We start from the raw sequence: 144,179 nt of genomic DNA, 5'->3' as shown, positions 1-144,179 counted from the left end.
GTTTCATCTTTAACCTACTATATTGGAAATAGCATTTTCTGTTACAATCATCCTTTCTTACTAAATTACAGTTAACATTTTAAAAAAAGAAAATACTTCTAAGCCTCCCCCTCATGTACAAACTAAGCCCCACCTTTCAGTTACATAGCAAATAGTATGTAACATCAAAATTGCTGTTCAAAAAAACTCAACATAAAAGTGATGTAGGGTACAAAGCGTTTGATCATTCTTTACAAAGAAGTGTGGTAAACTTGCCAAGCTTAATCAGGACCAGGATTGTATTTCCAGACAAGTTTTGTCTTTTTGTGAAGCAAAGGAAGGTTAATTTTGCATCACAAGCTGGAAAAGTGTTATCCATACTCAGGAAGAAGAAATTCCAGTTTGTAAACACACAGAAATACAGTCTTGGTGAATTCATTTGCCTTCCTTTGTGCTGCAATATTTCCATCCTTAGATGAAGAACAATATAATGAGTAAAATGAATTTTTAGCCTTTGAAAGATGAGGGGGTTGTTTAGATAATGCCATTCATTGATTTATGTAATAAACTAAGTCAATACCTTCAGAGAGTCATTCATCTATCCTTCATTCATATTTATTGAGTGTCTACTATGTGTGAGATTCTGACTGGCATTGAAGAAAATGCAAATAAAATTAGAGACAGGCTTTGTATTCCATGGAGCTTATTAGGAGTAGAGAAAATGCATCAGAAATGTGTGCAAGAGATCTTCCTTTGGCCTCACCCTCTAGTTCTAATAGTAGTAGTACTGTTACTCCTACTAATATTTGTTCTTTTACATCCATTATTCGGTTTCTTTCCCACAATGGTAGACTTGGGCAGCTTGAGGGGATTGGCAGGCAGATATTATTTTCTTCCATCCCAGTGCTCATTCTTTCTTGCTTTTCCATTTGCCACACTTTGGAAACAGTGAGGTAAGGAAGCTAATGTGTTTTGGAGGTCATAAAGGAAAAAAAGGGAAAAAAAAGAAAGCAGCTACTTACACATCTCCCTGCCTTACTTTCAGTCTCAAAATATCACTCAAATTCCACTCACTTGATCATTTGACAAGGGTGAGTAAACTGGAAAGGCTGGAAAGCATTCAATTATATGTAAGCCTATGTCCGAGGCTCTCATCCAAAGGTCAGACTGTGGGTTTGTGGGGGTACTCATTTCTTTAGATCATTGCCTCCATCCAGATAATCTGAGAACTCACTGCCTGACAACCTAGAGGTATTGTTCCTAACTTCCCTTGCAAGAACATGGCTCACAAAACTCAAAGGAAAAAAGGTTTATTTACAAGTCCTTGAAAACAAATGGATCCCATAGTAAAATCCCCAGAAATTGAAATATCTGCTAATAAAGATTTCCCAGAGATCTAGGAAGGATACAATCAGACTTCTATATTCACAGAGAGTCAGAATTGTAGAATGCTCACGAACTATACTTCCTGATCTGGGATTTTTGTGAAAAATAAGGGTTTTGTGGCCCTTAGCATTCTCTTTTTACTCCATTCCTGATGTTGGTGTTGAGCAAAAGACATCAATTCCAACTATCTTTTTAACTTCCTGCTCATATTTACCCTATTTATTTTTGCAGCTAGCCTTAAGTTAATGCAGAGCTGTTGCCATTCCCTTATCTCCTTGTGAATTAAGACTCCCTTCCTGACTTATGTGCATAACTCCCATTAATGTTTATGAGAGTTATCTATACAAGCATGAGGAGGCTGTGCCCCTAAAGCTACTGAAAGGTATTTGACTAGGTTTTCAATGAATATTAATTGTTAGAGCGAGAGAAAAAGATTCCAGTCTGTCAGCTTGAAGTTTACCTGGAAAATACACAACAGAAAACATCCAAAAAGGAAATGTTACAATTGAGGCATATTAGAGGAACCCATGTCGGAATGAAATCTTTGATAAATTACATATTTAATGCTATTGACAGGAAGTTTGTAGAGAACAACAAATTGGGAAGCAGTGAAGATAATGAGTAGTGCCATTCCTAGAAACAGAAGCATGTAGACAGACAATCCAAGAGAATTGAAGGCTAATGCATCACAATAAATTCATTTAGCTTTAGGAAGAAGCTGTGTGAATTAGAAATAGAAGGTAAAGGAGAAACATGGTTATACTTCCAATAGATCTGGAGTCCTTTGGATTTTCAGCATTCACTATTTATTGTTATTACTTGCGCATTGTGTGCTTGGGGATGACTGAATGGGATTTTTAACATTTGGTACTTTGGCCTAACCCTTGAGGCAAAATTGAAGGGGTTTAGACTGGAAAAGAGTTATAAGAGAATCTACTCAGGAATTCTAACCTTACATTTTCTCCTTTTACTGCCATTTAAATTTTATAAAAATTTAATGATGGCTTCTTCAGCTTCTTTTTCCCTCTTGTTTATGGAGAGAAAAGCTAGGAAGAAAGTTGGATACAGTGGAAAGCACAGTGGACTTGGGGGTCACTTGAGTTCAACCCCATTTGGTTTTTTTTTTTTTTTTTTTTGGACAAAAATACTGGAGTGGTTTGCCATCTCCTCATCTCATTTTACAAATAAGGAAACTGAGACAGAGTTAAGTAATTTGCTAGTATGTCTGAAGCCAAATTAGAACTTACAAATAATGTGGTTTGAGGACCAACATGATGTGGGTTATATAGACACTAGATGATGGTAGGCACCATGGGGTTTGGTCTTGTGAAGAATTCTCAATGGCCATTCTCTTTGGCAAAAGGGAGATTTATTTAGGGAAGAGGTTACAGACAAAATGAAGGCATACAAATAGATACCAGAAGTGGTAAATATGAAGTAGCATGGGAGAGCATAGAAAGGCAAACTCCTCAGTAGAACTCACAATTACCCAGTAGAAAAGGAGCACCTATGAGATTAAGGGATGCTCTTAGCTGGCAGGCTAAATCCTGAAAAAGATTTATCTTATAATAGAGTTAGCTATAAGGAAAAAAAAAAAAAACATAGTGGAGTTTGGGGAGATACCATATGGCATGGGGGAAGAGGAAGGAGAAAAACACTATGAAGCAGAGTGCATCCTGGGGTGGATTGATCCCAAGGAAGGCAGTGGCCATGGGATGACCTATAAATAGATTTTATAGGGAAAATTTAACCTCAGGGACATGACTAGGATTTCTGAAAAGGCATGGCAAGGTGAGACTTCGAGGTCTCTACAAGGATGGGTCTCAGGGGTTTGACACAAGTTGGATTTCAGACTAGATGACCTCCCAAGAGGGTGGGACCATGGTACTAAAGTGATCAGTGTCTTCTCCTTGCCTGCCTCAGTATCAGTTTCTTAGTTTCTCTCATTCAGGACTTCATTACAAAGACATGTCTTTCTGACTACAGGCCTAACACTTTACCTGTTGTGCTATTTAGCTGTGTAATCTTGGACAAGCTTATCCTTACTTAGACCTCAGTTTCCTTAACCCTAAAATGAGGGAGCTGAAGTATGTGAACTCTAAATCAATGATTTCAAAATCAATGATCCTCCAATAATCCCTCTCTTCTTTTCTTTCCTTAAATTTCAAATCTCTTAAGTCTTTCTAAAAGTTGCTGAGCGCCCAGCTTTCAGGCCTTTGGAAAAATTTAAGATCTCCCCCCAATTTTAATATTCAATCAAAGGAAACCCATTCTCCAGCTATGAGGTAACAAGGGGAAAAGTAGAAATCAAGATTCTTTTTTTTTTTTTTTTTTTGGTACAAAGCTAGGTCTAGAGGCCAGAAATATTTGTGGACTAGTCCCAAACTCTGTCAGGCTTTCAAACTTGGGTGATCTGGGGATTGTTTCAGTCACAACAGACTCAGTCTAGTCCTTGGAGTCTGAATGGAATACCTGTGACTAACAGAATGGGACACAACTACAATAGCAGGTAGTGATGGGCAAGTACATAACAAAGCAAATTGCAATTTTCTTCATTATATTCTATGCCCCTTAGAAAGAAGTGGGGTGACCCCTTAGTCTTTTAGTGCTCTAGGGAATTCTTTAATGTTATAAATGGCTAAGAAAGTACTGAACTGAGCTTTTCTGGATTCTGTTCCTGATGCTCTAGACTTTTCCATTATAATTGAGAAGCCTGCTTCTGCTAGAAGATGACTCCACTCTTCTTGCCCTTTCTTCTGATTGGCCCATTCCCTTTGGAACTTCCTTTTTAGGAAAAGTGTCCAGGGCTCTCTAGCGAGGTTCAATCCTCATTGCTCTTTGGGACCCTCTCCTGATTCTTAAAGTGACTTCCTTATCATGCTCCTTCTCTCCAATTCTCTTCCTTGCTGTCAGCTTCTTTTTATGTTTTGTCTTTCTCTATTAAATTGCAAGCTCCTTCAAGGCAAGGATTGTCTTACCTTTTGCTTGTATTTGTGTTTCTAGCTTAGCACAGTGCTTAGCACATCGTGAACTCTTAATGAATGCTTAATAATGATTTGATTTGAACTGCTTTGGTTCAAGAAGGCCTTCACTGGGAGCTTCCCATACCGATGATAAGTTTGATTAAAAAAAATTAGTTCCACTCAGATTTTCTTTATCACCATCATTCCAAATCTGGTGTTCTTTCCACTAGATGGTAGTGCCTCCCTGAAATTCATACCTTTAAAAATCAATTTCTTTAAACCTTCTCTTGGTTAACATGACATAATAATATGGTGATGCCTCCGAGTTTCAGATTTTGTGGGACAGTCCTCACTTTCAAAAAAGGAAGTCTTGTCAAACCACATCTCATCATTTTTATTTTGGAAAATAGGGTCATCACTGGGGAGATGTCATATGTTTCTCTGCTAACAATCCATTCAGATCTGCATATTCCAGATACTCAAGAATTATGTTCTACAACACAATTTCTAGGCCTCTTTGGTCTCACAGCAACGTCCCCAGGCAATACCCTGGAAATTATGCCTGCTCAGAGCTTACTTTGTTCAACTCTAGGGTCTTAAAAATGGGTTTCTATATTGCTCTCTGCTGGTATGCAGTTATTCTTCAATATTATACATTCTTCTAAATCTGCCTAATATTACTTTTCCCTGGCCATAAATGTATTACCCTCAACAAGGTTCATGAAATGTAAGCAAGAACATAGAGTTTCATAAATAGAGTGGAGAAATATCTACTTTCAGAATTTATTGCTCAGGCACAGGTTTTGCTCAAATAAATGTTGTGACAGAAAAGTGAAATATGTGTTCCAGAAATTCCTGTTCCTGGTGACAGTGTAACGATTTCTTTCTTTCAGCTATGACAGGTTTCCACTGTGACTCTTCATTATAACAGGTGGGAGTGATGATTTGCTGGAGCTCTGGCTAGCAGATTTTGGACAGTGAGCTCAGTCATGTCTTTTTCTAGGTAGGAGATATTGGTGGCTTGAGGGGCAAGCAATAGGTTAGGGAAATCTCTTTTGTTTCATTGGGGTTGTTTTTCTAGTTATGTTTCTTTTAATTAAAAAGAAAGATGATACTGCATTGGAACTGAAGTGTCATAGCACTATTATTCAGTGGTTCTCAAAGTATGGCCCAGAGAGTTCTGGGAATCACTAAGACCTTTTCAGGGAATTCTCAAGTTTATAATTATTTTTATAATCACATTAAGATATTTTATTTTCCAAATAATAAATAATAGTAGAAATAATCCACATAAACAAAATCTCTTTGTAAAGGAGTTGAGTCCTTAATAATTTTTAACAGTGTTGAATAGCAGTACTCTTCACTGTAAACTGTGGCAAAAAAAAAAAAAAACCAATGTACCTTAGGTTCTGCTAAAGGAGATTTGTTTACTAAAGTATTATCAAAACATTATTATGACAGTTTTAATAATGTAGATCTGTGGCATGGATGGTTACTTTGGATTTTTTGAACTCGGTTTTTGAAAACAATTTTTATAGCTATTTCAATATAGTTTTCTTTATAGGTTGATTTTAAAGTATAACCCAAAGGCCCACCTATCCTGAGTAGTGATTAATTTGGTTACCCATTACATGATCTGGTTACAGTCATGCTTTACTACTTTGTGATCATATCCTTTCTATCATCCATGCTTTTCTCTGCTCTTCTTTAGTTCTAGAACTATAATCAAGTCGGCTTTTTCGTGGCTCTTTGAAAGGGTATGGCAATCTTTTATCCTGGAAACCTTCAGCCCTGTATCATTGCCCTCCACTCTTGCCAGAAATTTATCTATTTGATCCTTTCTTTTTTATACTTTTTCCAATTAATACTTCAGAGATTTCTAGTCTGTGGACTTTATTATGTATACATATGTGTGTGCATATATAAATAAATATAAATACATGCAGTGGATAGAGCACTGGGTTTGGAATCAAGAAGACTCATCTTCATGAGTTCAAATCTGGCCTCAGATACATACTAGCTATGTGATGCTGAGCAAATCACTTAATACTATTTGCTCAGTTTCTTTATCTGCAAAATGAACTATAGAAGGAAATGACAAAGCACTCCAGTATCTTTGCCGGGTAAACCCCAAATGGAGTCATGGAGAATTGGACATGACGGAAATAACACACATGTGCATACACACATGCAAATGCATATGTCATATGATAAATTACACACATATGTTTACATATACATTAATATGTAAATGTTCTTTAGTCATTTCAGTTGTGTCTGACTCTTCACGGTCCCATTTGGGGTTTTCTTGGCAGAGATACTAGAGTGCTTTCCTATTTCCTTCTCTCGCTCATTTGATAGATAAGTAACTGGGGCAAACAGGGTTAAGTAACTTGTCCAGGATAACATATCTAGTAAGTGTCTGAGGCCTGAAATCAGGGAGATGTATCTTTTTACCTCCAAGCTTGGCACTCTATCCACTGGATCACCTAATTGCCCCAATGTTATATATACACATGTGTATAGGTATGTGCATATGATTACATGTATGATATGTTTATAAAACTTTAGTAACAGAATTATTTTTCTTCATAATACTATATATTTGATTTCATGCATTTGAAATGTGATTTTGAAAAGGGGTTTAATTTTACCAGATTGCCAAGTGTTCCATGCCACAAAAATCATCATGGTTAGACCATTTTAGAGCTTCTAAGATATCCTATATTGAACTCAGAAGTACAAGAAATCCAGAGTTAAGGGGAATACTGATAATATGTAGTGCTTTTTGATAAATTTCTCAATTTATATTAAGATTTGTATATCCTCATCAAGCACTATTTTAATGTTATACATATGTCTTAGTAGAAGAAGGTCCTCACTGAAAGTTTTGTGTTTTATGGAATCTTGAATATATGTTATAGTTGACTTCAGTTAAGTTTTTAAACTCCATATTATATGAGTATTTAACATCAAAGCTTATGCCCACACTCCTTCTTAATGTAAAGAAGTATATAATTTTAGCATAATCTTACCTTTTGTTATAAGTGTCATATAGTTAAGCTCAGCTGGGCCCAAGACAGTGATTGGTATATGAGTATACCTTTCCCTTTGTACATAGTTATATCCTTCTAAAATTGTATAAAAATATTATGTGAGTATGATCTATAAAAGATGAAGTATTGGAGTCAGGAAGACCCAAGCTCAAAATTGGTTTCAGATATTTACTAGATATGAGGTCTTATCTTAATCTTTTTGTCTCAGTCTTTTTTATGTATAAAATGGGGATAATAATAGTACTTACTTCCTAGGGTAGTAATGAGTATAAAATAAGAAGATATTTGTAAAGCACTGTACAAAAAATGCTATACAATTCTAGTTTTTATTCATATCACCATTTTATTACCAATTCTGGAGGCTCTTAGGAACTAGTTGCTAAAGAGAAATTGGGTTTCTCCTACCTCTAGAAGCAGTCCTGGAAATATTTTACCCCCTCTCTATTTCAGACTTCTAGTGACTGCATTCTTGTATGTTTTGCCTCATATCGAAGTCAGATTTTACCTTTATATTTTATATAAATTATATAAAAGTACATAAGTATAAAGTATGTGATTTAATAATGTTACATATACAATCTATATAGAACATATATGAATAGAAATAAAGTACATGTAAACATACACTTTTACTTTATATTTTAAGATAATTATATTTTCTCCATAAAACTACTAATCTGAATATTGCAGCAAGGAGGTAATCCTGGATTCAAATCTGTTACCTGTAGATAAAGACAAATGCAATGCCCTGAGAATACAGTCTACTTGATGAATTCAAGGATGTCTGCTTAGTATTTTATTCAAAATTGGGTAAATTTTTTTTTCTAAAATCTAATGAATGATTTTGGAAATTTAGTTGCAAAGTTTCCATTTCAATCCCTGACCTGGACCTTGCATATTGTATATTATGAATTTTTTTCCTAACACACATGAAAAGATCAATAAGTATCTGCATAGCTCAGGCAGTCATTTTATTTATTAAATAATTTCACCCTTAAAGACTTAAGAAAAGAAACACTACCAAGTAACTGCTAATCCATGGGTTTTAATGACATTCAATTTGAACATTTTCTTTTTTTTTCTACTGAGACAGCATTGGTCTTGAGAGCATTTGTTTGACAGTAATGCGCACTTTAGTGCTGAAAGGATCATGGCCAGTAATGCTCAGATTCACACTTGGAGGGATTCTGTCAAAGGATAAACTGAGTGCAGCAAAAGCTGTTATTTAGAGAAAGCTTTGTTTGTGGCTTGCCTTGGAATCTGGTTCATGACTTTTTAGTTCATATTAATATCCAGGAACTATTCTCCTATATTGACACGTTATCTCAGTCCCTGTATATGTATTGATCTCTATGTTATGACCTGACTCACATTCTTTATTCCTGTCAGTTTTTCTCTGTCTCCTTCCCTCCCTCTCTCCTTCCCTTCCTCCCTTTTTGTTTTCCTTCCCTCTCTCTCCTTACCCTTCTTTCCCTTCCTCTCTCCCTCCTTCCTTCCCTCCCTTCCCCTCTCCCTCTATCTCATTCTCTGTCTGTCTGCCCTCTCTTTGCCTCCTTTCACAACCCCCCCATCCCCCCACAAATACATGGGGGTAGGGGGAGGGAGGAAGGGAGAGAGAGAGAGAGAAGAAGAAGAGAGAGAGAGACAGAGAGACAGAGAGAGAGAGGAGATAGAGACAGAGAGAGACAGAGAGACAGAGAGAGAGAGAGTGAGAGAGAGAGAGAGAGAGAGAGAGAGAGAAGAGAAGAGAAGAGAAGAGAAGAGAAGAGGAGAGAGAGAGAGAGAGGAGAGAGAGAAGAGAGGAGAGGAGAGAGAGAGAGAGAGAGAAGAGAGAGAGAGAGAGAGGAGAGAGAGGAGAGGAGAGGAGAGGAGAGGAGAGGAGAGGAGAGAGAGAGAGAGAGAAAGAGAGAGAGAGAGAGAGAGAGAGAGAGAGAGAGAGAGAGAGAGAGAGAGAGAGAGAGAGAGAGAGAGAGATATGATGGAAATTTGACTTTCTTTTACTTTTCGGTTTGAACAATGGCTTCCCAATTCTCTTTTTGTTATTGGTAACTTCAATGACAAATCAGTAGTTTCGGTGGTAGTTTCTTCCCTCAACCTTCTGAAATTTAACTTTTTTCATTAACCCTTGTTTAATCTAGTCTGATTGACCTGGGATTGTCAGTTTTCAATGTATATTAAGCTTTAATTAATTCAAATCAAATCAACAGTCATTTATTAAGTGCCTACAATACCAAGTTCTGGGGATACAAAGAAAGACAAAAGCAGTTCCTACGCTAAGAAGTTCACAGTCTATTATGAGGAGGTAACATGCAAGCAACTATGATTGAACAATATAATTATGGCACAAATTGGAGATAATCTCAGAGGGAAGGCACCAACATTAATGAGAACCAGGGAAGTTTTTGTGTAGAAGATGATTTTAACTAAGACTTGAAACAATACAGTGAAACCAGAAGGCAGATGTAAAGAAAAAAAAAAGACCATGATTGGTAAGGGAACACATGAAGTTGGGAGATGGAGTATCTTGTGTGAATAACAAGAAGGTTAGAATCACACTGTAGAGTGTGTGGAAGAGAATAAGATATAAGAATATTGGAAAGGTAGGGAAGGGGTATTTTATATTTGTTCTTGGAAGTAATAGGAAGCCACTGAAGTTCACTGCATAGCTCAATGACATTTTTGGAGCTGAATTTTAGCATTTCTTAAGCACTTACTCTGAGCCCTGGCAGCCAAGTGGTGCAGAAGATAGCGTGAGGTGACTGCTGTAGGAATCTTGTGCTTATCTTAATAAACTAGAAAATCTAGTTTTTTCCTGAAGGGAGAAAGGGAGGGGGGAAGAAGATCATCGACTCATCTTTGCTCACACTGGCTCAGTAATGTACACATTTAATTCAGGCCATACTGGATGTTGGAAACATCTCCATTGATTCTTGTCCTGGGCCATTATTGTACCCACACTAGTCAGATATCTAATAGCTCTGATGACTCTTCTCAGTAGCTACTACTAAGTTCTACTTTGGCTTGCACTTTATATGGCTTTTTTTTCTTTTCAAAAAGATCCCCACAGTTGGCTAAACCTCCAGATCAATAGATCAATTCCCTTGTCCTCAAGAATTCAAGTGAAATTCTACTCTGAATTGGGCCAAAACACAAATCACATAAGGATATGGAGAGTTGGCCATGTTTAATAACAACAGTCACAGAGCCAGGAGATGAAAAAGACAAGAACTGATCAAAGGAGAGAGCTTCCTTAGGAGACAGAAGGGCACATGATCAAGGACATAAGTAGAGGAGTATGAAAAATATTTGCTGAACTGAATTAGAGGAACCCTTTTAAAAAAAAAAGGAAATATTACAGTAGATGGCACTAAATTGGGGAGACTTCAAGTTCATGGTTGAGAACATAAGCACTACTGACAGCTGACATCAATAGAAGACTTCACATATATTTCACACATCTCTAATATGGAAACTATTATTTCTTACCTTTTATAGATAGATTAGAGGGCTTGTGTCTCTCAAGATCGCACAGTTATTAAGCAGAGGCAGAATTCAAGCTCAGATCTTTTACTTTTTTTACAATCTCCAATTTCCTTTCACCACATTAGGAAATTTAAGCTTTCTCTAGTAATAGCTTAAACTATCTCATTTATTGTGAGAAGAGACTGCGTAAGTGACTCATTAATTATAACTTGAGCACAATTTTAAAAATCCTGTTTCTTACTCTGTTAGAAATGAGTCTTGCCTGCTGGTGATGTTTCTTATTGTCTGGTTGAGCATCATTAGTCACTTGTTTTTTGTTGTTGGCTTGATGTGACATTAGTCAACCCTCCTGGGGAAGTAGAAGAATTTCACATACACACAAAGAAGGCAGAAAAATATTTTTTCTGGTTCAACATTTCTTGGTCACAAGGTCATTTCTGCTCTATTGCTTACACATGTCCAATAGAGGAAATATCACTGCCACCATAGAGTTGGCTCTCAAATCTATGGTAAATAATAGAGTGTAGGATTGTAATGGGATAAATCAACTGCAAAATGAGAGAATAGTAAAGTTTAATTTTGCAGTTTCACTGTCTTGCTCATCTGCAGTCAGTTTAGTTTACTGTACTGCTTTATTTTTCTTAATTTGAATTTTTGTGTGCTGTTCTTGCATTTATGCTTCTATATTCAGAGCTACATGCTGGTTTTAATTGCATGGTTCCATTGACCTAAATGGAAATTATATAGCTAAATCCCTTATATTGCACTGAAAATTTGAGAATTAATATGTCTACATCATCTCTAATTTACATGAAATTCTTTTTGATTTCAGGATGGCTGCAAAAGTATAATTGTATTTATTATTTACCTACTTTCCACTAGGCACTGTGGAAGGTAATGGGACAATCCCTTCCCTAAGAATTTACCTTCTACTAGGAGGTTTTATAACATGTTCATAGATGAGTAAATGCACAGTGATTTTTTTTTTTTTTTTTTTGCAGGGTGAGGGGTGTGGGAAGAAAGCTCAAACAGTTAGAGATTACAAAATGCATTATTCAAGGGGTGGCATAAAAAAAAAGGTGTTTCAAAAAGGAGGTCCAATGAAGCAAGAATATTCCAGAGTGCCAAGGACAACCAGGTTAAAATGAAATTTGGAAATACTTTAAAAATAAGAATAAGTAGAATATAAATAAAATTAATATTAATTTTTCTAAGTCAATATGCAGCTTGAGCCCCATTTTCTGTTAGAGATTTTACACCACTAGGGAACTACAACTGGATTAGTTTGACTGGGATCAGATTAATCCTCTGGGATTCATGCGTCATGGTTCTGGAAAGATCAGTGGGATCCAAACTATGAAGAGCTTTAAATGAAGAACAGAGAAATATCTATTTTATTTTTGAAGTAATAAAAAAGCTCTGAAGTTTCTTGATTGGAGAGTGACATGACTGTTCTTACCTTCTTTTGTACTAGCCCAAGGTAGACCAGTTTCTTTTGGTCCCCTTGATCTTTCAGATTTCAAACAAAATCTATATATTGCTAAAGGATTCACTTAAAGAGTCCTTGAATAGGGAATCTACCCTTGCATATTTAAAAGACGATTACATTTACCCAAATTATATCTATAGCCAAACATTCAGGAACATAACTATTGTGAGAAGTGATGTTTACCTACATAGGTAATATGTAATGAGGGACAGTCAAAGAAGTTTATATTGAGATAGAAGATCCTTGGACTTCCAGGTAAGTTAGCTGAAAAACAAATATAGAAATAAAATCATAAAATAAAATGAATGCCTTTCAATGTGAACTTTTTGAGCACAGGGAATATTTTTGCCTTTCTTTGTAACCCCAGTGCTTAGCATAGTGACTAGAACAGTGCTTGATAAAGATTTGTTGATTGAATGCAGGATGCTGGTTTCTTTCCCTCTCTTCAAATAAAATTATCATTGACTTAGGGAGTTTTGATAGCTAACATTTATAAATCACTTTAAAGTTTATAAAGCTCTTCATATGTACAGAATTGGGTCATTTCATCTTCACACAATCCTTTTGTGGCAGATGCTTTTGTTGTTCAGTCTTGTCTGACTCTTGAGGTTTCCTTGGTACTTCCTTGGAGAGGTACCATTTCTTTCTGTAACTTATAAATAAGGAAGTAAAGCAAAAAGAGCTAAGTGACTTGGCCAGGGTCTAGTAGGTATCTGAGGTGAAATTTGAATTCATCCAGATGAGTATCTCCAATTTCAAGTGCAGCATTCTATTTACTGTACCACTTACCTGTCCCATAACTATTGTTACTAATGCCATTTCACAAATGGGGAAATTGAAGCTGAGAGTAGTTAAGTGATTTGCCCAGGATCACACAGATATTAAGGATCTGAGATAGCTTTCAAATTCAGGTCTTCCTGACTCTAAGTTCAGTGTTCTATCCAGTGCCTCACTTAATTTCCACCGAATTTTTCAATTTTCCTTTGCTACCAAATTGGTAGGTCTCTCTTAAGTGTCATTCTGGAAAGCGAACAAGAAAGTCATGCGACTGAACAAGTCACCTCACTTCTCAAATACTCAATTTTGTGCCTATAAAGTGATACTTGCTTTATCTATCTCACAGGAATCATGATAAACTAGATAATTTGGAAAAGTTTTAGGAGATAATCTGCTCTAGTGAATTGTTGTTATTCAATAAGTGAGGTATGGAGAGAGCTGACACTTCTAACCCTGATGTTGTCCTTAATGCAAAATGTGGTGGCAAAAGAAGGTGGGAGGGAAGTGATGACTCAAGGTTGGTGCTTGCATTATTTAAGTGAAACAAAAATGTCTCCTTTCTTCTAGCCTTCAGGAAACCTCTCAAAGTTTTTGAGACTTATTATTTACTCAAACTTCTCTGCCACCTACCTCTGTGTTTCATAGAAAATGTTTTATCTAGAAACATCATGCTTTATCTGTTTCTGTGCTTCTATTATCTCATCTATAAGCTTGACAGATAGATTACAACCTGTGGCTTAGTGTGGCCATTATATACTAAGATAAATTGCCACAGTGAGTTATTCCCAAAAGAAATGTTGTCAAATGGTTTGGGTTTCTAGTTTTATCTTTCTCCCTCTTTTGAAGGAGACCATATGTGGCTTCTCTATGTTTTTGAATTGGTCAGTGTGGATGTAAAAAAGGAACCACTATCAGTACAAATGACTGTATTGTCCCTTATTCAAAAGTTTTACATTCTACATTTTTATAGACTCATATATTTTTAAAATAAAAAGTTCTGCAATAATATTGATCTCAAAGATGTTTTACCCAATGATTTTCTGCAGATGGCAGGGTCTTCTTTAGAAGAAAAATATTTTTAATACCTTTTAAATATTATCATCATTTCTGAAGATATCCTTCAATTCTCTACTTAGCAAACTAATCCTTGCAACAAAATAAAAAAAGTTGTTTAGAAAAATCAATCAACACATTAACCATACCTGGAAGTTATATTCTCCATGTCAACAAAGAAAAAAGTTTGCATGTATTATTTCAACTCTTACAGTCACGTTTGGTTATAATAATTATATAGCATTCTGTCTTAGTTGTATTTGTTATCTTCAATTTTCATTGTTGTCGTCATTGTGCATATTGTTTTCCTGGTCTGGCTCACTTCTCTTTGCATTACTTTACGTACTTTTCCACAGCAAATATTTCCTACAAGAAACTTTCCACTCAGGAAGAAATGATGGCAATTTGAAAATGGTTATGACTGATTTAGAACAGTGACCAATACTTAATTTGACTGGCTTGAAATTCCTTTTAATAGCACAATGAAATCTAATAAACTGTCTTGGCTATCTCTCAAAGCAGGGAAAAAATGAGATGGAATTTAAAACAATGTCTTCATTAAATCACCATGTCCTCTTTTCCATCCTCTTGGTCTACCTCTCTGTGCTAAAGGGAAGTGGGTTGTTATAAACAATGATTAGGACAGACTTAAAAGACATGCTTCCCCACAGATGGATTCATGGCTGCTTCAAGGTGGTGCTATCATCTCCTGGCTCATGTAACTTAGAAAGAGGGTGTATAGCTATGGGTAAAAGGAGGAGGAGGAAGTATTTAAAAGAGCAAAGATGATTCCCATTATCCCATGAGCTATTTTGTAAAATATTACTTTAAGAAAAGCTGGCTTCTAGTATCTCAGTTCTATGAACTAAGAAACCATGTTAGATTATTACTGTTGTATAGGATTCTCTCTTTCATCTAGGTTTATGATGGGGCTGTGATGAGAAGAATGGAAGGAATGCAAAGATTTTAATTGATCTCTCTGCCCAAAGATCTAGAGCTCACCAAATAATTAGAATTTACCAAATAATTCAAACTGGAACCAGAAAAAAATCTAAGGCTTATTCTTGTCTTTTTAATTTTTTTTTTTTACCAAGACCATGATTTTAAATCACAGTAGTACTGTTTTCCCGCAATTTCTCAGCACTTTCCTTTGAAAATAATGACTTTATCAAGGAATCTGAATGAGGTTAAAAATTCCAAGAAATGTCTGCCTAAGAATACAATTTCTTTAACTAATTTTGACTAATTTCTAAGAGTTTTTCTATGTAATAATCATTCTAATTTTGATGATATTGGTGTTGGAAAAAGTGAATTTGGTTTTTTCCTTTAGGGGCATTCTAATATAGCTGTTCTATGATATCCTGGAATCCTTTTCAAAGGTAGACATCACAAACTTAAATTATATAATGGTGGCCAAGAGTCTGAATTGGCCAGAGGTTGGGATAAGCAAGATTTGGACTGACTCAGGACCAGGGAGCTGAAAAAAAATCTCCCTAATAATATCTGCAATAATTTTTTTAGCTTAAACTCAGGGATCCACTATTACAAGCATGTTATTTCAAGAATATAGGGAATAGGATGAGATTCATGGGTTCTTGGAATTGACACATAGGATTTGTAAGACACTAAAAGAATTACATAAGAAATAGTTGTAAGAAAAATACAGGGATGTAATACTAATGGAATTTTGTTCAAGATCATCAGAGAATACATGGAGGCACTGATATACAAGTAAAGTAGGACTGTTACCAGGACAATGGAAAGCACCATATTTCCCCCAAATAGGGAGCAAGGCTACACAAGTTGCAATAAATAAGGGATGACATATTTAAAATTTATAATTTAATGATATTTGGGAACTTCAAGGGGAAAGCTATGCCTGCATGTTATCATGGAAGTAAGATTTTGCACTGAAACTATAGCCAAAAAAGATTTTAGACTAAGGCTATGATTGGACATCAAATTAATGCCCAATGGCTTATAGATAGAACTATGTAGAGTCAATAAAATGCTAAAATCAATTTATGTTTTCTCTATTAAGCATAACCCTGATGGTCATGATAGAAGAGAATGGCACTCTGATATGGATAGAAGTTCAATAGTTTATTTTGTAGATTAATAAACGGCTGATCTGGAATTGATTAGAAGTTTTGTCCATCTGTTATATGACTAGGAAAAATGTAAATTCTCATGTATTACCTATTGTGATACCATGAGAAGAATGCTCTATGATCTGATAATCATATATTCTTTCTAATAAGAAAATATTGCTAGACTTCCGGGGGATGGAGCCAAGATTGTGGATTGGAGAAGTACTCAGCAAAGTCCTACCAATATTCCCCTCCAACCAACTTTAAAATAATGCCTCAAAGTGAATTGTGGAGTGGCAGAACCAATAAAGGTCACAGTGAGATATTCTTCTTACCCAAGACAAGGCAGGATTTGATATATATGGTCCAAATCCCACATGAATGTCATCAGTGGTGGGACTAGGCAGTAGTAATAAGAGCAGCCACAGCTTTTGGAATTCTCAAGCTAGAGATTGTTAGGATTACAAGGTGATAACTCAGGTTGTCTAAACAATTCTCTAGCTCAGAATTCACACCTTTGGTTTGGGCCTTTGAAAGGAGTTTGCACCTTTGGATTTCTGGGGAGGAGTTTACATGTTTAAAGGAGTTTTCACCTTTAAGAGGATCAAGTTCATTGGTTGAAGTCTTTTCCCACAAGTCCCTGAGTTCTCACATGCCCATTCTCTTTGAGGATAAAAGAGGCAACATTGAGCCTGGAGAGTAGTCTGGCTGGGAGATTGAGTTGAGATGGCAGTCTGGAAGGATAACTTAGAGACAACTGAACCTTTACAATTTGGTGCCCAATGTGGGGCAAGGACTTTTGCTTATCCAGACAAGGACTTATTCTGAGCCCTTCAGAGGAGGTAGCCCGGATCTTGACATTTTGGCTCCTGAACAGGGACAGACAAGATCCTGATTCCAGTGGAAAAGCCTCCAATCCAGATCTCAGTGGAAAAGTCTCTCTGACCCAGAAGCGTGAGTAACAAGGAAACTTTGTTAAAGAGTTAAAGTAGAATTTCAATGAAATGGGGCAAATGCCTTCTGTTCAAGGAAAATGTTTAGAGAGCATTATCAAGGTTACAAAAAGCCAAGGATTGATTATAATTTTGGAGGAGATTACTGAACTTTTAAAAACTGTGCAGGTCATATGTCTTTGTTTTTCTCTGGAAAAAGAATTGGATCTAGATGAGTGGAAATTAGAAGGAGAGCAATTAGGTGAACACTACAATTCCAAACCAAACTTAATTTCCAAAGATACACTTCATACCTACAATTTAATTTAAGTGGCTTTAAAAATTGTTAGACTAAAGGAGCCAGAGGGGGAGGATCCAACTAAACTAGGTGAAGAGGATGAATCAGATAACAATGGAGTTAAGTACAATTCTGAGCAACAGGAGCATTTCCCATCTCCTCCTTCAATTAACCCTTCAGGGGTGGAGCAAGAAGGAAGAGGGGAAGAGGCAGAAATACAAACAGAATCACCTGTTAAGCAGCCTATGACAAGATTAGAAAAAGCACTGGTTAAAGCTAAGAGAGAAGGATGGGATATAAGTGATTTTATACATGCATATCCTGTGATTGAAGATATAAACTCTTTAGGTCAAAAAAGGAGAAGATTTGAATAAAATTAAAGATTTGAAAAAAGCTTGTACCCTTTATGGGGCTACATCAGCTTATGTTAAAATGTTACTAGATGGTTTGTCTTATGAAGTCCTAACCTGGAATGATTGGAAATCCATAGCAAGGACATGTTTAGAACCTGGACAAAATCTGTTGTGGCTTGCAGAGTTTCATGAATTATGTAAGAAACAGGAGTTAACACACAATTCACTTTTGAGCAATTAGCTGGAGAGAATTCAGAACAGATTAAATATACCATGACAGTGTATGAGCAAATTTCTAAGGCTGCAATAAAAGCTTGGAGTGCACTCCCTAGACAGAAAGATCAGGGGAAGACTTTCACTAAAATAGAGCAAGGTCCCAATGAATCTTTTGTGGATTTTATGGGATGTCTGCAAACTGCTGTCAAAGGAACTATTGGAGAAAATGCAATTACAGAAATAATGACCAGACATTTGGCTATGGAAAATTCCAATGAGATTTGCAAAATAATTATATGGGGACTAGACAAAGATGCTTCTTTAGAGGAGATCATAAGGCGCTGTGCTACAGTGAGAACAAATACTTTTTACACCCACACTATGATGAACATGGAAAGACAGGGTCCCTCCTGGCAAAGGACTTCTAGAGAAACTCGTCAATGTTTCCAATGTGGAAAAGTTGGGCATCTGAAAGCTCAATGTTGGCATGGAGATAGAGTGAGAAGACAGGATGAGAAAACATCTAAAACTCCATGTCCAAAATGTCACAAGGGGTTCCACTGGGCCTCAGAATGCAGATTGATCCAGGGAAATGAGAAGGTGAGGCCCAGCTCCAAGACATCATTCCAAAGACAGGTGAGGCATGATGGCAGCTGAGGTTACACCCAAAGAGCCTTTAGAAGGTCAGGACTCTGATTTGATCAACCAGTAGAAAAGCAATCACATGGCAAAAAGGGATTACCTGATAAGTCAGTCAAAAAGCAATCAGATAGCAGAAATGGATTACACTTGGGGAGAATACTGGCCTTTTTAACCAACAGGGCAGTGTCCAGTGCAAACAACTCCAATGTAATTTCCAGATGATGAGAAGAGATTTATAAAGTGGTAAATATAAGGAAATTAGATAGGTTAACTTCCTGGGGGGAGAGGGTTTGCTTGTATTTCTTCAGATGGAGAAGGAATCAGATGGGTGCCAACGAGTCGTATTCGCCTTGTCCATCAGAAAGAGACAGAAAAAGAGAAAAACCTCAAAGCAAAGGAGAAGATCTAAGAAACATCTGACACTGAAAGAGCATGGCTGATAAGGAGATTGTTAAAGATTCCATAACACAAGATAAGACTGTTAAAGAACTTTAAAACCAGCAGGAATCATTGGATTTCCTAACACAAGATGAGACTAATGGACAATGGACTTATGGACATTTATAAATTCTCAATTTATGATTATTTGATCATGTTATTTGTTACATCACTTCTAGCATGTGTTATGTTACTATGTGTTTATGTAATTTATGTAATTATGTGTAATACCTCCCATATTGATGGATTTATGTTTCAAGGTCATGACCACCCTATGTTTTAAATCAAAAGAAAGGGGGAGATGTTAGGATTACAAGGTGGTAACTCAGGTTGTCTAAACAATTCTCTAGCTCAGAATTCACACCTTTGGTTCAGGCCTTTGAAAGGAGTTTTCACCTTTGGACTTCTGGGGAAGAGTTTACATGTTTAAAGAAGTTTGCACCTTTAAGAGGAGCAAGTTCATTGGTTGAAGTCTTTTCCCACAAGTCCCTGAGTTCTCACATGCCCATTCTTTTCGAGGATAAAAGAGGCAACATTGAGCCTGGAGAGTAGTCTGGCTGGGAGATTGAATTTAGACGGTGGTCTGGAAGGTGAGTCTGGCTGGGAGATTGAGTTGAGATGGCAGTCTGGAAGGATAACTTAGAGACAACTGGACCTTTACAAGACATGGTAAGGGAATCTGACAATTAATTAGAAAGAGATTATACAGAGGATCCCTGTGCTAAAACTAGATACAGATGCTGTATGGTAATTCCATTGCTTATACCCACTTTTGGATCACAGTTGAGGGGAGAAGAGGATGACTTTTACTCAAGAAGGACAGGGACCCTGAGAATCAGTATTGCTTCTGGTCTCAAGAAAGCATGATCCTTTAAGGAGCGGTATCATTTTCAGTTCCAAAAAATCAGGGGGCCTAAGGAACAGTTTGAATTGCAGTCTCAAAGAATTAGGTCACTTCATGGATAAGGACAAGAACACAGACCAGGAGAGTAGTGGCTAAACTCCCCAGATTATACCATTCTGAAATCACTGACAACTTCACACACTCTCAGAACTGGCTCTGAAAGCAGTAACACAAAAAAGTCTGAAGTTTAGGACGATGGCCCCCTTTCCCACACCTAAAGAGAGCCCAGTTGTAACATAAAATATACAATCAAGAAATAGGGTAGAGAAATGAGCAAACAAAAGGAAAAAAAGCATCTAATTATAATAAGCTATTGTGGTGACAGGGAAGATAAAGATATAAACTCATAAAAAACCAAATCAAAATGGCTACAAAGCTCTGAAGAAAACTATGTATGGGACACAAACCTAACAAGAAACATTAATAAAAAAACCCTAAAAATAATTCCAATAATAATAAATCAAATAAGAATGTTAGGGGAAAAATTAGGTAAAGAAATGAAAAATAAAGGAAGAAAATAACGAAAATAAAATTAGCAGCTTGATAAGAGGCACAAGAATGCTGAAGTAAATAGCACCTTAAAAACAAATTGGCCAAATTTTAAAAAATGTTTAAAAAACTTACTGAAAAAAAAATCCCTTTAAAGTTAGAATTGGGCAAATGGAAGTTAATGACTTTATAAGACATAAACAATAAAACAAAGTCAAAATAATAGAAGAAAATAGGAAATATCTCATAAAAAACTGACCTGGAAAATAAGAGAGATTATTTAAGAATTGTGGTACTAGAAAGCAGACTTCTGGCCAAGATGGCCATGTGGAGGCAGATAGCTGCTTGAGCTTTTCTCTGAGGACTTATATCATGACAAGCCTCAGAATTAATGCTTGACCAGAAAAGAAACCCACAAATAATCACCAACAGAAGACATCCTTGAAATTCGCCAGAGAAGGTCTGTGTTTGCTCGGGGGAGAGTCAAACAGACTGGGCGCAGACTGAGGGCAGGCAGCTAGAGTGAGATAGGCAGCTCACACAGCTCAGACCGGAGGAGGGAGGGGTGCAATCTGTTCCATTTCTGCAAAAAGACTTTTACCCCAGTGTGGATGTTCCATCTTGGCAGCAAGCCAGGAGCAGCAGAGAGGGTGTAAACACCAGAGGTGAAGAATAAAACCCCGGAAAGCTAGCGTCTCTTGGGACTTGCTACCCCCACCTGGAGCGACTCAGCCTGTTCTTAGAGCCTCAGAGCACAGACACAGCACAGCCATCACTGTCCTGTTAGTGCCTTGCTAATGTCTCCTGCAGTCTGTAGAGAAAGCCCAGTAACACCATCCAGCCTCCCCCCGCAAAATAAACAGACCAATTGTTTCTCTTGTCAATTTGTTTTCTTTGATTTCTGCTCTGACAAAATGAACAAAAAATTTAAAAGGGCTCTAACCATTGATAACTTCTGTATGGAGAGAGAGCAGACTTCAAACCGTGAGGAGACTAAAAGCAGATTGTCTCCAGAGGAATCCCCTAAGGGGGATATGATCTGCTCCTCAATACATAAGACTCTCATAGAAGAAATCAAAAAGGCTCTCACAAGAGAGCTAGAAGACAAATGGGAAAAGGAAAGGGAAGCTTGGCAAGAGAGTCTGGAGAAGTCATCCCACTTCTTAAAGACAGAGTGGATAAAGAAATCAAATCATTGAAAAACAAAATTAGTGAATTAGAAAAGGTAAACAACTCCAAGGAAAACAGGATTAGTGAGCTGGAAAAAGAAAACAGCTCTCTAAAAAATAAAATGGATGAAATGGAAAAAAATTCCATAGAAGAAAAAAACTCACTTAAAAACTCAATTGGACAATTACAAAAAGATATAAAAAAAGTGAGTGAAGAAAATCCATCACTGAAAATTAGACTCAGACAAGTAGAAATGAATTACTCAAGGAGAAACCAAGAAGTAGTCAAGCAAAACCAGAAAAACGAAACAATTGAAAGGAATGTCAAGTACCTTATTGGAAAGACAACAGACCTGGAAAACAGATCCAGGAGAGACAATTTGAGAATAATCAGACTCCCTGAAAAATGTGAGGAAAAAAAAGAGCCTGGACACTATTTTCCAGGAAATTATCAAAGAGAACTGCCCAGATGTTTTGGAAACAGAGGGTAAAATAGACATTGAAAAAATTCATCAATCACCTACTGAAAGGGACCCTAAAATCAAAACGCCAAGATTATAGTGGCCAAGTTCAAGAACCATCAAATGAAGGAAAAAGTATTGGAAGCTGCTAGAAAAAAGCAATTCAGATATGGAGGAGCCACAATAAGGATAACCCAGGATCTAGCCGAGTCCACATTAAAGGAACGAAGGGCCTGGTATATGATATTCCGAAAGGCTAAGGAACTTGGTATGCTGCCAAGAATAACTCACCCTGCAAAAAAGAACATTGTTTTCCAGGGAAGAAGATGGACATTTAAAGAAATAAATGAATTCCATCTATTCTTGATGAAAAAACCAGATCTACACAAAATGTTTGCTCTTCAAATACAGAACTCGAGATTTCTAAAAAGGTAAAAAGGAATCTTGAGAACTATATTTCTGCCATAAAGATATGTAAAGAACATATGTATAATTTGTCTTAGAAACTAAAGGTGGAAAGGAAATTATATCATAAAAAAAGGGTAAAGTGGTGGTACTATATATTATGAAGAGGCAAAGGTAACCTATTATATCTGAGAGAAAGTCAAAGGAGGGGGATGAACATAGTGTGTATCAATAGACATTTTCGATTTATGGTGAAACTTCTTCCACTTCATTGAAAAGTGAGAGGGAAGGAGTAAGCTAAGGGGAAGGGAATACAGAAATTGTGAGAAAAAGGGGTAAAATAGGAAGAGGAACTTTAAGGTGGGGGAGGGATACTAAAAAGGGAGGGCTATGAAAAGCAAGTGTTTTTCACAAATTTAATACTGGATAGGGGGTTAAGAGGGAAGGAAAGGAGAAAAGCATAAGCAGGGGTTAACAAGATGGCAAGCAATATAGAATTAGTCATTCTAACCATAAATGTGAATGGGGTTAACTCATAAAGAGGAAGCAGTTAGCAGACTGGATTAAAAGCCAAAATCCTACTATATGTTGTTTACAGGAAACACACCTGAAACACAGTGATACATTCAGAATAAAAGTAAAAGGGTGGAGCAGAATCTACTATGCTTCAAGTGAAGCCAAAAAAGCAGGGGTAGCCATCCTGATCTCAGATCAAGCAAAAACAAAAATTGATCTAATTAAAAGAGATAAGGAAGGGCATTATATCCTGCTAAAGGGTAGCATAGATAATGAAGCAGTATAAATATTAAACAGATATGCACCAAGTGGTGCATCATTTAAATTCTTAAAAGAGAAATTAAGAGAGCTGCAAAAAGAAACAGCAAAACTACAATAGTGGGAGATCTCAACCTTGCACTCTCAGAATTAGATAAATCAAACCACAAAATAAATAAGAAAGAAGTCAAAGAGGTAAACAGAATACTAGAAAAGTTTGATATGATAGCTCTTTGGTGAAAGCTAAATGGAGACAGAAAGGAGTACACTTTCTTCTCAGCAGTTCATAGAACCTATACAAAAATTGATCATATACTAGGACATAAAAACCTCAAAATCAAATGCAGTAAGGCAGAAATAGTAAATGCATCCTTTTCAGACCACAATGAAATTAAATTAAAATTACATTTAATAAAAAACCAGGGGAAAATAGACCAAAAAATAATGGGAAACTAAATAATCTTATAATAAAGAATGATTGGGTAAAACAGCAAATCATAGACATAATTAATAACTTCACCCAAGAAAACGACAATAATGAGATATCATACCAAAATGTGTGGGATACAGCCAAAGCAGTAATAAGGGGAAGTTTTATATCTCTAGAGGCCTACTTGCATAAAATAGAGAGAGGGTCAATGAATTGGGCTTACAACTAAAATTGCTAGAAAAGGAAATTAAAAAAAAACCCAGACAAACACAAAACTTGAAATTCTAAAAATAAAAGGTGAGGTTAATAAAATTGAAAGTAAAAAAAAAAAACTATTGATTTAATTAATAAAACTAAGAGTTGGTTCTATGTAAAAACCAACAAAATAGACAAACCCTTAGTAAATCTGATTAAAAAAAGGAAAGAGGAAAAGCAAATTGTTAGTCTTAAAAATGAAAAGGGAGAACTCCCCACTAATGAAGAGGAAATTAGAACAATAGTTAGGAGCTACTTTGCTCAACTTTATGCCAATAAATTCGATAACTTAAATGAAATGGAAGAATATCTTCAAAAATATAGCTTGCCCAGATTAACAGAGGAAGAAGTAAATAGTCTAAATAGTCCCATTTCAGAAAAAGAAATAGAACAAGCTATTAACCAACTCCCTAAGAAAAAATCCCCAGGACCAGATGGATTTACATGTGAATTCTACCAAAAATTTAAAGAACTAACTCCAATGCTATGTAAATTATTTGAAAAAATAGGGATTGAAGGAGTCCTACCAAATTCCTTTTATGACACAGACATGGTACTGATACCTAAACCAGGTAGGCTGAAAACTGAGAAAGAAATTATAGACCAATCTCCCTAATGAATATTGATGCTAAAATCTTAAATAAAATATTAACAAAAAGACTACAGAAAATCATCCCCAGGATAATACACTATGACCAAGTGGGATTTATACCAGGAATTCAGGGCTGGTTCAATATTAGGAAAACTATTAGCATAATCGACTATATCAATAACCAAATTAACAAAAACCATATGATCATCTCAATAGATGCAGAAAAAGCATTTGATAAAATCCAACATCCATTCCTACTAAAAACCTTGAGAGTATAGGAATAAATGGACTATTCCTTAAAATAATAAGGAGCATATATTTAAAACTGTCAGTAAACATCATATGTAATGGCAATAAACTGGAACCTTTCCCAGTAAGATCAGGAGTGAAACAAGGTTGCCCACTATTACCATTGCTATTCAATATTGTACTAGAAACGCTAGCCTCAGCAATAAGAGCCGAGAAAGAGATTCAAGGAATTAGAGTAGGTAATGAGGAAATCAAACTATCACTTTTTGCAGATGACATGATGGTATACTTAGAGAACCCCAATGACTCTGCTAAAAAGCTATTAGAAATAATTCAGAACTTTAGCATAGTTGCAGGATACAAAATAAATCCACATAAATCCTCAGGATTTTTATACATTACCAACACAATCCAACAGCAAGAGATACAAAGAGAAATTCCATTCAAAATAACGGTCAATAGTATAAAATATTTGGGAATATATCTACCAAAGGAGAGTCAGGAATTATATGAGCAAAATTACAAAACACTTGCCATAAAAATAAAGTCAGATTTAAATAATTGGAAAGACATTAAGTGCTCTTGGATAGGCTTAGAGAATATAATTAAGATGACAATACTCCCTAAACTAATCTATTTATTTAGTGCTATACCAATCAGACTCCCAAGAAACTATTTTAATTACCTAGGAAAAATCACAACAAAATTCATATGGAAGAACAAAGGGTTGAGAATTTCAAGGGAAGTAATGAAAAAAAAATCAAATGAAGGTGGTCTAGCTGTACCTGATCTAGAACTATATTATAAAGCAGCAGTCACCAAAACCATCTGGTATTGGCTAAGAAATAGACTAGTTGATCAGTAGAATAGGTTAGGTTCACAGGGCAAGAGAGTAAATAAAAATAGCAATCTAGTGTTTGACAAACCCAAAGATCCCAACTTTTGGGATAAGAATTTATTATTTGACAAAAACTGCTGGGAAAATTGGAAATTAATATGGCAGAAATTAGGCATGGACCCACATTTAACACCACATGTGTCCAAGATTTAGGCATAAAGAACGAGATCATAAATAAATTAGAGGAACATAGGATAGTTTAACTCTCAGACTTGTGGAGGAGGAAGGAATTTGTGACCAAAGGAGAACTAGAGATCATTATTGATCACAAAATAGAAAATTTTGATTATACCAAATTAAAAAGCTTTTGCACAAATAAAACTAATGCAAGCAAGATTAGAAGGGAAGTAACAAATTGGGAAAACATTTTTACAGTTAAAGGTTCTGATAAAGGCCTCATCTCCAAAATATACAGAGAATTGACTTTAATTTATAAGAAATCAAGCCATTCTCCAATTGATAAATGGTCAAAGGATATGAACAGACAATTTTCAGATGATGAAATTAAAACTATTTCCACTCATATGAAAGAGTGTTCCAAATCACTATTGATCAGAGAAAGGCAAATTAAGACAACTGTCAGATTGGCTAAGATAACAGGAAAAAATAATGATGAATGTTGGAGGAGATGTGGGAAAACTGGGCCACTGATGCATTGTTGTGGAGTTGTGAAAGAATCCGGCCATTCTGAAGAGCAATCTGGAATTATGCCCCAAAAGTTATCAAAATGTTTATACCCTTTGATCCAGCAGTGCTACTACTGGGCTTATATCCCAAGGAAATACTAAAGAAAGGAAAGGGACATGTATGTGCCAAAATGTTTGTGGCAGCCCTTTTCATAGTGGCTAGAAACTGTAAAAAGAATGGATGCCCATCAATTGGAGAATGGTTGGGTAAATTATGGAATATGAATGTTATGGAATATTATTGTTCTGTAAGAAATGACCAACAGGATGAATAGAGAAAGGCTTGGAGAGACTTACATCAACTGATGCTAAGTGAAATAAGCAGACCTAGGAGATCATTATACACTTCAACAATGATACTGTATGAGGATGTATACTGATGGAAGTGGATATCTTCAAAATAGAGAGAGCTAATCCAATTCCAATTGATATCAATGATGGACAGAATCAGCTTTTTCTTTTGTTTTTCTCCCCAGATTATTTTTACCTTCTGAATCCAATTCTTCCTTTGCAACAACAACAACAATTTGGTTCTGCACATATAAATTGTACTTAGAATATACTATAACATATTTAATATGTATGGGAATGCCTGCCATCTAGGGGAGGGGGTGGAGGGAAGGAGGTGAAAAATTTGGAACAGAAGGGAGTACAAGGGATAATGTTGTAAAAAAAAAATTACCTATGCATATGTAATGTCAAAAAAATGTTATAATTATAAAATTAATAAAAAAATGTTAAAAAAATTTTGCTACTACCTGAAAGACATATTCAAAGAAAAAGACTATTATCATATTTCAATATATCTTAGAAACAGAGAGTAAAATAGAAATTTAAAAAATCCACTAATTACTGCCTGAAAGAGATCCCCAAATGAAAACTCCCAGGAATATTATAACCAAATTTCAGAGTTTTGAGGTCAAAAAGAAAATACTTCAGATAGCCAGAAAAAAATTAGAAATTAAATCAGGATCACATAAGATTTAGCAATTACCACATTAAAAAAAAGAAGAGAGCTTGGAATATGATATTCCATAAGGCAAAAAAAGCTAGGCTTAGAGTTAGTAACAAACTATGTAGCAAATCTGAGTATAATTCTTTAGGGAAAAATGCACATTCAATGGACTTTTAAGCATTCCTAGTGAAAAGAGTGGGAATGAATAGAAAATTTGACTTTGAAATACAAGACTCAAGAGAAGCATAAAAAGGTAAACATGAAAGAGAAATTATTAGATACTCTATAAAATTAAACTGTATAGATTTCTGCATTGGACAATGATACACATAATTTCTAAGAAATTTATCATTATTAGGACATTTAGATTGATTCTTCATAGAAGATGGGAGAGTAAGCCAATTATAATCAAATGATATAAGAAAGGTGTAGGTGAGAAAGAGGGATGTCCTGGGAGAATAGGGAAGGGAGTGGAAGAATTGGGGGGCAAATATTAATGAATAAATTAGCATTAACTTATTAATGCTAATTTTAGTATCAATAAAATCAATTGTTTTGAATAACAAATATTAATGTAAACCAGAAAATAAGTATAAGAATAATCTTTCACATTTATGTAAAAGACCATACAAACACTACTTAATCCTCCTTATACTTTTTATGATACAGATGGAAACTATTAACTTTTTTTAAAATATGGGTTTTTTGGAAAGAGAGGAGGGGCAAGTACCAATGCAGTGGGCATGTGTATTAACTATGTAGATGAGGTGTGTCTACATGGGTCTGTTTACATGTGATTCACCAGAGGCATGAATAACTATTTCTAGAATCTTTTCTGCTCACCCTTCTCCAAGGGAGACTGATTTTTGTTAGAAGAAAAAGCAGAAAGATAGTGCCAAAGGCTGGCAATTCTAATCTCCTATGAGATAGATATCTGTCACCTAAGTATTTTTCATCTTATATCTAGAGGAAATAATATTAAATTCGAGCTACACTTGTGATTGATATTCCTTAACTGTATATCCCAACCAAATATTTCTTTCTACCAAAAGCCAATTACACAAAAATGACAAACACCCAGTAGCAAATGAACAATTTTATCTCAACTAATAGCAAACAGTGATTAAGGAATGTATAGAGATAAGAATACACCTGATAATACTTAGACCAGATGAACTTCTTCACTGGGAGTGAGATATTTCAGCTCAATCAAGAGAGTCCCACATCTCACCCAAGGGGAAAAATTACCTGAAGTTTCCAATGGAACAAGCTGAGAGTAACCTGACTGAAGTGCTAGTTTCTTTACAAATTAGTTTCTTTTTGTAGTCTTTCTCTTCCTTCAGGGATCTCTAAGAAAATCTGGAATCATGTGTATTCTGAATTCAAAAGATAAATATTTCTTGTCTCTCAAGCTATCACCAAATCTGATGCACATGCAGGAATGGAATATTGGAAATCAGTCTCTGTCAGTGAGGAGAGATTTTTTTCCCCCAAATGGGCTTTGAGCCTGATGATACTAACTCGATTTTATTTAAGATTTCTTAAAATGGATTTATTTTATGAAATACTGATGGCCTCTAATTAAATGAGTCATAAGCACTTCATGGAAATTCCCATCTTATGAAGTTATGACTACCAGAAGGAAGACAAAAGCTGGTCAATTAATTTTTGACTTTTGAACCAAATCATCACAACTCTGACTTTTGCCTTGGGGTATATTTTTTAGACAATCATGGTTTCTGAGAAAGATAATCCAACAAAGGAATTTATCTTTTAAGGGAATGATGGGAGGGAGGAGAAAGAAAAGAAAGGGTTCATAGCATCTTAGAGTTAAAGCTAGAAAGGTGATTAAATTCATTCCCCTTCATTTCATAGAAAACTAAAGCACAAAAATAAGTTATTTGTCCATGGTTATGTAATTAATAAGTATTTGAAGCAATTTTTGAAACTAGATCTTTCCATTATTCATTTAAAAGAATCCTAAATTATAGCCATCAGTTATAGCTAATTCAGATTCAAAATCACTAACAAATCCATTAATATTCATTTATCTTCCTTATTGACAGCCTGCTCCATTCTTATACCAAAAATTTCCTGGACAACTTAACTAAATTTTATCATTTCTTTTATCTTTTCCACCACATATCTCCATATCCATCAAGTGGGAATAGTAGACTAGGAAAATGGGCCAAAAGGCAACCTGTCACATTCCCTTGTTCTTTTCAAAGTCTTTGGAGCAGAGCCCACAACTCCATGTTGATACAATACCATGGGCTTGCAATAAATTTTGTGATAGTAATGGATTTACTTACTCTTGATATTAAATTCCAGCTTTGAAGGAAAAATCCTGAGATACCCTTATTCTTCCTCTAGGTTTTGACTTAGTTTCCTTTATCTAATCTAATCTAATTTATCTAATCATATTTTTTTTAGTCTCTGTGACACCTTTAGTTGGCAGCTGATTTGCAGTATGGAACTTCATCAGGAAGGACTGACATCTCAATAAATTTCTCTCTCTCTCTCTCTCTCTTTCTCTCTCTCTCTCTCTTTATATATATATATATATATATATATATATATATATATATATATATATATATATATATGTATAATTTACTTATTTGGTGAAGCAATTTGGATTAAATGACTTGCCCAGGGTCACATAACTAGCAAATATTGTGTCTGAGGCTGGATTTTAACTTGGCTCCTTCTGACTTCAAGGCCAGTACTCTATCTAGTATACTATCTAGCTGCCCCCCAATCAATCAATATTTATTGAGCACCTTGGATATACTTAATACTAAGAAAGGAAAAAAAGAACAAAGGCTTACATTTATATAATGACATTATTTTATATGTACAGGATAATATATACATATACTTATCCAGCTATCTATATAGCAGCCAGTGTGTTGGAGCTTTAATCTAGCTCTCTAGATTCCCAGTTTATTATTCTTTCCAATATACCATAGCATGTTTCACAGAAGAGCAAGAGTACCTATCTTTAAAGATCTGATCATCTCATTGGGTAGACAAGACTCACAAAACAATAGTGCATGCACAGTATACAATTTCAAGTGCCTGGTTGTATTCTTTTTTTAAACATGTAGTCAGTAGAGATCTATTATTTTTCCAGCTGTTATTAGTTCCTAAGCACATAGATAGGCATTGGAAAATTTATATATAGGTATAGAAACTACTGAAACTATAGGCAGTTAGATGGCGCAGTGGATAGAATGTTGGCTTTGGAGTCAGCAGTACCTGAATTCAAATTCAGCCTCAGACACACATTTCCTAGCTATGTGATCTTGAGCAAGTCACTTAACTCTAATTACCTCACCAAAAATCAAAAAACAAAAACAACAAAAAAACCTATTGAACGTAGAACTTTGTGAACTTCAAAGTACTCTTGATATATGATATCTATGATATGATACTTATGATAATTTATCTCTAACTTAGTTCTTTAAATGCTACCAGTGACTGGCAAAATTTCAGACATTCCTAGGAAATACTGAAAGGGTAATATAGGTGGGAATTAATTCCATCTTTGAAAGAGTCTGAGGAGGCATGCCAAGAAAATTCAGTTTAATTTTTACTCTGGGTAAAAGATATTGTGTGAAGATGGCATTCCATGGAGAATTTCTAAAGGATTTTAATTGCTATACATCCACAAATTTGATGACTATGGTTCTATTATTTTGAAAGAGTCAGAAATTACAATCTTTGATTAGAGATGACTCTACATGCTTTTTATTGTTGATGCATTGTTGGAAAATTTATTTATGTCTTTTCATAATTTATTACTGTTAATAATTATGTAATAATTTACATATAACTATGTAAACTAAATCTATGAATATATATATACATATATATATATATAAATTATCTTTTTACTGGCATATATCTGGGCCAATGATTCTGAGATCAATGACTTCCTTCATTTGTATGCTATTAGCTAATATTAAAAACCTGAAGCTATAGTCCAATCAGCCTTTAGACAGAGATGGACACGAAAAGAGCAACTAATGCTGGGAAGAGGATGGAAGGGAAGAAAATTGGATGGGTAGAAGAAAAAAGCATGGCTAATTTAGCAGATTCAACTCAGATTCTGAAGACTTTCTCCTGGAATGATTATGATATAAAATAGAATTGACTTATTTTGCTGGTGGCTGTGATAGCCAGAGAATAAACAAGAATAATACCTCTCCTGAAGTAAAGAAGTGAGTTTTTTAGCAACAGAACTTAAGATAAGCTGGACTCCTAGGATTTAGCTATTGCTGTAACTCCTTTATTTAAGCATAATTCAATTAAATTTCAAATCCTGCTTCTGATACATACTAGCTGTGTAACTACAAGTAAATTACTTCAGACACTTTGTGTCCAAAAATTGTTCTTCTGCATTGAAGATTTCCTTATACCAAAGAAATCACAAGAAATCCTTCACTTACCACCCCTGGAAAAATCCCACTTATAGTTATATATTACCTTCTCACTATAGCCCTCTGGGTCAGGTGGCACTGGTGACATTGTAGAGACTATGTAACAAGCTTGACTCTGGACTCCCTTTCTGAGGGTCAGAAAATATGGGCTTTTTAAAAAATCAATTGTGTGACATTAAGCTAATCATTTAAGCCTGAAAATCTGTTTCTTATATATGTAAAATAGCATAAATAATTTTTGCCCTGCCTATCTCAGAGGATTGTTGTGAGGATTCAGTACAATAATGAAGAAGAAAGGGCTTTGTTAATTATAAAAAGGCTATAAAAATGTAAGGCATTATCATGAATAATAGTTTATTTTTATATAGCACTTTGCTATTTGCAAAATACATTATTCATAATAATCCCTTGTTAAATAAAGTAGGTATTAGCATTATTTTATATATGAAGCAACTGAGAGATTTGAACTGCTCTGGGTCACCTAGACACTTACCAGTGTCTTTTAACCCTATTTGCCTCAGTTTCCTCATCTATAAAATGAGCTGGAGAAGGAAATGGCAAACCATACCAGTATCTTTGCCCAGAACCCCTCATCCCTGAAAAATGGGGTCATAAAGAGTCAGATATGACTGAATACAACTAAATAACAAAAGGTTGCAAAGCTGGGACAGAATTCAAGATCCTAAACAAAATTTTACAGGATCTTAGAAGTTTAGTCCAACCACCACCCCAACTAATACATTTATAGGTAATGAAACTGGGTTCAGAGATATTAAGTAATTTGTCCAAGATAACATAAATATTTGGAAGAAGGGGGATTTGAATCCAAGTCCTTTGACTTCAAATTCATCTCTATTTCTACTATATCATTTAACTTCAAGAGAAGTATTCCTGCTACATCACACTGCCTCTTTTCTATCCTTTGTGAGGATGTTGACTTTCCAAATGCAATGGAAATTTCTTGAGGGCACTTGCCCTCTGTTTTTTGTCTTTGACTTTTGTCTTTGCACTCAGAACAGTGCCTGGCACATAGTGAGTAATTTATAAGTGTTTTTATGACTGACTGTCATTTATGTTGATATGACATTTTCTTGAAATTCTTACTTGTTGGGTAAGCACATCATTACCAATAGATTTTAGCTTCATTTGCACATCTAGAGATTTTTCTTTGTGATTTCTGATTATTTATAAAAATGTTAGCTGAGATGAATCCTAGCACCATACCCTGAGAACTTTAGTGGTCATGCTTCTTCTTCTTCTTCTTCTTCTTCTTCTTCTTCTTCTTCTTCTTCTTCTTCTTCTTCTTCTTCTTCTTCTTCTTCTTCTTCTTCTTCTTCTTCTTCTTCTTCTTCTTCTTCTTCTTCTTCTTCTTCTTCTTCTTCTTCTTCTTCTTCCTTCTTCCTTCTTCCTTCTTCTTCTTCTTCTTCTTCTTCTTCTTCTTCTTCTTCTTCTTCTTCTTCCTTCTTCCTTCTTCTTCTTCTTCTTCTTCTTCTTCTTCTTCTTCTTCTTCTTTCTTCTTCTTCCTTCTTCCTTCTTCTTCTTCTTCTTCTTCTTCTTCTTCTTTCTTCTTCTTCCTTCTTCCTTCTTCCTTCTTCTTCTTCTTCTTCTTCTTCTTCTTCTTCTTCTTCTTTCTTCTTCTTCCTTCTTCCTTCTTCTTCTTCTTCTTCTTCTTCTTCTTCTTCTTCTTCTTCTTCTTCTTCTTCTTCTTCTTCTTCTTCTTTCTTCTTCTTTCTTCTTCCTTCTTCTTCTTCTTCTTCTTCTTCTTCTTCTTCTTCTTCTTCTTCTTCTTCTTCTTCTTCTTCTTCTTCTTCTTCTTCTTCTTCTTCTTCTTCTTCTTCTTCTTCTTCTTCTTTCTTTTTTTTTCCTGAGACAATTGGGGTTAAGTGACTTGCCCAGAGTCACACAGCTAAGAAGTATTAACTGTCTGAAACCAGATTTGACTTCAGGTCCTCTTGACTTCAGGACTGGTGCCATTAGACCATGCTTCTTAATCCAAAAGAAAATGCTAATTTATTTTCTAAAACTAACTCAGTGCTCTAACTACAACAAACTATTCTCCTCAGTTCCATGGAGATTTTTCATTTTATTTTTTTAATAGTCATTGAATATAATTTATTTAAGACCTTTGAAAGTCTAAATAAATTATATTCCCTGGTTTCTCTTTGCCTATACCCTTAATCGCCTTTCCTATATGAATTTTAGAATGTTATTCTTAAAGGTTACCAGGCATTAGTGTATCTGCCCAGTAGGTCTGGAGCTATATAGAGACAGAGCAGATAATTGTAGAGTACACATATAAGTATGGCATGATTTCTGCAAAATGAGCTAGAGAAAGAAATGGGAAATCATTCCAGAATTTCTGCCAAGAAAACCCCATATGAGTTTAAGTGAAAAATGATTGAACAACATTATATCTATATCTATCTTCAGCTATGTATCTATCTCTTTCCATTTAATTTTATATAATTTTAATTATATTTATTATCCAAAATTATATGCCATTATTATTTCTGTTCAAATGCTTGCAAGTAATCATAATTTTATTTGCTCAACAATTCATTTTGAAAGACAGTTTTTCATAGTGGATAGATGTACACACTGGCTATGTGCCATTGGACAATTCACTTAACCTCTCATTGCAGAGTTGTTGCTTTTTTTTGGAGGGGGTGATATGTATTTGGAGGTGTGGTATGTATTATTAGAGGAAAGCTTAGCATTAAGAGTTCCCTAAACTAAACAAATTATGGCTACAAAACAAAAAACAAATAAAAAAATCAGCAAGAAAACAATTCCAAAATTATTTATTAAATTGTTATTTTTTGTAATGGATTCTGGCAATTACTAGGGTTACAAAAATGAAAAAAAAAAGTTCTTTCCCCCCCCAAGTACTATCTTGAGTTATTTTTTAAAATTTCAATAATCTTTTATTTTTCCAATTACATGTAAAGATTTCAAAATTCTTTTTGGTAAGATTTTGAGTTTCAATTTTTTTTCTCCTTCCCTTCTTTACCTTCTCTCTCCCTAAGATAATAAGCAACCTGATATAGGTTTATACATGTACATTTATTTTAATCATATTTCCATATTTGGCATGCTATGACAGAAAAAAAGGGAAAAACCATGAGAAAGAAAAAGGAAACAACAAAGCCAGATGAAAAGTATGTTTCTTTGATTTACATTCAGTTTCTATATTTCTCTCTCTCTGCTTGCGGATGGCATTTTCTATCCCAGATCTAATGGAATTGTCTTGGAGTTCATCATAGTTATTCATCACATAATCTTGTGATTACATTCCCAATATTCTCCTAATTTTCCTCACTTCACTTCACACCAATTCTTGTAAGTCTTTCCAGACTTTCCTGAAATCATCTGGCTCATCATTCTTATAGAACAATAATATTCTATAACATTCATATATCATAACTTATTCAGCCATTTTCCAACTGATGGATATCCACTCATTTTCCAGTTTCTTGCCACTACAAAAAGAGCTTCAACAAACATTTTGCACATATGAATCCTTTCCTCTCTTTTATAATCTCTTTGGGATACAGACCCAGGAGATACTGCTAGATCAAAGGGTATGCATAAAAAAACATAGCGCTCTGCTTCAAGGAGCTTATTAGAGTGTACCATATATATATATTAGTGTAATATGATAGAATGTGACACAGAAAAGATCCTTTAGACATGAGGCAACATTATTTAGTACAGTGAAAGAACTAGTGTCAAAGGGCTGGTGTTTACACTTCAGTTCTACAACTTAACATTTGTGTGACTTTTGGCATAAGGTATCCTGCTTCTCAGTTTTCTCACCTATAAAATGAGAGGATTGGATTAGTTCATCTCTAAATTTTCTTCCAGTTATTTAGGTGGCATAGTAGATAGAGCCCTAGGATTGGAGTCAAGAAGATTCATCATCTTGAATTCAAATTTGGTCTCAGATACTTATTATTTGTATGATCCCAGGCAAGTCATTTAGCCTTATTTGCTTCAGTTATACATAAAATAAATAAAATGAGCTGGAGGAGGATATGTCAAATCCTTTTAGTATCTTTGCTAAGAAAATCTCAAATGGAGTCATGAAGAGCTGGACATGAGTGAAAAATTATTTAACAACTACAAGGTTATTTCCAGTTCTAAATCCTATGAACTTTTCCCTGACCTGAAGGTCAGGAATAAAAAAAAAAAAAAAGAGAACATTTTTCAGTCGTTTCTCTAGGGTCAGAGAAAATGCTCAGTCACTGCATACCTATCTCTGTTTTGAGCTATATTGGGCTGAGGTCCAGTATTAGGTTCTGGATTCAACCCTAGCATCAAACCTTGTTTTGCACAGATCTTTTCAGAAATATTTCCATTGTGTTGAATAGACCATTCCTTTTATCTTAATATCCCCTTCACATTTTGTGACAAATCTTCCCCTCTTTTTTTGATCTGTGTGTTTGTATCATGGCTCTTCTAGGACTGTAAAACAAGGCTCTTTGTTTTATGGTTCTTCTTCCTAGCTTTCTCTGGCCACTGCCAGCCAGTTATCATTTGGGAGATAAGGTTTGCTTTCCCTAGGGTAGCAGAAGGAATGTAACTAACCACAGTAAGGTCAAAATGTTCCAAGAACTTTTGCTATTAACAACCAGAAGTTGTTCAGCAAATTTCAGTCACTGTTTGTTAGGCTGCCTATGAATTTAACTTGCTTAATTAGATCTGTCCCATTGCCAATAGGTTGCTGTCTTTCCTGAACATCTTGTCACAGAGAGTAAAGAGCTGGTTCTTGGTACATTTTAATAGCCTTCTGCACATTTTCGGAACTAGTTGATTTAACTGAACTTGGTGGGAAATTTACTCTCTAATATTTTGCACAGACAGAACAAATTGAAAGGTCCAATGTGACCCAGGCTTTCCTTTAAAGATAATAGACTTTTGAATTGATTTGTTCTTTATCTAGTCCAAAACTAAAGATTAACTTTGATACCATTGTGCTTTTCTTTTTTCATTAAAAAAGTCTTATGTTTTAAAGCTATTTTAACTTGTATTTTCCTTTTTTTTAAAAAAAAATTTTATTAATTTTATAATTATAACATTTTTTGACAGTAAATATGCATAGGTAATTTTTTAAAACATTATCCCTTGTACTCACTTCTGTTCTGAATTTTTCCCTCCTTCCCTCCACCCCCTTCCTTAGATGGCAGGCATTCCCATACATATTAAATATGTTATAGTATATCCTAGGTACAATATATATGTGCAGAACCGAATTTTGTTGTTGTTGCAAAGGAAGAATTGGATTCAGAAGGTAAAAATGATCTGGGGAGAAAAACAAAAAATGCACACAGTTTACACTCATTTTTCAGTGTTCCTTTTCTGGGTGTGGCTGATTCTGTCCATCATTGATCAATTGGAATTGGATTAGCTCTTCTTAGCAATAATATTCCATAACCTTCATATACCATAATTTACCCAACCATTCTCTAATTGATGGACATCCATTCATCTTCCAGTTTCTAGCCACTACAAAAAGAGCTGCCACAAACATTTTGGCACATACAGGTCCTTTTCCCTTCTTTAGTATTTCCTTGGGATATAAGCCCAGTAGTAGCACTGCTGGATCAAAGGGTGTGCACAGTTTGATAACTTTTTGGGCGTAATTCCAAATTTCTCTCCAGAATGGTTGGATTCTTTCACAACTCCACCAACAATGCATCAGTGTCCCAGTTTTCCCTCTGCATTTTCCTTTTAAATTAAGTCAATACATTTTTATTGAGCTCCTATTATACATTCTGTAAGGAATTAAAAACATTATGATACATGGTTCCAGTTACCAAGGAACTTACACTCACAGTACATGCATGTACTCCAATGAAATTATGATTTTATTGATGTAGGGATATTTTTAGTTAATGCCCAATCCATGCATGCCCATATTATGACTTTTGTCCATGTTCTCCCAAATGTATATTATGGAACTATACTTGAGTTCTCCTGAAATCACAAGGATACCAATGGCTTGTCCATCTCTGTGTGTGTGTGTGTGTGTGTGTGTGTGTGTGTGTGTGTGTGTGTGTATTGCAAATGGATAATAAATAGAGCCAAAAATTGAAAAAGAGAAGATGAATAAGTTGGATTGCTTTTGGGAAAATGCAAACTTATTTATTTTCATGACTCAAATCATCTCCCTGAAACTAAGTTTAACTTTCTAATGATAGTGTTTTTTCTGGTAATGCATATCTGCAAGACAAAGAATTCTGTGGTTTCTAAATAACTGAATATGGAAATTTGATGAATATGACAAATAATTATAAAGGACAGGCAATATAGAGGTTGTCATCAAAGAAATGTATGTTCAAAAAAGATAGGCTGGTTATGTGGTTCCACTCATGGTAGAAGTTTAAATGTTTGTTCCATTTAATCTAATTGAGTTGAAAGTGGAAATAATAAAATTATGTGATATGACAGCTCTAATGATTTAAATAATAGTGTTAGTGTTGGAAAGATGTAGCAGTATAAGTAATTTAAACTAAAAAGTGAACTTATAGGTAATAATTACTATAGGATTTCAGAGAAGGAGAACTTTTTTAAAGCTAGGAGAGCTAAACAAAAACTTTTAAAGAAGGTAGCTGCATTTTATCTGGATTTTGAAGAATGGATAAGATTTAGATTGGAGAAATACAGGAAAGATGATATGAGAAAAGAAACTTGCACAATGCCTTGCACACAATAGATCCTTAATAAATGCTGAATTGAACTAGATTGAAAACTGAGGCAAGAACATGCAAGAAATGTTTGGGAAATGAGTGCATCATATTTGGTTGTGATGGAGAATAATCGTAAAAGAGTAGTTGGAATAGAACTATAACTAGAAATTCTGGTACCTAGGGAAAATATTTTTTGAAGAGAGATGGTCAAATACATTTGACGGAGCATACTGGAGACAGAAGTCATGAGGTTTGAGAAGGTTGAGGAACTGAGAAGTCGAAGTGTTTGAAGGGAGAAGAGTTTGGGGTCATGAAGACTATTCAGATACTTATTGGGAAGGAGAAAAAGGTGACTCATAGGTCTATAAATGATTATAATAAAAATCTGGAAAGAATGGAGTAGATTTTGGAGAAGAAGAGCTGGACACCTAAGTGGTAGAGGGAGAGTCAGAAAGTGGCAGCAAGAAGTAGTAAGAAGAAGCTGCATGCCAACTTCACATTCTGTATGTTAATAAGGGAAAGAGAATCTTTAGAAAAAATGCCAAAGAGTATTGGTGTCTTCAGGAGAGAACTAGGCTTAGTTTTAGGTATGAGAAGAAGGAAGGAATAGCAGTAGAGAGTCTTGTCTTCTACTTCTCCCCAGTTCCTGATCTTATTTGATTTATGTTAATACTTCCTCAAACCTTAATCTTCCCATTCCTTAGCCTCCTTAAATGCACAAACTGCTTTTCTCTGCTTTGGGCACACGCAATGATTATTAAACTCTGCATCTCAATATTACTCTCAAGTGTTCTATTTTCTTGATATTCTCTGACATCCCTCTTTCTGATCTCTGTCATTCCATAGCCTCTTATCATCTTGTTTTTCTCTCTCTCATTCTTCCTAAAATTTTCTTTACTCTTATAGTATTGAAGCAAATGTAAACTGGACTTTTGAGAGTGACCTTCAAACTCTCTAGAAAAGATCGACATATCTGGTAAGCATGATGCATCTCAACATGAACATGAACATCCTATGCTATTTAGGAACTAAGTTTTGTACTTACTACCTCAAGAGACCAAGAAAGTATAGGGAAGACTATGCCCTAAGGTATTGGAGATTCTTATTATATCTTTCTCCCTTCCTTCTCTCTCCTTCCCTTTCCTTCTTCCCCTCCCTCCCTCTTCTTCTCCATCCCTCTTTTTCTTCTTTCCTTCCTTTCTTCCTTTCTTCCTTCCGCCCTCTCTCCTTTTCTCCTTCCCTTCCTCCTTCTTTCTTCCCTTTTCCCCTTTCTTCTTCCCTCTCTTCCTTCCTTTCCTCTCTTCCTTTCTCTCTTTTCCTTCCTTCCTCTCTTCCTTTCTTTCTTCCCTTCCTTCCTCCTTCCCTCCCTTTTTCCTTCTTCCCTTTCTTCCTTCCCTCTTCCTTTTTCCTTTCCCTCTCTCTTTCTCTTTCTCTTAATTTCCCTCTCCCTCTCCCTCTGCCCCTCTCTCTCCTTCCTCCCCCTCTTTTTCCCTCTCCCTTTCCCTTTCTTTTTGTTCATTTCTGCATAGTAGACACACATAAAAGAAGGACAAAAAGTGACTCATAGATCTGTAAATGATTGTAATAAAAATCTGGAAAGAATGAAGTAGATTTTGGAGAAGGAGAACTGGACACCTGAGTGGTAGAGGGAGAGTCAGAAAGTGGCAGTAAGAAGTAGTAAGTAAGAAGAAGCTGTATGCCAAACACACAATAACTATTTTTTAATACATGAATATTAATTATATATTTTAAAGACTTAAAGGTTCAAAACTGTTTATAATTCTTTTTAAAAAGTCACGTCCTAGTGATATGAGTGAGAGTAACCTTTAATTTGTAATTTATAACATAAGAACTTAACCTTTCAAGCTTGCTTAATTATGCAAGTCACTAATAATTTCTTTATTCATTAGGGAATTTAAATATCATATTTTATAGCTGCTGCTTAAACTTAATAACATAAAAAAATAACCACTATCACCACTGCAGTGTATCTCATGCTAATTTTATCACTTCTATTTAGGATATTGGGAAACAAATCATTTTAATCAAGAAAAATATTCAATGTGGTCATGTAGAACTTCTTTATTTTTTTTTTAATTTTAAAATTTAAAATTTAAATATTTTTAAAAACCCTGCAGATGTCTCAAAATTCCTATCTTGAAAGTTTTAAAAAAAAATTGTCATTGATTATGTTTTAATCTATTTTAATGGGTGTGGTCTCTTATAGATAAGCTTAGATATTGACTTTATGGTCAAGGTAAACTTTGCACTCTAGTCTCCAAATTGTACAATTGATATTTTGAGTTAACAAAAATTTCATCCATATTTCATCTAAATTTTCATAAGACAATTGGATAGGATCACTTTGAAAAATACTTTTTTTCCTCTCCAAGTAGCAGTGTGCTAAAATGATAAGGAGGTGATCTCAAAGCCAGGAAAACCTGGGGTCAAGTCCAATTTCTGATATACATTGGCTGTGTGACCTCAGCAAGTCACTTAATCTCTCAAGGCTTTAGACTATCTTAAAAAGACAGAGAAGGTGTATTTGTAGAGGAAGTTTCCTCATGTAGAAGTTCTTTAATAACATTTAAAGGGCCAGTACTTCTCCTCTAGTAATTTGACAAATTTATATTATTACCTAGAATGAGGACTAGCTGCTCATTTTGCCTAGTACACAATAGATGCTCAGTAAGGGAGAATGAATTAATGTTTTCATTACCTTTTATGATACCTTGTTATTTTAAAATTTCTTTAAGAGACAGAAGGGAACTAATTTTGAAGATTCCTAAAAAAACCAAAACAAAACAAACAAACAAACAAACAAAAAAAAACAGAAGGGAACATAGTCAGAAAAGAAGCATCAAAGTGCTACTTATGAAAGTACAGAAAAAAAAAAAGCCAAATGGAACAAAAATAACCAAAAAAACATTAAAAGAAGAAAACAAATCAAAACAAATAATCTTGAATTTGTGGTTATTGATAAATTGATAGAATCTGAGATCATCTGAAATTCTGTCAATTCCCTTGCCCCATATCCTTTTTCAAGGGGAGATACTTTGTGTCTGATTTTACCTTCTAATTTGGTCATTTTAATGCTTCCTATTTCCCACAAAAAAATACTCATCAACTATTTCGAATTTGCTCTCAATTCATCTTTGTCTCCTGTCATCTCTGGATTCTTTTAAGTACCAGCAAAATACCATCTTTTATAGAAAGCCTTTCCTATTCTACCTTTTGGCTATTGCCTTCCTACTGTTTTTTTCTTATTTATCCTGGATATAGAATATTTTTATGTAGGTATTTACATATGGTCAATATTAGGCTGAGCTACTTGAGATCAGCAGCTATTTTTTGCTTTTCTTTATATCCTCAGTGCTTGGCCCCTAAGCCTTGTACATATAGACAATTAATAAATTTTTATTGGCTGACTGTGCTTGCTTCTTAGCCTTACATTAATTTATATGGAAATTTAGATTTAGGAAAAAGTGAAATGACCTATTTAAGGCTAATCACAGGAAAGTGAACTACCTCTCTAATAACCCACATTTGTAGTAACACATTTGTTGTTCAGTTTTTTTTCAGCAATGTTTGATTTCATGAGCTGATTTGGATTTTTTTTCCCTCAAAAGTAATTTTTTTTCTAATTACATGTAAAGATAGTTTTCAGCATTCATTTTTTGTAGGAATTCAAGTTACAAATTTTTTATTTCTTCCTTTCTTACCTCCCCCCCCCCTTTCCTTCCTTCCCCCAAGACATCAAGCAATCTGAGATAGGTTATTCATATATAATAATTTTTAAACATATTACCATATCTGTGAAAGAAAAATCACAACAAAAGGAAAAAACCATAAGAAACAAAAAGTAAACAATAAAAAAAAAGGTGAAAGCATGCTTTGATCCATATTCAGTCTTTGTAGTTCTCTCTATGGATGTCGATGGCATTCAAATTCCTGTATTGCTGAGAAGAGCTAAGTCTGTCATATTTGATCATCACATAATCTGGCTGTTACATTTTTCTGGTCCTGCTCACCTCACTCAGCATTAGTCTTTCCAGATATTTCTGAAATCATCTGGCTCATCATTCTTATAGAATGATAATATTTTATTATATTTATACTCTAACTTATTCAGTTATTCCCCAGTTGATAGGCATCCACTAAATTTCCAATTTCTTGCCACTACAAAAAAATCTGCTACAAACATTTGTGCACATTTGCACAAAAGGGTCTTTTCCTCTTTTTTATGATCTCTTTGGGATTCAGACCCAGTGGTGACACTTCTGGATCAAAGGGTATTCACAGTTTTATATTGGGTACAGTTCTAAATTGCTTTAAGAATGTTTGGATCAGTTTACAACTCCAACACAATGCATTATTGTCCTAGTTTTTCCTCATCCCCTTCAATATTTATCATTATCTTTTTGTGTCATCTTGGCCAATCTGATAGGTTGGTACCTCACATTTGTTTTAATGTGCATTTCTCTATTCAATAGTGATTTAGAACATTTTTTATATGACTAGAAATGGCTTTAATTTCTTCATCTGAAAATTGTCTGTTCATATTCTTTGACCATTTATTAATTGGGAAATATTCTTTGACTCCATTTTCTATATATTTTATAAAAGAAGCTTTTAAAATGCCTTCTATGTCTAGAGAGAGAACTATGGAGACTGAATATGGATTGAAGCATAATATTTTCACTTTTTGTTTGTTTTTCCCCCCTTTTTGGTTTTATTTTTCTTACACAACATGGCAAATATGGAGATATGTTTAAAAGAATTGCACATATTTAACTTATATTAGATTACTTGGTGTTTTGGGGGAGAGGAGAGGTAAGAGAGGAAGGGTTAAAATTTGTAATACAAAATCTTATAAAAATGAATGTTGAAAACTATTTTTACATGTATTTGGAAAATAAAATACTCTTTAAAACTTAAATAAAAATGAGGTCTTTATCAGAAACATTGTATGCAAAAATTGTTTCCCAGATTTCTGCTTCACGTTGAAGTTTTCTTGAAAAAGATATTAGAGTAGTTCACTTTTTCCTTTTTAGCTCATTTTACATATGAGGCAACTGAGACAAATAGGATTAAGTAACTGTCTAGGAGTCACATAGCTGCTAAGTGTTTGAGACTTGATTTGAACTCAGAAAGAAAAGTCTTCCTGACTCTATGCCTGGCATTTCAGCTGCCTTGGTGGTATTTGAGTTATATTTAATGAATACTTTCTTGTGTTAGAATCTGAGTTTTTATAGGCAGGAGAGGTTAACAAATTATTTCAGGATTTTATAAGTGCATTATTGACCTAATGTAATACCTGACATTTATATTGTATTTCAATTTATATTGTATTGTTTTAAAAAATCCTTATACATATTATCATCTTGGATGCTTCCAGTAGAACTATGAGGTAATTGCTATTTAAACACTTATTTTACAGATCTAGAATCAGACTCATAAAGGTAAATTGATCTGCCAATAGTCATGCTGCTAAGAAGTGTCAAAAATGGAATTTTAGCCCAGATTTCTTTATTCCAAGTTCAGACTATTTGACTTAAACTTCAAAGAAAAATCATGAGGTTATGAGGGTTAATGTGTTGAAATGAATAATTGTGTAACAAACTAAAGCCACTACTGAGATAAGAGGGATGAAGAAGAATATCTGGCACTCTTTTTCTTTTACTAAAGGGATTTTTAACTCTGGATTCATGAATATTCCACCCCATTAAGTCCCAAAGGAACATGATCTCTAAAAAGACATGTCAGACCACACCCTTTCCCCCCCAAACTCTTTGGCTCTTTATACTCCCTAAGTATATGAAGACTGAGGGAGAATCTTTTAAAGCTTAATTTTGGCTCCTGTCCAGACAGGGTATCCACAAAAGTAGAAAGGTATGATTAACTATTTACCTTATTATATGAAAGAAATCTTAAAACACAAAAGATTCACACACATGCATTGATAATGGCTTATCCATGAAATAATAGCTTTTGATTACCACTATACATTTCAGGAAATTGGTATCTAAAACCTGATACACTTAATACAGTTGTTGAATAAGTGTTTCACTTTCACTTTAGTTCTGCTGTGTCTGAAAAATACCCTTAATGTTTATGTCTTTTGGCAAAGGAGGACAGAAGTTATTTTCTTCCTCCGTTCTTGTACTATAGAAGCTGTCAGGGGCATCTCCTATATTGCATTCAGCACTAAATGAGAGACCCCCAAACTCCTAAACTCTCTAATTCATAGAATTATTTTCAAGGCTGGATCTCAGTGTTACTCTTCAGTCAATTATGTTCAGGAAAAGAAACCTAAAGCAGAAGAGGTAACCAGTATCTTGAGATCCTGAATCAGATTAGCTTAGAGGACACCTATGTGCAGAAGTCATTACTTCTGGGTTTTATGGGGGAGCTCCCCAGAGAATCTTTGAGTTTCTGTCAGTTCCATGCCACAAATTACCCAGAAGTAGTGAATAAGAGAAGGAGAAGAAGGGGTAGAGAGTAGAGAACAGGAACAAGGGAGGAAATCAGAGAGAGAAAGGAGGGAGGGAGGAAGGGGGAGAGAGAGAGAGAGAGAGAGAGAGAGAGAGAGAGAGAGAGAGAGAGAGAGAGAGAGAGAGAGAGAGAGAGAATGTATGTGAAAGAGAGAGATAAAAACAGAGATCTAGAGACAGAAAGACAGGGACAGGGAGACACAGAGAGACAGAGAAAAAGAGAGAGGGACAGAAAGGCAAAGAGAAGGGAGAGAAAAAGAAAGGGAAGATGAAAATAAGAAGAGGAAGAGGATGAAAGAATTAAAAAGGAGAAATTGTCTTTCTTTTTAAATTAATGCATTATTCTTCTCTCTGTCAACTTTAGGAATGGGGAGATAAAGGATAATCTAGAGTGGGTTGCATCATGTCAAGTCTTTCAGATCTGAGCTAGAAAGTACCCCAGGGTCCTATAGATTGGAATGACTTATTTATTTACCCTCATTACAAATAGGGTTTTATTTTCTTATCCAATCTGTCACAATTTTTCATTTCATTGCATTGCTTAATATAAATAAAATTTTGAGTTAGATTTATGTTTTCCTCCCTTTGTTTCTATTTTTTTTAAGATATGATTTCCCCCTCTTTGTGTTATATTCTAACAATTATTTAACTTTAATCTTTTTTTTTTTTTTAAGGTGACCCTGTTCTCTTCTCCTTATTCTTGATCTCTTCTTATCTTTCCTTTCCCTTTAGGATTTGATATATTTGTACAAAACTGGCTCTAGGTTGGTGTTGTGATCTTTCTCTCGGATTTGGTGGAGTGCTGTACAACAATCTGTAAGCATGATGTCCTGTCTTGGTAATCTCTTTCACTGCCTTTTTTCCTCAGTTCTCTGGCTTAGCACTGGTAGGGCAGAGCCTGTTTTCCCCAGCACCAATAACTTAGAGCTTTGTGTCACTAGTGCTTCCAGGTTGTAGCCCCGAGAAGACTTTTGTTTTTAAAGAGCTGTGGCCAGGTTGGTTATTGAGACCTGAGATAGCTTACTAAGTTTAAAGTCAGGGTCTCCATGACTCTGGAATGAGGGAAGGACTGGGGTGTAGGGGTGGCTTTTATTGGAAACCAATTTTGTGTCCTTGGGTCTGTTAGTACAGCTGCTGAAGTTGCTTTATCTTCAATATGTAATTTCTGTTTTGAAAGCTTGAGAGGTTATGAGACTCAGAGAAAATATCTAATCAACATATTACCCAGAAGTTTCTCTACTATTACAAAAAAATGCATGAAAATGCATCCTGAGGAAGCATTTGGAAACAGACTAATGGGATAGAAAAATAATTTGATTTTTTAAAGGGGATGACAGGTTTTGAAAGTTATTATGAATTATTTGAAGGCTTTGAAATTGGGTTAAAAAGTTCAACTTTATAGTGAAGGTGACTGGATGGCATTTAATGTGTGTTATGGTTGAATAAATAAGTATGGAAAAAGGCTGGAAGATTTAATTCAAAGTCAGGCTACCACAGGTTATTTATCAAGAAAAAAATGTCTGAGGATCAATTTCTTAACCTTGAGAGTCACACTTTTGGGTCTAGAATACACTAGGTCATATCCTAGATTCCATAAGAGTAATGAGAGATCAGCTTTACTCTCAATATCCTTAGAGTAGTCTTATTCATCTTTGTTGTAGGAGCTTCAAATGTTCTTTGAACATAAAATTAAAATTAATATAAAATAAATATTATCTCATTTCTAAAGCCTTACTTTAATTACTTAAGTACTTAATCACTTTTTTTTTTTTTTTACTTACTTAATTACTTTTGAACAATTTAAAACCATTTGCTGCATTCTATATGGTCTGGTAGAAAGGAAACTAGACTGGTAGTCAGGAGAACTAAATTCTACTTGTAATTCTTAATCAATAGGTCAGTCAATAAACATTTACTAAATCCCTATTATGTGTCAGACACTATGCTAAACATTAGGGATACAAAGAAAGATAAGAATCCTATTTTCAAAGTGTTCACAGTCTATTGGATGATATGCCAATAATTATGTACAAATGAGCTATATATATATATATATATAAGTGGAAATGATTAACAGAGAGAAGTTGCTGGAATTAAGGAAACTTGGAAAAAGTTTTCTGTAGAAAATGAAGTTTAACTAAGATTAAAAAAAAAAATCCAGGAGGTAACAATTAGAAAGGAGGACATTTCAGACATTGACCTTAGGAACATCCCTTCCTTTAAATGGATCTCAATTTCTTTCTATATAAAATGAGGGATTACATAGAATCTAAAATCCTCTCTATCTCTAAGGTCTGATTCTTTGAAAATATGCACTGTAGTTTTTACTACTCAAATGTATAGTTCACTTTGATACCTGATACCAAAACAACTGACTGATTTTACTTATTCAGTGTAATACATGTTGCAATATAATTGATAGTTTAGAGGAGACAATAATCAAATTAGTTATTTGAAATCTTATAGATTATATTGCAGTCCTACTCTCATCTACAAACCAAAAACAATTATTTGACTTAAAAAAAATTTCCAAGTGATTTATAGTATCCTATTGTTGGAAGTATCCTCTGAAATTATCTAGGAGAGTGACAAGTCACTAAACTGTATATAAGAATCCTTGAAGTCATATAATGATTTAGAAAAACACATTAACATTATCTAGGTTCTATTATATTTTTATTTATTTTGTTAAATATTTTCTAATTACATTTTAGTTTGGTTCCTCACTGGGACTTGAGTGGGTATATTTGACACTTCTGATCTAGCTTAACCTATGGAAGCAGCTTGAATATTTAGAACATTATATCTCACAAGAGCTCAATTTTGGGAAACTCATTTTCTACTCAGATAGCACATTCTATTTTTAGAAAATTTCTAACAGTCCTCACATTGGACCAAAAATTTGCTTCCCTGTACCTTTTATTCATTTGTCCTATTGCAACAATAGTACTTAATATGTAGTAATTAAGTCAAGACAGCAAGTGTTTGTAATCCACCTATTCTAATCTTCTAGCCTACTATAGTGGGTGGGATGGTAGATAATAAATATTTTTTGGTTGGCTGATAGATTAATATGTATTCTGATTCATCCAGAACAAGTCTACATGATAGTCTTTTTCTACATGATAATCCTTCAAATATTTGAAGACATCAATCAAGCAGATTTCTTAGCCTCATATCTTACATTGCAAGTTTTTAAAAATATTCTCCAGCTTGTCAACTTTTCTCCTAAAATATGACACTTAACCGAATACTATATTTCAGATGTATTCTGACTAGAGCTCATCTGTTTTTCTGAGTCCTCTAGATTTCTAAATGCAAATAGAGATATTTTCGACTTTTCTGGTACCTACATCATATCACAAATTCAGTATCTCCAGGTTTTTATTCAAAGAACTGCCATCTAGACATGTCTCTTACATCCTGTCATTGTGTTCTTGGTTTTCTTGAGCGCAAAAGCAGTACTTTAAATTTATCATTACTATATTTCAAATGATAATCAGTTCATTGCTCTACACTGTCAGTATCAACCAATCAATTAATAAACATGTACCCAGTATACAACAGCTGGGGATGCAAAAAAACAAAACAAAACAAAACAAAACAAAAAAAGCAAATGAAACATTTTACCTTCAAAAATCATAAATTCTAATGGTTTTAAGTATTTTTATAGATATTGATAGTCTAATCCAGTGCATTAATTTCTTTTTTACTGTTTCTTCTTTCTTAAAAATTATTTTTATTAAAGCTTTTTATTAAAAAAAATATGCATGGGTAATTTTTCAACAATGACCCTTGCAAAGCTTTCTGTTCCAAATTATCTCCTCCTTCCTCTCACCCCCTCCTTTAGATGGCAGGTAGTCCAATACATGTTAAATATGTTAAATCTGTTAAATCCAATATATGTATACATATTTATACAGTTATCTTGCTGCACACAAAAAATGGTTCAAAAAGGGGGAAAAAACTAGGAAAGCGAACAAATTAAAGCAAACAACAATAGAAAGAGTAAGAATGCTCTTCTGTGGTCCACACTCATTTCTCACAGTTCTCTCTCTGAGTATGGATAGCTCTCTTCATGACTGAATAATTGGAACTGATTTGAATCCTTTCATTGCTGAAGAGAGCCATGTCCATCAGAACTGATCATCATATAGTCTTGTTGCAGTGTATAATGATCTCCTGATTCTGCCCTTTTCACTTAGCATCAGTTCATTGTAGATATCTCCAGGCCTCTCTGAAATCATCCTGTTGGTCGTTTCTTACAGTACAATAATATTCCATAACATTCATATATCATTATTCAGCCATTCTCCAAGTGATGTGCATCCATTCAGTTTCCAGTATATAGCCTCTATAAGGAGGGCTGCCACAAACATCTCTTTGGTATATAATCCTAGTAGAAATATCTTTAGATCAAAGGGTATGCACAGTTTGATAACTTTTTGAGCTTAGCTCCAACTTGCTCTCCAGAATGGTTGGATCCATTCACAATTCCACCAACAATGTATCAGTGTCCCAGTTTTCCCACATCCCCTCCAACATTTGTCATTATATTTTCCTGTTATCTTAGCCAATCTGAGAGCTGTGTAGTGGTATCTCAGAGATGTCTTAATTTGTATTTCTCTGATCAATAGTGATTTAGAGCACCTTTACATATGACTAGAAATAGTTTCAATTTCTTCATCTGAAAATTGTCTATTTATATCCTTTGACTATTTATCAATTGGATAATGGCTTGACTTCTTATAAATTTGAGTCAATTCTCTATATGTTTTAGAAATGAGGCCATTAGCAGAACCTTTGAATGTAAAAAGTAAACTATGAATTTTATTTTTCTTCCCTTTCAAACAGAAGGAACTCATTAAGAGAAATCTATTCTGTTCCTTACTGATTGCAGCCCCAAAGTACCTAGCAAACCAAGAATCTGTACCTTGATTATTTACTGTCTTTCATTGATTACCAATTTATTCCCTTGATTTAAAAGAAAACAAGTAACAGTCATTAATTCTGACCTGTATGATTAATGATGGCTGTAGAAAGAAGTAGATAGAGGATAAATTTCTTTTGCTTTTAAAGAAACCAAAGCACTATTCCCTATTAGCATGATCAGAAATGTGGGAATAGGCAAAGAGAGCTCTTGATTCCAGAAGGAGAGAGCATCATCTGCATCATCATCACCATATCATCATCATCATCATCATCATCATCATCATCATCATCATCATCATTAGTAGAAGGAGGAGTTGCAGTAGTAGCAGCAGCATTTAAAGTGCTTTACAAATAAAATGTCATTTAATCCTCACAACAACCTAGGGAAGGAGATACTATTATTATGTTCATTTTACTATGAGAATACTGACACAAATAGAGGTTAGGTGACTTCTCTAGGCCCACACAGCCAGTAAGTGTCCAAGGCAAAGTTTGAACTTATGTCTTCCTGACTCCAAGACCAGTGTTATCATTATTTTGCCACTTAGGTAGCAAACTAGTAAGAGAAACCATTGAGAATTGACATATATATATGAATTATTATTAATAATTTATATTCATTAATTATTAATAATATATATGAATTATTGTTATTACACCAAGGAACATTATTTAGTATGGGCATCATCCCAAATAAGAATAGCTCTCTCTTTCACACACTCTCATTGAGTAATGAATTGAAAACAACATTGATGAAACATAAGTGCTAAGCACTGGTGAAACACATATCGAAGTATAATGGGGATGCTGAGGCAATCACACATGGAAGCGATTGGAAAGCCTCTTTCTATATAGTCATGGTAACAAGTCATGGATTGATTTGGAATATGTGCTGACATTCTATAACTATTTCTATTAAAGAGACATTTTGATTAGTTGTATAGTTAGGACTGGAAAGATTTCAAAAAGGCACACACTTGGAATAGGCTTTTCTGGACTTGGGCCATTAGAGGAGGAGGAGCTATCGAGGACCTTTGGGTGGGCCTCTCCACAAAATCCATAGAAACTATGGTGGTAGGGGGAAGAATATGACCCTGCATTCTTTTGACTAAGAACATTGCCCCATATTTTATAGAAACATTGAGTCTATTTGAAATGAATCCCCTCTTCTTCTTCCTCATCTATCACTCATATGCCTTCTTCCATTATCTCATCCTTCTCCCCTATTCACATAATAAGGGCCTAAATTCTAACCACATGTAAACCCTCTACCTGCTCAGGAAATCCCATTCCATCCCAGATTGCCCCCTGACATCCCCACTCTTATCATTTACTTTATATTTCTCATTGTCTAATGAGTCTTTCCCTTCTCCCTTATGTCTTACAAATATGCTCATATTTCTCCCATTATCAAAAAATTTGATCCTTCTTCATTTTATCCTTCCATCTTAGCCAAGTATTGTCTTATTGCTCTTATATTCGTAGCCTTTGTATTAAACTCCTTGAATAGACCAATCTACAATAGATTTCTACACTTTCTTCCTCTCATTCATTTCTTAGTCCCTTATAATCCAGTTTTCAACTTCATCATTCCATTGAAACTGCTCTTTCCAAAGTCACCAGTGATCTCTTAATTGTCAAATACAATGGCCTCTTCTTAATCTTCATTCTTCTCTATCTTTCTGCAACTTTTAACACTGGTGATCACTCTTTTTTGATATTTTCTTCTTAAATACTTAAATACTATCCTTCCTATTCCAAACTTCCTGATATCTAATATTGAATCTCCAATTGCCTTTCAGACATGTGGAATTAGATATCCATCATTAATTCAACATGTCTAAAACTGAACTCATTATCTTTTTCACTAAACCTCCCTTCCTCTTAATTTCTCTGTTACTGTAAAGAGAAGTACCATCTTCCTGGTTCTTCAAGTTTGCAACCTAGATATCATCCTTGATTTCTCACTGTCTCTCCCATTCACTCCCACTCCTACCCCAACCCACATATAATCTGTTTCTAATGTCTCTTGATTTCTCCTTTGTAACAATTCTTGAATATGCCCTCTTTTCTCCTCTGACTCTAACACTGCTTTAATGTAGGCCCTTATCCCCTCACACCTTGGCTACTGGTATAGTCTGAGTCTGGGTCTACCAGCTTTCAGGGTTTTTTCATGCCATTTTCTCTTTCATTAATTCACCAAAGTGATTTTTCCCAAAGATAGGTCTGATCACATCACCCTCTTACTCGATAAACTACAGTAGTTCCCTTTTGCTTCCAGGATCAAATATGAAATCCTCTGGAACACAGCTTCTTCCTATCTTTCCAGTATTTTTTTTCCCTTATTATCTTATTATCTGTAATATTGCCTTACCTGAGTTCCTTTAAAATCAATTAAAATCTCACCAGGTACAGAAATTTTTTCAACCCATTTTATTCAAGTGACTTTCTTATTTTAGTTATTTCCTTTCTATCCTGTATATAATTTGTTCATACATAATTATTTATAGATTATCTCTCCCATTAGATTATGAGTTCCTTGAAGGCAGGGATTATATTTTGCCTCTTTTTGCATTCCTACCTCTTTGCACAGTCCTGGACATAGTAGACCCTTAATAAGTGTTTATTTATTGACTGAAACATCCTGTTGAAGTTTGATCACTGAGATCTACTAATCCTTCATTTCTACATATTGTGAATTCCCTTGTAAAGTCTTGAGAAACTTAGATTTATTAACTTAATAAAAGTAGTCATGGTTATTGTACTTTTAATTAGTAAGCCAACATGAACTATCATGCCTCTCAGGATTAAGTATAGAAACAGTTGAGAATTTTTTCCACAATCATGTGTGATCACCACTGTACAAAGAAAATATTCTTTGTACTTACATAAAGGGGACTTTCACTTAGAAACCAGTAGAACATAAAAACTAAGATAGAATAAAGGCATATAGGCCTATTATTTGAGAAAAGAGACTTCTCAACAAAAGGTATTCATGTTTAGGAGCCTCTAATAAGGATTTTAAAATAAAAGAATACAATACAATCCTTCCAACAGCTAAACTTCCAATAAATATTCACTGTTCTGACTCAACTCCGTATTTTGGAATAATAAGGTTTTTCAATGTCACATCCAATATTAGCTTATTCCTTGTTAAACCAACCATTTGTTAGAGGCTAAAGTTAGGGAGAGAAGCAGGGTGGGAGAAATTTCAATGAATAGAAAGAACTCCTTTAAAGATATTTTTTTCCTTGGCAATTACTAGTTGGTTATGTAAAGCAACACATTTATCTGAAAGCTTTTTCTTCAAGTGAATGTTGCATTATAATGAATACTACATAAAATTGATAGAATACAGATTAATTTTTAATGAGTAACTGTTGTATACTGCATGTAATAATATTGAAATTAATACATAATTGAAGGTGATTTGTATTAGATGGTTCACTTGAGATTTTTAGTAGCTAACTTGTATATTTTCAAACAAGGATCATATCTTTATTCAGATTCCAAGATACTGAGCAGGATGTATATATCTCGGTGCCCTTTTCAAGAAAAAAAGTACACTCAGCAAACATATTTGAGAATTCTTGACCTATGCAGAAATATTCAGTCTCATATCATGTAGCATTAATACTGAATGCTAAAAGGAATGCAATTATAGTAATAATAGTTGACATTATAGTGGTTTGCTTCTCTCATGCAGGATGTATAATTCAGAATCTAAGTCAAATAGTATTCTTTGCATATAGAGAGGTCTTCCTTGTGCTACTGTTTTTTTTTAATGACATTCAGTTTTCATATAGGGTTTCAGAGCCATTCTGTGGAATTAGTGACTACTTAAAGAGTTTATCATATTTACCCAGAAAAAAAACAACAAAGTGGATAACAAATGATGTTTCTTTAAAACAGTGGTCTCCAAATTAGGATATTGTAGTCTGATCCCAATGGGTCCAATGCTTAGACTTAACAGGTTTGTTATCAACCGATCGGAAAGCAGGAAATTCCTAACTTTCCTGTGATATTTTTGAGTCTTGTTTCCAACATAACCACACCTACTCTAATCACCCAATATTCCCCCACTTTACATTCTCCTCTTTACAAGCGCCTAACTTTTTCTCTTCTGAGCATGGCGTTATTAATCACTATCCAGGCACGTAGAGTAGCAGCTATAAATGGGTGTCATTGGGGAAATTCCCACCATAACCATTTCTCTCTGTGCCTCACATTGCCTTATAGTTTTGGAAGGTGTCCTTCAGAAAGTAGCTTTTGTACTATGGGGCAGTGACTGCTAATCAAGACTCTCCTTTTCATTTTGGGTAGTTCAGTGATGGTTTGCCATTTGTACACTAATTTCATCACATGGTCTTTCTTCCAATTCCTTTCTTTTGAACTTCCCTAATTCCTTTAAGGGTTTTATCATATTTTCTCTCACTAAAGTTTACTACCTCAGAGAATCCAATCAGTTGACAAATTTTGCCATTTTTACCTTTACAATAGCTTTTCATCTTATTTCGTTCTTTTGACTCATATAGCCACCATATTGATTTAGGCCCTCATCACCTCTTCCTTGTAATTTTGCAGTTGAAATAGTTTCCTAATTATCATCCTATCTCAAAACTCTACTTTTCCAAAGTTTTCTACAAATAGTTGCCAAAGTGATTTTCTTAAATCTTAAGTGTAACTATGTCATTCTCCTATTTAATAATACCTGTGCTCATTATTTCTAGGATCAAATATCATGTCACCTTAATCTTTTAGTTCTTAATGTTTATTTTTATGTGTTTTATGCTGTATGTGATTATGAAATGCATATAATTTATAAATATATAAAATAAACACAGTTTAAAAAGTTTTTTTTTACTGATAAAAGTACATAATAAACCAAAAAATTGGAGACCATTGGTTTTAGACTATCCTAAGCAATGAGCTAGATAACTCATTAAACTGGTTTACCAATACATATACTATGGAAAAGATTTTGCAGATAAAAATGAATTGAGTCAAAAATTTAATGGCAAACAAGTAAGCTAGACTATATATGAGAAATTTTATAGCATTTTCAATGACCCCAAGTTTTTTTTCCCTGAAACAAAAACCTGCATGATCCAACATTTTTTAAATCAATATTATAGTGATACTATAAGGTTATGAATCTTGGAACACTGTACAATATCCTAACTACACTATCCAAAGAATCAAAATTGTGGGTTAGCCAGAGGAAAAGGAGATGGGTTTTGGTTATAAATAAATTGAGACTTGTGTATATATTATATATATATATATTTTAAATTACAAATTCATTGTATGTATTTACATGTGTATATATTTATATGCATGTATGTATTTCTATACATATTATGTGCATATGGCCCAGTAGTAATTGTGATTTCATCAGTATATTATGGGAATTTCCAGTGTAGAAATCTCCTTTACCAAGGCAGATCAGCAATTATCTGTAAATTCTCATTTTAGAGAATAGGCTAGGTCAACAAGACTTTAAATAGCTTGTTCTGTCCACACAGCTAACATGAATCACAGGAAAAAGTATTCCAGATTTCAAAATCAATCATCTCTCCACTATGCCAAGCTGTCTCTATGCAGCATATTATCAAAGACAAATTATACATAAGATTTGGTATATTTCTGGAAATGGAGGTAAACTGGTCATTTAGCAAAAGTAAAGATAACAAATGGAGAACCCTTATAATAAATAATGCATTAGTATTCTCTTAATGTTAAGAGATTTAGAGAAGGGCTCTTAGTATGTTGGGCAGAGCTCTTATGGAAGACTCTAAGGGAGAACTTGGACAAGAGTCACATAGCATAAAGTCTGTATTGTTTGTTATCAGTATCACTGGAAGGAGTCCCCACATCAGCAAAATCACAGAGTCTCTTTTAGTATGGATGAAGATGACATTAATACGACACTTTATGTTTTATAAAATGCCTGATGTGTATTGTCTCATTTGATTCTCATAATGACTCAATGAGGGAGAAACAGCTGGTTCCCATATTCTAGATGATTTAACAGTGGCAGAAGCCAGTCAATTCAACAAGACTTTATTAAACACTTACTATGCTTTAGATACTATGCTAAGCAATAGGAATACAAAGAAAGACAAAACAAGAACAACCAGCCTTTTAAGGAGTTCTTAAGGAGCTCATAGTCTAATGGAAGAGACTGCATGAAAATTATAAACACAGATATACACATACATATATGCACAAGTATTTCTACTGATATACACATATATGTATATTTACACACAACATGCATACAATCAGATATATACATACATGTATACATATGGATTTAGATTTACACATGTGCATATATATGTATACATGTGTGTATATCATCCATACACATAGAGGCAAAATATATACAGGATAATTTGGAGATAAACTAAAATTAAGATCAACAAAAACCTGAAAAGACTTCTTAGAGAAGGTAAAACTTCAGCTGTTTGTTGTCCTTCATTTTCAAAGAGGACCATGGCATCAGGGAGGTGATGCCATGGTATGCAAGAAAATTGGATTGAAGTGAGAGAGAGCATCAGGCTCATTTTCTCCTCTACAGTCAACTGGGTCCAGTGGCAAGATAGAGATCTGGATTAATTGAGATGGCCCTGGATGCTATGAGAGAACTTAGCCTTTTTAAGGTAAGTCTTTAACAGGTCTCAGTTTGACTAATGCCCAATCATTGATTAAGGCATGGTAAGAAAGAAAAGAGGCTAAGAATTGCCTTTTTCATTTAGTTAAAAAAAGAAAAAAGAATCCAGGGAGGGGAACATCTTTATTGTTTCTGGCCAAAATAGCAACAATTGTTATTTAGATTCACTTTGAGGAAATCAGGGTCAAAATATTCTCCTTCAGAACCATCTGGGGCCAGTGGCCAGATATAGATCAGAATGACTGGAAATGGATCTCAGGACTTCAGTTGAGAACTGAAGGAAGGCAGGCAAACTCAGAGGCAGACTTGAGAAGGATCATGGTACTTATTTTCTGACCGCTAGTCTATTATATCATCACATAGTGGTTCCTTCAAATCTTAGCAGTGGGTAGTCCTCTCCTCCACCTTCCATCTACAGTATTATTCCTCTTTCCAGTTTTTAGTTGTTAGTACTTTGAAAATATACTTCCCCAAGTCAGTTTGTTGTTTCAATTCTAGCATTATGTTAAAAAGAATGAAATAATGGCTATTCTAGCCATTCACATTCTTATATAAATAATACTTTTTTTCAGTATGTTATTCTCCACTCCCCACTATCCCCAGCCCTTGTGTCCAGACTTTTCTTTCTCCAAAAGACAGAAGGGGGAAGATAATGGGCTAGTGCCCAGGATCTATTCAAAAGTGCATATCTAACTAAGGAATGTACAACAATAAAACTTCCTGTCTGTTGCTCCTTATTTGTTTCCTATAAAAGTCTTATCTTGACTTATTTGCCTTTTTGTAAAAGCTACATCATGACTTTTTACCAGTCTCCTTCCCTAAATAACAATATCTTGCTAAAAGACATTCCATCTCCTTACAAGAATGAAAAAACATACTGGCTCCTCCCTTATCTGTCCCTTGCTCTTCACATATGGGGCTGTTGGCCAAGATGGCAAAGTAAAGGCAGGAACTGGCCACAATAAGATATATAAGTCCTAAGTTATATAAAAAAAAAACTGCTTGTGCCATTTATGGTAATTTACAAATAAACTATTTACTTCAGTTTGTTTGGTAACTATGTGTGCAGATCCTGTTGACCTTCACTGCTGACTTCTATGGGATCTTCCTCCAGAGATCAGCTTGAGTGATGGAGACATAACTAGGGCAAGATAGGTAGTCAGGACTTTTGTTTCTAGGGAATATGCTTTCTTCCCATAGTAGGATAGAGGCCATTGTCTCTGTGTCTTGAGTTTCTCCATCAAACTGCTCTATGTGGACTAACTCCACTTCCTTCAAACTCCTCCACTTCCACAAACCCAATCCCAGGTTTCTATTTCTAGGACTTATTATTGAGGTGCTTCTTTCCAGGAATTCACCTTTATCTATAATCTCTTTAGGGGTATGGGCCAGAATCACTAAGTTCTCTCCCAATAAAAAACTGTTTGCCATTGGACGTCTTTCTGCACTGCATCCCTCCTTTACCTCTAAACATCTATTTTTGACCTCTAAACACCTATTTTTGCTCCAAGTGAAAGAATTTTTATTCACGATTTTGGTGCTCATCAACAGTTCTTATCTAGAGAAACTGAGATCCAGTGACATTATCTTCCAGAGAACTGTGAAAGAGAATGTAATTTCAGAGGCTTTTATTTGGCAGTCCTTGAAAACTACAAAGCCTTTAAAGATTTTGCTGGGGGCAAATGGGTCACTGGTGCCTATTAGTTTAATCACTGGATATATGCTAAAAAGTCCCAGTATCCTTGAGAAACGTCATCAAGGAGCAGTAAAATAAACAAGAGCAACACACTATGTACAGCAAGTTCTAGTCATTATATCCCTAAAAATCTTAGAATGAAGTAGAGTAATTATGTCCTGATCAGATACCATCCTGGGATACAGCTTCCATCTAAATTTCTCTGCTTGGGGGTGATTTCCTCATTACCAGAGTGTCCTGGCCATCTGCTATTTTCATGAATTTGCTGGTGTCCCTTTGCTCAGAAGGAAGAGAGAAAAAACCCTTAAAACTCCCATAATTCTACCACTGAATTCACTCTGGTTTCTATTCCACATCATCAGGATGACTGATTTCTCTAATTTACTACTTGTTCCTCTCTGTGTGTTGCTTTATCTACTGAGGACACAGAGCAGCATTTTAATGATGAGCTGCTGGGATTTAGATTTTGCTGATGAATTCAAGAGTTGACAGTCCCTATTACTATGTATAAGGGATCTGCTTTCAAGAAGTGGGACTCTGAGTATACAACAAAGGCTCTCACTTTACTAAAACCTCCTAAGGGCTTGGGGCTTTTTCTTCTAGTGACCAAAAGAGATTTGTATTGTACAAGAAAAGGGTAGCACTGTTACTAATTTTCTAGGTTGTCTTTGGCAAATAATTGCAAAAGCATTGGGTCTCATTTTTTTTCATCTTTAACCTGGGAATTTGGAGTAAATGGGCACTAGGCTACCTGCTAGACTAATATTAAGGTATATTAGTTTAGCAATGGCGTGATTTGAGTCCACATTTTCCTATTTTCAAGTTTAGTACCCTTTTCTCTATATGACTTGCCTTTTGCTTAGATAGATAGATGTGTTTGGGACAAAAAGGCCTACCCCAAATTGACTACTCAGAGATCACTCATAGAAAGCAGAATTATTTATTAGAATCTCAAGAAGCAGACCCCATCCTGGTCTGTGAGCCAAATTTCACAGCAGGATAGGACCAGAGCCTTGAAAATGCTTACAGCTTTTTATACATTTCAAACAAAGAACCTCCAAAATCCCACCCTCTATATGTTGTGATTGTACTGTACCCCTAGTTGGTCAGTAGAATGTGATATACGGCTTCTTCGGCCATGTTGAACAATGGAATGTTGTTTAGGCCTTATCTAAAATCATGTGATTCTGGAGAAGCTGAAACTGAGGCCAAATAGGCTTGATCTACTTTAGTAAATAGTCTCTGATCAATATGTGCTATAAGTTCTTCACCCTTTTCCCACACAGATGGATAGATAAACTGACAGATAGACATTCATAATTAAGATATCTGGATACCAGAGATATTATATATACATCACATTTAGCAATATTTCTTTCATAGAAAAGATTGTTGTTGTTGTCCAATTCAGAGTGTCTGATTCTTTATGATCTCATTAGGGGTTTTCTTTGCAAAGATATTGGAGTGATTTTCCATTTCTTTATCCAACTCATTTTAAAGATGAGGAAACTGAAGCAAATAGGGTTAAATGACTTGCCCAGGGTCATATAGTGTATAAATGTCTTTGATATTGGATTTGAACTCAAATGTTCCTTATTCCAAGTCCAGTACTTTATCTTCTGTGCCATCTAGCTTTCTTAGAAAGGATGAACATAAGCAAAGCACATTTTTGTTTAAACTGCAAGATTTTGTAATTCTTTTACATACAGTGAAAAACAAATATGATTTCTTCTAAAAAGGACATTGCTATAGAAATTGGGGAGTGATACAGGATTAGTTATGTTTTGTTTTTGGAGAGCAGTTACTGAAGCTGTTATAGTAATGTGAATCCTCTATTTTTAAATAATAATGACCCATATCTATGGTGCTGTACAAGATGATTTCCTCACAACAACTGTAAGGCAGTCAATTCAAATACTATTATGTTCATTTTATTTGTGATTAGGTATTCATTCCAATCTCCATGTAGTTTGCAAAGAAAGGGTTTGAAACCTGCTGTGAACTTCTAGGGAATGTAGTCTGACATTGGATTTTCCATGGTGGAAGGGACAGGTGGAAGGTGGAGGAGAAAAGTAAGCTACAGCATGATTTAAGGAAAAGAGAAAGTTTGACTGACCATGGTGAGGGGGAGGGAGGTGGGATAGAGTTTGAAATTGGCAGGTATTTCTTACACAATTTTTTTCTCTTTCTTTACATTATTAACAATTAGTAGTATTTGTAGTATTTTAAAAGGACTTTATAGTGCTTGAAAAACTATCTCACTTTTGGCATAAAAGTATGACCTCTTTTAATTATTTCATAACTGTGATATTTGATCTGTGCTCTCAATTATGAGTGGGGTCCTGAAATACCAACATAGTTTGGAATCTACTGTTTTAAAATATGACAGAAGCTTGAATTGTAGCCTAAAAAGCCTATGTTTTTTGTCTCTGGTTGGGGGTTCAAAGCTATGAGTAAGAATTTTATGGTTTTAAATTTCTTATTAATAATGCTTATAAGCAAGTCAAGAGCAGAGATTAAAGTAGTGACTCAGGACTCTCTATTATTGTAGTCCATACAGGAATTATAAACAAATAGATTTAGATAGTACAAGCGTGGCAAAAGCAAGATATTTCTTTCAAAGGTAAGAAGTAGTCTCTTTATTGTTCCTTTTCTTTTTAAGCTCACCTGCTTTTGATGAGGAGCTGTATAGCATCTGACTAAGATTGTCAAGCCCTCTAGGAATATGCATAAGTTATTGGGCCTGGTATGATGGAGAGTGGTTCTTTTCTTATATAGAGAATCTTTCTTGACAGCACCACTTGCTGAGAGGTGAAATTCTCTTTGAACTTTCAAAGAATCCAGTCTGAGAAATTGTTCAACAAACAGATATGTTTTCCAAGGAAATAAGTGGAAAAAGAGGAGAGTAGAGGAACAAGGAGCAAGACTTGAGGAAGCACATATTTGGGGATGGGAAAAAAAATGGAAACACTTGATGAAAGCAATAAGATTAGCAATAAGATTAGGAAAATCAGAATTGCATTGTGTAGTGAAAAAATATATCATTTGGAGTGAGAGAACTTAGGTTTAAATACATTTCTGACATTTACTAACTGTGTGTGTGGTCTTAGGCAAAACATTTAACTCTTTTTGTCCAGATTTCATCTATAAAATGAGAAAGTTGAATATGGTGACCCTAAATAATTCTTCTAGCTTTAAATCTATATTTCTGTGATCTAAGGGTGATAGAGGTAACAGAAAGGTTACAGTACAGTACAGCAGGATAAAAAAAGTCATTGGATTTAAAATCATAAGTTCAATGGTGAACTTATAGAGAGCAGTTTCAGTTGCCTTCTAGGGACAGAAACCAAATTGCTAGAAAATAAAGAAGGAAGGGAGTAGAAGAAGATGAAGGGTGAGTGATTATAAACCCTTTGATCAAGAAGCTTAGAATTGAAAAGAAGGTATTTTACAGGAAGTCAAATAAAGACTTTTTCCCGCTTCTACATGAGACCTGTGTGTTTGAATGGCAAATAGAAAAAATAAAAAATAAATATAGGGTTTGTGGCTAAGTAAAGGAGTGAGGAAGGGGAGTGCTCTAGAAATCACAGAAACACACTGGTAGAGAGATGCCTGATGATGTCTCACCAAACAACTATTAAGTCAAAGCTTTGAAAGAGACTTAGTTATACTGCACCCATATTAGGCTTAAATACCTGGTCCTTAAAATAATAATAGCAACTATTCATATAATGCTTTAACACTTACCAAGTGCTTTACAAATATGATCTCATTTTATCCTCAAAACAACCCTGGGAGATGGGGATTGTAATTTCCATTTTACATATATGGAAACTGAGGCAACCAGAGGCCAAAGTGATGGGTCCAGAATCACCTAGCTAAGATATTTTGAGATTGAATTTGACCTCAGATTATCCTGACTCCTGGTTCAGTCTTTGTATTCTATGCCATGTGTCTCTAATAATTAAAAAAATGATGGAGGCTGATTAGTATTCCCTAAACTTGTGGTAAAACTTTTTTATTTTACTAAAATATCATTCCAATATGACTATGATAAGCCATGGTTAATTTTAAGATATTTCTCTTATGGAAAAAGGGCTAATCAGCAGTTACTGCCAAAATTCATTAAAACACCTTTCAGCTCTTCTTTAAGGTCATTTGTAGTATCCTGAGTATTGCTAATTAAAAACTGGCTATTTCCTCTATTCCTACCTGAAGCCCAATAGGAACAATATCTCTAATTCCATTTGGCATTTTGCTGAATGTTCAGTTGCCTTGAGTTAATCTTTAACAAAATGGATAACTTTGCATTTTCTTTTCCATATTTTCCTTTGCTGTTTTTTTTCTTTCCACAGACTCAATTACCAACTTCTCTAAAGATGTCTTTTACAGATTTATTGAAAAACTATTCACATTTGCCAGAGCAACAGAAGAGAATACTAATGAAATATTTCACTGTAAAAATGGGATCACACACATATCTTTAACATTTCCATAATACTGACCTACCCTTAGCTGCACACATTATATATAACAAAATAAATATATAAAATATATTTGTATATAATATGATGATATATAAGTATAACATTTGTATATGTCAAAATGCATATTTTGATACATACATATACATATATAATTTGAGTTGACCCTTAAAGGATGGCTAACAGATCAGTTAGCAAAGATGGGGAAAAAGATGTTCTGGGTATAAGGAATGAAAGTAGAAAATATATAGAAGCATGAATATGCAATATAGATGAATACACATAAACACACACATACATACACACACATATATGCACCAACACTTGTGCTTTGTAATGACTAAATAATTGCTTTCATTGATCATTGATCAGGGTCTTTAAATGGAGTGATGCCCTTTGATCCTCTCTTCTTTTTCTGGGTACAGATTTTGTCAGCAACCAAATCTCTTCTTTAAAGAGAGGGGAGAAGAGTTATCCTTCTCCCATCTGTCATGGGAAAATCATAGACTATTTCAGAACTCTAGCTAATTATTTTCTGGCTTGTGTTTCTTTACCTATTTTAAGTTATAGAGCAGTGTTTCAGAAATAACATTTCCAGCCTTAGAGGCTATCTTACATTTTCAAGAATTCTAGAGGTTCTGAGTCACCTTGGTTTGAGCTCCTTGGTAGCAGGGGAATTTCTGCCATTATCCTGGTAAATTTCTCAAACTCTACACTTACTGGAAAACATGGATCTGGAAGAAATTGTTTGAACAGTGAAGAGCTGAGGTGAAATGTGAATACAGATTGTACAATATCACAAAATATGCTTTGATGATTTTGAATATCAGCCTCTCAGCAGAATTTTGTGAGGCTAAAGGTAATTGGACAAAGAGAGCAAGGAAATAGTCTAACCCCTCTGGAAGCCAAGATCCCTCTATGTCATGTGGTTTCAGAGACTCCTCAATAATGAGAGACTTTAATTAGAGAGGGAGAAAGCCTAGCTCCTTACATCCAGCAGTGATGTGGACAAATATTTAACAATATTCCCTTCTCTTCCTCTTGCAACAAGATTAGTTTTTCTTAGCAGGCAACAAACAAAGCAGGACTTGATTTGCTCCCTATCTCCTTTGATGCAGCTTTCTGGTTATCTAAGGAGATAAAAAGTCTCATCCATGTGGAGTTCAAGCTGGTGGATGTCTCAAGACCATGAAAGCCACTATAACCTGCCCGGTAAAGCAGATGTGACTCCATATGAAGATGAGAGATATCTGTATCTGTAGAAGTTAAAGTACAATTGTGTTCTTGTTATGTATCATCACTGTATTAAGACAAAAAAAATTACTTTGATTTACAAGTTTTTCATTGAATCTCCAAATTGACCCTGAACTAACAGGGTTCTGATATCAAGCTTAATCCTTAGCAAATGAATTATAATTTATATCTTTTCCCACAGAGGGAATTGCTCAGAATAGACTTATGGAATGAATGAGCATATGAAAAGTAGACTAGTTCTCCTACTTAAAATTCATCCCATCTGAAATAGAACAAATATACAAAATTTTAGGACAACTCAAAGATTTAATTTTGCTGAATTTGTCTTCCCTGGAATAGTATGAGCAAGTTTAATTTTCAACTTTGCTGGGAAAAAGCAGAGTGAATATATTACCAGAAATAAGATATGAGTTGAATATAAGATGTTAACATACAAATTAAGTTGAAATGATGCGATTTCTATCATGGGAAATAAGAGATTGGAAATGAAATTCCCTGGTCATTTCTTTTAATTATTTATTTTGCACAAATTGTGTGTACAATTGGCAATCTGGAAATTGACCTATTTGGGGGAAGTTTCATTTATGAAAATGAAGGCAATTTCCTGAGCAACTTTCAAAGGAAATAACCCCTAGTTGGTTTTTAACCTTACTGGGTTGTTTGTTTCTTAGTCATTATATTAATTTCATGCCTCCTCATTCAACCCTGCTTATTCAATCGTCTAAGAAGCTTTGAATATAATCATATTCTAAATTTAAATTTAGGTAATAGAATTTGGCTGGGAATCAAGGAGCCTTGGTTCCATGTCTATCACTACTATGAACCATGTAACTTCAGGCAAATTAGTTCACCTATTTGAGTCCCATTTTTTTTTTTCATCTTACTTTAACTCAAATTTATTTGTATATATATACACTGCTAAGTGTATATAACTCCCCATCATCTTGTCTATCAATAATAATAACAGTTCTGTGCTTGAAGGTTTACAAAAAATACTTTATATACATTATCTTATTTGGTGTCACAAATCATTTGTAGTAGGTGTTAAAGGTATTATTCCCATTTTATAGCTCAAAAAGTGAGAAAATAGAGGTTAGGTAACCTACACAGTAAATATCAAATGTGGGATTTGAGTGCAGGTATTATCTGAATCAAAATACCAATGATGTCCAACTCAAAAAGAAATGGGGATATTAATCCCTACCTAAGGATCCCTGCAGGCTATATATTAATTTAGTTTTGAAGAGTAATGTTATATTTATTTTATTGTTTTTTAAATTTGTTGCGTTTCCAAATTATATTTTTATCAGGTTCCTTAGACTCAGGAATTTTGTGGTCTATATGCTACACTGTATTTGATACCTGTTTACTATTCCATACTTTAAGTATTATTAATCCCTTTTCTGAATGTGGAAACTGAAGCAAAGAATTTAAGAGACTTGTCAGTGGTCACATGGTTTATGAACTTAGGTTTCTTGATTTGAAGGTTAGCCTTCATTTCACCATACCATGGTGATGGGGTTAGAATAAATGACTTCTAAGGAAACTTCCATGTGAAATTCCATGAGAAATTACCCTTTTAATCCTATTTTAATATAAGAAGAGAATTGTTTCATTCTGTTTTGCATCTTTCTTCTTCATATTCTACACTAAGCCAACATTTTTGTTACCTCCAGAACAACAGCTGCTATTCCTATGTAACCATACTCTGTATTCCTCTAATCCCAGTTCCCTTGCCCCCATCAAATACACATATCAACAGATTGGATCTCCAGAGAGCAGGTGGCTATCTTTCCCCAAGTGTTTTAGGGATTTGCCTGACAGATGATGGGGCTCTTCTAATGTAGTCCCATTCAACCCCTAATGTCAATCACCATTCCTGTCCCAATATCATATGCCAGTGCTATTTATTATTTCCCATATCATTTAACTTGCTATTTTTTCCTGATATCATCAGTAAACAATTAAGATTATTTTTTATAAAAGAATATTTAATGAGAAGATTTAGCAAGTACTGAAGTACAAAAATATTCCTTAGAACTGTCATAACCTCCCTTCTATTCTCTATTTTTTGTTTATAGTGTAAAGAATAATTCAAAGTGACTACTACTAAATATTTCTCTTTACCAAATTAAATATAGCTTCTAGAAAAGGCTTCACTTACATCCATTTGGTTTGGTGCAAGGAAGAAAAATTCTAATCCTTAAGGGATTGGGCATCTATTAGTAAACCCTTCATCATACCTAAATTAATATTCTTCAGAAGGTTTTTTCAATTTGAGATATCTCTGAGGAAAATCCTGTTATAGTACACATCTTGGTAAAACATGATAAATTGCTTTTTAATCTTTCTGACCATCAATTTCCTTCATTTATAAAATGGTGATAATTAAAAATACTTGCCCTACCCTGCCTTGAAGAATGGTTGAGATATCATTTGTGCAAGTAATTTTAAAATTGTAAAAGGTATTCAAATGTAAGCTCTCAACATCATCATTGTTGCCATCATCATCTTCTTTAATATCATCATTTATTTTTAACATAGTTAAAAAGTTCTTAAGTAATTTTTATTTATGAATTATTTTGTTATGATGTGAGAGGCAATGACAAAAAACTATATCCTCAAAGAGCATACAATTTATAGGGTTGGGAGAGGAGAAAGGGGAAAGACAATTTGTGCACATTATTTTTATTATTATTACATAGCAAGGAATGACTGCAATATAATATCCCACTGAATGTTAAGCATGTATAGAGCTGAGAGTTGTCCTACTACCTGACTATCACTACTGACAATACTGACTACTACTGTCTTGACTACTACCTGACCACTGTATGCTAGCTCACAGTAAAGGATCCCAGTATTTGGTGTGGTGACAAAGCAATCTCCTTATTGACCATGAAGCAGAAAGAGCCATTGACTTAGACATTTGACTTAGCTTTTGACTATTAGATTTTTAATAGGGAGTGATCTATCCTTGCTTTTGCTCTTCTCTTTCTGCTTATGGATTGTGTTGGAAATATTAAAGCCTCTTGTGTTGGGAGTGAAGAGAATGTCATCTGTACCTTCATCCTGGTTATATGTCATCTGTGAGCCTTTTATATTTAATATTTCTTTTATGTGGAAGAAACAAGCAGTTGTCTTATACTTGCTCTGCACTGTATTTCTCTGTTTTTGGGAAAACCTTAGATATGAACCAAATATAAGATTTAAGTAATTTCCCCAGGTATGTGGCTCTTTAAAGGGCCAAAGAATGAAAGGAAAAGAATCTAATTCTTCTTATTAATGGCCAGAGTCTTCCAGGGTTGAATCTGATCATTAAATGCACAGCTGCTAAGCTGATTGTACTTCTTTCTCTCCAGGCTGCATGCCAAAGTTTCTCTACTATGCCTCTGAAACTTCTTCATTTTAGAATCTCACTCTAATCCTTGAATTTACTTATTGGAAGTACCCTCAACTTCTGGAGCCTCTTTCTATGATTGAATGGTTCCTCTCAAAATTTTCATTTACCGAGGATATTTTGGTATGTGATTTTTCATTTCTCTCCAGGCTTGCACTCTGGACTTTTTGTACAATGCCCCTCATAATTTCCTTTCTCTTACTTCCCCTTTTCAGCTTCTTTTCATGTATTGTCTTCTCCCATTAAAATGTAAACATCTTGAAAGCAAGGACCATCTTTTTCCTTGTATTTATATTCCAAGTGCATAGTCCATAGTAAGTATCTAATAAGCCCTTGTTGATTGACTGACTGATGTTAGTAGAAAGGGAGAATTCCTGACCTTTCAGGATCCAAGCAAAATTGTATTTCCAATCAAACTTTTAGTCTCTATGGTAAATACTTTTTAAAAAATTCCATTAATCTCCCCCTCCTTTCCCTAGGTTTGCTAATAATATTGGACACACACGCACACATACATACATACACACACACACACACACACACACACACACACACACACCCAGTATTAAATGCATGCTTAGAATGTTAGATTCACAGAATGTTAAAGCTGAAAAGAACCTTAGGTATTTTCTAATTTATATGATCTTATTAAAGCCAGAAGGAAGATTAGAGGTCATTGAATCTAACTTGCCTCATTTTACAGATAAGCAAACGAAGCTCAGGGAATAAGTGAATTTATTGAAATTAATTAAATCTCTAAGCTTTCATTATTTACATTGGGAAGTATTTGATATTCCAAAATTGAAAGATAAGAATTTGAATTATTCCTTGGAATTTGCTATTACTAAGGGAAATGTGACAGCCTAATAGAAGAAAAGAAGATTTTTTTCAAAACACATGACCTAGTTTATTTAGTACAAAATTACTTGACAGAAGATTTGAACTCAAGTCTTCCTCTGTAGCTACTGTACTACTGTACTACTTTTAATATTAGGGATTCTAGGAAGTGAAGGAGATGAGGAGGTACATTCCAGTCATGAGGGAACCTTCTATATAAAAGAACAGAGATAAGAAATAAAGTGTTATGAAGACCAACTTCTTTCCCTCATTGTCTACATTGAATTTTCTTTTTAGATTTATATGATTAGAATCCCTGCTTCTAGCCTTCTTTTGGACTTACAAATTGTGGTTGTACCACATTGAAAACTCTCAGCAAAGTGATTGCCTAGCCATTATTTGAAACTTGGTCTGCTTCCTCTGCTGACTTCATTAAATTGTCCTTAATTTTCCTGATGACCCTATTGCTTCTACCAGGTTCTAGCTCTTTGAAAGTAAACAATTAAAAAAAAATAACTATCAGTCAGACCTTATTAATGGAACTGAAAATAGGGACAACAAGGATATCTAATAAATCTAAACACCACTCTCTCTTTCCCCCATGAATTGCTAATAACTTAGATGCATGAAAACTTTCCCTTAATGATTTAGTCGACCAGTTTCAGCATTCAGGGTTGCACTTCAAGTAATCAATAGTCTGTCTCCATCTCTATAAAGTGTGTGTGTGTGTGTGTGTGTGTGTGTGTGTGTGTGTGTGTGTGTGTGTGTGTTTATGATGGAGAAAGAGAAAATGGGAGAAGAAAGAAAAGGAAAGATATACAAATACACAGAGTTAGACAAAGAGAGAGAAATATCTAGTCAGATTAGAGACAGAGGGCATTGGAGACAGATATGCAGAGAGAGACAGGAAAGAAGAAAGGCAGAAAGAGGAAGAGGAAAGAAAAGAAGAAAAGAATACAGAAAAGGAAGGAGGGGGAGAATAGTATAATAGAACATATTTGGAGGTGCAGGGGGGATCCTGGAGTCTCTTTTTAAATTCCTTTATTGTAGAGATGAGGATATTAAGTTCCAGAGGCTATCACTAAAGGTTTTAGAAAAATTTTACTTTTAGCCTAAGGGAAATTGACAGGTAGTAAAGAATAGAGATGAGATTTGAATTTAGGACCACAGATTCCAAATCCAGCACTCTTTAAAAAGAAGGAGAGTTGAAAAGAGAAAGGAAAAAAGAAAGAATATGTAATTTTTGTTATTCTTATTTTTAAAAAGGTGGAGGAAACCGAGATGTGGAAGCTGTTTCTGCTTGTCACTTGATAAACTAAACAATTAGCTTTTATGGACTCTTCACTTTATTGATTATTTACTTTCTTTTCTTTGTTTGAAAGCCATTCTGGCTTCTTTGTGTTGAAGACTTAATGCTCTACCGGGTACAAGTTGAAGAGCAGTAAACACATTCCAAAACGATATGATTAAAAATGACACCATTGCTGGATCTGCATTTGAGATCAGGAGCTGCTGCAAATGGGAACTATAAAGCAATCCTACAATATACATGAATGACATAATTAGTTAGAAATAACCATGTTTATTTCACATGCTGGAATAATCTTTAGGTCTGGATGTATTCATTTCAGTTTAGTAGCTAACAGCATGATGCATTTGTTATCTGATGTGGTTTTTGTTCTCATTATTATGGGAAAGGGTTTTTCCTCTTTTTTGCATAATATTAGAAATGCAATTATTATGATAATTTATTGGAATCTGTAAACACATTCATTTCTGACTGTAATTCTTATGGGACTCATTATTTCTTTTATGACAAAGTTAACATTGCGTCTAATGAAAAGAACTAGACGAGTGAAAGGGGGAGCAACTTGGCATGACAAAGCCTTAGGAACTATTAACACCCAAGCTAAGAAGGGAATGTACATTAACTTTGGTTCTTATAGGAAGCTGAAAGCATGTGAAATAATCATGGTAACATTTGGACTCAAGGTAGGTTTGCATAGTGGAGAGGACTTAAAATTAAGAAAATCTGATTTCAAATCCCATCTCAGACATCTACCAGTTGTGTGATCCTGGGCAAGTAACTTAACCTCTTTCAGCCTCAGTTTCTTCATCTACAAAAGATGGATAAAAATAATCATCCATCTTATATAGGGTTGTTGGGAGAATCTACTGAGATAATCTATGTAAAGTACTTTGAAAATCTTAAAGCACACTATAAATGTTATCTATTATTATTATTATAATAGATTTTGCATAAGCAAAATTAGTTTTTAAAATTTTTGAATGTGTTGAATGATAGTTATTATGTGGAAAGTTTTCCATTCAAAAACTCACATTTTTATGGCAAAATTTACAAGGTGCTCTCCTTACAACCATTATATATCCTTATATGAAATAAAACATTGTGTTTAGGTTTTTTTTTTAATTTGGGGTGAGAAAACTCCAAGTTTGATTCTAATGACCTAGAAAAAATAACAAAATTCATATGGAAGAATAAAAGGTCGAGAATTTCAAGGGAACTAATGAAAAAAAAAGTCAGATGAAGGTGGTCTAAGTGTACCTGATCTAAAGCTATATTATATAGCAGCAGTCACCAAAACCATTTGGTATTGGCTAAGAAATAGACCGGTCGATCAGTGGAACAGATTAGATACAAAGGACAAAAAAAGGTACATCTATAGCAATCTAGTGTTTGACAAACCCAAAGATACCAACATTTGGGATAAAAATTCATTATTTGGAAAAAACTGTTGGGAAAACTGGAAATTAGTATGGCAGAAATTAGATATGGATCCACACTTAACACCATATACCAAGATAAAATCAAAATGAGTCCATGACTTAGGCATAAAGAATGAGATCATAAATAGATTAGAGGAACAGAGGATAGTCTACCTCTCAGACCTGTGGAGGAGGAAGGAATTTATGACCAGAGGAGAACTAGATCATTATTGATCACAAAATAGAAGATTTTGATTACATCAAACTAAAAAGTTTCTGTACAAACAATACTAATGCAAACAAGATTAGAAGGGAAGTAACAAATTGGGAAAACATTTTTAAAATTAAAGGTTCTGACAAAGGTCTCATTTCCAAAATATATAGAGAACTGACCCTAATTTATAAGAAATCAAACCATTCTCCAATTGATAAATGGTCAAAGGATATGAACAGACAATTCTCAGATGATGAAATTGAAATTATCCACTCATATGAAAGAGTGTTCCAAATCACTACTGATCAGAGAAATGCAAATTAAGACAACTCTGAGATACCACTATACACCTGTCAGATTGGCTAAGATGACAGGAACAAATAATGATGAATGTTGGAGGGGATGTGGGAAAACTGGGACACTAATACATTGTTGGTGGAGTTGTGAAAGACTCCAGCCATTCTGGAGAGCAATTTGGAACTATGCCCAAAAAGTTATCAAATTGTGCATACCCTTTGATCCAGCATTGCTGCTATTGGGCTTATATCCCAAAGAAATACTAAAGAGTGGAAAGGGACCTGTGTGTGACAAAATGTTTGTGGCAGCTCTTTTTGTAGTAGCTAGAAACTGGAAAATGAATGGATGTCCATCAATCGGAGAATGGTTGGGTAAATTATGGTATATGAAGGTTATGGAATATTATTGCTCTGTAAGAAATGACCAGCAGGAGGAATACAGAAAGACTTAGAGAGACTTACATCAACTGATGCTGAGTGAAATGAATAGAACCAGAAGATCGCTGTACACTTCAATGTTGTATGAAGATGTATTCTGATGGAAGTGGATATCTTCAACATAAAGAAGATCCAACTCACTTCCAGTTGATCAATGATGGACAGAAATAACTACACCCAGAGAAGGAACACTGGGAAGTGAATGTAAATTGTTAGCACTACTGTCTATCTACCCAGGTTACTTATATCTTCGGAATCTAATACTTAATGTGCAACAAGAAAATGGTATTTACACACATATATTGTATCTAGGTTATATTGTAACACATGTAAAATGTATGGGATTACCTGTCATCGGGGGGAGGGAGTAGAGGGAGGGAGGGGAAAATTTGGAAAAATGAATACAAGGGATATTATAAAAAAATTACTCATGCATATATACTGTGAAAAAAATTATAAATAAAAAAAAGAAAACTCCAAGTTTGGGCATTCCTTCCATCAGTGCAAATTATAGACTTATATGAAATTTGTAGTCTCAAAGAGTTGCTTTAATTAAGTGGTAGAAACAAAATTTGAGACCGAGTTTTTGATACTAAGACTTCCCTATATTTACTATAGTATGTTAAGGAAATATAATAGAAATATTATTTTGTATAGGTTGGGATGGTTTCCCTTCAAGAAGTCAAGTAAACTGTCTTAAAGACTTGGTGGGTTTAAAGAATTAGGGTAAGAAAAAGTTCAACCTATACAGAGTTGCTGCTATAGAGATATAGCAGAATCTCTACTTCCCTTCTTGGATGTCTTTCTGGCCTAACATTTTTGTTGCCATGGTGAATGTGAAGGTGAAGAGAAATAATGTTTTGATTTATCAGTTAAGAATTATATTATTTTTTATCTTATTATAAGTAATTTTAAAAATTGCAGTCTACAGGTTATGAGTATTTGCATTGCTTTCCAATCCTAACCCTATCTTATTGGACTGCCTGAGTTCGGCCTGAGTTGGGCTTGGTCCAGAATTTTTGGGATTAGTTGATAGGGATATATTGTAATGACTTTGCACATAATTTTGATAATGAAATAGAGAAAGGGTGATACAGAAGAAAGAGAACTTAGGTGATAGATGGAATATGGGGCCTGGGTATTGTGGTGATAAAGGTAGACTGAGATACAGATTCTGAACTAGATTGGTTTATTTACAGTGATGCATTGTCAATGAAGTATATCACTCTGAAAACCTCCACAAAGCCAGTAATCCCCCAAAGAAAGAGGAGATTCTCTTTAATAGTATAAGATTAATAGTATAAGATTCTCTTTAAAGTATAAGAAGGGGTCTTGATAGATATGGAGAAAAAGGTGATAGACTATAGGATTGTAAGGCAAGAACATTATGATTGGCTATACTGAGAAAGATGGTCTACCATTTAGATAGAACAAATCACACACTGCTCTAACAATAAGGATTGTTAGTTACCTAAGGAATTACAATTAACAGACTTGTCGCCTTGGGAGAGATTTAAAACCTCTAACCACACACACACAAAAGACTACAGACTACATATCTTTTGGGCATGGTAATTTTGTGGGGCTAAACAAATGGAAATCTATGAAGTATCCTAGGGAATACTAGCATGAAAGATCACCATCTTTCATTTAAACTAAATTAACTTTAAGCTAGTTCTGTTGGATTCCTGAGTTCAAATTAAACTAGATGAATGCAAGTTCAGTTGTATTGCTGAATTTCAGTCAAACTAGATGGCTACAAACCCAATTATAACAGCAATACATCATAAAATCAGTTAACTGTAGAATCAATACAGTAGAAATGAATGTAGAAGAAATCATAGGCAATGCTAATTTCATCTTTTCACAGCATCCAGCAGCATTGTCAAATGTATAAAGGGAGCCTCAAAGAGGGATAAAATAGGGACTCTAGAATTAATTCAAGGGTACTTAAGGAGCTTGACTAGGAGAATAAAAATGTATCAAAGATTAATAACTTTTGGCTTTTGCTAATGGTTTTAGAAAATTCTATCTTTAGTATAAGGAAAATGAAAATAAATTGCATCCAATGGAAACAATATTAACAAAAATATGCTTCAAATACATTGCTTGAAATAGTTACTATCCCTTTGCTTTGTGGGCTTGTACCTCTGCTATACTTTAGTTTCCTTATATTTGATAGCTTGTTCCACCAGTTACTATAGTATAGTAGATTTTATTTTGCTAAGACTGATAGTCATGTTTATTTCCTGTATGTTGGATCCTGGAGGCTTTTTTTCCCCCCTTAAAAACATTTCTTTATTGTTGGGCATGCTTACCTAGTCCCTTTGGAACACCAATACAGCAGAAGTAGGAGATTATAGCCACCACACTAGTATCAATAGGTAGGAAGCACAATCTTTGACTCCAAGTGAAAGTACATGTTAAGTGAAGATAGTGGATGTGAGAGTAAGGAAGATAATTGGAATTATGTGGTAACTAACACTTACATTCATTCCATTACTACCATCCAGATAGTATCAAGAATCAGAGGGTAGAAGGCTTTTACCACCTGAAAACTTGTGAGGTTCTAGGAGAAATTTAAACAGCAAGTCAATAGTCATTAATGAAAAATGAGGATGTGGCCTAATGTCACCATATCTCTTAAAGGAATTCTTATAGTGGGAGTTCCCCCAGTTCAGTAAACTAGCAACTATAGGTTTTTATTTTGTTTTGTTCTGGACTGTTTTACTCAGCTTTGAATGGATAACACTGAATCCTTTAGTAAGGCTAATGGACTAGGAAGGAAAAGGGCAAACTGATGTTCAAAGCTAACAAAATTAGAGAGAACCGAAAACTAAGATTGTGTTTATGGATTATGATTGAGAAAATTATACCATGAAGACACTCTCAAGGTCTCTCTTAAGATTTTTAGAATCAGTTGTATGACATGGGAAACTCTGGCACAGGACTGTCCAGCATGGCATGCTCTCATCCAAGGGGGTGCTATCCTCTATGAGCAGAGAATTGAATTAGCCCAAAGGAAACATGGGATATGCAAAATTAGAGAAACTATCCCAAATGTTCATATGGACTATTTGTGTCCAACCTGTTGCAGAGCATTCTGAGGTGATCTGATCAGCCATAGTTGGACACACTGTAACTTGACTGTAATATGTTAATGCCATTTTGGTCCTCTTCAAAAATGAAAGACAACAGCCAATTACCATATGACTATAATGAAATATTATTGCCCAATAATAAATGACAAAAATTATTTCAGAGAACCATGAGATTTGTACAAATTGATAGAGGTGAAATGAACAGAAACAGAATAATTTATATAACAGTGATGACAATATACACACATACAAAAATTAACAAACATTGTAAAGATGAATAACTTATAAACTATGTTCTTGAAGATTGACGGTAAGAAGCAACCTATATTTGAGAATCTGATCTGATTTGAGAAGGGTTAGCAGAATAACAGGGAAAGGGCCTCTGATCTGGGGGAGTCATAAACATATTTAAGCAAGCTATGTAAACAAGAAGTTGCTGCAAAGTACAAGGCTACCTAATTTTATTTCTTTCTTTACTACAGGATTACTTCCAAACTAGCTGCCTTCCCTCATTGTTCTAGGAAAATGAGGCTATTAATCTTGCCATCTATTTTTAACTTTAATAAAATTTAATCCTTATTTTTTCTTAATACAAATTCTCAAGAATGGTACTCCAAAACTTACTAAATTATTTCCAAAGGGAATGAGTTCCTGGAATTATCCCAAGGTTTCAGTTCTCCCCTACAATCTTTTTTTTATCCCCTGCAATCTTTAAATAATTAATTTTCCAACCTCCAAAATTTACTAAGAATTTTTTAGCAGTTCTATAATTTTGATTATATGACTTTATTTCTGTAATCCTAACTTGACTAATGTTGAAATGACACGAAAAAAGGGTCTTGTGGAGGGTTTTTTTTGTTTGTTTGTTTTATTTTGTTTTATTTATTTATTTATTTTAACTAACACTGTAATCTCTCACAGAAAGCCTAAAGTGGAAGTTAGTTCTGCTTACTGGGACAATTGCTTCAATTTTGAAGATTCATAAATCTTTCCCAGTGTTCTAAATAAACTCTTTGACCACAGTTCTTAGAAGTTTGTGGTTGGCTGTATTTTAAATCAAACATGACATAGATATTTTACAAAGCCACAAACACAGATAAAAAGACAAGATAGATAGAAATAGACATAGATTTAACAAAGTGCACAGTTAAAATTCTAACTTTACCAGTTTTTAAAAGAGGCACACTATTACAAAGGTGTGCAGTTAAGAAACAATAGACACACAGTTGCAATTCTACAAAGGTGTGTGGTTTAAAAACACAGAGGCACACAGAGGGACCAATTAAGCATGTGATCTAAGAAAGGATATCTTTACCAGAGTGATGTGAGATGAATTAAGTCACCAGAGGGTTGTAAAGTTTTCTTCACATAGAATGGTAATCTTGATCAAGGCAGGAAAAGCAGACAAGGGGGATGTGTGGCAGATTCTCATTTCTGCTGGTGCTTGGTCCATTCTTGCTGGTACTGGAGAGTCTAATGGCCTAGTTCCATGTCCAATCCTACTCTTAACACCAATTAATGTCATCTGCTAATGTATGAATAACTGGAAACAAACAGAGTAGGAGAGTCAAAAATAAAACAGAACTTTAATTTCAAAGTGAGGGAAATGGCTTGCAAGCAAGAAGGGAAATTAGAAATATGTAGTAGAGCCCTGACTTTAGTGGTAAGATTCACTCTAATGTGGCCAAACCTTAATTGATATATTTTTGGTTAGACAGTCAGTGTAGATAGCAAGAGTATTGAGGCACTACAGTGACAATGAGGTAAGATTCCTACTGACAATTTAAAGTAGGGCTTTATGTCTGGGTCTGTTGGGATTTTCCCAAGATCAGGGACTCAGTTCTATGATTTAGTTGCAACAATGTTCATCCATATGGTAAACACAAAAGATTGCTATTATGTCAAGCTTGTTCTCTGGACCTTAGCTTTAGAAAACAGTTTCTCTTAATATCTTGACAACTTATTAATGTTATTAGCTTTCTTGTAATCCATCTTCCACTCCTAGTCCTCCCAATACTCTTTTCAGAGAGAAAGAGTAATCTATTTATAATATAAATTTTGGTGCAACTTTTATTCATTAGTTGGTGTGTAGCTTTCTGTAGAGCACTGGTTCCCAACCAATTTTAACTCTATTAGTCCTCATTAAGATGTATGTGTCAAAGACACCAACTGCTATGACTTGGGAGACGTTCTCCCCCTTGCTTTATCCTTACCAGGATATCCTAGAACTTATCCTAGTGGCAAAAAAAGCTACAGGATAGCTTTTCTCCTCGCTTCCTCCCTTTGCCCTTGGCTATTTGACCACTCAGAGAGAGTGGATGAGATTAGAGTTAAATATTCCAGTCTTCTTGAAGTTAAGCCAGATCAAGTCAGCATGCATTTTTTTTTTTAGGCATCCACTTTGTGCTAGGTACTATCCTAAACACTAGGGATATAGAAAACAGCAAAATAATAAAAGCAGAAGCAGCAGTAAACAATAAAATGTCCCTATTCTTAAGGAGTTCACAGTGTGATGATAAAATACAGGCTTTTATTTTTTGACTCTGTATCCGAAGATCTTCCAGGATTTAATATTTACTCTGTATTTATGTCCTGTAGTCCCCTTTTGGCATTGTCAGCTTAACTATTTATATAAACTAAAGACCTAATCATTTCATGATTGTGCCCTTAGGATTTGGGGGTCTTTCCACTTGACCTCTTGCTGAACTTTCTTTTTTATGACATCTCCTTTAATTAGAGCATGAGCTCCTTGAGAGCAGGGACTATTTTATTTTTGTATTATCCATCACCGCTTACATATTCTATATATTCTTAGTGACAAGACAATAATGATAATAATAGTTACTATTTATGTAACTTTGTAAAGTTCTTTAAATTTTGCAAAGCACTTTGAAAATATTATCTTATTTGATAGTTACAATAGCCCTGGAAAATAGATGCTATTATTATCCCTATTTTACAAATGAGGAAACTGAGTAAGAAAGAAGTTAAATGAGTAGTATCAGTAGTCAGATCTTCTTGACTACAGATTTAATCATTCATTCATCCATATTAGCCTTTCCTCTACTTAAGATCCTATAGTACTTCATTTTTAAAACCCTTTTCCCCCATCCCTAAGTTTGATTGTTGACAATTACCATATATACCAACTTTTGAGGTATAAAAAATCCCATATGGTAATATGGAAGACATTTATTTTTTCTTCTTCATTTCCCCCTTTTATCTCAGATAGTACTTGTCCAAGTACACTTCATCTTTATGGGATCAGGCTTTTTTGTAAGAATGCTGTTCTCATCCAATCAGTGTATGCTAATTATCTAGTGCATTTGACATATTTACCATTTCAAACCCTCAATGTGCCAATTAGGTTATTGTTAGGTATATTCTGGAGCCAACTTGAAGGTTCCTGAATTGATTGTTAAATTTTCATTTATAATTTAGAAATCTGCAAACATTACAAACAAGGGCTTGATTTATTTGGTGTGTATGTGTGTGTGTGTGTGTGTGTGTGTGTGTGTGTGTGTGTGTGTGTGTGTGTCTATCTATAATTAAGATTCAAGAAAGCAATGGAGAAAATCTTAATAATTCAGATTACATTTAAAAGTATGTCATGAATATATTATCTTCTGATGGAAACACAATTCTGTGTTGTCCCATTTCTATATCAAAGATCCTTCATCCACTTACATGTAGGTCAAGTTAGGAGAAAAGATTTTTAAAAAATTGATCTTGTTATATATGTAGTTGGCAGCTATTCTCTAATAGTCAGCATAATGGGAAGGATGAAATACTTTGGAGAAAGAACAAAGATTAGATGACAAATTGTGCAGAAGAGAGGCTATTGAAAGAGGTTTCAACCATGCCTGTAGCTATCAAAAATATTTGTGTCAAGGCCTGTTGATTGAACTAGTCCTGCTTGAGGCTGCTAAAAATAAAATCCCAGGCAAGGGAATACTTCCAGGAAGTCAATGGATATAGTTAAACTGTACAGTTTTACATTTTTTTGAGAGGCAATACGAGAGGACAGATAAAAAAGAGGCATAAGAAGTTTATGGACAAGTGAAGCTTGTGGATTTATGAGTACTTCAGGATAGCAATAGATAGGGAACATTCCTTGAATGTGTGTGTGTGTGTGTGTGTGTGTGTGTGTGTGTGTGTGTGTGTGTATGTGTGTATTATCATATATATCTATATCTACATTTTCTGCTGATTTTCCTTTCTTTTGTCATGGTATTTGGGGAAATTATATTTTCTGTCTTCCTGAATTTTCATAGGTGCTATTGTCTATGTTATACCCACTGAGAAGGGCTGTGAAGAAAGGACTTTTTCAGATTCAATGGACTGAATTCCTGAGTACACTCCTTTAAAGTTTTTATGGTAGAGAAATCATCCACAATAAAAGTTGGTTTATATTGGTGGACCAAAGACTTAAGAGTCAAAAGTCTCAGAAAATGGCAGAGGAGAGGGAAGGAGATGTGAGTAATGGTACACTTGAACCAAGAACTAAAAGGAGGCACAAGGGATCATCAGGGCCAGTTCCAGACTATTGTAAACCATTCATATATCATGACCTGTTCTCTCCTTTTAATATCTCTAATGTTAAAGGATTTCCTTGGAATTCATTCCAAGTTTTTATTGCCTGAATGGTAAAAAGTCCTACCTCAACAGAGAATGTTAGAACCAAAATAGACAATTTCTAGTCCAAGCCCATCATTTTAGATTGAGCTTAACTTTCTTCTATTTTTAAATGTGACGTTTTTTTGGTAAGTCCTGTGCATATATGAAGAACAACTGAATGTTAGTCTTTTCTTATCAAATTTTAATGCAAGAAACTCTAAAGGTAAATACTGAATGAATAAGATAAGGAGAGAAATGAGATGGGAAATGAGAAATGGGATTGAATAGAGTGGGGTAGAAAGAAAATAAATTTGTAAGACCATGGGATTGTTTATCAAGAGCTGGAAGAAACTATAAAGGCCAATTGGTCAATCCATTCATCTTATGAACAAGAAAATTGTAGAGAGCTAGAACTCTGGAGAAGTATTCTTGAAACAAGGTGTTAATTCAGTGGAATTGATGAGATAATGGTTCTCTAGTTCACATTATATATACTTAGCACTTAGTATGGTGATGTAATGGTTCTCTAGTTCACACATACATAGTGTGCTGTAATAATGTAATTACAATAAGGTATATAAGGGCTAAGAAGGACTGGAAGATAGACATTCTATCTTTGACCAGCCTTGGGGTGGCTCTCCTGCCTCCTGCACTAAGATCAAGACTGAGCCAGAATAAAGAATCTAGACTCTATTCATGACCATTCTCATGGTGTCTATCCTGCTGAGACCAAGGGTCATCCGAAGGACCTCCAGAAAGCTAGCCCAAACATTACAGAAAATGGAGGAACGCAAAGGTGTAATCTGAACTCAGGTCCAATGCACTCAACTTTTTGTGAGGGGGAACTATTTTTCATTTTCTTGAGCCTTGAGATTGGAAGTAGTGGACAAGGAGGGATGATAATGTGCTATTAGTTCGTCTGTGTGAGTACACACACACACACACAGAGAAATATATATACACATATGTGTGTTTCTGCATAAACATTTCAAATATGTACACATCAGTATATTTATATCTATGTCTACTCACCCATACATATATACATTTCACAAAACACCTATATTCAGTGGGTAAGGATGATTTTTGGAGGGGAGAACTGCATATTAGGAAAAGTAGGAGTTTAGGATTTCCTGACTTTAGGAAGAGAGACTAAATCATCAACAGAAAGGTTGATTAGAAAGAAAGATTACATAAACATATGAGTCAGAAGACTATTAGTCTTAGACTAAGACTTCTATAGGCTCAGTATACATAAGAAAGGCAATGACATATATATGTATATATGTATATATATATACATATATATATATGTATGTATGTATACTATATAAGCATGATGACAGGGAAACAAATGTGGAAGTTTGAAAAGAAATACCCATATTATGTGTTGTGATCATGGGACCAAATAGGAATTATTAGAAAGCAGATGAATGTGTATGGTTGAAATGAGGGTAAAAGATGAAGGTTTTAAAATAGAGTAAATGGTCCACTTAATGCCTGGGAATTGCAACTACAAACCCTGTAGGGCACTAAAAAGAGGACACTCATATTTCCTTGTCAAAAATAAGATATAACATGCTCTGTGTATGAAGTAGAATTGTAGGATTTTTTTCCTCCTGGTAATTGCACTGTGTATGGATGTAAAATATTGCATACAATGTTATTAGCTTTCATGTTTCATTTGAGAAAGTCATTGGAGCACATTTTGTCCAATTTGTTTACATTTACAATTAGCTTAGTAAAGAAAGTCCCACATTCTCAGGTCAGTTTACCTGTCCTTTTTTTCTATGTCTAACTGTCATTAAACCTGTGACTTTAATAATAGCAGAATTCAGCAACTTACATGACAGAAATATATAAGGCTGTGCTGTTTTTAAATTATACAAAAATTAGAAATCTGTAAATGAGAGCAAAATTCAGGCAGGCCCTAGAGGTAGAAAATGTGATTAAAGAGAATTTTAGGGAAGCCAACATTTTCTTTTTCTTTCCTTTGGCAGAGAAAAAAAAGACATTTTAAAGAGCAAATAACATGGAAGTATAAAAGCTCTAGAATGCAAAGTTGAAGTCACTTTTTTGAATAGATATTTTGGCATATATTTGAAGGCAATATTGATAAAGATTTAGAAGACTGAAAATATTTGTGTTCAAATGCTGCCTTAGAGACAAAAATAGCTTTGGGTCCATGAGCAAGTCACTAGTTCCCTTATCTATAATGCTGGAATAATAAGAGGATTTACTGCATAGGATTATTATTAGGATTAAGTGAAAGTTAAAACAAAATCTCAGGAGCAGCTAAGTGGCACAGTGGATAGAACACCAGCCCTGAAGTCAGGCTGTCTTTAAATCTGGACTCAAATACTTATAGCTTCCTAGCTCTGTGATCCTGGGCAAGTCACTTAACTCCAATTGCCTCAGCAAAAAAAAGAAAATAGTAATTTCAACATGAACTCTATATTCTAGTATTAATATGGAAGATATGTAATAACTGGACTTGGACCTGGCCCTAGAACATCTTAGACTGTGTGACTCTGGACAAGTCACTTGTTTTTTCAATTCTTCAGTTTAGTCATCTCTAAAATGAGGATAATAAAAGTACCTTCTTTTCAAGGCTGGTGTGTTGTGAGGGTTAAAGGAGATAGCACATGTAAAGCTACAAAATACTAGCTACTAGCTATTATTAGCAATCTTTTTTCAAATTAGCTAAGCAAATCAAGAAGCACAGTGGTCAAAGGAGCCCTATGAATGAATCAATCTATTTATTTATATATAGTTCTCTCTCCTTGTCTCTCCTTCAACCTCTATCCATATATTTCTATTTCCAGCCATACCTATATTAATAGCTATACCTAAACCTAAGTCTCACTATCTCTAGTTATATCTTTATCTTTCTATCTCTATCTCTATATTTGCTTACATTTACAATTAGCTTAATAAAGAAAGTCATATATACTTAGGTCAGTTTACTTGTCCTTTTTGCTATGTCTGAGTGTCATTAAACCTGTGACTTTAATAATAACAGAATTCAGCAACTTACATGACAGAAATATATAAGGCGGTGCTGTTCCTATAACTTCTGTCTCTAACTATACTATACCTATCCCAATATCTATGCACATCTATCTAGCTATACCTATACTTATCTAGTTAGCTACAGGGTGCTTCAAAAAGTCTTCACGCACATCAATACTCTTTTAGTTATATCAGAGGGAAGAAGGTAAATTAAATTACAAAATATTTTCTCCTTCCTAAAGTATTTGAACAAATGATTAGGTATCTACTGGATATGAGTAAGTTCTTATCCTACCAGTAAATTGAAAATAGTTGGAGTAAATTTTTTACTTCCAATGACATCATGTCATCTCTTTCAGATAGTAGTTTTTTTTTTTGAGTGAATAATGTGAAAGATTTGTAAGGAGACTTGTCAAGGCTAAATCAAAGTCAATGCAATAAGTATTCCAAGGTTTTCTCTACTTGGTCAAAAGAGATTGTCTCATTTCCTTTGACCACATGAAATATAGTCAACTTATGTACTATAAATATCATTAGTCTCTTAGATCCTAGGAGAAACTGGCATTACTAATGTCAGTTTCAAATTTCTGGTATGAAGTGATCGAATTAGACAAAGCTTCAATATTGTCAAGGCTTAGTCTACTAATATGCTAACATTTATTCTTCAGTTTTGTATTTAGCTTTTAAAGTGGTAAGGTCGGTAGTATGATTGATCTGGCATCTCATTAGATTTGTCTCTTTTTCATTCCTATTTCAGATCAAAGGGGTAAATTTGTTTCCATTCCACTAGATGGCATTCTTTATCAAAAAGTCCTCTATTGGATATTGTTGCTATCTGCTTTTTTCTCCCTTTTTTTTTTTTTTTTTTTTTGAGGGGGTGCTGTTTGGGTTTTATCTTTTATTCTAAAGGAACATTTCTATTGTCAAAACATCCTTTCCATCTTCAGAATATCAATAAGGGTTTCTGGAATCTTACATGAACGTGAGGATGTGGCCTGCTGAATACAGTTAAATGACAGGTTTTCAAAGGACACACACACACACACACACACACACACACACACACACACACACCCAAGAAAAATCCCATCCCAAACAGAGTTAAATAAAACAATCACAGACCACTGTATATAACACAGCCCTACTTTCCTTAAAATTCAAAATAAAACCCCAAAAATCCAAAACAACATCAACAGCAACAAAAAACACTTGTCTCCCTGTGTACAGGTCTATAATGTTCTGGTTAAGAAGAAGTCTGTGTCCTGAGGCATTAAAACCAAAAGCTTGGATAAAATTCTGAAAATTAGCCCATGCTCACATTATCTCTACCATCTAAAGGATTCTATGGTTCTAACTTGGCTGACAATTTTATTGATAGTGTATGTGGGAAGAATAGAGCCCTAGCTTGCTCTTCCTGAATTGTCCTGGCCTTACAGTAGCAACAGAGGTGAAAGAAAGTTTAATAGATCATTAAATACTATAAACATAACTACTGCTGCAGGCAGCACACTGATCCAGTGGATGGACTGACAGTAGAACCGGGTAACTTGCTGGAAATGTGCCAGTTGGAATTAAGGGCTTTGTCTTTGTCCAGTGGCATTGTCTGGGAGGGGGGGGGGGAGTCAATGTCAAAGAGGAAAATCATATTGTGAGAAAATCATATTGTGACAGAAGTACATTGGTAGTAGACAGCAAGGCCCCCAGAGAATGTCATAATCAATTGTGTGCAGACTTCTAGATAGTAATGAGATGGGGAGAAGGTGTGAAAACCCTCCATGTCAGTACTTTGGTTCAAAATCCTATTGATTCTGTTTTAGCTGTTTGCCTGAAGATCAAGAATAGGTTGGATAAAAAATATTTTGCTACCATATCCTTTATGGTATTGCACATGAAATTACAATTCTAATATATACAACTTCCTTTAAAATATATAATAAATATATATTAATATATTTATATATAATAAACAGATATAATTATTTATATAATATAATATATATAATTATTTATATAATAAATATATATTTATATATATAAATATATAATAAATTCCTTTTAAATATATAATAATGTTATTTTCCTTCACACTCCCCTCCCTCCTATTAGACACAAATATTCTCTACTTTCCATGAACAGCTTTGTTTTATTTGAACTTCCAGGAACAAAATGTCCCTCCTGAAAAAAAGTTGATCACTCAAAATCTCATCATCCTGCTGTTTAGCTTGACATTAGATACTCCCAAACATCCCAAGACCCTCAGCCTCCTTTTCCCTCTGAATGGAATGTTGAAAAGTGGATTATAAAACTCCTAAATCTTTCCTTCAAAGAAGACAGGCTCTGGACTTTCCATATCACTTTCAACTTTTCATCTGTAGCTCTCCTTGGTTTGAACTCCATGAAACAAGCCTGCCAGGTATTGCCTTCCACCTCTTGCACCTTGCAACCTTTCTTTCAGTTTCTTTTTGTGTACTTCCCCATTAGGGTGGCTAGGTGTCTAGTGGATAGAATGCTGGAAGGGAAGGATAGAATGCTGTGTGATCCTGGGCAAGTTTCTTAACCCTGTTTTATCTCAGTTTCCTCACCTGTAAAATGAGTTGGAAAAGGAAATGACAAATCACTCCTAAATCTTTGCCAAAACAACAACAACAACAACAACAACAACAAAACCCAAATGGGGTCACAAAGAGTCGGACACATTTGAACAGTTATTTTCCTTATTAGATCCTAAGTTTATTGACTTTCTTTTTCTCAGTTATTTCCACAGTACTTCATAATGCCTGGTACTTAATAAATGTTTTTTGATTTGAATTGAAAATGATTTAAAAGTTTAATCTGGATTATTAACGTTTTCTCCATCAGTTTCTTGAGTCTAGGCAATCTACAAGACAATAAATAATGACCTGATTTGTAACATTTTCTACTTTCCTAGATGCATTTAATATCCATGTTGATAATTTAAGAATTGGCTCTTGTAAACCTGTGTGAACTGACTCCAGCACACTCCTGGCTCCAGATCGATCAGTGCTTTATATGAGGAAAATGAAGCTTGGAAGACTTGTTCAGGGTCAAACAGCTAGGAAGCATCTGAAGCTGGATTTTAATATATGTTCATGCCAGGAAATTCACAAAATAAAGCAATTATTTCTAAGAAAACATCAATCCTATTTAAGAACAAAAATTTTTAAGAAACCTGGAAGAAGCCATTTTAGCATAAATATGGGTAAACCATAAATATATTAATAGATAAAACAGATTGACTCAAAACATTTGGAAAAGTCACAAAGAACATTGTAACTCAACCTCCTCCTCTTCCCATTCTAATTGATTTCATTGTCTTTCATTCTCAACTCATTCACTTATGCAACTTACTCACAGAAAGCAGCTAACAGTTGAAAAACTCCATATGGTATAATTCTTATAGGGCAGCTAGATAACACAGTGGATAGAGTGCAGGACCTAGGGCCAGAAAGATTCCTCTTTCTGATTTTAAATCTGGTTTCAGCGAGCCTGGACAAATCATTTAACCCTGTTTGCCTCAATTTTCTCATTTGCAAAATGAACTGGGGAAGGAACTGGCAAACTACTCTAGAGTCTGACAAGAAAACCCAAATGAAGCCATAAAGAGTTGGACATGACTGAAATAACTCAATAGTATAATTGGTATGGCCTTTTGTGTAGAGGGTTGAAACTCTGAAAAGGTGTGTTTGAATCAGACAACAGAGCACTAAAGCAAATTCAATTCAATGTGAGATAATGGCTCTATAAACATATATTTAGATGAGATGGTGCTATGATGGCCCTCCTCACTATTGGTGCTTGATGAATATTTGGTGGTAAGGTAATTGTAGGCAAAGATTGGAGGGCTGAGGGAGAGAAGCCAGAGTCAATTGGCTGCAGGATGAGGAGGGCTGGAGACCCCGGACTCCAGAATCTAGGAAACATTTTTGGCAAGCTGCCTACCTCCTCTACTTCTCCCTCTAAAGACCAAGAACTTTGATTGATCCTGACTCTGACTGATCCTGAGATCCTCCAGGATCCAAACATTATACTTTGGTACATACCTTGAATATGTTAATGGTAATGTGACAGTTTTAGTGGATCCAAATCATTTGTATTTTCCTAGAAAATACCAATTGAATTTTTCATGAATTTTTACTAAAGCTGGTAAAGGGATTCTTAATCAGGGATCCACCTGCTAGTTGTTTTAAAACAAATATGTACATGTGTGTGTGGGTATATATATACCCACACACATATACATATATGTCTACACAGTGTTTCAATTATTTGAAATTCAGTGGGTTTGAAATTATGTATCTTTTAGTTTGTACACTTAGAAATATTGCTTTGAGAAGGAATCAGTAGTTTTCACTAGATTGTTAATGAGATCCATGTATACTAAGAATCCCTAGATTAGTGGATGGAGAGTCCTCTTTAGAGTTAAAAAACTATAGGTTCAAGTCAGGATACTAAAACTGGTCATGTGATGTTGGACAACTGGGTTAACCTCTCAGGGTCCAGGAAATTCCCTAGGATTATAAGTTGCCGAACATTTGTCACACTAATTTTGTAGAGAGAGTTTCCTCATGGAGCTCTCTGAATAAAATCATCAGGGAAAATACCCTTCAGCAAACATTCTAGAAAACATTGATAAGACACAATTATAATCTTTCAAAACTGGAAATCTGCTAATCTGTTTTAAAATTCCAGCCAGTAAAAAGTGTTACTGCAATTAAGGTCACTTCCATTTGATGAACAAAGATTTTAGGAGGTTCAGTGGTTAGAGTGCTAGGGGTGGAGTCAGGAAGCCCTGAGTGCAAATTGTCTTCAGACACTTACTAGCTGTGTGACTTTGGGCAAATTACTTAACCTCATTTTGCCTTAGTTTCCCAAGGTGTTAAGTAAAGATAATCATAGAATGTGCCTCCTAGGGTTGTTGTAAAGATCAAATGAAATAATATTTGTAAAGTACTGGGCATAGGGGCACTAGATGCTATATACATGCTAGCTATTATTTTTAGAAATAAATATTTTATAACACCTTATGAATGCTTTTTGGAACATTAATAAATTGTACTCCAACTGAAAACCAGTAGGGAAGTTTTAGAAAATAGATAAAAAACTGCCCTTCACATAGAAACACATTCTATTAATTCACCATTAATAGGGTGTATATTTTTAGTGATTTTTTTAAATTGTGGAAATAGATTTTATTTGACCCATCCATCTTATCTTCCTCATTCCTCTTTGTAATTGACTAGTAATTGACATTTAATAGATCTGGGAATCAGTTCATAAGAAAGATGTTAATTGTTTATACTGTTGTTAGTGTCCTTTTTTTGAAGAGGACCAATGACATCATCAGTGATGTTTGGACTTCCTTGTGAATTGGATTTAAGTGAGGCAGAATTGCACAAAGTTGTCAGCCTCATTATCTTTTGCTTGGGTCATTGAAATCCAGTGGCAAGACAAAAGTCAGAATGACTGGCAATGACCAGAATGCAATGTCTGACAAAGATGTAAGCCCTCCATAGGACTTATTGGTACAAATTGTTCTCATTTGCCCATTTTGCCAAGGGAAATCATCACATATTTGGGGTAGATTCTCCCCTAACCCACAGACAGATATGAGGCTCTGTCAGTTACCCTCAACTAAGTTTAGACCATCTACCAAGATAGTCACATAATAAACATTTATTATTTGTTAGTACTATGATGAACCTGATGGAATTGTACAATGTACTTCTGTAGCACAGGCTTTAGAAAATTCTTTTTACTTACTACTTAGAACCAAATAGGCAAAGATAAATTGGGCTTAGTTAATTTTTACTATCAGTAGTAGAATTCCGGGTTGCCTTTGGTTGCCCTGGAATATTTAATTCTCTGTGAGTACTTAAGAGCTCTATTTTCCAAATCATAGAAAACCCAATCATTGTGGTGACCTAGTATTATCATTTAGAATCTATATTTTATTCATTATGTAAAAAATGATCTTAAAATGCTCGTATTCATTTAAATAATGGTAACTGCACTTAAAATCTATATTCAGAAAGTCAATAAATATCTCAGGCAATTCTAGAACATACCTTTTGAGAAGCAACAGAATGTGAACTATCCTGGTGATTAAAGATTTGGAATCAAAATTTAAAAAATCATATAAAATGAAGTCTAATTCTCTTTGAGGAAACACTTTATTTTGGAGAGATAGAGAAATGAATTAATTGGTTATAGTTTGAAGACTGGCTCTGAAATCTCATTTTAAAATCTGACCTTGTGGATCAATTGAATTGTGTTTAAGTCCTACCTAGATGCCTTGCTAAGTGACTGTGACTGATTGACCAGAAATTAACAAGATTTAATGCAACTGAAATAAGGAAAAATTATCAGAGAGGCAGTGTTGCATAGTGGATATAACATTGATTTAGGATCATGAATGTCTGCTTTAAAATCTTAGCTCAAACTAGTTGTATAATTGGGAAAGTTATTTAACCTTTTTGTATCACTTAATCTTTTGTATCTTCACATTTAAATCAGGAGATTGGACTCAATAGCCCTGAAATTACTTGCCAGCTCTAAATCTATGATTACATGAAGTTCTAGTCTGGATTTTGTAAATAAACCATTTAGGATACAGTGTAAAGAACTCCAAATTCATCCTTTGTCATAACTACTGGTGTAACTCTAAGTAAGGATCTGAGTCTCAGTTTCATGATCTATACAATGAAGATTTTGGATTAGATACTTTCTCAGATCTTTTCTGGTTGATCCAGCTTTAAATCTATAATCCTACTAAATGTTCTTTATACTTGCAGTTAACTAAGTAAATTACCTCAAAAAGGCAGTTGGAGTGCTCAAATAAACAAATATATGCAAAAGATTTGCAAACTTGAAAGCACTATAATAAGATTAATCATTATGGCTGATTGTTAACTTCAGAAAGTTGTTCTGAGGCTCAAGTAAGGTAATAGTTTCAACAATGCTTTGAAAACTGTAATGTTTAGATTTTGATATTGATGTTGTACAATGCTGAGACACTAAATAGAGACTCTTGAATACTGCAATTTCTCCCCAAAATTGGGGAATCTCATATGCCATGAATTTGGCAGTTTATTCTTTTAGGCAACTCTTTGTAAAGGATAACAAAAATAAAACATCTAATGTGGTGTTTTCACATTGCACAAAACATGATTCTTTTGGCAACCGATTGAGGTAAGTAGAACAAATTTGTGGGTATTTTTCTAAGCAAACTTCTTCTACCAAAGATGAATGGTAACTACTCCATAAAAAAATATGTGCCAAGAGTCTCCTATGTAGATGCTTATATATATGTATGTATGCATATATGCATGCAGAGACAGGATTTAAATCCAGATGTTCTTGATTTCTGAGCTTGGCTCTCTATTCAATGTGACTCACTAGCTCTTCACTGCCTTGGAACAAATATTCTCCCTATTAAAGTGGCATATTTTAAACTGACATGCATTGTAGTAGAAAACACAGTCCAGATGCTGAAGACATAATTGTTAATTGTTTGAAATACCTAGAATTATAATAATGAAAGTCCTTAATATTTGGGATTTAATGCTTATTGAAAAGTAAGAAGATTGGCTTGTTCTGGAATGCTTCATTTAATATTTCTAGAATAAAATTTACTTGCAAATCTCTGGACAACTGAAACAAAACAAAATTAATGTCTTGCTTTAATACTCCCATTTTCAGCCATCTTGACAATCAGTCACAATTTCTATTTCAGTGCCCAAAGAGACAGGGACATTTAATTCACAACAATTTCCCTTTCCCTTCTTTCAGTAACTCTGCTAAATAAAACATGATGGATCACAGCCTGCATTTGCATTTATACTAACAGGGACAGTGCAACATTAGCAGAAAGAAGAAGGGAAGGAGAAAGAAGAAAAGAAGGATGGTGATTATGAGGAGGTGTGAGAAGTGGGAGAGGAGAAAGAAAAAGGGGAGAGAGAGAGAGAGAGAGAGAGAGAGAGAGAGAGAGAGAGAGAGAGAGAGAGAGAGAGAGAGAGAGAGAGAGAGAGAGAGAGAGAGAGAAAGAGAGAGACAGATAGATGGATAGACAGATAGACAGATAGACAGACACAGAGAGACAGAAACAGAAAGCAAAGAGAGACAGACTCCTGCCCAGAATTTTAGTTAGCAAAAGCATTTAAGAGTTGCATTGGAGTCTTGTAAAGAGAGCCAGTAGATTTATATATATATATGTTTCTGAGCATTTCCAACTTCAGGAAAAAATCTCAATAAATAGCCAGAAGAAAACTTGGGAGCAAGGCTTAAACTAGACTGCTTTAAAATCAATTAGGATCATAGCCTTATCTAATTAAGATGAGTTTTTAATATCTCTTTATTTTAAAGTGAAAAGTAGTAAGACAAACTGGCTAACCATTTCATAATAGGCTGCTGGCCCTTTAATTCCCTCTCTCCCATACCAGTTAAAATGAAGATTTAGATGAAACTCCCTCTTTCCTTTTTCTACTTAAAAGTTCCTGGAGGTATAGTTTTCCTTGGATGTGTTTTTTAAAAGTAGCTTAATATGACTTCTTACCCCAAAACATCTTCTTAATCCAGTATTATGAAATAAATTTTGAATATGCCTTTCACTAAAATAGAGTGTAGATTTCTCAATACCTAAGTAGATGTATGCCATTCATTTCAGAGGCCAACATATCACCTAGTAACCTACTTTTTGTTAAGGAATCTCTTAAAACTTAACTAAGATAATTATCTAATGGACCTTTCCCAGTAAGTTCAACTTCAAGTTCATGTTCAACCAGTATTTAAATTGTTTCTGATAAGGAAGGACTCTAGAGAACTTTTGTTCCAGAGACATAGCCTTTGAGAACATATGGCCATTCTTTTGTCATGATGGCATCTCCAAAGGGAGCACTGATTTGACTCAGACGAAAATAAGGACAATGTTCTTTTTTTTTTTTTTTTTTCCCACAGTAGGCACTTAATGTTTATTAATTAATTAATTATTCCTTACCCAAAAGGTACAGTGTTATTCCAGTTTGCTGGAATCAAAGGTCTACATAGTTAATGTTACTAAGTTATTTTCTTTTTCTTTTATTATTATTTATTTATTCATTTAGTTATTTAATTTTTATAACATTATCTATTGTATTCATTTTTCCAAATTTTCCCATCCCTCTCTACTCCCTTCCCTAGATGACAGGCAATCCCATACATTTTACATGTATTACAGTATAACCTAGATACAATATATGTGTGTAAATACCATTTTCTTGTTGCACATTAATTATTAGCTTCTGAAGGTATAAGTAATCTGGGTAGATAGACAGTAGTGCTAACAGTTTATATTCACTTCCCAGTGTTCCTTCTCTGGGTGTAGTTATTTCTGTCCATCATTAATCAACTGGAAGTGAGTTGGATCTTCTTTATGTTGAAGATATCCACTTCCATCAGAATATAACTTCATACAACATTGAAGTGTACAGCGATCTTCTGGTTCTATTCATTTCACTCAGCATCAGTTGATGTAAGTCTCTCCAAGCCTCTCTGTATTCCTCCTGCTGGTCATTTCTTACCGAGCAATAATATTCCATAGCCTTCATATATCATAATTTACCCAACCATTCTCCAACTGATGGACATCCATTCATCTTCCAGTTTCTAGCTACAACAAAAAGAGCTGCCATAAACATTTTGGCACATACAAATCCCTTTCCGCTCTTTAGTATTTCTTTGGGATATAAGCCCAATAGCAGCAATGCTGGGTCAAAGGGTATGCACAGTTTGATAACTTTTTGGGCATAGTTCCAAATTGCTCTCCAGAATGGCTGGATTCTTTCACAACTCCACCAACAATGTATCAGTGTCCCAGTTTTCCCACATCCCCTCCAACATTCATCATTATTTGTAACTGTCATCTTAGCCAATCTGACAGGTGTGTAGTGGTATCTCAGAGTTGTCTTAATTTGCAATTTCTCTGATCAGTAATGATTTGGAACACTTTCATATAAGTTGATATAGTTTCAATTTCATCATCTGAGAATTGTCTGTTCATATCCTTTGACCATTTATCAATTGGAGAATGGTTTGATTTCTTATAAATTAGGGTCAGTTCTCTATATATTTTGGAAATGAGACCTTTGTCAGAACCTTTAACTTTAAAAATATTTTCCCAATTTGTTACTTCCCTTCTAATCTTGTTTACATTAGTATTGTTTGTACAGAAACTTTTTAGTTTGATGTAATCAAAATCTTCTATTTTGTGATCAATAATGATCTCTAGTTCTCCTCTGGTCATAAATTCCTTCCTCCTCCACAGGTCTGAGAGGTAGACTATTCCATGTTCCTCTAATCTATTTATGATCTCATTCTTTATGCCTAAATCATGGACCCATTTTGATCTTATCTTGGTATATGGTGTTAAGTGTGGATCCATATCTAATTTCTGCCATACTAATTTCCAGTTTTCCCAACAGTTTTTTCCAAATAATGAATTTTTATCCCAAATGTTGGTATCTTTGGGTTTGTCAAACACTAGATTGCTATAGATATACCCTTTTTTGTCCTTTCTACCTAATCTGTTCCACTGATCGACTGGTCTATTTCTTAGCCAATACCAAATGGTTTTGGTGACTGCTGCTATATAATATAGCTTTAGATCAGGTACACCTAGACCACCTTAATCTGACTTTTTTTTTCATTAGTTCCCTTGCAATTCTCGACCTTTTATTCTTCCATATGAATTTTGTTGTTATTTTTTCTAGGTCATTAAAATAGTTTCTTGGAGTCTGATTGGTATAGCACTAAATAAATAGATTAGTTCCGGGAGTATTGTCATCTTTATTATATTCACTCGGAAATCTGACTTTATTTTTGTGGCAAGTGTTTTGTAATTTTACTCATATAATTCCTGACTTTTCTTTGGTAGATGGATTCCCAAATATTTTATACTCTCAACATTCGTTTGGAATGGAATTTCTCTTTTTATCTCTTGCTGTTGCATTTTGTTGGTGATGTATAAAAATGCTGAGGATTTATATGGATTTATTTTGTACCCAGCAACTTTGCTAAAGTTGTGAATTATTTCTAATAACTTTTTATTAGAATATCTGGGGTTTTCTAAGTATACCATCATATCATCTGCAAAGAGTGACAGTTTGATTTCCTCATTACCTACTCTTATTACTTTAATCTCTTTCTCTACTCTTATTGCCAAGGCTAACATTTCTAATACAATATTGAATAAAAATGGTAATAGTGGACAACCTTGTTTCACTCCTGATCTTACTGGAAAGGTTCCAGTTTATCTCCATTGCATATTATGCTTACTGATGGTTGTAAATATATGCTCCTGATTATTCTAAAGAATAGTCCAGGCAGGATACAAAATAAATCCACATAAATCCTCGACATTTTTATATATCACTAACAAAATGCAACAGCAAGAGATACAAAGAGAAATTCCATTCCAAACAAATGTTGAGAGTATAAAATATTTGGGAATCCATCTACCAAGAAAAGTCAGGAATTATATGAGAAAAAATTACAAAACACTTGCCACAAAAATAAAATCAGATTTAAATAATTGGAAAGACATTCAGTGCTCTTGGATAGGCCGAGCGAATATAATAAAGATGACAATACTCCCAAACTATTTAGTGCTATACCAATCAGACTCCCAAGAAACTATTTCAATGAGCTAGAAAAAATAACAACAAAATTCATATGGAAGAATAAAAGGTCGAGAATTGCAAGGGAACTAATGAAAAAAAAAACTCAGAGGAAGGTGGTCTAAGTGTACCTGATCTAAAGCTATATTATATAGTCAGCAGTCACCAAAACACATTTGGTATTGGCTAAGAAATAGACCGGTAGATCAGTGGAACAGATTAGATACAAAGGACAAAAAAGGATACATATATAGCAACCTAATCTTTGACAAACCCAAAGATACCAACATTAGGGATAAAAATTCATTATTCGGAAAAAACTGTTGGGAAAACTGGAAATTAGTATGGCAGAAATTAGATATGGATCCACACTTAACACCATATACCAAGATAAGATCAAAAATGGGTCCATGATTTAGGCATAAAGAGGGAGATAATAAATAGATTAGAGGAACAGAGGATAATCTACCTCTCAGACTTGTGGAGGAGGAAGGAATTTATGACCAGAGGAGAACTAGAGATCATTATTGATCACAAATAGAAGATTTTGATTACATCAAACTAAAAGTTTCTGTACAAATAATACTAATGCAAACAAGATTAGAAGGGAAGTAACAAATTGGGAAAATATTTTTAAAGTTAAAGGTTCTGACAAAGGTCTCATTTCCAAAATATATAGAGAACTGACCCTAATTTATAAGAAATCAAACCATTCTCCAATTGATAAATGGTCAAAGGATATGAACAGACTATTCTCAGAGGAAGGAATTGAAACTATATCCACTCACATGAAAGAGTGTTCCAAATCACTACTGATCAGAGAAATGCAAATTAAGACAACTCTGAGATACCACTACACACCTGTCAGATTGGCTAAGATGACAGTTACAAATAATGATGAATGTTGGAGGGATGTGGGGAAACTGGACACTAATACATTGCTGGTGGAGTTGCGAAAGAATCCAGCCATTCTGGAGAGCAATTGTGGAACTATGCCCAAAAAGTTATCAAACTGTGCATACCCTTTGACCAGCAGCGCTACTACTGGGATTATATTCCAAGAAATACTAAAGAGCGGAAGAGACATATATGTGCCAAAATGTTTATGGCAGCTCTTTTTGTTGTAGCTAGAAACTGGAAGATGAATGGATGTCCATCAGTTGGAGAATGGTTGGGTAAATTGTGGTATATGAAGGTTATGGAATATTATTGCTCTGTAAGAAATGACCAGCAGGAGGAATACAGAGAGGCCTGGAGAGACTTAAATCAACTGATGCTGAGTGAAATGAGCAGAACCAGAAGATCACTGTACACTTCAACAACAATACTGTATGAGGATGTATTCTGATGGAAGTGGAAATTTTCAACATAAAGAAGATCCAACTCACTTCCAGTTGATCAATGATGGACAGAGGTAGCTACACCCAGAGAAGAAACACTGGAAGTGAATGTAAATTGTTAGCACTAATATCTGTCTGCCCAGGTTGCATGTACCTTCGGATTCTAATGTTTATTGTGCAACAAGAAAATGATATTCACACACACACACAAAAAAAAAAAAAAAAAAAAAAAGAATAGTCCATTTAGTCCTATACTCTCAAGCGTTTTTAGTAGGAATGGATATTGGATTTTATCAAATGCTTTTTCTGCATCTATTGAGATGATCATATGGTTTTTATTAATTTGATTATTAATATGGTCAATTATACTAATAGTTTTCCTAATATTAAACCAGCCCTGCATTTCTGGTATAAATCCTACTTGATCATAATGTATTATCCTGGGGATGATTTTCTGAAGTCTTTTTGCTAATATTTTATTTAAGATTTTAGCATCAATATTCATTAAGGAGATTGGTCTATAGATTTCTTCTCAGTTTTCGATCTACCTGGTTTAGGTATCAGTACCATGTCTGTATCATAAAAGGAGTTTGGTAGGACTCCTTCAATCCCTATTTTTTCATATAGTTTATATAACAGACAATGTTCTATCTTTAATAGTAGTTAAAGTGGAATGTTGTTGTTCAGCCACATCCAGCTCTCTTCATGGTTTCATGGACCATAGCATGCCAGACACTTGTATCCTCCACTATAAAATGAAGTGAGGTACTCGAATTTTTTTCCCCTTAACAAATGTTTTAATGAGTGATTGAATATACAATGTGAATCCACATATTGTTTCTTTGGAATAAACCGTCCTATACAGGATCATTTTTCAACTTTGCTTTCTTGAATTCTCCTTGAATGCAGACTCTTTTTTTTTCCATTGTAATTCCCTTTATATGATATCTATTCTGGGAATTAGTCATTCTCTTTTCCAATCACTGGCATAATCACTGAACAGAGTCAGTTTTTTCTCTCTAATTGTGTTTCCTGTCAGTGATTATTATTATTATTTTTATTTTAATTAAATAAAAGAAGCCATTCTCTGCCTCATTTCTTATGTAGTCTTAATCACTGATCAGACATTGACTGATCAGACATTGTCTCTGTCAAACTGAGGTTAAGGTCTCTCTCACTGCATCCAAGACTATTTCCATTAGTCTTGATTTATGTCTTACAACAGGACTCAAATGGCTCTGGGAAAGAAAGTGAGTCTGATGACTTTGTACAGCCCTTAGTTCACTTGTATGTCATGACAACACTTTCTTGATGTCATCATTCCTGTTCAAGAACAAAAGTACAAACAACAATAGTATTCTCTGTGGTATTCCTATCTCTCTCAGACTCACCTCCTTGCAATTCCCTCCTCTCATCTCATCAAGATCCTTTTACTTTCCTTTGGGTGGCTGGGCCAAGTCAGTATCTGCTGCCTTTTGTAAGGTAAGGGAAGGTTCATACTGAGTGAGCCTATGTTATAGGACATTGATTCACAAAAACTGAAACTGAAACATGGCTTCCCGTTTGCTTGGGCTGTCAGTGCCTAATGGGATAATGAGAGATAAGGATACTGAATTTCTACTTTGTCTCACTCACAGTTGGGAAGCCCACATCTCAAAAAGTAAATTACTTTGAGATGTGCTGGCTTAAACTTTTTCTTAAGTAGAATTGCAAAAATTATGCTTTTTGAAATCTCCAAAAGAAAGTATTTATTAATAGCTCTAAGTATTTAAGATCCTACATATTTTTTGTCTTTCACAACCAAATTTTAGGAAAAAGTTCAAACTTGTTCTTATACTCTCGATTGATTCCAATCTTTTGCAGTCAATCTTCTGACTTCATCATTCAACTAAAACTTTTTTTTTTCTGGCTGAGGCAATTGGGGTTAAATAACTTGCCCAAGGTCACACATTGAGGAAGTGTTAAGTGTCTGAAGCCAGATTTGAACTCACATCCTCCTGACTTCAGGGCTAGTACTCTATCCATTGTGCCATCTAGCTGCCTTTAAAACTATTTTTGGGAACTTTTCATGACTTCTTTATTATTAAAATCTAAAGGCCTGTCTCAGTATCCATACTTCTTATATTCTCCATTTTGACTTGTTTCCCACTTTCTCCTCCTGAATTTTGTTCTTTCCGGTTCTTCTCTATGGGTCCTCCTAAATATCTGACATTTGCTTCTCTGTGTTTTTTGCTGATAATCATCAATGTTTATGATCCTCACTATGGCCGTCCTGGATATTTCTGTCAAGGGTCCTCTTTTCTTTCTCCACTCTGTTTTGGTGATCTAATCAGCTACCCTGGATTCAATTACTTCTATGCAGAAGACTGTTTGATCTATATATCTGGCCCTGTCCTTTCTCTTATTTTCAGTCTTAAATCACCAACTGCTCTACTGGACATTTTACACCGATATTCTTAAATTCAACATATCCAAAAGAGAACTCATTATCTTCCTCACCATCTCCATAACTTGTCCTTTTTCATGTTTCCCTGTTCCTATTGAAAGTACCACTCTCTTTCCTGTCATTCAGTTTAATAGGCATATTCTTCTTCAGTCTAATATTTAATCACTTCCAAAGTATTATCAGTTCTATCTTCATGACATCTCACATATATCCCATGTTTTCCACTCACATGGCCATCACCCTCATTACTTTTCCTTTAGACTTTTGAAAGAGTTTCCCAACTCATCTCTTGGTCTCTATTCTTTTCTCTATTCAATTTATATTCCATTAAACCATGAAAGTGATAATGGCTAAAACAAGTCTGACTGTTATCCTACCATTCAAGAAACTTCTTTATTGGAATAGTTAGGTGGTGCGGTCAAGAGAGTACTGGCCCTGGAGTCAGGAGGACCTACTATCTAGGCAAATCACAATGCCAATTGCCTCCAAAAAAAAAAAAAAAAAAAAAGAAGAAGAAGAAGGAAGCTAGAAAGTGTGACTATGAAAATTCTTCACAATCTGGTTTTATATTACCTTTCTAGATGGTTTTATATATAATTTACTGCCAAGAACTCAATAAGCCAGCCAAACTAGGCTCACCTATGGCCTTCTATCTCTGAAGCTTTGCCCTGGTGGTCTGTCCTCCATACCTGGAATACAATCCTTCTTCATTTTCATCTCTTGGAATGCCTAGTTTCCTTCAAAGCTTAGTTCAAGGACCATAATCTTACATGACACAGTTTCTGTTCTTTTCTACCCAGAAACTCATTCCTTTCCTTTGAAATTGTTGTGTATTTTGCATGTGTTTCATTTGTCCATATTTTATACCTATTTACATATGTACATTTTATTTTCCTTTATAAAACATAAGCTCCTTCAGAGCAGGCACTCTCCTGTTTTCATCTTTGCATCTTTAATCCTAGTATAGGGTCTGTCACTGCTGTTATTGTTAAGTCATTTTCAATTGTGTCTGACTCTTTGTGATCCTAATTGGGTTTTTTTTGGTAAAGATACTTTCTTTTCCAGCTCATTTTACAAACAAGAAAACTGAGACAAACAAGGTTAACAACTTTCCTAGGGTTACAACTCTTATAAGAATCTGAATCAGATTTAAGTTGAGGAAGATGAGTCTTCTTGGCTCCAGGCCACTTTATTCACTGACTCACCTAGCTGCCCTTAACCTGTCACTAGGTGGCACTTAGTAAATGCTTATGAATAAACTGATTTTGTCTGGTACAAAAGTCTATCTTTTCTGCATGAGGTCCCTTTTATAGATTAGTATAAAAAGGTGATGCCTCCCTTAATAATCTATTATTCATCAGAGGAAATAAACTAATTTGGCCAGAATAATCCTTTCTCTATGTGAGCACCAAATGGTGTTTCTATATCCTGGAAAAATTCAATTTGTTTCTTTTGACCTAGCTACCCATAATACAAATGCATATTGTATACTTGCCATGAACATTGAAATGAGAGAGTAGAGTTTTCATGAGTAGACTTGTCTTTTTGACCAAATAATCCCCATCTATAATGAGTTTTCTGTCTTTGCTCAAGTTTTTACATATGTGATAATTCTAATGCTTGTAAGCCCTCTTTCCCCTGGTTTTCGTAGTTACTCTAGGATTTTAAGTTTCCTTGGTGATACCATTGGTATTCTTGAATTATGATGTTAAAAATCAATTTCTTTGATCTGAGTATGGTCAGGTATCAATCCTGATAATTTCATAGATCTAGAGCCAGAAGGAGACTTACATACCATAGAATAAGTTCTATGGACAAGGAAACTGAGACCTATTAAGTGACTTAATCAGGGTCCCAGAGACAGGAAGTGGAAAATCTGAGGTTTGAAACTAAATCTTTCAATGGTGAATCCTGAAAATAGGCTCTCTTTTTGGACAATAGATATTTATCAGGTAGAGCAATATATTCAGGGTAGAGTAGGAATTTTCCTCTTTTAAGACCAGCATCTGAAAAAGAACTTTTAAGGTCTATTTTGGTGCCTGACTTTTATAATATTTCTTAAATCAAATTACCTGGTGAGAAACCATAAAATTGGATTAAGCATATAACCTGCAGAATGGGTGAGAAAGAATTCATGTCATAGTGAGAAAATGTTAGCAGATGAAAGCCATCAAAACTCACTCCATGTTGTAAATAAAAAAGGACAATGAAGGAAAGTCCAATAAACTAGAATTATCACATTTGTGTTTCTTTTTTTAGTTCCTCTTAGATAAGATACACCTGATCATCAAAGGTGTATTAGGATAATGTCCTCATTGTTATGTTTTTATTCCATTTTTTTTTTGTTTTTGTTTTTTTTGTTTTTGCAAAACTAGTGGTTTTCAAACTTCTGGTATTCTGCCAACCTTCAGCATCTAACTTGATATATCTTTGTCTCTAGAGTCTTCTTTATATGATAGAGTTATCTGTTACTCTTTTTAGAGGAGGCAGAGTTGAACCTTCAGAAGAAGAACATCTTGTATTGAGAGAAATTCTAATATAAATACATAGATGCTGTCAAGAGAAAAGTCATTCATTAAGGAAAGAAAAAAACAATGAATACTAGTGGTTAGTTATTGATCCCATTTGTAGACCAGTCAAAAACAAAACAACAAAAACCAACCCACAACAGACAGGGCCACTTATAGTAACTGGGATAAGCATGCTATATTCCCAGGGAATATATCTGGATATGATCAAAACTCTCTGAGTCTTGTAAAACTTGTCCACCATAATGCATTCATACAGATCTATGGGGAACAAACAAAATCAAAAGGCTGAATTTCAAAAGCATTGTTAATGACTTACTTCAACATTCTAAGCAATAACTTGAAATCCTTAGGGGCTCAGGTAGTATTTTACTGGTTACTGCCAATTGAAAGGGTTGGGAAGGGGTGAAGTGAGAAGTGAATATGAGAAGTGAAGAGAATATTAAGAAAATAGTATCTGGGAATGGGTTTGGATTTTGAACTGCATTTTAAAATATAAAAATAACCGACTATTAAAAGAATTAACATATAGGAAGTACTGAGAGTGTGTGTGTGTGTGTGTGTGTGTGTGTGTGTGTGTGTGTGTGTGTGTGTGTTGTGTGTGAATGTATGCATGTCTAGGATCTTGAAAATGTGCACAAGAAGTTTAAGCTGAAAGTGGAATGGGAGGGAGAAAACTTCTGTAGCAATTCTCTGTACCCAGAGAATAGTTTCTGGGTAATTTAATCATTGTATTAATAAGTTTAGCACATTTATTAATAAAAGAATGGTCATTTTGGTCTCTCTTAAACCAGAGAATCATGGTGGGGTGGGCTCAGGACTTATATGTTCTTTTGGAGGAAAATATTCAAGAAAATGGCAATCAATTCTGATTAACAATTTTCTTTCTCCCTTCACTCCCTCCTTTCCCCTTTTCTCCTCCTTCTCTTCTCTCTCCTTGTCCCCTTTCCCTTCAGCCTCTCCCTTCCCTCTATCCCTTTCCCTCTACTTCTCTTTTCCTCTCCTTCTTTCTCCCTCTCCCATCCCTCTCTCCCTCTGCTACTGGCCTGTTGTCCCTATTCCCAAAGAGGAACTGCTGTTTTTTAGTTTCTGGAGTACCTCTTCCTGTTTGCTCTATAAGTAAGGAAACTGAGAATCAGGCTTAAATCCCAAGATTAGGGGACATACAAAAGAATGTACTCAAGGAAAATCCAAGTAATCAGTTTTATAAATACACAAACCATATAGGGTATTTCAAAAAGTCTTAATGTAGTTTTAATATATTAAAGCTTTAAGTCTTAGTACTTTTAGGATGCTCTGTATATACATATAAATTCCATTTTTACAAATGAAGAAATTGAGAGTCAGAAATGTCCAATAATTCACCAAAGGACAAATTGTAAGTAAAATAGCAGACCTGTTTATCATGTATCATCCATTATAATTTGTATATAGATATAAAAATGTAAATTATATATCAAAGTTCATTGCCTTTGTATGCATTAAGCTAGTTAAATAAGAAAATACCTATAGTTCATTTATTCTCCTCCATTGTTCTACATGACTAGTATGTACACTATGCATGTTTTATTAAATGAAACTTTGATTAAATGTTTTTCATTAACAAACCTGTTAGGTGCTATATTTTCTACAATCCAAATACAACAGATATCACAGTGTATAAGACTGATTTCTGCTGCATTTGGGCTTACAAATGGGATCCAAATTTGGCCCTCTTGTATCATGAATAAAGTCCTTCACAGTAAAACAAGGCATTTCATAATCAGTTATGTCAGTGAACACTAGAATATTTACTTGCTTTGGAATCTTGCTGGGGAATTATGATTGTGATCAAATAACAGTGACAGCCTTTTACTTTGTAAAATTAACCCACATTAAAACTTATACAATGTTGTGTTAAATTGACATGTATGAGATATTGAATTAGAAGAGAGTTTGTAGATCATATAGTCAACAAGATGGTACAGTGAATAAAGCATAGAAACCTACAGTCAGGAAAATCTGCTGCCAAATTCAGCCTTGAACTCTTACTAGCCATGTGATCATGGTATATCACATGATCTCTCTATGTCTTAGTTTCCTCATCTGTGAGATAGGGATAATAATAGCAATTACCTCCCAGTTGTAAGGATAAAATGAAATAATTTTTATTAAAAATAATTATATAAATGCTAGATATTAATGGTGATGATGATAAAGAAGATGTCTAATCTCATTTTACAGATATGATGAGATGCTGTGAAATAATTTGGCTAAGACTGTAAGTGGCAGAGCTGGGATTTGAGTTGGATTTTCTGACTCCAAATTCTTTAGTGTATTCATTTTCTATACCATTTTTGGCAAAGTATTGACTTATTCAAGAGCATATAATAATCATAGATCTAGAACTGAAAGAGACCCTTAGAGAAGGCATCGGTCCAACCGTCATATTTTACACATAGAGAAATTGAGGCCAACTGGTCACATATGTCATAAATATTAGAGGTAGGATTTGAACCTCTGTCCTTTGACTCAAAAGCTGGTGATTTGCCATCACACCATCCTACCCTCTGAAAGAAAGATTCAGAACATGTCATGAGCAATGACAGCGCAATTGGAATGAGTTTATAACTTTCCTTGTTCGCTATTTGAAGGACAATACATGCATATCTCATTTTATTGCCACTCATTTTATTGTGTTTTATAAACATTGTGTGTGTGTGTGTGTGTGTGTGTGTGTGTGTGTGTGTGTGTGTGTGAGGCAATGAGAGTTAAGTGACTTGCCTAGGGTTATATAGCTAGTTAATGTCTGAAGCTGGATTTGAACTCCAGAGATGGTACTTTATCCTTTGTTCCACTTGGCAGTCCCAGGTACTATCATGTTTTTGTTGTTAACAAATTGAAGGTTTGTGGCAACCTAAAGTTGAGCAAGTTTATTGAGCCATTTTTCTAGTAGCAGGTGCTCACATTGTGTTTCTGTGCATCATTTTGGTAATTCTCTAAGTATTTGAAACTTTTCTATTTTTGTTATATCTGTTATATGATCTGTGATCATTTACTAGTATAATTATTTTGGGGCATCACAAACCACACCCATATAAGAACTTAATTGGTAAATGTAATATGCATTTTAAATGTTCCATCAACTAGTCTCTCTCCCTTTCCTCAGCTTTTCTACTGAGATACAACAATATTAAAATTAGGCCAATTAAAAACCCTACCATGGCCTCTTAGTGTTCAAGTGAAAGTAAGAGTCAATCGATGTGTCAAATTTTATTGTCTTATTTTATGATGTTTGTTGTTAACCTTCAGCAATCACCACCCTGTTCAATCAGCAGCCATTAACATGGAGGCAAACCCTCTACCAGAAAAAAATATGGCTCAATGAAGGCTCAGATGATGATTAGAATTATTTTTAGTAATATGCTATTTTAAAATTAAGGTATATACATTGTTTTGTTTATACAGAATATTATTGCACACTTAATAGACTATAGTATACTTTTCCCCCTGAGGCAATTGGGGTTAAGTGACTTGCCCAGGGTCACACAGCTAGGAAGTATTAAGTCAGGAGTACCTGAGTTCAAATTTGTTCTCAGATACTTAACACTTCCTAGCTGTGTGATCCTGGGAAAGTCATTTAACCTCAATTGCCTCAGGAAAAAAAAAAAAAAGGACTATGCCTATTGAATGTGAATTCTGAATTTAGGTTAATTTTACAGAAATCTAAAGAGCTTGAAATTATCTGACCTACTTCCTCGTCTTGCCAGAATTTCCCCTAATGTTTATGAATTTGTAATGGAAAAAACTCTGGGCTTGAAATCAAGGGAGACCTCTTTTGAATCCTTAATACTCCTTTAGAAAATTGTAAATTTATACAGATAACTCCTTTGAGATTTAATTTTCTCATCGATTATAATAATTATGTTCTTTACCTCCTTGTGTTCTATAAATCAAATAGTGCCTTAGAAATACTAGTTGTAGTCAAATAATAGGAGAATAAAGTTCTAGACTTTGTTAAAAGTTCAGCATTCCATTCTTCTTCTTATTTTATGAAATTAAATTGTTCATTTGACCTCTCATTTCATCTTCCCTGAAAGAACTATTTCCTCCAGGATTGTGTTGAACACTATCCCTCCCCCCTTCCTTGCTATCAAGACTAGAAATTGACTTATACATATCATTTTGACACGATGAAGGATAGAAAAGAAAAACCATATCTAAGTGCCCACCATTTTGACTCTATCCTTGTCCAAAACTATCCTGGAATAGAATTATGTTATCCCGCTTCCTACCTATGCCCTCATTAGAAGTCCCTATCTATCCAAGAATGGTCCTACTCCCTTCTCTTCACAGGAACTAAGCCAGGATCTAAGGCTGTAAATACTAGGTTAACTCCCCTCTCCCAACTCTCTCTCTCTAAAGTACAGAAAAGAGCTATAAAATGTTAGACTAATTGCCGTCTCAGTTTCTGGATCCTGGCTGAAAACCCTTTAAAAGTTCCCCGCCTCAGTTTCTCCAGGCCAAATGATTTTTGAACATGAGTTCCATTTGTTTGGGTAGCCTAAAACTCTCCACATTAAAAGATTAAAAACCAATCTATGTCTTGCCTCAGTTTCTTTGGCATTACAATTGTAGTAGATAAAAGAGGAATTCAAGAAATTGTAGCTTTAAATTTCTTCTCTGAAAATGATTGTCATTTCAGAATGTCATTTTCAAAAACACTATATATAAACACATTAGCTTTTAAGTTTTTAAAAAAGCAACAAACCCTGGCAGCTAGGTGGAGCAGTAGATATATATTCCAAAAGAATTGAAAGATAACACCTATCCTTTGTAGATATTTGCTTTGTTGGCAGAGGATAGTTCTTACTGATTTGAGTATTTAATTACAATTTTGTTAACATTTCAACGTCCTTGATTTACATGGCATATTTGAGGTTATTGGCAATCCAAACATTCAACGAAGCTTTATTTGACTCTTAGAAGTTTTGGCAAGTTTAGAGAGGCAAATCTTGAATCTGTCTGAGGGACAAAGGAGTAAGAGAAATCTGTTCTCAGCATGGCAAAGGAAGGCGGTGGAATTGATCAAAGCTTTAAACACAAACAACTTTGATCTGTCTTCAAAGACAGATCTTGATAGAGAGACTTAGTTATTTGGTTTGAACTGAGTTCCCACAGTAGCAGAAATACAATAAAAAATTAAGCATAATAAACATTTCTAAACATCAAAAAGAAGTTAATTTGAGATGAACTACCATTTGGATTACATTTTCTCATTATGTAAGAATTTTCTATTTGTAAATTCTATAATGAAAGTTGAAGTTTAATACGAAATCATATGCATTGACAGGGGCAGCTAGGTGGAACAGAATGCTAGGATTGGCACCTGGAACACTCTGTTTCCTAAGTTCAAATCTGACTTTAGATAAGTACTCTATGTGACTCTGGGCCAATCACCTAAGCCTGTTTGGCTAAATTTCAAATGAGTTGGAGAAGAAAATGGCAAATCACACCAGTAGCTGTCAAGAAAACTCCAAAACAAGTCACAAAGAATCGGGACACAATTGAAAAAAGACTAAACAGCAACAATAATGAAACACATGTTAATGCATATATACATGTATTATGTGTTTACACTCATATAATGCTGAACCAAAAAGGACCCCATAAGTTTCTCATGAGAACCTGAATTTTGACCATAGAGTAACCTTGTCTATTTCTGTTCTTTTGCTTACTTGAGTATCATACCTGTAAAGTGCTTCTACAGATAAGGTCAATTATTGTTATCTGAAAATACTGACCCTGGAAAGTCCCCTTAAGCCCATTCCCATCACTGTATACATTCTACTACTCCCACTATTGTATACATGCCAAACTCATTCCCATCATTGTGTGCATCTGATTATTACTCTAGGCTGTGAGAAATATAATTTTTTTTTGTATAACAGCTGCCTGATGACCTAGTTGCATTATTTTTGCTTCTGTGTCTCCTGATTGCTTTGCTATATAAACACTGTTCCCCTGTCATTCTGGACTGTATGATTTTGAACATGAGTTTGAATTGGTCGGCTGGCCTAAATCTCCACAATTAAAAGATTAAAAACTAATCTCTGTCTTGCCTCAGTTTCTCTGGAATTACAATAATATATTTGAATTTCTTCAAGTCTGAGTTCAGATTTCACCTCCTGCAATGCAATGATTTTTTTCACTTCTGCATATGAGTCTTCTTCCATCTACTTTGCATGAATTTTATATTTAACTTTTTCTATACACGTTTTCTCTCCTATTAAAAATTAAGTTCCTTGAGAACATATATATGTATATCCATTTATATACATATATATATTTGAATTTTTTATACCTCTAAAACTTAACACAATGTTGTTATTGTTCACTTGTTTCAGTTTTGTCTGTGTCATCATGATTCCATTTAGAGTTTTCTTGGCAAAGATACTAAAGTGGTTTGCCATTTCCTTCTCCAGCCAAAGCCTAGAGTCTGAGGTTACATTTGAACTCAATTCTTCCTTATTTCAGGCCTAGCAGTCTATTGTACCACTTGACTACACCAAAACATCCCCTGATCCTTTATGAGACCAAAATCAGAGATTACCTCCCAATTTATATCTGGTATGGACAAGATTTACATTCAGCCAATTTTCCATGAGTTCATTTGGGGTTTTCTCAGCAAATATACTGGAGTGGTTTGTCATTTGACAAATAAGGAAACTGAGGCAAATAGGGTTAAGTGACTTGCCCAGAATCACAGATCTATTAAGTATTTAAGACCAGATTTGAACTCAGAGAGATGTCTTCCTTACTCCAGAGGAAGAATCCGCTAATCTTATTTACTGCACCATCTAGCAGACACTTATATATATATGGTATAAAGTAATAGCTTAGTAAATACTTAACATATGACTGACAGGGGTGTCCCAAAAGTTTTATTGCATTTTTCAGTTTTAACTAAAACTCAAACACTTATCTCACACACTTAACTAAATACACACAGACATAAACACACACACACACAATTGGGAAAGGGTTTTTTGATGTGTGGGATGGTGTTCAACCCCCTTTCCCAAATTAATTAATCAGAGACATCTTCAGGTACAAAGAGAAAGCATTTATTTAGTCCTTGCAAGGAGAGGCCCAGCACATCCAGGAGGCATCTCACCTCCCAACATATGTTCCACCCGACCAGAAGGAAGTAGAATACTTGGTTAAATAAGAAAAGACACAAGCCTTTTCATTGGATAGACTAAAAGGATGTAACCATCCTTGACCAATGGTCACTAATGTTGTCTGCTTCCTGTGAGTCACATCACTTCCTGTAGCTTCATTGACTTTCAGTTCTGGGAATAAGGATCATGACTTAGTCTCAAACTGAGAAAACTTCATCCAATCAGTCCCATTTAGTAAGATCTGAGTTCAGACTTACAGAAATTAAAATATATTATGTGGGTTCAAACACATTATGTATGTATGCATGCATATATACATGTGTGTGCATGTATAAATTCATATAATAGATATTAAAATGTCAATTTTCCTTATAGCACATTTATTACACAAAGTAACTAAGACATATGTATATACACATACACATAAGTATATACATGTACTTACACACATATCTACATGTATACATATATATATATCTACATGTATACATATATATATATATATATATATATATATATATATATATATATATATATATATACATACATACATACACACATAGGGTGCATGTTTTGAAAATATTTCATTTATATTGTACCACATACCCATTAACTTCTCAAGGATAAAGTTTGTATTTTCCTTTGAACCCATACCTATATTTACTAGATGATTTTTTGTGCTCCTAATCTTCAATAAATATTAAGTAATGGAGTGGATGTCCTTGATGGTTATGCTTATCTGAAGTCCTACTTTACTGTGCTCTATTAAACTCCATGGTGTGGCGGTGATTCCAAGTCCTTTCTGGAGGCTGTATTAGTGAGACACAAGGGCAGCCAGATTCTACCAAGCTGGAAAGGATTAATTCTAGCATGAGTCTGGCAATAGATTCCATATCAGCTGTCCATAGACCAACCAGAGTAGCCAAGTTCAGACAGAGACTCAAGGTGATTCCTAGATTCAGCCAAAGACCATCTATTAGGTTAAAAGAAGGTTACATGTTACATGAGTTAATACAATTACCACACAGGTAAAATCATAACTTAATTGATATTGGATTATATTATAAAAGAAAAGATTTATTTTATCCAGAAGGAGAAATATTCCAACTGTTCTCTACATAGAAAGGCATTACATCACTGTGAATAAAGATCTGGCCTTGAAACTAGGAAAATGCCCTGCCTTTGATATTTGCTGTCTGTGTAATCTCAAGCAAGTTACAGAACCTTTCAAAGCTTTAGGCAACTCTCTGAGCCTATAAATTATAGAAAAGGTGCCAACCTACAATAATTAAAGGAGTTTTCTCTACAACACATTCCTTATTCTAATAAAATGACAGGTCTTATCCCTATTCCTATGATCAAAAAACTTAATAGTTTATGCAAGAAGTTCAAAGATTTCCTTCCCTGGTATCTCCCCTGGATGTCTTGTTAATATGTAGATGGCTATAGAATAGGAATAAGCCAAGACGGACTAGGTAAGAGAGGATTCTGGCAGATGGAAATTTGTTTAGGAACTTTACCAAATTCAGTGAAATAAGGCAAAGAAGAAAGGAACATGACGGTAGGATAAATCTATGGAGGTATGCAGGGCCCAAAGTATAAGAAATGAGACAATCAGAAATGATGTACTTTAAAAAATGCCTGCTGAGTGTAAGCTGTCCTGAGTCTGCAGGTATTGATTGTAGTCAGAAGGAGGTCAGAGACTGATGGATAAGTCCAGCCTTTGATTAAAAAAAGGGACAGAGATGCTAGGATTACATCACCCTGGGAGGGCTTTAAGAATAGAATCTCTTTAGGATAGGATAAAGAACAACCTGGAGTCACCAGGGGAAGCTTGTGAATAACTTTCTGAGGATCTTTCCAAGAGACATGATTCCCCCTTAAATGTTCTAAGGCTTTTTTCCTTATCCAGAATATTTGTTGCTCATGTCACAAGGAGAAAGATGTTCTTTGAATCCCTTGAAATCTTCCTGTTGTGTAACAATTCTTTAAAGAAGCAGTAATTTATAGAGAATGGAGTCAAATTTATAAGAATACAAGTCACTCCCCAATTGATAATCAAAAGAATATGAACAGACAATTTTCAGGTGAAGAAATTAAAGCTATCTACATTCATGTAAAAAAATATTCTAAGTTACTATTGACTAGATAAATGCAAATTAAAACAACTTAGTTGGTGCCATCTCATTTATTTATATTGCCTAATATGACAGAAAAGGAAAATGATGACTATGAGAGAGAATGGGTGGAAAATTGTAACAATAATGCATTACTGGTGGAATTGTGAAGTGATCTAACCACTTTGGAGAGCAATTTGGAACTATGCCCAAAACTTGTACATACTTTTTGATCCAACAATACTACTACTAGTTCTGTATTCCAAAGAGATCATAAAAAGAGAAAAGGACCCACATAAGCAAGAATATTTGTAGCAGCTCTTTTTTGTGGTGACAAATAATTGATAATTGAGGAGATGCCCATCAATTGGGGAATGGCTGAATAAGTTGTGGTATATGAATGTAATGAAACACTATATTTCCATAAGAAATGATTAGCAGGTAGATTTCAGAAAAGTTTGGAAGAACTTACATTAACTGATGTTCAAATCCATCCTCACACTAACTGTGCAAGTCAGTTAATCTTTGTGTGCCTCAGTTTCCTCATTTGTAAAGTGTTGTTTTGAGAATAAAGGGAGATGCTATATGTAAGGACTTGGAAAATCTTCAAGTCTATGTAAGAGCTAGCTATTATTATTACTTATTATATTAGTTTTGAGAAATAGAAAAACATCCTTTTATAATGAGGTCTGCCATATACACAAAGTATATGAGATAATATCTCTCCATGAGGAGGTGGCTAGGGTCAGACCCTCATTATTTTTGTAATGTGATAATATTTTTAAAGCTCTTAGCACATTGCCTTGGCACCTGGCAGGTGCTTAATAAATGCTTGTTCCCTTCCTGATTGTAACAAATAAGCATAGTTAAGAAAAGTGAATCCACAAAGTGGCCATGTGCAAAAATGTATATCTGTGAACTTTGTGTTTTTCATCTCTCTTTCAGAAGGTGGGGGATATACTTCATAGTCCTCTAAAAATGTTTGGTCATTGCATTGATCAGATCTGATTTTTTTAAAAGTCATTTTTCCTTATAATGTTGCTGTCCTTGTATAAATTATTCTATGAGTTCTGTTCACTTCACTCTGTCAGTTTATACCTTCCAGGACTCAGAAATTTTGTCTTTCATCATTTCTTAGGGCATTTTAATATTTTATTACATTCATAGTTCACATTTGTTTATCCATTCCTCAGCAGTCTAGAGGCTTTTCAAGATACTTCCCTTAAATTTTAGTTAGTTTTCCTTTATTCTTTTAATATCCCACTAGGAAGTTATCCTTGTTTAAAACTATTTCAATTCCAGTATTTCCCATCCTCTTAGCTATTCCATTCCCTGTTTCCACTTGTTCCCCCCCCCCTCTCTCTTTCTCTCTCTCTCTCTCTCTCTCTCTCTCTCTCTCTCTCTCTCTCTCTCTCTCTCTCTCTCTCTCTCTCTCTTTCTCTCTCTCTCTCCCCTCTCATCTTCTGTCTAGTTCAGATGAAAGTGAGGTTCATCTGACATACACACCTACCTTTCCTTCATATTTGTATACTCTTCTCCTTATATACCTCTTCAATTATGACAAATATTTTGTTCTACTTTTTCTTTCGTTCTGTTAGTATATTACTTTCATGATCTATAATTCTAACATTTGAGAGTTTTTCCTACTAGCCTTCTATAACATGGGTTATTCCCATGACTCCTATTCTTCTTTTACATCCTCATATAGATTAGAGTGGTAGACTGTGGTAAACTGTGAAAAAGCTGTCCCAGAATCTGATTACCCCGCGTCTCCTTTGGTGTAACTTTTTGGTCATCTAAAGGCATAAAAAGTTCCAAAAATGTGGCACTGGAATTTCTGACTTAGTGGACATTTGAAGACCAAACAAGTCACTACCCTGCCCTTTTGACCAATTATGTTTATAAATGGAAACAAAAGAGATCACATCTATAGAAATGTCACTGAATCCTTATTGTGCATCCTTGCTATAATAGGGCTGGGTAAACTTCTCTTTGCTAACGCTTATAAGTGCTTTTCTCAAGGCCAAAACTGAACTTGAAATAATAAGATGAAACATCAGGCTCACACCTAATATTTTGTATATTTAGTCTGGGAAAAATGACCTAGTGTCTCACAACAAAGTGGAGTTGGGAGAATGGCACTGTAGATAAGGAGGAGTGATCAGAAGTCTGGATAATACATGCATTTGGTGGAAAAGATATTCTGGTCACATAAATGTGTTCTAGTCAGTGGAACAGAGTGAGAAAGCCATAGGGAAAAAGGCATGTTCCAGGGTGAGAATGCTTTTTGGAACAAGGGGGAGAAGTCTAGAGAGTCAGAGTGAAACTGGGGGACAAATAAAGAAGAAAACATGGCTGTCTGGGCATTTCCTCAAAATAAGGAGCCTAGTGTGACATGATTCACAGTCATGTAACATCCCTAAAAGAAAGCATATTGGCATTAGAAAGATGAATAACGTTAATGGTTTGAGAATTTTTAAAGTACTGTATAATTATACAAATGTAAATAGATTAATCCTTTTTTTTCAATTCTAAGAGCATTTCATTGTCCTGTCTAAATTGTATCAATATATGTGTATATACACTTGCATATTCTGTGGAACTGAGGCAATTAATGATATTTATTAACTATTTTGATTTATTTGAGCCTCCCCTACTATACAGAGGAGGCAGGAATGATCTGGGAATCAGAATCAACCAAGCAACCTTAGACTGGCTCATCTTGATCCCAGCCCAGTGACCAAATCTGATATGTCACAACACATTTTTTTTTTAAATAAAGCTTTTTTTTTTTTCAAAACATATGCATGGATAATTTTTCTTTTTTCTTTCTTTTTTTTTCCCCCCTGAGGCTGGGGTTAAGTGACTTGCCCAGGGTCACACAGCTAGGAAGTGTTAAGTGTCTGAGACCAGATGCATGGATAATTTTTCAACATTGACCCTTGCAAAATCTTGTGTTCCAAAATTTCCCCCCCCTTTCTCCCCACTCCCTCCTAGATGGCAAGTATATATGTTAAACAAATGTAATTCTTCTACACATATTTCTACAATTATCATGCTGCACAAGAAGAGTCAGATCAAAAGAAAAAAGATGAGAAAAAAAATGCAAGCAAACAACAACAAAAAGAGTAAAAATACTATGCTGTGATCCACACTCTGTTCCCACAGACCTCTTTCTGGGTATAGTTGGCTCTCTTCATCAAAAGACATTGAAGCTGACCTGAATCACATCACTGTTGAAAAAAGCCATGTCTCTCAGAATTGGTCATCGTATAATCTTGTTGTTGCAATGATCTCCTGGTTCTTCTCATTTCATTAGCATCAGTTCATATAAGTCTCTGCAGGCTTCTCTGAAATCACTCTCCTGATTGTTTCTTACAGAACAATAATATTTCATAACATTCATATATCATAACTTATTCAGCCATTTTCCAATTTATGGGCAGTCACTCCGTTTCCAGTTTCTTGCCACTACAAAAAGGGCTGCCACAAACATTTTTGCATAGACAACATATCTTTTGAGAAATGGCCTAGCCCCGGGATAATCTGATAAAATCACTATGTGATTACCCTTATCCCCTGACCTGTGATTTTTGTCTTAATAATCTGATCAGATTACTATTTGATCACTCTCCCCCCTCATGATTGCCATTTTAATAATCCCTGCTGCCTAGCCCTTCCCAAACTCAGTTCAAAATGTGGTCCCATGTATACATGTCTGCCTTCTTGTATACATTGTCTGCCTTCTTAGGATGAATACACCCAGGGATACAATTTAACTATTTGTCTTAGACTGAACTCTGGAAAAAAGTTCATGATATACAATGTATATAGATCTGTGTTTAGACCTACATACATATCTTTGAATATAGACATGAAGTATTCAAGAGTCATGGTTCATAGTTTGAAAGAATTAGAAGAGTTTATTTTATAGTCACAAAAGACTTTTTTTTTTTTTAATGTAAAAGCATATTAGATCAGGCTTTGAGAGAATCTAGTTATTAGTAAAAGGTGGTAGAGCTTTATATATTGAAATATGGGGCTTCAGTCAACAGACAGTTACTGTGAGGAAAGCAAGGTACAGATAAGAGAGGAACCAGGATGTCTTTTATCAAAGTATTGTTATTCAGGGAAGGAGACAGGTAATAAGTCAGGAAGTGGGATAGAGATTTTACTGAAGACAAATAGAGCAACAGATTGTTTTGCATTCCTTAACTAGATAGTTTTGAATAGATACTGGACTATGACCCATCATCTCCCTCTATCTGTCTTTTGGAGGGAGGAAATTCTGGGAACAAGGGCTGGGGACTCATGAACTTGATGCAATTCCATCTTATGATATAAATAATTGTTAAGGACCATGCCTAAGTGAAGGGGCAGGTCAATTCATAATACTTGAAGAAGTTGCAAAGCAGCTTTTACTGATGCAGGTGTTCCTTCTGTATTGGGAATCAAATAAATTGGAGGCAAGAGGGAAGAGGAGAGAGGTCAAACAATGCAACTGCCTCTCAGTGGAGAGGTCAGAGGATACAACTGCCTCAGTCTCCCTATATCATCGTCATCCTCTCACATGAAGAGATCCATTGTGCAGGTCTGAGTTAGACTTCCAGAAGCCACTTGCTGGTGGCTCCAGTATCACAACAGATAATATTCTTTATTCTTCATTTGCTTTTTGCCATATGTGGATTATTGTCAATCTCATTTGAGTGAATATATATGTACTCCTGTCCCTCTAGACTTCTCCATCATGTCTAATATATATATATATACACACATATAAATGCATATATACATATATTATTGAAGAACATCCTGTAGCTTGATGTAAAAGACATAATAGCTAATAATAAAGGCTAACATTACACACTTATTATATGTCATACAAGGCTGCTAAGCCCTTTTTTGAAATGATCTTGTTTAATCCTCACAACTCTGGGAGGTAGATGTTATCATTACCTCCCTCTATTTTAAAGGTGACAAAACTGAGGCAAACAAAGATTAAGTGACTTATCACACAGCTAGTAAATGTCTGAGGAGAGATTTGGATTTCCTGAATTCAGACCCAGCACTCTAATCACTATATCACCTAGCTATCCATATACAAACATCAACATTTGAAGGATATCATTAGGTAGGAAATTCCTATTCCCTTTTATCTTAGTATTGAAATTCTCTATGAATGACCGTCTCCATAAACTGGCAAGTATGTCTTCTTGTTTCATTCTTCGTTTAATATTTATGAAATGTGAATGTTAGTTAGGGGATTCTTGAATGAATCATTCCTCTGATTCTTTGGATGAAATTATAGGATGTAACAGAAACAATGAAATAAAAGATATACTCTTTCATTATCCCATTTACATCTTCTGAGGGTATTAGAATTTGGATTACCAGAGACAATGGAGCTTGCCTCTGAGTGTGGCAAGCCCTGGTGACTTTTTTGTCTGCTCATTTACTAATGTATGTGAATGTTAGAGACTAAGAGTTTTAAAATGCAAGCAATGACTGTTTTAGCAATCAAACTGCAGAGAGAAATGCTCTTAGAAACAGCTCTAGAAGAGTGAAGCAAAAAAGAGGAGTTGGGATTTATCTGTGTCCCGTAACCAATAATTTATTGCAGCAGAAGCTGTTATGCCACAGTCTCCTTGAGCTGTTCTACCTCAGTTTCCCTGCACTAGTTTCCTTCATTGTCCTGACTTAGTTTCCCTGAATTGTTCTATCTCAGTTTCCTTAACTGTTCTGACTCAGTCCCTTAAGTTGTAAAACTCCCCTGGTTCGTTAAGACCGAGGACCATTTGCTCTAAGGTTATAAATTGTCAATGGGAGAGGAGGAGCAGATCAGACTTTCTGGCTCCTAGCTCCTTCTGCCCCCAAGAATTTATGACACTGCCCCTCTAAAATATTCCAAAAGATAAGACTATCTCGGATAGGATACTTCACTGACATCTTTACTTCTGTTATTCAAACATTCTGACTCTGGCTTTTATTAAAAATTTACAGCTTCCCCCCCACCCCATCCTGATAGAACCAAGGCTTCTAATTTTTCCAGCTCTTTTTCCTTTCCTTTGTGTGAAAAACTATAAAAGTGTTTATCATCCCCCCATTCATTACTGGATACTTTGAGATGAGAGTCCTGTCCAGTCAATTAAACTCTCCAATTAATAAAATCTCTAATCTCTATCTTGCCTCAGTTTCTCCGGCATTACAAAGCATATAGCATATCCTTTAATCAAACATAACATCTTGTCTAACACTTAATTTAAAAATTCTTCAGTTTCAAAGAATATTACCTTGCCTCCTTCTCTTTGCCACCTTTCAAAGCCTTTAAATGAAATTCATGGTACTGGATAGCCTATGTCACTAGATTGATCCATTGACATTTTTGCCAAATTATTGGTCTTATTTGTCATTTATAGCTTGCCAAGTCTAAAAGGAGGAGACAGTAACTGACTAGTCATTATTTGTGTGGAAAGTTCAGAGGGGCAATCCAATCCAATTCAGCAAGCCATCATCAAATGCTTGCTTTGCAGCCCTGACCAGAAATCATACCCTTAAATCTTTTGTTGCCCAAATTGTTGTCCTGAGGCTCCACTGGTTTGATTAGTGAGCACCTATTGAATGCACTATTTCAGCCTGGATCTTCACTTTACTCTCTTGTCATCTTGTCAGCTGCCTTGTCTCTATAGAAATACGTTCTGTATTCTTTCCTCTATGTACCATGCCTTTTAGGTCTGGAACAAAAATCAAATCATTATTGCCATCATTTCTAAAAAGATCTCTAATTGTTCTCTTGTGATGCTACTCACCATTCCTATAACTTTTCAAAACAAAGGACCCTTCTCTGGCCAGATTCCCTTCATATGTTGTCTCCTAACTGATTAAAAGCTACTTTCAATAATATAATTTCAATAATACATTCTCTTTCATTCATTCACTAATCCATTCATTCATCCATTTGATGTATAAGGCATTGAGCTAGAGTCTGAGAATACAAAGACAAAACAAAAAAGCAGTCTTTCCTCTAAATCGGTTTACATTCTAATGGGGGTAGAGTAAGGGACACAGTGTGGCTTTCATTTCAGGAAGTTTGGGTAGAAAAAATGAAGAAAGTAATTTAATGTCAAATGACATAGCAAAACTTTGATTTTTAAAAATTCCTTTCATAAAAAAAATAACCAAACAACAACAACCACCAGTATTTTAAAATCTGTTAGTTCCTCCCCTTTTTTTGGCATGAGGTCTTAAGTATGAAAGGATAAGTATTATCACTACTTTTTAAATAAGGAAAAAGAGAGTAATTTGGTAATTGAACCAAAAACATATAGAATTTCAATGATGTAAAAAAGCCAAAGAGAAAGATTCATAGATGTAGAACTTGAAGTGAACTTAGAGGTCTTTTCGTCTAACTATCTCATTTTGAAGATGAAGAAATTGAGTTTCAGAGAAGCAAAGTGATTTGCCAAAGTGACAGCTGATGGTCCAGTGGAGAGTGCCAGGATTAGAGACAGGAAGACCTTAGTCAAAACCTAACCTTTGATCTTGTGTGATCTTGGTGAGTCACTTAACCTCTCTTTGCCACGGTATCCTCAATTTTCAAATAAAAGCATCAACTTCCCAGGATTGTTGTAAAGATCAAATGAGATATTTGTAAAAAGAACTTAGTAGATTGCCTGGAATATAGTAGTTGCTATAGAAATGTTTTTCCCTCCCTTTCCCCAAAGATCAAACAGGTGATAAGTGTTAAAGATGTCTATGTAAGAAATTTTGGACTCTAGATCAAGTAAGGATGAATTGGTTGGCTCTGTTGTTAAATGGACTGTTTATAGGGTTAAGAACATCTCCCTTTGTTCTATAAATTCCCAGTTTTCTGAATAGAAGGGAGAGGGAGAAGTAAGCTCCTGAGCTATGCTATTCTGGAATCCAACCCTCTGGAAAGAGAAGGAATTTTTTGGGGCAGTGATGCTCTTGTTTGTTAGCAACCCCACGTTTGAGAATTATAGAACCTAGCTTTCAAAGAGAAAAGGGAAATGACTGGATAATTCCAGAGTCTAGGAGTAAAAAGAGGGTTTTTTTGGGAGTGGGCCTTAAAATTTAAAGAGCAAGAGCAAAAGATCTAAAATTTTCTTTTTTACTATTTCTGTTAACAGAGCAAACAAGCCTATCAGGAAAAGGATTGATTATTTAGTAGCCTCAAGTGAAATTTCCTTTGCGATAATTAAAAAACTTCAGAATAATGTCATAAGATTTTATGTCTGAATGTGTCTTTAGGCTAAAGTGGAAATCACTCCAAGATTTAAAGATTGCTCCATTCACAACCCCACTGTTATAACACAAAGGAATGCTATAAGTCCAGAGAACTTGGGATCATAGAAAAAGATGGACTCACTGGAGAATTTTGTCAATTGTGTTTCTGTAAATCACTTTATATATTTTACCATTTCTGTGTGATAGAATAATGACTGTCATATGCCCAATATATATTGCTGCTATGATCATTTGTATGGAGTCCGAAAATCTTTTTACCCAATTTATAAAGACCAAAACATAGACTATTTTAAACTGACATTTGGAGAGTTTCCAGTGCAAATTTAATGAGCTAAATAGCATTTTGGGGTCTTCCCTAAACTGACATCCATGAATCTAGAACTTGAGATGGAAGGCTATTGTTTAATTTTAAAACATATTTAATGTGCTAGTGCAATGACTGAAACAAAACACTTATAGAAATTTTCATTATAGCCATATCTGGTGTAGTAGTTTTGTCTTACAGTTGCTCTTTGCAGAAAAATGGAAAGATATCAACAACAATACTATATGATCATCAATTCTAATGGATGTGGCCATCTTTAACAATGAGACGAACCAAATCAGTTCCAATAGACCAGTAATGAACTGAACCAGTTATGCCCAGCAAAAGAACTCTAGGAAATGACTATGAACCACTACATAGAATTCCCAATACCCCTATTTTTGTCCTCCTGCATTTTTGATTTCCTTCACAGGCTAATTGTACACTATTTCAAAGTCCAATTCTTTTTGTACAGCAAAATAACTGTTTGGACATGTATACATATATTGTATTTAATTTATACTTTAACATATGTAACACGTATTGGTCAACCTGCCATCTGTGGGAGGGGAGTGGGGGTAAGGAGAGGAAAAATTGGAACAAAAGGCTTGGCAATTGTCAGTGCTGTAAAATTACCCATGCATATATCTTGTAAATAAAAAGCTATAATAATAAAAAAATGGAAAGATAAACTATATTGTATAGCAAGAACACCGGTATTTGATTGAAATCTAGAGGAAATTAGTGGTGCAATGAAAAAGTGGGGAAAGGAATAAATATGAAGAAAAGGAAAGTTAGAAGACAGAAGGGTTGAATTTATTACCTTCTTTGCCCTGTGGTTATGCCTAAGATTTCAATTTCAAGGAGTTATGGAATAGAGATGATGGAGTAGTGGACTTTTTGGAAAAAAACAAACAAAACAAACAAAAAAACAACTCAGCTAGCTTACACATTCAGGTCTGTTCTGAGCTTTTTCTGATACCTAGGTGAGTTTGGTTATTGATTTGGAATAAACAGAGTATAAGGGAAAAGAGGAATGTTGAGAATTGCTAGAGGACATGGAATATAGTAAGTTTTTGAACTGGGACCTCTTAAAGAGTACTTAGTTATTATGATTGGGGAGACAGAATGATAGGAGAGAAGAGATGACTAATCATAATATCCAAATACATCTGAATAACACATGAGACTTCAGTTATACAACTTTAAGCAAAAGAAAACCTTAGGTCAGTTTACCCCCCACCCCCACCCCCATTTCCCATTCCCCGTATCAGTCCAGTCAAAGCTATACATTCAAATGTCACTTTTGGTTGTTGTTACAATCTGTCATGAAAATGAAGGTGACAAACAGAGATTGTAATGAGACTAGCTAATGGAATTCAACTAATCTGTCCTTGTCACACTCAAGAGCCAACAGGCCTTTTTAGAGTTAGTGACTAAAAGTCAACTCTTTTTTTAAAGTAAATAATTTTGAGCTTTTTAATTAATGGTAAAAGATTAAAAGATATTTATCCAGTTCTATTAAGTGCCTAGGGGAAAAGAATCAACTTTTTTTTTTAAGTAAAGAATTATTGAGCTTTTTAATTAACAGTGAAAGATTAAAAGATATTTATCCAATTCTGTTGAGTAATTGTGAAAAAACAAAGGGAAGGGCATTATTGACCGTTTTGATGGAGTAATTGGATTATGTTTGCCCATATACATACATACTGCCATGAAAGTAAGCATCTTTCTTTTGGGAGGAGAGCAGAAGAAGAATAAGTGATAATAGGTTGGAAGAAAGTTGTTTCATTGTTGTTCAGTATTTTAGTGGTGTGAATTCCCAAGAAAAAAGGGGGAAATCAAAACAAAATAAAAATCTAAACATTTTGCATGAGGAAATTGTATGAGCATATATAGAAATTGACATATGTATAATACAAATTCAAATGTGTACATATATGAATGTACATATGTATTCACATGCATATATAAATATGCACATACTGTAAATAGAACTAAACATAGATGTATGCATATAAACTTCAATAGCTTAAAACTACACTAAAACATTTGTAACATCCTACTCTCTCTCACACACACACACACACACACACACACACATACACACACAAATGGCAGTAAAATTAAAGTGGATATTAAGATGGCCTTGGAGCCTGGAAAATCTGAGTATGTTTATCTCTGAGTATCTGTATATGAGCATTATACTTTGTGATCTTGGAGAATTTTATATTTGAATGTTCTCAGCAGCTCCCTAAGATATTTTGCAAATGGTGTCACTTATGTTGGTGAAGGGAGAATTGAAACCACCTTATTTGGCTCTGGTGCTTTGACTAAGAGAAGTTTTTTGTTATTGTTGTTGTTGTATCAAATAAATAGATTGAGTGTTAAGAGGATCTAGAAACATCCTTGAATCTTATCAAAACTACTATGTAAGAGACTGTGTCATGGTCTAAGAATTGTATAAGAGGAAGAAGCCATGTCAAAACTGGAGTAAAGACATTCTGAGTGTTTGTCTTCTAGAGATTGGAGCAAGCATGGAGTACAGGGAAGATTGAGCTATTTGAAAGAAGGAAGATATCTGGGAGAGTCATTGGTTTTATAAGCATCTCAGAGAGGTAGACTAATATTGGGAGAATTTCCAAGAAAAGGTCAACTCTTTCCTCAGTTTCCCATGCTGATGTTTTTCTATACATAAACATAATAATATAATCTGCTGTTTTGTTGCCCATATGTTTGTATTAATTGAAATTTTCCCTCAATCATGAAGAAGCTAGAAATTAAGTAATTTCATTCCTAGCCATCTCTTCATTTTCCTATTTAATGTTTTCTTGGCAGGGACAATTGAGTCATTTTCCACCTCCTTCTCCAGCTCATTTTATAGATAAGGAAATTGAGGTAAAATTAAGTGGCCTGCTCAGGGTTATACTGCTAGTAAGTGTCTGAGACCAGATTTGAGTTCAGGAAGAAGTCTTTCTTAGTCCAGCATTCCATCCATTGTTCCACCTGGCTACCCACAATAAGCAGGATTAGTGGAGAGTCCAACTTGGCTTAAGTATTAGGAATTATCCTAACTGAGAGATGACATTGGGTTTGGAATGGTTGTGACTGAATTCAGAAATTTTCTTTTTTTTTTTTTTTTTTCCTGAGGCTGGGGTTAAGTGACTTGCCCAGGGTCACACAGCTAGGAAGTGTTAAGTGTCTGAGACCAGATTTGAACTTGGATCCTCCTGAATTCAGGGCTGGTGCTCTATCCACTGCACCAACTAGCTGCCTCCGAATTCAGAAAATTTCATCTAAAATAAACTCCCTGAGGATGTGGGAAAAGTGAGACACTAATACATTATTGGTGGAGTTGTGAATTGGTTCAATCATTCTGGAAAGCATTTTGGAACTATATATATATATATATATATATATGTGTGTGTGTGTGTGTGTGTGTGTGTGTATATATATATGTATATATATACATATATATATATATCCCAAAGAAATCATAAAAAGGCAAAAAAAAAATGTTTGTATCAACCCTTTTTGTAGTTGTAAGGAACTGGAAACTGAATGGATGCCTCAGTTTGGGAATGGCTGAATAAATTATGGTATATGAATGTAATGGAATATTATTATTGTATAAGAAATGAGGAGCAGGCTGATTTCAGAAAAGCCTGGAAAAACTTATATAAATGATGTTAAATGAAATGAGTAGAAGAGAACATTGTACACAGCAACAAAAAAGATTATGTGATGATCAACTGTTTTGGAATTGGCTCTTTTCAACAATGAGATGATAAGACAATTCCAATAGGCTTGTGATGTAGAGAGCCATCTACATCCAGAGAGAAGACTATGGAGAATGAATGTAGATCACAACATAGTGTTTTCATCTTTTTTGTTGTTTGCTTGCTTGTTTTTTTCTTTCTCATTCCCTCTCCCCCTTTTCTCTGATTTTTCTTGTGCAACATGATAAATAAATAGAAATATATTTAGAAGAATAGCACATGTTTATTCTTTCTTAGATTACTTGCTGTCTAGGGAAAGGGAGAAGGGGGAGGGAGGGAGAAAATTTTGAAACACAAGGTTTTGCAAAAGTGAATGTTGAAAACTATCTTTGCATATCTTTATTTTGAAAAATAAAATGCTATTATATTATTAAAAAAATAATTCCTTCAACCAAATTGGAAAGAACCAAATAGATCTGAAGGACAATTCTATTTCCCTGGAGGCTTAAATTGAGATAGTTATTTTAATAGGATTTTATATTTATCAGAATTGGTGTGCTTAGTCCAGTCTGTTCTCACATTGGCAATTCTATGTTTCCACAGGAGCACCAATACTCCATGGTTATGCTCAAATTCTCTCAGGATTTTAGGAGTAACCTTGACTAGGGAGTATGCACTTCCCACTCCTTACCACCTTAGCTCTTAAACCCTATTTCCATTTATACAAATCAGCAACTCAGATACAACTGTTTATTTAACAAAGTGAGAGAAATCATAATAATATCACAGGTGTGTGTGTCTGGGCATAGATTTGTGATTTTAAAATTAAGCAAGTGCATGAGTGATATGTCACAACCTGTGCAAAAACTTAAGCCACACTTTTCTGCCAAAGCAGAAATAGTATCTGTGGGGGAGGGTGATTAGGAAAGACAAACTTTGCAAGGAAATAATACATGAAGGAGGAAAACCCTATTTGCTCAGGGTAACTTTGTAACCATGGGATTCAGACTATGTTATTGGCTCTTTCGGGAACATCTGAAGCCTAGGTTCTCGCCGCTCTACAGGTGGGTAAATTGTCTTCTTTATAATAGAATCAACATAATATTGAAAATACTATGTTGTGATCCACATTCAGTCCCCATAGGCCTCTTCCTGGATGAAAGATGGCTCTTTCAATCACAAATCTATTGGAATTAGCCTGAACCTCCTCATTTCAACTTCTGTGTTTTATCTCCTATTTCTTGTGCTTAAATCACAATTTCCTGCTACTCAGTGACTCACCTTTCACTTATAAGATCAAAAAATTTCCCTCGAGAAATTGATAGTCCTCTTAAAATCATATCCAAGACTCCATATAGTTATTTAATTTCTCTTCTATTATTTGTGCCAAGTCTTGAAATAGTGATATGTAAATGAACTAAGGGACCATGATGCCCTGTGGGAATAAGTTCTTAACATGGCCTGTTATATCAATTTGTGTCCTTTAAATGGTTTTTGCATTTACATATTTATGATTTTCAATAAATAAAATTTTTTTCTTTGTCCCTTTTAAACTATCAGACTGTATAAAAACATGGATTCAATTTACATTTTAAAAAAATAATTTAATTCTTTATATTTACTTTATAATTCATTTTCTCTTCCAAATTACCCAAATCCTATTTGAGAACTGTATTTCTCCATTCATATATTTCAGCAATTTTTATGAAGTTAAAATTCTTTTACTTTTTTTTTTTACTCCTTCTGGCATCAAAATGTTTAAAGTATGATAGAAATAACATGTTATGCCTTTATCAACTGATAGAAATATTTTTTAAAATACAAAAACACATTTGCTGCCCTTTATGATACTAAATTTTTCTCTCACTCTCACTCTTGCGCTCTCTCTCTCTTCTCTTTCTCTCCACCCACATTATATATGTATATATTGTATACATATATATAAGGTATGTATATATATGTAATTATATGTATATAATGTATACATATATAGATACACAGATACATACATATATGCTACACACAATGCATGTATAGATATCGATATATCTATTCCATCTATACTGCTCTTTCTCTATCTCTGTCTCTGTCTTTCTTTTTCTTTGTCTTTGTATTTGTCTCTCTGTCTCTCTCTTTGTGATTCTCTATCTCTGTCTCTATCTGAATCCTTGCCTCTGTCTCTCTTCTTGCCTCTCCCTGTCTCAGTCCTTCCTTCTTTCCTTCTTCCTATCTCTGTCTCTGTCTCTGTCTCTCTTCTGTTTCTTTCTTCTTTTATTGAATTATCCTTAGAGACTAAAATCCCTGGGCTCAAACACTGTCTCTGACACAGCCTGTCTCCTTAATACTGTGTAAATCATTTAACCTTCTGATGCTCTAGGCAAGTTGCTGCTAACGTGCTGACATATATTGGTAGAGGCATTTTCCGATCTTAGAGGTTCTTATATCATTTGAAATCACAAGTTCAGGTCCTGTCCATCTGAATATTCATACATACCTACATAATGTATACATATACATACATATATATGTACATATAAGGCATAAACACACATAATTCTTTTTTTTGTGGTATATCAAAAATATTTTTTAAATTTTTATTTATAAATTTTTTTGACATTATATATGCATGAGTAATTTTTTTATAACATTATCCCTTGTATTCATTTTTCCAAATTATCCCCTCCCTCCCTCTACTCCCTCCCCTTGATGACAGGCAATCCCATATATTTTACATGTGTTACAATATAACCTAGATACAATATATGTGTGTAAATACCATTTTCTTGTTGCACATTAAGTATTTGATTCCGAAGGTATAAGTAACCTGGATAGATAGACAGTAGTTCTAACAGTTTACATTCACTTCCCAGTGTTCCTTCTCTGGGTGTAGTTATTTTTGTCCATCATTGATCAACTGGAAGTGAGTTGGATCTTCTTTATGTTGAAGATAATCCACTTCCATCAGAATATATCTTCATACAGTATTATTGTTGAAGTGTATAGTGATCTTCTGGTTCTGTTCATTTCACTCAGCATCAGTTGATGTAAGTCTCTCCAAGCCTCTCTGTATTCCTCCTGCTGGTCATTTCTTACAGAGCAATAATATTCCATAGCCTTCATATACCATAATTTACCCAACCATTCTCCAATTGATGGACATCCATTCATCTTCCAGTTTCTGGCCACTACAAAAAGAGCTGCCACAAACATTTTGGCACATACAGGTCCCTTTCCCCTCCTCAATATTTCTTTGGGATATAAGCCCAATAGCAGCACTGCTGGGTCAAAGGGTATGCACAGTTTGATAACTTTTTGGGCATAGTTCCAAATTGCTCTCCAGAATGGTTGGATTCTTTCACAACTCCACTAACAATGTATTAGTGTCCCAGTTTTCCCACATCCCCTCCAACATTCATCATTATTTGTTCCTGTCATCTTAGCCAATCTGACAGGTGAACACACATAATTCTTTAAATTCATTATTCTTTATACAAATATAATGATGACTATAATGTTTAAGATAAATTGTTTATGTATTACTACTTGAGTTTTGTGCACTGAAATTAATTTTTGAATTTTTTTGTATAGCTTATAGCAATTATTGCAATATCACACAGTGTACTTTTGTCAGAAATTCCTGAACAGATATATTGTCCAGCTTTTTTTGTTGAGAATACAAGGTTATCTCCACTTATGAGTAAAGGAAAAATTAAAGTGAAAGTCTGCTAAGAAATAGAAATAATTTTGTTGCCAAGTCAGTTCATGTTTTTAGAAATCTTTTGTATGCAGAATTGAAAGAGAAGACAAGTCAGTGATGTTAACCCTGCTGCTACATTTTTCCTGGGGACTTAAGATATGTTAGAGATTTTCTGATGTTTCAGAACAGGGAAGACTTAGTTATTTTGATTTCTGAATAAAATGTGGGTTTCAGTGATATATATTCTCCCAAAGTATGATGGCAGGATCTTTGCACAATATGGCCTGTCACTCCTCTTATTTCTCATTGCTTCAGATTCTTCCACTTTTAGAGATATGTGAAAGTAATTGGGCTCTGCTAGGAAATAATCACACTCAATCAATGTGAAATGATAGAGAAGCTGTTCTCAATTTGGACAAAGCCTCAGTTTTCAGAAATCTGTGAAGACAGAAAAATGGGGATCAGAAGCAGTGGAAATTTCTGATAGTAATAACTCAGAAAACAAGACTAATTAGATAAAGTTCCATGAGGCACAAGTTGTATTAAATGAATGTGACATTTTTTCCTCCTCCTCCCCCTTTCTAGCTCCTTTTTTTTGAAAGTGCATATTTGTATTTTATTGAAAAGCCACGTAGTTTCTTGGGAAAGAGTACTTGGAAATAGGTCTGGCATTTGAATTCAGACTCTACTGCTGTGTCACCTTGAGCAAGTAACAGTTTCTCTGGTTATAAGTTTTTTCCTATAGTCTCTTCTGGTTATGCCATGGAGAACAGAAAACCAAAATCTTTTTTAAAATCTCAATTCCTTTTACTTCATTGCAATGTCAATGGTTTCCTTTGGTTTTGAGTTTTATCTGATTCTCATAAATTGATAGAGATTAAGAGACAATAGTTCTTAATATTCAATAACTTCTTAATATTCAAATGTAGACTTTCGAGATTAAAAAAATTCAATGACTTGACTGACAACTAGTATGAACAAATTATTCTTCAAAATGATTACCAACATAGTAATTTGTACATACGATTACATATATTTTAATGATCCTAAATAACATTATTTTGGTTTTATAAAGCATGCTAAAAAGTAACTACCATATACATGTAATATTTCTCTGAATTATTCATTTAAAATGAAAAAAAAACATTTCCATGGATTTTACTTTTCAGAAAATCATACATCTCGAGTTGCACTCCAGCACGTGCATATTGCTCTCTTCCTGAAATAAAAACAAAGCAAAACATTAAATTGCTTATCTTCAAAAATGAAAAAGGATATGGAAACATTCTGAACCATCTTTATGACATACCCTGTCCTTGACCCTAATTTTTCTTTTTTTGTAGTCCTGTAACAGTTCTAATCTATACCATGCATTCTACCACTTAATTACTCATTGTGTATTAATTAATATATCATTATTTTGTATGGATAAGTTTGGTCATGGAATGAGGTAAGATGCTGATCAGTTGTCCTTTTCCCATGTCCATTTGAAGATAGAGAGGATTTTAATTAAAGCTAGTGAATTTTCAGTTGAATATAAATAACTTTTTGAATCTCAGAGTATTAAAAGAAAAAAGGAAAGGAGCAAGCATTTATTTTTGGAGTTTATATATACTCTTTAGGATGCTTTGTAAAGAACTTTGAAAGTGGTGAATATTCAGGGAGACTACAAAATCCAGAACTGAAAGAGACTCAAGAAATAATTTGGTTCAAGCCCCTGTTGTCATTGTTGTTCAATCATGCCCAACTCTTCCTGATCCCATTTGGGACTTTCTTGACAAATATACTGGAGTGCTTTGCCGTTTCCTTCTCCAACTTATTAAAAAGATGAGGAATTGAGGCAAAAAGGATTAAGTCACTTGCCCTGTAGGTATCTGAGGCCAGATTGGAATTCAGGAATATTTTTGTAAAAGTGGAAAGTGTAAACAGTTCAAAATGAATAAATATCTATTTTCTTCTTTGGGGAGAGAGATTAAGGTAATATATATAGAATACTGGATTTGGAGTCAAGAATTATTCCAACTTCAAATATCACCTCAGATTTCCCTGAAGTTGTTTACTAGTTGTTTCATCCTGAACTAGAAAGTTAAGATCAACTCACTTTGGTCTTCATCTCAAGTTAGCCTGTGACATGTTGGATGGGGAAATAAAATGGAAAGAAAATTGATATTAGGTAGTTAATTATTTAGTTTCCCTTTAAAATAAAGGTTTTTGTTAATGATCTAAACTTATGTGTCCCAAAGTTCTCAGTTATAATCATTTTATATTCACTGAGTCATCTCTAACTTCCTTATTAAATTTGACACATTGAAAATTCTGCACACTATTTTGCTTGTTTGGATTATAGATAATGAGAGATCATGTATAAAAAAACAGTATGTGTAAGAAATATCAGTTTCCTCAAGCCATTCTCCAATTGAGGTCAAAGGATATGAACAGACAATTTTCAGATGATGAAATTGAAACTATTTCCACTCATATGAAAGTGTTCCAAATCACGATTGATCAGAGAAATGCAAATAAAGACAACTCTGAGATATCACTACACACCTGTCAGATTGGCTAGGATGACAGGAAAAAATAATGATGAATATTAGAGGGATGTGGGGAAAACTGGGACACTGATGCATTGTGGATGGAGTTGTGAATGAATCCAACCATTCTGGAGAACAATCTGGAATTCTGCCCCAAAAGTTATCAAAATGTGCATACCCTTAATCCAGCAGTGTTACTATGGGGCTTATATCCCAAAGAGATACTAAAGAAGGGAAAAGACCTGTATGTGGCAGTCTTTTTTTGTAGTGGCTAGAAACTGGAAAATGAATGGATGCCCGTCAATTGGAGAATGTTTGGGTAAATTATGGTATATGAATGTTATGGAATATTATTTTTCTGTAAGAAATGGCCAGCAGGATGAATACAGAGAGGCTTGGAAAGACTTAAATGAACTGAGTTAAATGAGCAAAATTAGGAGATCATTATGCACTTCAACAACAATACAGTATGAGGATGTATTCTGGTGGAAGTGGATATCTTGGACAAAGAGAAGATCTAATTCAGTTCCATTTGATCAATGATGAACAGAATCAGCTACACCCAAAGAAGGAACACTGGGAAATGAATGTGGATTACTTGCATTTTTGTTTTTCTTCCCAGGTTATTTTTACCTTCTGAATTCTTCTTGTTCAACAAGAGAATTGTACTGTTCTGCACACATATATTGTATCTAGGATATATTATAACATATTTAACATGTATAAGACTGTCTGCCATCTAGGGGAGGGGGTGGAGGAAGGGAAGGGAAAAGTCAGAACAGAAGTGAATGCAAGGGATAATGTTGTAAAAAAATTACCCAAGCATATGTTCTGTCAATAAAGTTATATATAAAAAATATATCAGTTTCCTAACGTGCTCTTTCAAAGGAAAGAAAACACTATTTTTTTAGGGCCTGATTCTCTTCTCCCCTACCCCTTTTAAAAATGCTGAATTACTGTGTTACTGATGTCCTTGTCATGAGAATTCATGAAATTTCTCACTCTGTATGAATATTTCTCTTATCTATGCTATGAAATGGAATGTGAATATTAAAGTATAGCAATGCAGAGACTTTGAGACACATATATGTGATATATTTTAGGACAAATACCATTTCTTCTTCTGATTTCAGTCTAATACTAGTTCTTCTTATAGACTTCTTTGTACATGGTTCAAAGGTAGTCTAATGAGTATGCTCTTCATGAGGAGTAAATTGGAGGCCCTAAGCCAAGATGGTTCAGCTCTTCTCCTCCTGGGTCTGATTAACCTCTCTCCTTCCCCAGAGTAACCCAAGGGCAGGTTCGGTAGCAAATGAATTCGCTACTCAATGCTGTATCAAAACAAAGTTTTTATTGATAGTAAAGGGATAGACAGGCATTTGGCCTCCAGGAAGGCCAAACTGCCTGGCAAGGGGACACCAGTTGGCCGGCACAAGGCTTGTATAGACCGAGTGTAAGGACCGAGTTCCATTTTTCAGAACTTCCTTTTATACATAACTAGGGTCATCAAAACAACATTTGCACAGAGATGTTATCCAAGAGGTTCAGGAGATATTTGTAAATAAGACAGGAATTCTCTGTTGTTGTAAATAAGACAGGAATTCTCTGTTGTTATCTCCTTCCGCCTCTCCCCAAAAGGAATTTCCTGCTGGTATTTGGCCTGTCTCTTTTGATCTTAAACTATCTCCCTTCCAGATCTCATCACTCTGAGTTAATCTTATTTAATCACCAAAATTATAAATTCCTCTCTGTGTGTCTGTCACTGCCTCTGCTTCTGTCTCTGTCTCTGCTATCTCTATTTGTCTCTCTCTGGGTATCTTTGTCTGTCTCTCTCTGTCTTTTTCTCTGTGACTATCTATCTCTTTCTTTCTCTTAATTGACTTTGACTTTACCTGGAAGTAACCTCAGGGAAATCTTTTCTCCTATAGGCCACTATCCCTTTTAATTCTAAAACTCTAAAATTATAAGTTTAAACAAAAGCATTGTAAATGGCCATTTGATTTAGAAGTATTAGCAAATAATAGAGAAACATAGATAAATATTTAAATAAGACATGCCAGCTATCACCAATTGCTGGTTTAGACCTGTCACTGCTTTTACTCCTTTCTTTTCCTCTTTTGCTAATTTACTTGTGTCTTACACTCATCTCTGTCTCCTCACATGCAAAGTTTGGAAAAGAGTCAATTCATTGCTCAAGCCCACTGGAACCCCCAAATCAAATGAGCTCTCCTTAACAAACTGAAACTCTCCTTCAAATGTCTGTTATAATTATATCCTAGATAGTTTTGTAGTACAGCATCCATACCAGAATTTCTTTGACCTGTCTCATCAATCTAAGCCTACACTCCTTTGGGGTCAATATAGCAACTAACAGGTCTTAGGGACTTTTTCATATTTACCAAAAATTTTAATTTTACTAAGGGTCCTTCCTGCATAGAAATGTCAAGTCCTTGAGGATAAAAATTGTCTCGCTTTTGTGTATGTGTATCCAATTCTTAGCATAGTATACACTTATTGGCATGCTAAATTTTTTCATTCATTCATTTTTTCAGGTGTTTCTCAAAAGTAAAGGCACTTTTGGGACTACTAAAAGCATATTTCATTTACCACTGTATTGTATTGTCTATACAATTTGCAAATTTAAATTTGCTATTCCAAGATATAGATTCAGTTTAAATGTTTTTTAACTTAACAAAACTTAACAAAAAATAAATATAAATAAGAAGAGAAAAAAGTACTAAATATGGAATAGTAAACTTCTATTACATTTTTAAAAATTGTATATTAAACCTAACACAATGAAAGAATTGTCCCACTTACCTATATAACATTTTAACTTCCCTCTGATCTCTTCGGTGTTTATTTTCTTCTTTTTTCTACATCACTTGCTCCCCTTTATGTATTGTTTTTGCCAATTAGAATGTAATCTCTTTGAGAGCAATATCTCTTTCTCTTGTTCATATATTTTATCTCTAATGTTTAACAGAATGCCTGGCACATGCTCAATAAGTTTTTATTGATTCATTCATTTGTTCATGTACAAGCTATTCTTGGTTGTATATCTTTATCTTTTTTGCCTTTTTGGAATATCATTATAATATGATCCCCTCTTTTACTTTTATAACAGTATAGGATTGTATCATCCTAACTGTGAATCTTTGTCACTTTCTGGTCACTAGCAGTATTTTTTATTTGATCCAGAAGTCCTAGATATTTATATTTATGTATTATAACAATGTTTTTTTGAGTAGATAACACACAAATCCTTCTAGTTTTTTAGTCTAGTGATATATTTTTTTAATATTTTATGTCTTGATGAATCATTGAATTTTGTTTATATTGTTCTATTTTCAGGGAATCCATAATGTGGTTTTAGGTTTTTCCACATTCTTTTCTCAGTTTACACCCCCCCCCCCCCCCAATTAGAATGTAAGATCCTTGAGGTTTAGGGCTATTTCGCTTTTGTCTTTATATAGAGAAAATTACTATAGTGCCTAATAGTTTAGTGCTCAAGAAAGAATTCTTAACTGATTGACTATGCTTTTTATTCTCTCAAGACTGGTTTAGATTCAGGTCCCCTTATGCACTCTCACTTTTAAAGTGTCCAAAAATTCCTTACCATCTTCTTGTGAAATATAGGTTTTATTGATTATTTCATATGGCACCAATTTGGATGTTTTGGGTGATTTTTTTTTCAGGGAATCTGATCTCAAGTAAGATTTTTCATGTCACCAATATTAATCAGATTTGGACTTGGTTAAGTTGACTTCTTTTTTGTCCTAAAAAGTTTCCCCATATAGTTTTTTTTTTTTCTGATGGAGATGTGTCTTTCAACTAGGAGTTTAGTTGCAAAAAGCTTTTCTTGATGGTAAGACAATAACTCAACAAATCCTGATTTTTGTAATTTATAATGGATGGAAATGTTCATCTTTTAAGATTAGCTTGCTCACTGATGTTCAGGAAAAGAAATATAAAAAAAAAAGAAGAAAAAGTCTAATGATTTGAGGTCTAATCAGTCTTTTCTAGTAAATCAATTAGTAAGTGCCTACTATTTGCTAAACACTGCTTACAAAGGTGAAAAAATTGTTTCCCTCAAGAAATTTACAATTTAATGACCCATAAATTCTCATTACTATGTGGTCATAAGAACTATAGCTACTGTGGTAAAGGAAGGTCAGAAATTTCTTCCCACTCAGATTTCTAATTGGAAATTGAGGGAGAAGTGGAAGAGTCCTAAAGCTATACACTCAAAATAAAGGAAGAGAGAGAAAGTGTGCTTTTCTCCTCTCCTTATGTGACTAATTGGATGGGCAATTCTCTCTGACTCACTTGCCAGCTGGCTTCTAGTTTCTTTTCCTCCCCTAGAGCCTTTGCTTATATGAGTCCTTTAGCATGTGGTCAGAGTTTGGGTCTACTTTAAGGGATTAGATTTTAAAATTATTTCAGAAAATCTAATAAAACAAGATAAAACAAGGTAAAAAAAGTGGTTCCTCTAACTACTCTTTCTAAATAAGATTGTCTTGCTAAATGTGGAAAGAATACATTGTATCCCCCTTTGTGCTCTTCAGCAGCACACACACACACACACACACACACACACACATATATATATATATATATATATATATATATATAAAGATTTGACAGGTTAGGCCAACTTTTTGTGCTAAATTTGCTTCATGTTATATGCCATTCTGAAAGTTAAGTTCATTTAACATCCACCAAAAATTTAATGTCAAAATTGTTCATATTGAACAATTTTCAAATGATGAAATTAAAACTATTTCCACTCATATGAAAGAGTGTTCCAAATCACTATTGATCAGAGAAATGCAAATTAAGACAACTCTGAGATACCACTACACACCTGTCAGACCGATGCATTGTTGGTGGAGTTGTGAAAGAATCCAGCCATTCTGGAGAGCAATGTGGAATTGTGCCCAAAAAGTTATCAAAATGTGCATACCCTTTGACCCAGCAGTGCTACTACTGGGCTTATATCCCAAGGTAATACTAAAGAAGGGAAAGGAATGTTTGTGACAGCCCTTTTTGTAATGGCTAGAAACTGGAAAATGAATGGAAGTCAATCAATTGGAGATTTATTGGGTAAATTATAGTATATGAATGTTATGGAATATTATTGTTCTGTAAGAAATGACCAGCAGGAGGAATACAGAGAGGCTTGGAGAGACTTAAATCAACTGATGCTGAGTGAAATGAGCAGAACTAGGAGATCATTATACATTTCAACAATGATACTGTATGAGGATATTCTGATAGAAGTGGAAATCTTCAACATAGAGAAGAGCTAATCCAATTCCCATTGATCAATGATGGACAGAATCAGTTACACCCAGAAAAGGAACAATGGGAAATGAGTGTAAACTGTTAGCATTTTTTTTCTTCCCAGATTATTTTTACCTTCCAAATACAATTCTTCCTTTGCAACAACAACAACAACGACAGAATTCGATTCTGCACATATATATTGTACCTAGGATATACTATAAGATAGTTAATATGTATGGAAATGCCTGCCATCTAGGGGAGGGGGAGGAGGGAAGGAGGGGAAAAATTCGGAACAGAAGGGAGTACAAGGGATAATATAAAAAAAATTACCTATGCATATGTACTGTCAAAAAAAAGTTATAATTATAAAATTAAAAAAAATTGTTCATATTTTCTGTTTTTATAGACTAAGGCTAGTATTTTTTCATGTATGTGTTTTTATTCTCAGCACATAGGATAGTTATTGCTATCTAGTAAGGAACTTAAAAAAAAAAAAAACCTAACAAAATGATTATTTCCCAAATTCAACATTTCCTTAAATAACACTGTAGGGCATAGAAACTCAAATAATAATCCAATTATCTTTTTTTTCCCTGAAGCAATTGAGGTTAAGTGACTTGCCCAGGGTCACATAGCTAGGAAGTGTTAAATTTCTGAGGTCACATTTGAACTCAGGTTCTTTTGACTTCAGGGCTAGTGCTCTATCCACTGCACCATTTCACTGCCCTCCCCTCAAGTATCTTTTAAAGTAAAGGTTTTTATTAACTATCATGAAAATTCTTGGGCTCATTTAAGGCTAATTCTATTGAGTTATGACAGAGGAGGAATTTTAAAAATAAACTTAGAAGTGCTATTATAAAGAACTTAATGGCAGAAAAGGGCACAGCTGAACATAGACGTATCTACTTTCAGTTAATTAGTAAACAAGCACAAGAGATGACTATATGTACCTTTGATGGAACCTCCCTTGGTTAGATTATCTACTCCAGCTATGTTGTAGATTATTACTCATTAAATTTTCCTAAATTCATAATTAGGCATACCCTCTATCTTCTTTCTACCTTCATTAACATGCATACAAAGTATGTGGCAGTATTTACAGAATAATTACAAGGTAAGTGTGTTGTGATTAAAGGCAATATAAACAACATTAGCCTGATAATAAAAGCAAATTAGCTCAAAAGTGGACAATCTTTAACTAAATTTTGTGAGGCAAAATTATAATTATATATTTTTGTTAATACTGAGATATTTCATTGTGTTGCTAAATCTCTTTATAAAAAAGTGAAGATTTTGCCAAAATATTAGCATTTATATAGCTTTTTGACAATTGCAAAAATGTTTATTTACATTAGCTTATTGGACCTTGACAACAATTTTATGAAGTAGGCAGTATGGTATCATTATCTCTATTTTAAAGGTGAGGGAATTGCTGCTCATAGAGATTTAAGTGACTTACCAGCGGTCACAGCATTATTGAAAGAGTGTCTAGGGAATGAATCAAGTATAGTGGAGAAACAATCTGACAGCTGTTATATTCAATAGGCATTTATTATACACCTACCTTGTTTTAGGCATTGTGCTAAGTGCTGAGGATACAAAGAAAGGGAAAAGACAGTTATTATTCTCTAAAGGATGTAATTATCAGGGATAGAGGGATCAAGTGAGACTTTTTGAAGATGGAAAAGAAACGAGTATGTTTGTAGGCAACAGGAAATAACCAGTAGACAAGGAGTGAATGAAGATAAAAGTGAGAGTAGGGAAGAAAGACATAGGGAGCAATCTTCAGAAGATATGACGGAATAGGATTGTGATGTTCTGTTTCTCTAGAATACAATTGTTCTTGGGAGGAGATCTCTTGGGGAGCTTCTGGGGACAGCCTTAGTTTTAGTTCCAGTACCAGTAATCCCCAAAATACAGCCAGGAGTTAAAGTCCTTTACTGTCTCTTTCCAAATCTTCTCTCCAACTTCCTCTGAATCCAAAGCCTCCAGCCAGCACAAAGGTAGACATGGGAATGAATAAGACTCTGCCTCCAAGAGTGTGGGATTCCCAGAATTCAATCCTAGATGTGAATCTCCTGGAAATCCATGACCAGGCTTTTCCTTTAGACTTGTGAATCTACTGAATCCTAGCTCTGAATCTCCTCGAGCTTCCCCGAAGTTCTCCCCTTGATTCACTCTAGACTGACTTCCTCACTCAATGTTGGCTCCTTTTATCCTCCCAGAGAATGGGCTTGTGGGTACTCCATGGGCTTGTGGGAACTCCTTACAGAGCCAATGAGAGAGATCCTTTAAAGGTGTGAACTCCTTTTAAAAGTGTGAACTAAGCACATTACCTTGTCTCAAGTTTTGGCCCATAACATCTGCAAGAATCCTAACATAGGATCACTTGTGTAGGCAGACTGGTTTGCTTTGGCAAAACTTACTCCTGGCATAAGTTTTTTGAGTGAAACGAGATGATAAAGAGGGAAAATAGCTTTAATTTTATTTTTAAAAATTAATTTATATATGTATGTTTAATATGAGGCAAAGTTCTCAGCTGAGAAGATGTGGGCAGAGGAAGCCCTGAAATTTGAGGAAAAATATAAAGTAATTGTGATAACTTGCACAATCAATAGAGTATTAAGCCTAGAGTTAGGAAGATTTGAGTTCAAATATGGCTTCAGACGTTCACTAGCTATGTAATTGGACAAATTGTTTGATCTTTGTTTGCTCCAGTTTTCTCTTCTGTGAAACAGGGATAATAGTAGCAATTAATTCCTAAAGTTATACAGATAAAATGAGGTAATAATTATAAAACACTTAACCATAATGCTTAGATCATAGTAAGGAGTGTGTATGTGTGTGTGTGTGTGTGTGTGTGTGTGTGTGTGTGTGTGTGTGTATGCTGTATTTAGTGTGAATATGTTAATCATTAAGTGATAGCCCCCCCCCCCGCCTTTATTTCCTATTAGAGGCTGCAGATCAGGCATGAAACATATGCAGCACAAAATGAAAGACATGTAGTCTCCCTACAAGCATTTCTTTTCTTTTATTATCTTTGGAGGTTCCTTCTTAAACTGCTTCTAATATAGCTACAGCTACTGAAGACCTAGGAAAGAAACTTCTTGCCATCAAACTCTTTGGTAATATAAAATGGGTCAAAGGATATTTCCATGATTTTCTAGCTGACTGTTCTGGACTTCATGATCCCCCAAAACTCAATCCTGTATGATGACATCAATTCAGAAACTCACATCTCCTCAGTATGCCCTACATTGGTTCAGTATGCTCTGCATTGGCTTGGGGTGGCCATATCATAATTTTCCACCTAGCTTCCTCATACACATCTAACTCTCCTTTTTTAGCTTATTTTTTATGTCTTTTCTTCCCCACTTAGATTATGAGCTCCTTGAGAACAGGGATTGTCTTTTTTTTTTTTTTTAATATATATCCAGGTGTTTTGCAGTGTCTGGCACAGAGTTATTCGGTGCTTAATAAATGTTTAATTACATAGTTTTTATCACAAAAAGTAATAAAGTGCCTCTGTACCCTAAAGAAAAAGAGGCTTTTTCATTATCAATCTGTGTGTATTTTTACTTATTAGACTGATTACAAGTTCCAAAGGATCAAGAACTGTCCTTTTCTATTTTTATTCTCAGTATTAGTAAAATGATTTCCCCAAAGTTAGTGATCACTATATGCTTTTTTCTGCTCTTATTCTTTCATCCTTTTAAATTCCCTCTTTTACAGATGAAGAGCTGAGACAGAAAGAATCTATGTGACTTGTCTATACTACAAATCTAATATGTGTTAAAGAACAGATTTAAAATCAGATCTTCCTAACTTCTTTGATTTCCCAGTGTCTACCCTTGCCTTTATCAAGGGGGAAAGGATCAATTCTCTAGTTATCCCAAGCACTCCTTTAACAAAAGAGAAAGCATTTTAGGTAGTATTATGTTTCTGGAAGTCTAGATACAGTAGAACTATCCAAAAGTGAAATGGGTTGTCTCAGGAATTTTTTATTTTATTTCTTTGGGGATTTTCAAGCAAAGGCTTGGAGACTACTTGTTGGTTATGTTTCAGAGTAGGTATTTTTTAAAGGGATGTGTTGGACTAAGCACCTATTGATTAAATAATTGATTCACTGAGAAAATTTTTGATGTTACTGAGTATCCCAGAATCTTCTTTCAAAAGAAAAACAATAAACTAAAAGTAAACTATTATCTATCCTCTCAACCTGACCACCAGAGATCATATCTGGGAGGCACTAAGACACTTAGCTCTTTATTCCCTGAGACAATATGTTTTCATCTTAACTACTTTTTTATCCCTGCTGTATTACATCTTGCAACCTCACTCCCAATTCCATTCCACATGTTCAACCTCCTTCTCTGAGATATATTATAAAATCTCCACTATCATTGCCTCTCTGGAAAAATTAGTGCATTATGGCTACACTTGCCATCTTTGTTATTTCCCAAACTACACCTCTATTGCTTGGCTACTACTCTCCACTTTTCTAAAGCTGTTTTCTCCACTTTCTTCTCATTAAATTATAAATTCCTAGAGGACGAAGATTGTTAATCATTTTATGTATCACATATATACATACACACACACACACACACACACACACACACACACACACACACACACATATATATATATATATATATATATATATATATATATATATATATATATATACATTTTTACAAAAGCACTCTTAAAATACATTTAATCAATCAATTCTGTCTTGCCTTAATTCTCAATTTAAAAAAAACTGGGATAATAAGATTTCCTTTTGAAACCAAATTTTCATTCAGTAATGGGGGAAATCTCTATTATGTTTACTTTAATATGCTGTTACTAAGGATCATTTTTGATCCTTTAATTATTTCAAGTTTTAAACATTATTATTCTGTAACTTTATTTCCACATGCCATTGGTGATTGGGATTCTTGTAAAAGATCCCCAATAGGGCCTGTCCAGATTATTGTTCTGAATTTTTGGTTATTTAGGCCTGTTATTTCGCCCTTATGAGTGAAACTCCAAGAAAGAAGCTAATGACAAGAAACATAAAATCATCATTTCGGACAACACATATACAGAAGGAATGACTTGGGTCAAATGGATCCTTAATGTCTTTCCTGGCATGAAAACTAGATTTTTAGTTTTTAATCACAATACCTGCAAATCCGTATATCTATGTTGCCCAGTTTAATCTGTGTTATTCACTGTTCATTTTGAGTATGTTGAATATATACTAATTAGTACCTTTAGCCCCCAGGTCCTAGGGATTGTTCCTTGCCACTAGATTTCAATCTTATTCACATTTTAGTTCTTATTAATTTGCTTAGAGCTATAATGTCTTAATCTCATATAGACTTAATTTTTCTATCACGTTTCTCCATTTTGCAAGAAGTATGAATAAATCCTTTTCTTCTTCCTTTAGTCCTCTACTTCTTCTCCACTTTCCCTGACTCCTCATTTCTTCCCTCTTCCTATTTAAAAAAAAATTCTTTTCTCCTTTGTTATTTTTTCTTCTTTCTTGTTCTTCTTTTCCCTCTCTTTATTCTTCTTCTATTATTCACCTTCTTTCTTTTTTATACCTTTCCTTTCCTCTTTCTGTATTCTCATGTTCTTCCTTTTCTACATTACTTTCCCTTATTTTTCTTCTCCCTCTAATTCTTCTCTCTCTTCCCTTCTTCTTGCAAGTCAAGTGAAATAAAACTAGAGTATTTCACAATGACATTGCTGTTTCGAAATCTAGGCTCTCTATAGCCTCTTCTCCAGGAATCTGATTTATTTCAGGTTTGAGGTTCATCTCTGGGGAACCAGAAGTATCCTGGTTATGATGAAATGAAGATCCTTCTTTAGGGGGCAGAGGCTTTGAGGAATCACTGGATAGAACTCATACTCTTTTAAGCTGCATTTGTCCACCTAAAGGTGCTTTAAAATATTTGTACAGTGATTGGAAGGAAGGGTTATATCTGTGATCAGTATGTTTTGTACAAATATGTTAGGACATTTATGATATTAATTCAATTTATGTCAACAAGTATCTATTAAGTACAGAAATAACAATCTCTGTCATCAAGGAACTAATATTTTTCTTGGGGGGAGAAGCAACAAATATACAGATAATTAAGTACAAAATATGATAAATATAAAGTAATTTTTAGAAAGTAATACTTAGAAGTGGTAGAGGGAAGATATCAGGAAAGGAGTGTAGGAGATGGTACCTGAGATGAGAGAGATAAGGAAAGGAGAGTAGCATATTTGATGAAAAAGAGATGGGAGATGGAATATTTTTATGAATAACACCAAGTAAACCAGAATGGATGGATTGTAGTGCTTAGGAAGAGGATTAATATGTCATTAAACCTGGAATTACATGTTGAAGCCAAATTTTGAAGATTGGGCTTGAAATAAAGATAAGACTTTTAGTTCTATTCAAAAAACAATAGGGAGCCACTATAGACTACATTATAATACTGATAGTAATTAATATATTATAGTACTATTTAACCTTCCATTTTTTAAAGAGTCAAAATGATCATGTCTTTTTATAAACAGGGCAATTTTTTGAAGACAGTTACTATTCTTCTGAAGAGGAATTATTTTTCATTGCAACCTTTTAATGGTATTGCTGAAATTTCACTTAGATGCCTTCAAAATCTTTTGGTGGAGAGATTCACCTTCCTGTTTCCTCCTTTAATTTGTGATCTAAGGAAAATATGCACTTTCCAGAGACACCTTAATTATTTCATCAATGCTGTTTTACTAAGATGTCCTCTTGACCTTTTTAGCAATTCTCCAAGTAATGTCTTTGCTTTCACAATCCAAAAGGTCATATTAATTCATAGTTCTTTTAACTTTATTAAGAGCTGCTTCCCTACAGAGAGATGTCTTGTGGACATTCTTCAATATTCAAATTTCTCTTTACTGATATTCACTTTAAGTCTTGGTATCTCTTTGCCCTCAATTACCCTATATGGCCCCTTCATCCCCTTATGTCAATCCCTCTCTCATATGTTCTCATTACATTTTAAAGTATTCTTCCAAGCTCAGGAAGAAAAACACTGGAAATCTTTTAATGAACACTTCTTAAATTCAAATGATCCAGAGTCAGTTGAACTTCAACAGGAAGCAGGAAATTATTTCCATCACAAGTAATTGTTGTGAAGCACAACTCCCTTAATCATGTATACTCAGAATATGATAAGTTATAAGTTAAATCTACAATTTCATCACTATACCTGCATGAATGAAGTTTACTCACTCAACGTCTTTCCAATACGCTTAACAGTATCAAACCTCTGTAGCAAATCCCCTGTCACTTTATAGTTTTTGCTAACAACAATTCAGAAATGTTTGTGAATTATGAAATCTATCTATTATAGGATTATTTGTAGAACTGTAGGTTTTCAGGTTCTATGACTTTAAAGCTGTGTCAGGTTATAGAAAAAATTACTTTTAATTTTCCCATTGAAATGTGACCTCTGTAGCATTATCTTCTAGCTAAGTGTTTATACAATGTAAAGTAAGTGTAAAATTCACGGAAGAAAAAAATAAGGTATTTTTTGTAGTACCTTTGCCATCTGTTAAGAACATAAAACTTTTGGGAGCAAATAGGGTTAAGATATCCACGACATTGAATATTAGGGATAGAGGGGACCTAAGAAATCAAATACCGTTACCCACATCAAACAAGGAAGTTGAGGTCTAGATAGATGAAGAAACATGGTCTAAGCAAGTTCTGTCAGAATTGGAGTTTGACAGTTTTGACTATTGACAGTTTAAGTTTTTAGACTCACATTGCACCATAACAATGGTTATTTGAAAAATAATGTAGTTTCTCATAGCACCTACTGAAAATTTTCATTGTTTAGGTTCCAGAGTTTGTTGTGCATATCACTTTAATAAGCAGAAGGCACCATCAATGTCTTGAATTAGACTACTGTTAAGAGGATACTACAATTGATTATGCACTGAGCTCACAGAGGTAAATTGTCATTTAATTAACTGACAACTTTGATAGCCCATGTCAATCTTCCCATGGCTTTTCTGACCCTAGTGGATTTATCCAATCCCCTAAAATTATCTATCTACTCCTAGTATCCACCCAACCTGAACACTTGTCATAACTTTTGCTTCATCTAACCCCCCCTCTCTCTGTCTCTGTCTTTATCTGACTGTCTCTCTGATATTGATTTTGGTCTTTTCTTTTTCTTAACTCTGCTTTTGGTTCTGATTCTCAGCTCCATCCTCCATCTGAATAATAACTGCTTGACATTAGTTCTCATTTGACAGGTTGTGATAGTTTTTGTTGCCCTCCTAATTTTGTTTTCATTAGCCTTCCCTTCTCTTCTGGTTTTTTGATGCCTAAAATTACCTCTTTTTCTGATCTTAACTGGTATTACTCATTTTCTTATTCTTAAAGTGCCTCCATCAATGAGCAGTCAAGTTTGAAAAATTATTTGAATGGAGCAGAATCTATTATGCTTCAGGTGAAGCAAAAATGGGTTCATGATCTAGACATAATGAATAATATTATAAACAAATTAGAAGAACATAAGATAGTTTACCTCCTCGATCTGTGGAGGAGTAAGGAATTTGTGACCAAAGAAGAACTAGACATCATTATTGATCACAAAATAGATAATTTCAATTATATTAAGTTAAAAAGTTTTTGTATAAATAAAACTAATACATACAAGATTGGTAGATAAGCAATAAACTGGGCAAACATTTTTGCATCCAAACGTTTTGATAAAGACCTCATTTCTAAATTGATATAATAGTTCAAGCCATTCTCCAATTGACAAATGGTCAAAGGAAATGAACAGACAATTTTGAGATGAAGAAATTGAAACAATTTGTAGTCACATGAAAAGGTGCTCCAACTCACTATTGATCAGAGAAATGAAGATTAAGACAATTTTGAGATACCACTACACAACTGTCATATTGGCTAAGATGACAGGAAATGATAATGACCAATGTTGGAAGGGATGTGGGAAAACTGGGACACTGATACATTGTTGTGAATTGTGAATAGATCCAACCATTCACTGGAACTATGCTCAAAAAGTTATCAAACTGTGCATATCCTTTGATCCAGCAGTGCTACTACTGGGCTTATATCCCAAAGAGATATTAAAGAGGGAAAGGGACCCACATGTGCAAAAATATTTGTGGCAGCCCTCTTTGTAGTGGCAAGAAACTGGAAACTGAGTAGATGCACATCAATTGGAGAATGGCTGAATAAATTGTGGTACATGAATATTATGGAATATTATTGTTCTGTAAGAAATGACCAACAGGATGAATACAGAGAGGCTTGGAGAGACTTACATGAACTGATGCTAAATGAAATGAGCAGAACCAGGAGATCATTATACACAGCAACAACAAGACTATATGATGATCAGTTCTGAGGGACATGGCTCTCTTCAAGGAGATGACTCAAACCAATTATTCTTGTTCAGTGATGAAGAGAGCCATCTACAACCAGAGAGAGAACCATGGGAACTGAGTGTAGACCACAATATAGCATTCTCACTCTTTCTGTTGTTATTTACTTGCATTTTGTTATCTTTCTCATTTTTTCTTTTTCTTCCTTCTTGATCTGATTTTTCTTGTGCAGCAAGATAACTGTATAAATATGTGTACATATATTGGATTTTACATGTATGTTAACATATTTAACATGTATTGGACTACTTGCAAGCTAGGAGATGGGGTGGGGAGAAGGAGGGGAAAATTTGGAACAAAAGGTTTTGCTAGGGTCAGTGTTGAAAAAATTATGCCCACATATGTTTTGTAAATAAAAAAACTTTAATTAAAAAAAAAGAAAAATTATTTGATTAGCTAATATCCTATTATGTGTCATCTAATAACAACTGTGGCTATTACCTATCCCAGAGACATTTGGATTATATTGATATGCTATTGAGATAAAATAATCCTCAAAGGAATACATCTGAAATGATGAATTGCCTTCATGAACAGCTGGAGTCATCTATAAAGAAAATTTTGAAGGAAATAAAATTTGTCTTAGATGCTCTTTAAAAATTATGTATATTCATTATACATATAGTTATATATGTGCATACACACTATATATGTATGTGTAGTATGTGTGTATATATATGTATGTATATTATATATGTATGTATGTATATTATATATATGTATGTATGTGTATATATATATGTATATAAATAAACATATATATATATATATATAAATTTTTTTTTTCTGAGGCTGGGGTTAAGTGACTTGCCCAGGGTCACACAGTTAGGAAGTGTTAAGTGTCTGAGACCAGATTTGGACTGGGGTCATGCTGAATTCAAGGCTGGTGCTCTATCCACTGCGCCACCTAGC

The sequence above is a fragment of the Sminthopsis crassicaudata genome, chromosome 1 (genome assembly GCF_048593235.1).
Source record: "Sminthopsis crassicaudata isolate SCR6 chromosome 1, ASM4859323v1, whole genome shotgun sequence".
NCBI lineage: Eukaryota > Metazoa > Chordata > Mammalia > Dasyuromorphia > Dasyuridae > Sminthopsis > Sminthopsis crassicaudata.
Note: the sequence above shows the minus strand (reverse complement) of the source record.